At 39.1% G+C, this 144,179-nt stretch overlaps 1 protein-coding gene and 1 long non-coding RNA gene across 4 annotated transcripts; one reads left to right on the forward strand and one right to left on the reverse strand.

Annotated features, from left to right (window-relative positions):
• Positions 1-405: 405 nt before the first annotated feature.
• ADAMTS18 (ADAM metallopeptidase with thrombospondin type 1 motif 18) lies at positions 406-75,998 on the forward strand. 3 transcript variants are annotated; one of them, XM_061458455.1, is made up of 23 exons: positions 406-737; positions 901-979; positions 2,842-3,158; positions 28,135-28,417; positions 31,735-31,934; positions 32,680-32,763; positions 33,599-33,758; positions 34,378-34,483; positions 36,627-36,764; positions 38,255-38,408; positions 39,398-39,493; positions 40,473-40,621; positions 45,981-46,153; positions 47,867-47,997; positions 48,139-48,262; positions 49,494-49,738; positions 59,442-59,583; positions 61,099-61,225; positions 65,716-65,920; positions 68,277-68,468; positions 68,821-69,033; positions 70,399-70,546; positions 73,964-75,998. In XM_061458455.1, the coding sequence occupies exons 2-23, from the start codon at positions 928-930 to the stop codon at positions 74,077-74,079; spliced, it is 3,555 nt and encodes a 1,184-aa protein (XP_061314439.1). In that variant the 5' UTR covers positions 406-737; positions 901-927; the 3' UTR covers positions 74,080-75,998. The 3 variants fall into 3 exon arrangements, with proteins under 3 accessions (XP_061314439.1, XP_061314438.1, XP_061314440.1); XM_061458454.1 differs by having other exon boundaries at positions 406-733; XM_061458456.1 differs by lacking the exons at positions 406-737; positions 901-979; positions 2,842-3,158 and having other exon boundaries at positions 28,222-28,421.
• On the reverse strand, positions 73,472-74,548 carry LOC133271942 (uncharacterized). The gene is made up of 3 exons (XR_009744303.1): positions 74,422-74,548; positions 73,937-74,021; positions 73,472-73,592 (listed from the first exon to the last, which is right to left on the reverse strand). It is a non-coding gene; the product is annotated as an uncharacterized LOC133271942 (long non-coding RNA).
• Positions 75,999-144,179: the final 68,181 nt, after the last annotated feature.

The raw sequence follows: 144,179 nt of genomic DNA on the forward strand, positions 1-144,179 counted from the left end.
GATTTTGAGTAACCGGTCACAGCTGTGTTTTCTTCCCAGACAACCTAATCTTCGTTTGATTTACTTGTTTGTCTGCCTCTTTGGGGTTGACTCTGCTCCTCTCCCAGCATCATCACAAGAGCTCCCGTGCGTCTGACGGAGCCCCGTGCCTCGGCCCCTGCTTTCACCCTGCGAGGTTCCCCTCGCCCCCTCAGGTGTGTGCCAGCCCCAGCGCTGCGCTGTCCCGGCCCCTCCGCTTCCGCCGCCCCCCAGCCCAGGTGCCTCCCCGCCCGAGTCCCGGCCCCGGCCCTGCCCCGCCACCTCCCCATTGGTCCCGCCTGCTCCGCTCCGCGTCGCCCCCCGGGCGGCGGCCGCTCCGAGACGCGGCGCCGGAGGCAGCGCTGCCCCGCGGCGGCGGCGGCGGCGGCGGCGGCGGCTTAAAGCGTGCGCGGCGGCGGTGGCGAGGCGCGCTCACCCGCACCGCACCGGGCACCGCTCCATGGGCTCCGCCGCCGCGCACGGCGGGGACGCGGCGCTGCGGGCCGGCTGCCGGAGCTGCTGCGGGGCAGAGCCCAGGTGACCATGCGGGGGATCCGGGCTCGCCCGCCGCACGCTTCGGGGAGCAGGTAGCACACCAGGTGCGCGGCGGAACATGGACTGTCTCCTGCTTGTCGGCTGGACTTTACCTGTTGCGATTCTCAGCGGCAGCTCCATGCGATTCCTGGCTCTCCCGTGGCTCGGAAGCGCTGTAAAGGCAGGTCGAGAACACTTTCTTTTGCAGTCGCCTGGTGTACTTTCAGACCAGGTTACTGCGCCGTTTCTGTGCCTTGTCTTTCTGCCTTCCCTTGTCAAGTAAATCTCGCCCAATACTTCTTTTTTTTCTCTTTTTTTTTCTCTTTTTTTTTTTTTTTTCTCTTACAGACCCTTCAGCTGTGCTGCCTCTGCTGCATGTCTCATGCAGCAACTTTAACCAGTGACAGCATCAGTGAATTGAATCATGGTTTGTATTGCTCTTTCTGTGTATATGAACATTTGCGTGGATGCGTTTTTTTTTGGTGGACTGAGCGTTTAAAGGGAAGGAGCCGCAGTGTTAAGGGAACATTGGAGTGAAAGCAAGTTAGCTGCTGTAAAATAGCTAACCATGGGCAGAGATTAAGTTGTTAAACCGCATGTGCAAAAGCTAAAAGGAACAATATGTAACAGCAAAACGAATGAGATGGTAAATACACCCCTGTTTACATGTGTGATTAGAAAAATGAATGCATATGTATCCACAACAACAAAACCTCGTGTGTCTAGTACGGAAGCAATGAGACAGAAGTAATGAAAAGGTTTGAGTGGGAGAGCAGAAGAAGCCCTGCAGCGCAGGCTAAGGGAAAACAAACCTGGTGAGGAAGGACTTGTGTGAGTGAGAGCTCAGCAGCTGTTTGTTCCCAGGTTGCGGAGACTAACACTTAGATGCTGATGACTTTGGGAAGTTTGAAGTGCAGTATATGCTTTTTATTGGGTGCGAGTGGAAACAAAGTACAATAGAGAACCACACCAGGGTGCAGAAAGGAAACCCCTCCTGCACCCTATTGTTTGCTCGCTGGGGGATTCCCTCTCCAGCAGCTGCTTGCATTTTTTGGCAACTAGCCTGCTTAGCATCCTCAACTCCTGCCGTTGATTAACACCACTTGAGGAGAGTCAAAGCTTTTGATGCATTGTTTCCACTGTCTTAAGGAAAAACAACCTATCACTGGTAATGTTTTAAACTTAATGTGTATCAAATAACATCTATTCAGGCAAAGAGATTGATAGTTTTTGCAACATCTGGTACAACACAAGAAGCAGGATTTTGTTTTTATTTTTTTGAATCATGTTATTTCGATTTAGGAAGAGAAATGAACTGTTTTACAGTCAGATGCATGAGCATCTTTAAGTATTGACAGAGAAATATATCTCAAAACTGAAATAGGGTTGGGAAGCAGTTTGTTCAGCATAATTACTGAGTAGGTGCAAAGGTCCTGGTTCAGCCAATGGCTAAAATTCAGACCTGGCTTCCAGGATACAAGTAATCCCTGTTTATGGCTAGATCAGCAGTGATAGTGTACTTCAAGCTAGGCACCTGCTTATACAGCTACCTGAGTCATGGCCTCTTTTTTTTTTAACTTTCTTAGGTGGTTGTGATTAGATCTTGGCCTTCTCACAAATAGTTTTGTAGTTTTTCACATATTTTGTCCAAAACAGTAAACTTCTTTGACATACAATTTTAGCAATGGCTGAATAAAGGTTATTAGGTAGGATGTAATCTCTTTCTGCTGAAGGTCAGTTATGATTTGAAACCCAGTCTAACCAAGTCACTACAAAGAGATGAGGTCTTCCTCAGTTAAGGCATTAATAAATTAATCCTTTGATCCATTTGAATAAGTGGTACAGTTCTACAAAGTCTTAGTCATGGTTACCCCTACAGTAATGTAATATTTGCTGCCTTCTTAGGGAAAGAAAAAAACCCTCTTAAGCACTAGTGGCCTTCACATTTGACAGCAATTAATACAGGGAGAGGGGGAAAACCTCCGGATCTGCTGGTGATGACAAATGCCTTCAGAAGACTGATTGTGGGAATGTTCACAGCTATGCTAGTTAGTCTGTACCTCTCAGTGGGGCAGAAAAGAAACAAACACAGTTTGAGAGCCTGTGTGAGTTACGGGGGTGAATTTCAGCAGGCAAGACTATACACATGTTGCCTGCAGAGCTTTCAGGTCATTTCCAAAATGAGGGAATGCTTCCTGCCATAGTAAAAGTTTGATGCTTACCACATTAGAATGACACTTGCCTTATTTGTTGGATAAAAAAGCTGATGCTAACTTTTTATCATTACAGATTATGTATTTGTGACACCTGTCAAAGTGGATTCCAGTGGATCATATATTTCACATGATGTTTTGCACAGTACTAGGAGAAAGAGATCAACTCAGAGTTCAAAGAGTTCCTTGCACTACAAATTTTCAGCATTTGGACAGGAACTTCACTTAGAACTTAAACCTTCAACCATTTTAAGCAACAGTTTTATTGTCCAGGTGCTCGGGAAAGATGGAGTGTCAAATTCTCAGGAACATGAAATTGAGCAGTGTTTCTACCAGGGATTTATAAGGAACGATAGCACCTCCTCGGTAGCAATTTCTACATGTGTAGGCTTGGTAAGTGTTTCTTTAAAACAAATCAGCATCAAAAGTATTTTCATATGTGGAATAGTAGCTGAAGGTGATTCATACAGTATTTAGGATACCATGAACCATTGGAATGTCCTAATACCACTAGTTGGTATTGCTTTTAACAGAAGAAGTTTTGTTATAGCCAATGAGCTGCTTCACACCCTTTGTGGTTTTTGATCAGTCTTTTGGGGTAAAAAGAGTGGCTGGTAGTCCTAGTAATTATACCATGCCAATTTTCATTTGTTTGTGATAAGTGATATGTTTTTTGCTTGCTTTTAAGTAAATGCCATTCTGAACTAATATGAATAAAGAAAAAAAGAATTCAATCTGTAAGCTTGTAAGAAAAAAAATATTATACCTAGGTTTGTCAATTGCATTAAGGAAGGGCAATTTCTTAGCTCAGCAGCAGTTAGGAACCAATTTCCCTTCACTTCTTTTGACAATTGCTGGCTTGTTTGGGGTTATAAATTTGAATTAGTTGATCTCTTATAAATGTGTTAAATATTATTATTGCTTATTTTCCATTTATGGATGTCATCCAAGTCTATGAAAAATTATTACTCAGAAATTATTTTTTCAAAATACATTTGACAGTGCTCATTGCCTTCCGAGAAGTCTTTATTGATGTAATTCAGAGGAATCATCTACAAAACTAATAGTTATTGATGCTCTTTAGCCTTAAGCCTTGTACTTGCAAAGCAGTCTCTTGTGGATGCAGATTAAAGCAATGACATTTGAGCATAAGGTCTATAAAACTACCTGTATGCTTTGTGGTTGACTGAGGTCCAGGGGATATGTTGGGTCACCCTCTAGAAATCCGTTTTGTAAAGGCACTTGTCCATAAGGGCTATTAAACTGTGTGACCAGACCAGAAAAGGAGCACTTGAGACGCCCAGTGTTTCCTTTGAAATAGTAATCTGTGACTTGAAGACTGTTGGTTAGGAAGAGCTGTTGAATACTGATAAGTAGTTGAAGTAGCCTGAATTATAATTTGAATGCTCTACTTTATTTATTTATTTATTTTTAATTCTTAGCAAGTTAGAGGAATTAGTATGTTATAGTTCACCTGAACAGTTGAAAACATGACTTTGAAGCAGGTGCCAGGTATTGGAATGAAGCTCTCTTCTTTTTAACTTGTGTTTGTGTTAATATCAGATGTGCTTAGCTGTTACTGTGGAAGCTTCATTTTCACAACTGCTAGCTTTATTCATGCAGGAAAAAAGCCTGTTCTCACTGTTTGTCCTTTCCTATAAAGAAGTGCTCTACCTGCACACAACAGTTATGGTTTGGGTGATCTCCCTTGTTTGGTCACGTTTTGTTTTTTAACATGCCTTATGAGCTAAATGAAGTTGGGCTTGTCAAGTCTTGTCTGGAGAAGGAAGGTTCAAGTCTGCCTCAGGTCACAAAGAAACAGAATGTGGTGATCTTAACTGAGGCTGAAATGGATCTTTTACCACTGTCTCGACATAAAGATTGTTATGACTGGTAAGATTCACTTAGAAAAGATCCAGAAACTGATCAAAAGAGAATAAATATTGCCATGAACAAATTTATTATGGCAGTACCTAGGTTTTTGCAATATCTAGATTATCAACAATTAGAATCTTTAATCAGTTCCAAGGTTGAGCAGATTTCACTTTAAATTGTTATTTTAAGCAGGTAAGTGAAGTAAACCGTTATTTATAATAATCTCCTGCAGAGTAGGTATCACAAAGTGTAACTTTTTTCCTCTCCCTAGCCGTTTATTAAATAATTTCAGTGCACCTAATGAATCCCAGGGAAGTTATCAACAAGATTCTTACTCTTCCAGCTTGCAAGGCTGCTTTCTTAAAACTGTGTCGTCAGCTGTCTATAAAGACAACCACGTCACTTTTCACTGTGATCCAAATTCAGTAATCATATGTTAAGTCTGGACGCTGTGCTCTGATCAAGAGAACCTTGTGAATAGCTTCTATATCCTCTTTGCACCAACTACTTTTGTCACTTGGTTGCCCTTCTTTCCTATTTGCTTTGTTCACTGCAATTAAACCAAAAGTGGTGTTTCTTCTATATGGTTGGTAGCACTAATCTTTCCATTGTTCCTTTCATTAGCAATAGCTTCCCTACAATAAAACTGCAGTGACCCATTCTTTCAAGCCTGGAACAACACAATGTGATTTGGAAGCAATTGCATTTCAATAGACTACAGGGACTCTTTGATCTAATTTTTTGGATGACCTAGAGTATTCAGTCATTCAGCTGTCTGTTATCTGCCATTGCCTGCAGAGTAGGCTTTCAAGAGAGTCTATATGAAATGGTTTGTTAGGCAAGATGACCTTAACTTAATACTGGAAAGGGGCAAGAATTTGTTCTTTTGGTACAGATCTGTTAAGAGATGTGTGCATCTTACTTGTGTTTTAATAGTTTAGTTGACAGTAAGGCCCCACAGTTTTATGCTGATCTGCTGATTTGAGACCAAATATTTCCATCAGTCAACACGATTTTCTTGATGCGTCAGAAGACAAAACTGGGTCTGTGCTCTATCTGAATAAGTACTTTAATATATTAAGTTAGCATTTTAGGAGAATGTGTACAATTTTAGTGTGAGTACTGTTTCTTGTCTCTTCATCATCAAAGTGTTGAGGTACTTTGATTTTTTTTTTCAATTGGAAATTTGCTTTCTTCTGTCTTCTGCCCTTTTCTGTTTCCTTTATTTGCTGGAGCAAAGCTGTTATGCAGTAAGAAGCCCATGATTATATCTTTTAAATGAAAGTATCTTGTATGCAAGGAATCTTCTTTCAATCTTCCTACATGTCTGCTTCACCCTCAGACATTGAGTAGCACCATCATACTTAGTGATAAGAGCATGACAGATGTATTAAAATCCAGGCTTATGTTGTACATAGTACAGATTTGCTCAGTCATTTTATCAAAGTTGCTCAGAAGATGGATGTACTTCACTCACCTTCAGAAAACCGTGTTCTGGACTGTCTGTGGAAAATATGATACATTCCTTCCAAAGAAATTGTGATAATTTTGTTCATTTTCATGTATTTTGTTAATACATTCTCACTTTCAGTGCTATGTTTTGGGTGTTTTTTTTTTTAACTCTTAAAACCTTGCGTTAATGGGTTCACTTTTATTAGTAAATACAATTTGAGTTTCTCTCTGGCATCAGTTTAATGCGGCCCAACTAGACACTAATGCAAAATTTTTAACTCCTCTCTCCACTGATATTCATTATTACTTGTAATAAAGGTCCTGCATTACTCCATCATGACTTCTTGGAGTTTCCTTCAATCCCTTCAGCAGTCCCAGCTGATATATCCAGACCACTGGTTTGTCTTGTTGGTTCATCCTTGGCTTGGATTCTCCAATTCAAGCTGTTCATTCTTCCCAAATTAATTTTTTTTTTCAAACTCCTGGCTTCAGCCAATTCTTACTTAATTGTAATTATATTACTATTGTTATTTAGTAATATAGTATTTCTTATAATTGCCTTTAGCAATTGAATCTAATTGGGAAGCAGACTATGCCAAATCCACAGAATTACAGGGGCAAGTGGTGTCAGTGTTTCAGAAGGAGATGGTGCTGGCTGCTGTTAGAATAAAAGGTTGGTTTTAGGACTTACTCAGTGTTATCTGTATTCCTGCCTCATTCTCTTGCCCTTTGCCCATTCTCATCTGCAATTTGTGCCATCTCATATGCATTAAAACCAGATATTTACTGTTGCTTCGTTCTCTTTAACTCCCCTTTCATGATGACATTGTCTCTGAAGACTTGCTGCTGTCTTATTTTGTCTATAAACTATGTGGTTGTCTTTGTATGCTAGTTTTTGTCTCCTATCTCATTATGTTGGGTCTATGTATACATAATCTCTTGTATAAAGTGAGCTGTTTGCAGTCACACAGTAAATTAGACCTCTGGAGTTGTCAGTAGTCCATTTGTGTTCTAGAGACATTCTTGAAAGTAATTTATAACTGTGCATTTTGGAGCAGAAGTCATGTTCCCCTTGTGAGCAAGAACTCTCTCTTACAAAGTGAAACAAATTTACGCTATAGTCCAATACACAACATAGAAAATAGGGAACATAATGAATGAGTAGTTTATTATATAGCGCTTGTGGGGATGTTGATGCTACTTGTCAGAGGAGACAGGTGAGGATATACAGCAAGTACAAAACATGCACCCAGATGAAAGAAACATACAACATGAAGGAACTCTCCTGTCGTTACATTGCAGAGTAAATGTGTATGTGTATTCTGGGTCAGGGAGAAAATTAGTACATTTCAGGTCCTGTAAAACTGTATGAAACAGGGGTTTATTGCCCAGGCCAAATTCAGCCCTAAGCACGTGCGCTGGCCTGGAGGCCTGAGAGGCTGCACCTGCTTACACTAGAGGTGAATGTGGGCCCTTCTCTCTATTTCTGTATCTCAGTTAGAACATTGGAGTCAGCTTCATGCACTAGCTAGTGCCCTCCTTTTTCGTTTTTTGGTAAGATGTGATTGAATCTTTCACTATAATGAGCCTCTTTCTCTTGTCTCAAGTTCTGTTATGTTTGTTAGTGTCTAGTCAAGGGAAGAGGAGAGAAGGATGTATCATGTTACACTTGCTGAGCTGTCAGAGGAGTCTACAACTGGAGAAAAGGTTGAATGTAGCACTGAAAGATAAATAGATGCATTAATTCGGTGGAAGTTGTGTGTGCATGTCTGAGGGCAGGACTTTGCTCAAAGTATCAGAGAAGCCACAAAATTACAGCTTCTGAACACAGTCTGGCCACCTAAGAGGCAGGCAGGCAAAGCAATTCATGTACCCATTCTTTGTAGCTGTTTAATTGCACCCCGTATTAGCATTATTTAAGTTCATACTAACAACAGCCTCTTATTCCTCGATCTCCCACTTTAAGTCTAATTAAATATGTTGAGACAAATCCCAAGGTTCTTCTGCAGAAAATCTCAAAACCAGTGAGCCAGACTGCTGGTAAAAGGACAAAATAATTGCCGCTCACACTGAGGTTCCTTTAGAAACCTACAGCTGTAAAAATAGGACAAAATTTTGCCCTCTGGGACCTTGAAGAGAAACTAAGTACAGAGCTGGTGATTTGACTCATTCTCAAAACTATTTTTAGTCCACCCAGAAGCCAATATACAAATCCTATATTTTCTGCTGTTATACCAACCCAACATGAACAGCATCTGGCATATGAGTTCCTCGACTTTCTTTATATTCCCATACCATGATATCTTCATCCTTTATAAAATACAAACTGTGTTTTACAGGATCATAATTTTCTTCACTGGACATTTTGCCGTTATTCCTTCAGTAATAAGGTAAAGATGAAAATAAGAAAAACTTACAGGAAAATGAGGTCACAGTGGGAAAAAGCCATATTCTTTAAGGTACTTTAAATTCTACTAGACAAATAAAAGACACTGTGTCTGGTCTCAGCATTGGCTTGACTGCTGATGAATTGTGTGATTAGATCGATTGTCCTTCTCCATATCTGTGTGATAAGCTTTCTGCTTAAGGCAACAATATGCTAAGCATTTTGTCCCTACTGATTCCTGATGGGTAAGAAATGGAATTAAAGAAGATAAATGATGGAGAAAAAGTCTGCTTCTGCTGGACAGGAAACTAATAGCGGTAGCATTCTTCCATGGCTTATATAAAAAAGCCCTGGAAGCCTGGAGCATGCATAGAGGAAATCCTGTGTCACTGAGAGTGCTTTGACTCCATCAGCCTGAGCACAGTATGCTGTTTAGGAGAACACAGCTCACAGGAGTGCCCACGGGAGTTGGTCCTCAGTCATTTTTGCTTGCTGCCTTAGTGCTGCCAATAAGAGCATGGAAATTATTCATTGGTGTATTTCAGATCAAACTTCAAGCTGTTGCGAGCACTACTACTTACACCCTTAAAGCAAATCCAGAAACGGGGAGCCATCCATTTGTACATAGATAGGCAGTTCATCCTGGCCTTTCTTCTTAAGCCTAGTCTTATCATAAGTTCTGAAGGCATTCGTAGACCCTGTCTATACTTGAAACATCAGTATTTTTCTTGCTGTAGCAAAGTCTTTCCACAAAACTTAGTTCCCACACTTTCCCTGGTCCATTAGAGTGAAGCTTATAGTCAAATGCCCTCATAAAGGTCAGAAGAGGATGACCTGTCTGCACAGACTTGACCTCTTCATAACAGGATGTCTTTGATGTAAATGAGGGGTTTTATTTTAAGCGCCACTATTTTCATTTGGACCATCTCTGCTGCTAAGATGCAGCATACTCTGTTCTGCACAGCTGTGCCCTCCTGAATATATAAAATATGTCCCTCTTTGGAGGCTGATTCTAATAACTAATAGCAGCTTTCAGTCACTAATAATTAACCTAAACAAAGTTTTATTTCTGTTTTTTTCCCCCTTCTTCCTCCACTTCAGAAGTGTTTGAGGAAGATACCAGGTTTGCAGACCTGGAGTGTAAAGGCTTTTGTTTACCCAAAACACAATGACGGTCTGTGAAACTGTAGTTCAAGTCCAACTCAAGCAGACCACTCCTGACCCGCAGCAGTAGAGCGGAAAGTACAGGAGTTATCTTGGTTGTGCCCTGGCCCCACGCAATCCACTTGATCTGAGCAAACAATGGGATCAAAACTGCTCTTAAATGTTTTGTTTCTTTTCCTCACAAGCTTACTCCCTCAGCCTCTCTGCACAACCAGGGCCCTGACTGTGGTGATAGCTTTATGATTTGCACACTCGTACTCAGTTGGGAACTTGACTTTGACTCAACATAGGCTTCCAGTTATGACTGGCCTGGGTGGTTGCTGGGAGTTTGTTACTAGCTCTGTAAGTCCCTTTTGGTTATTTTGGTGTGTGCAATTTTTGTCACAGTTCTGTTTGATTCTACAAGACATTTAAGATAATGTTTTCTGATTTTCAGCTTTTTGGGAAAGGTTTTGTGTTTTTGATGAATGACATGTCCCATTCTCTTTGAAAGACATAGTAGATTGATCACTGGGACTGGTGTCCGGTACTGCAAACAGTGAGAGAAGGACGGAAGTTTAAATGCTGTTTTCAATGTCTGTGGTCTTGAAATTTACAGTCCATGGATGGGGGCAAGGTAAAAGCTGGGGCCATGCTAGGCAAAGGTATCAGAACTGTGATGCCAGTTATTTATCTGTCAGTTCTTTAAGACAATTTCAGAGCTGTTTGCTTCTGATTTCATTCTCTCCTGGTCATGAGTAACGTTGACTTAACAGACATATAGTGCTTTAGGGAATTTTTAGAAAATACCATTTTTTTTTCTGTTTGGAAGTTGCAGTGTTCAGTGATACTGACAGCAGCCTCACTAGAGTCAGCAGCCTTTTTGGGCATCGGAAGCATTCCCTCTGAGTTGACTCCTGCCCGCATACAGAAGCTGTTACATCCATATGCATCACTTTGTAATGGTCTTCTCTCAGTAAGCTGCTAGGAGAGGGATTAAACTTAGTTATCTTAGTTATTATGCTAGCAGTGAGAACTACAGTGAGTTTTGTCAGCTGGAACTCAGACTTCAGTATCATTTTTCTAAAAACCACTCATTTTTTATTAGGAAGGCTTTGACTAGCCCTTAAATGGTATCTGAATTGAACTTTAATGGGTAATTACATTACAAACAAGGTTTTCCTCTGTCTTTTTGATCATGTCACTAGGAGCAGAAATGTTGGTTCTTTCTTGCCTTTTCTCATTCCATTTTAATCCCAATTCTGTTGCTGCAGGTGTACCATAAATTACAGTATGCTAAAGGAATTTTCTATTGATTTGCTTTGACAGTGATTTGACCAGCTATGTGAATAGCTGATGGAAGCAGAACTTATCTTTGGTTCAGGCAGTAAAGCGTTGACTAAAGCTTTGAGGTAAATATTTGCAGAAGAAACCTGGAATCATAATGCCTTGCAGCTCAGTACAATTTACAAACATGTATTAATTAAGCTTCAGTGCTGGCTTTACTGTGTGTTAGATGAGAACAGCATCCTGGCTCATAATAGGTTGACATCAGTAACCTTTTATTGTTTATCGTGCTCGGAAGTCACTAAGAATGAGGGTGAAGAAATGTCAAATAATCAGGTCACACGCAAGTGAATGAGTCTTGATGGTTGAAGCTCAGTACCGTGGGAACCATTATTGTCCAGCATAATTTCTGGAACATGCAAGTTAATTTCTTTTTTACAGTGTGAGTTCATAAGCTAGGGAAATCTATAAACAAGTTGTACAGTCAGATGAAAATCCTTTCCCTCAGTCTCATATGTGGCTGCCCAGCTAGTTCCTGCCAAGAAAATAGTAAAAGAAAAAGGTTTGAAGACAAAGATAATAGGTCTTGAGGTTATTCTGACTGGAATAACAAGGCCCAGCGCAAACCTGCTTAATAGTAGAGGAAGCTGAGGCAATAATGTGATATTTACTTGCACAGACAATGGGGTGTTGCCTTTTCACTCTCCTGTGGCATTAGCATTTCTAGCTGCCCCACTATGTACACAAAACACTCATGGCTTTATTCTTGAAGACTGGTTTCTTGCTGTTCACAGTGGGATCACTTGAATGCTTGTGCTTGCCTGCCTAATATATGTTAATTGAAGGACTTTTGTGTCTCAACATCTTTATTAATATTAATGGAATGGGTTTTTTAATGGACCTATACAAAATATGCTTGACCTAGCTTGAGCCCTCATTTTTGTTTTTATACTCTGCAGCACAGTGCGGCTTCCAACTAATTTAAGAACGTAATATTATATTCTGTGGTAGAGTACACAAACTAATGAAACATGGATTACTCTTCAGATCTGCTGTTTCTTTGCCATGAGATATGGAATGTATATAACACCAGAATATAATTAGTTTTGTTTTTGGTTTTTAAAAAAAAACTGTGAAATTAAAACCAGATTTGCTTTTTCTTTGTGCAAATTATTGCAATTCAGTGAAAAGAGTGAGCATGTAAAAATAATCCTATCTTGACCAGCCTTGGCTTATGCAACACACTCATTCTTTTTTTCTAGGAGGAAGTCATCAAAACAGTAAGTCTTAAAATTAGGCTAGACTAAACCTCAAGAAATATTTTGAGCTAATATTGTAATTGAAGCATAGTCTGCTCATGGTAAGGGGTAGGTATAACTGCTGTAACACAGTGATGGAGAAGAAAGTTTAAACTTTTCTAAAAATGTGGCTACCCAGTTTCATTTATTGTTAATGCTTGACAGAGAGTTTTGTTATTTGTTTTGTTAGATGCAAGTATAAATTAAAGACTAAAATACCACTTGGGCTAGGGACGAGATTAATTATTTTTCAGCCCCTATAGATGATTATCGTATGGGCAAGAAAAACATTTCCATCACTTGCACCTTTTTGCTACTTTTTCTGACAAAAGATTATTCCCTATAGTCCACCATGTTGCACTGTTTGCAGTAGATGTCTCTGAAATCACTGTAGAGACCAGACAACCACAACAGTATCTTCAGCCTCCAGGTTTTGTCTGTTTGCTGGCTTCTCTTCATGCTAGAAGCCATGGGAAGGCTGTAAGGATATTCTTTGCACTCCTAACATCTCATATCGATGATCAGATTGTTATCCTGCCTCTAGCAGCAAAAGCTTAAGCAAAGGGGTGTAAAAAGACAATTTCCAGGCTGAGACCTAAGTGAGTAGCTGTTGTCTACTGATTCCTGTAGCACAGTATCTTCCACTGTTATTGACAGGTCATTGCTGTCATTGCTTATGGGCTTCATCTGAAGCTTGTAGTGAATGAAAAGTTTTATGCTGACTACTTCAAATCAGAACCTGGCCTTAGGAGTGTTCTCTTTTCTTCCTCCCTACATCATCCTGCACCTTGAGTCCAGAGGCTCCCCATTTCCTTGGGAAATGTTACTACAGTTACTGTTTGGTTTAGAGAGACATTTTGCAAATGGGAAGTACCACTGGCTCATTGAGAAAGTGAAGCATGTCCATTTCTACTGTGGACCCCAAAACATGTCTTGTAAATAATCCAAGGTGGTGCCGTATAGTCAGATTTCACTGAATCAAAAGTTAGATGGAAAAAAATGGCCTACTTGTAGGGCAGAGAAACCATCTGCTGTTCTTATGGACGACTTGGACTACTAACAGCCTCGAGTAATATGAGGCAGGAGTTTAGGCAATTTCCCAGAGAACTAGCTGCTGCTGCTAGAAAATGCACCAAAGTGCTTGGTATCTGGTGCCTGAAGCTGCCAGAATTGTTTCAGTGTACTAATGCCAATTGTTTTTGTTCTGCTATGCTGCCAGAGTATTGTGACAATGGAGTAAAGGAAGCATGACGGCCACCAAAAAATACAAAGTCAAGAGTAAATGTAAAGACATTACTTGGCCGAATCCCAGTCAAGTCCTGATGAAGCTTGGCGTTGGAAGTAAAAAAGGAAAGTAGGTTTTGAGGCTTGTTTCCCTTGTTAGACAGGAGAGGGACTTCAGTTTTAGATCTACAAAAATGTACATTATCACTTGTCATCCTGGGAACACATGTAGGAAGTAAGTCCTCTTTCATCTTCTGCTCTTGATAGGAGAGCTGTATAATTGCAGACAGAATGTAGTCTGTTCTGAAATAGTTAATTGATTTTTCTTATTTCTGTGATTCCTCTGATTACCAGAGAGTTCTGGGTGGTCATTTTAACTGCCTGAGGCATAGACAGTCCTGTGGTTGTCTCTTCTGCCATTCAGTAACTATATTCTGTACTGGCAAAATAGTAATTGTCATTTAAATCAACACCTTTGTGGTTCTTCCAGGAAGGGACTAAAATTTTAAAGAGAGGGTTAATGTGATTTGTCTCTGACTTTTGTGGGAGGTGGATGGATGTAGGGTTACTGCAAAAAATAATAAAGTAGAGAATGTATATCAGTATTGCATGACTTCTATTGTTATATGTTAAAGGAATAAGTCATTGTAAATTATAAAGATTATTTACTCTTGGGGAAAAAAAATCAGGTTTGTGAAACTTGTGAGAACTAGTATAAAGAATTTGAAATACTATCCAAGTTTGGTGTCCTATTCTAGCCCTTTTGAGTGGTTCAGTGCAGATATATAAGAAAAAGCCCTGGACAGGGGTGATCAAATGTGGAATCGTGGGCTGAAACTGTTCCAACAGGGTGGGGAGTGTAGTTTAAACCCTCTCTTATCTCACCAGTGTCCATACCCATGCTGCCTCTCCACAGCAAGATGTTTGATTGATTCATAGCAACTGATGGGCAGTTTAAAATTTCAAAGCTTTTAATTTCCTTGTTCCTGACAGATAAAGAGGGTGGGCATTTCCTGATAATGTAGTATACCACGTTCAAAATATTTAAGTTCCCTATGGTGCTATTTGTGGCTAATTTACTTCCATAGCACATTAGCGCTGTTGGCTTTATGCTGTGGGAGGAGTGTGTGGTGTAACATGCTGTGAAGAGAGGAAATGTTTCACAACAAGAGGTCCTTCTAGCTTTTCCTCTGTTTACATTACCACCTGGAAAGCAGAAAACGTGGAGTAAATGACTGATGATCCAGATGGATTGCATGAACAGTCACATCTTTAGTCATGACACATTAAGCTGGGCAAGTTCACACTGGAGAAGTGACAGGATTGGAGTTTAATTCCTGGAAGCATATATATTCTTAGGTAGGAAAATATGTAGGCACAAATAGGGCTTGAGTGCCTTCATGCTAGTAACCTTTTGGCCCTCAGCGCCTCTTTAACGGCCACTGAGCGGCCAGATTATTTGAGGGAAAATCAGGGATATGCTAATGCGAGGGACAGAGGCTCGAGGACAGGCTCTAGCAAAGAAGTTAGAATGATAGATCAGTGGCTGTGCAGACACAGAGTTTTAGAGAGACCCGGGGTGGGAGGACCACATCTTTTACTTTTCATATTCATTTTTCTAATGCTTGCCTATGAAAGCAGACAAATTATCTTGTTACGAGAGTTGGTGTGCTTTGACACACTACTTGTTTGGCTCATGCAGCACTTCTCAGCAGATCAAGCGTATCCTGATTTCTAAGCAAGGATTGAAGATACAACAGCAGCTGAACTGTGCAGCACTTCTCTCAAGTTATGGCTGAAGTTACTTATTTCATGCCTAAAGTCCACAGAGAGCAGCTGGGGGCTGCAGTGTGACACAGAGAGAACTCAGGTCTTGTGTTCTGTGGTGTCAGGAGAGAGCAGAGAGACAGTCAGGCCCTGGGACTGGGACCTACAGAGGGGATTGAAGTGTCTAAAACACACACTTCCATGATGTCCCAGAGCCTCTGTGACCCTGACAGCACATTCCTCTTCTTGGAGCTTTTTTCTTAACCTATGCTTAACCTGACCTTTGCTTAACCTACTGTTCAGCAGATTCATTGCACAAAGAGGGTCAGACTGCTTAGGAAATTTTGCCTGCACAATATTTTGCTGATTTTGTTGTGGGTTGTTCTTTTTTTTTTCATAAGTCCTTTTATAACTGCAGCATGCTGAGTTGTCAACAAACTCCAGATAATTGTATCTTCCTTGCCTTTACTGCATTTTTATTTCAATAAGAATGCCTATAGTGTTTAACATAGTGCCAACATCTGTGGCAGTAGGTCTTTAGGTTTCTTAGACTAATTTTATAAAAAGTATCTCACAGAACAGAAAGTTGCTTTTAAGCACAACCTTCTCTTTGTCACTCTATCTTTTCTGTTTCCTGAGATCTCGGAGATCATCATGCGGATACTTAGGCTCCACAGACTGTATTTTGAGAGCCTAATATGTAAGATAGTGCATGCACACTGAAAATACTACTGTGCAAACACTTTCATGAAGAAGTGCTGTTCACTTGCTTGAAAATCAGTGCAAATGGTGATTGCTAAAACAGGAATAAAACCCCTCCCTTCTTGGGCCAATTCTGTTGGACTTTGTAAAAGCAGGAAACTAAATGTCGTATCCTCAGCTTCTTTATCTTCTCATTTCTCATTCTCAAAGGCGTATAATAGAACTGCTTTCTTCAGTGAAAAGACACAAGTAAATGCTCCCATACTATCCTTCATACTTTTCTTAAGAATTATCTCTCCTAAAGGGTCACGTAATTCGTAGGCTTAGACTTAAGTCTGCTTATGGTAAATTCAGAGTAACCTTTCATCACCAATTTAGTACTGCAGGCCTATTCAGTAAGTACAAATCAAACATGGATCTGAGTACCTGGAAACTGTTGTGTTAACACTCCAAACACTGGTTGACACTTGCATGTTGTATTCTGACCCTGTCAGGAGAAGTAAATTGATCTGTTGGGTTGAAGGGTGGATTTACCTCTCTTTATGCTCAATATCTGGACCAATATAAAGGTAATATTACCTTTTCTATGTAAGCGTTATGGCATGATGTTTTATTTCATACCAAACCAGAACCTCTTTGTGGCAGTTTTTGCATGCATATAGTTATATTTGTTACAGATATTTCTATAGTCAGACAACTGCACTTAGAATCTTTTCTCATCAAAATTTTATTTATAATTCTATTAAACTTTTGTAGTCTGTGACAAATCCACCCAGGTTTTCTGCTTTTAATTTTGGTGCAGTTGCACAGCAGAGCAGTTATAACATGCTCACCTTTGTGCATCATTCCCTTGAATAGAAACATCATAGGCTAATTTGTGGATTTGAAAGGCTAATTTGTGCACAGTTTGAAAGCAGGACAAGGATTAGTGCAGTATGTCTGAGCACTGCTTATTGGTAGCTACAGGTAAGAAAGCAAAGAATCTTTGGACCCATGGTATGCTCAGCAATATAATATTGTGAAGGCAGGTCAATGGCCATAAATGGTTCCTACAGATTATGAGGTTTTTTCATGACATGAATTATAGATGCAAATTACTACATTTAACTTAGCAAATAACTCACTTTGAATTCAAATGCCCTTTTTAAACCAAGATCTAAATGCTAAGGATGGTTTTACAGTTATCTGAATGTTACATGGAGTTGCTATTGTACTGGTTTCTCAACATTGTGAAGAGCTAAGAAAATGGTGAGGTCTTATTTTAATTCAGTGGATCTTTAGGATGATGCTGTGCTGCATTTCATGTTTAATAGTATGAATTGCATTCAAGGTTTTATTGATTTACCATTTCTTGGGATCAAAAACCGTGTTTCAGACATACCGGGCTTCTGCCCTGTTTCAAATAGGGGATTACAGCAGAAGAAGGAAAGGTGAAATTTAGGCTTTCTTGCTCCTTCTTTCACAGTGATGTTAAGTAATCAAACTTTCTCTATAGGCATGTGAAAAATAGAAATCATTATAGCAAGGGAATTCCTAGTTGTAAGCAAACCTATCAACTTTCTCAGACTCCAGCGACTGAACACATATTTCTGGCTCACGGACCATGCAGCATTGCTGTTCCTGTGAGTGGTGCCACCTATTAGACAGCATACCTATCCTGTGACCTTCTGTGCTTAGTCCAGTTGGTCACTGGATCACAGCTGGGGCTACTGAGTGAAATTCTGAAGGCTGGGGCTGCAGTTTATAGTGAGAAAGATGGAGGCATTTTAATAGAACAACCCAGCTGGGGTCGGACATGAGCCTTCATAAGTCTGTCTTGAGCATTGACTGGATTGATTACAAAATCCTGACTCTAAAGCTGAGAAATAAGGAACAGAGAAACTGAAGAACTGGGAGTTTAATCCAGATAACCCAGACGCCAGTCCGACATTCTCACTGTTGGGCCATCTTTGCTTCTTGTTTTCCATTCCCTTAATGGCCTAAGCTCTTTTGTTCCCCTCCCTTTCTCCTTCCCACATAGATATTTCAACATATGTATATGTCTGTGTATGTGGAATATCAGCAAAGCTGATACTTTGCTCCCTACAGAGTTTCTTGTGACCACTCTCTCATGTAACTAATCCATAGCAATGTATACTCCAAGAAGGAAAATTAAAAGGTTGGGAACCACTGACCTAACTTCTTAGTAAGCAATACAGCTGGCAATCAGATGTAACCCGAGCTCCTCGTTATTCGAGTTGCTGAGCTATTCATAGCAAAGTAAAATTGCTATGGGAATTGAGCTGGATTTATTTTGTTTGAATGCAAATTATCCCAGGTCAGACAGGCTCAGATCTTCTGCCCCCTTGAATTCACTTGCATCAGCTCTGCCAGGCTGAAGTTTTCATGAAGGATCTTCACTGGGGAAAAGTGGGTATGGGGAGCAAACCGCCACTGTCTAGAGCATTTGCTTTGAGGCTTTCATACAGTCAGTCACTTTGAAGCCAAGACCTCTGAACAGAGTGAAGGGTCTACCCTTCATCAGCTAGCTATGTGCGGTGTCCAAGTGCACTGGATAAGCGTGTCTCTATATTGGCTGCAACTTCAACAGGGTGTTTCATAAGGGAAAGAAAGTCTTTCAGGCTTGTCTGCCACTCTCACTCATGATATGAAATGTTCTTCTGAAAGGTCTGTCAAAGTCCCATCATCACAGAAAAAGCTGCATTTTCACAAAAAAATAAAAACTACCCAAGGTTGATGCTAGTACACATGGCCATAAAGGGTAAAAATAGCCATTAAAAACTCAGTTGAAAATGGTTCAGAAAACACAAAAGCCCTTTGGCATTATTTTACAAAATCTCATAATTTATAGCATTGTTTCCTGCAAGCCCTGATTCATGACTCCTAATGTTTGGAGTTGCATGTCTGATAGGGAGGAATGTTCCTTATCAGAAACACTCAAGCAAGCATCTGTTAATGCTAAGTACCTATGGAAAAGAATTTCCAAGTACTGATTTTAGTTATCTATCATCAGTTAGGTTTTTTTAAGCTGTTCATTTTCTGTGTCACTGTGCCCTAATCTTACTGGTTTTGCCTTTATCACAACTAGAGGAGCAGAAGATTCATTAAGAAGGCATGTGCTTTCCCTAGAATATTAGTACATCTGAATTCCATCCACACAATAATCGATTAGCTGTACACAAAAGAGGAGGAGAAACTTGCCAGAACATTCCCATTGCTCTTAATTCATAGCAAACCATCCTTAGGGTGAAATACTGCCCTGTCCAAAGGTCTGTTAAAGATCTTGGTGTCTCAAAGTCACATTTCAGAGATTTAAGAGGAACATGAATGGTGCTTTTATTTTGTGCTCTTACAGAAATTGAAGGGACAGAGAGGGATGCATTTTGTATGCTTCAAAATTTCCAAAGGATACACCTCCTCTTACACTTTGAGGCGTCCCTCAAGCTGTGCACTGATTTACATGGCGTGCTCTATTAGAGAACTAACTAAACTCCCTTCTGAAGTCAGCTGTTCTGTTATTCTTGATGTACTGTAAGTAACTAATCAGCTGTAAGACAGCACATGACAAATAGTGGGCTGCCTTTTTTCTTAGGAAAAGTGAAGCATAAATGCATTCATAAAACACTCCTGCTGTTTCCTGTTTGCTTTGTGATGGATTCAGAGCTGTCATAACTAATAAAGTATCCAGATTTTATCTTACAGTTGCAGATATTTGCTTAAACAGGCCATACCCAAGTGCTTGTACAGCTACCAAGCCTAAATTTGAGCTATTGGTTTTAGCTAATTGTTTTATAGTAATTAGCAGTTGCAGTATAGCAACCATTATAGCAAGTCAAAGAACCATACTGCTAGAATCATTAAGAAAGTGATCTTCAGTGCAACTTGGTAAACTTTTGGCACTTAAATATTATTAGTGTACAATTAGTGTCATAATATTGTAGTTTGCATTAATATTTTTCTTCTGTTCATTTATCATGCTTATTTCTGTTTAAAAAACAAAACAAAAAGACCCCCCCAAAACCCCTAGAAGAATGAGAAATGAGGGAGCTTATGTACTGACAAGCAAGTATTTAAGCTGCGGCAAAGCAATCAAAATTGTGTTAGTTCTAGAATATCTCATTACCCTGCAATAAATACCAATTTAATATATTTAAATACCAATGTGACTGGTTCAATTACCTTAAGTGGAGGAACAAATAAGAATATTTCCTTATTTGCCATATGTTGACAGAGGGCTGCATAAAGATGTTTAAAACAAGTTCAGTCAACTGCAGAAATACAAAGGCACTATTCAGAGATAACACTGTCTTTGTTCGTATAGGAATAATTAAAGACACGCAATTTTGTTACCTTGTTTTAATAATTGCTGAATGTTCTGCATAGCACTTCTTTTGAGCAGCCAAATAGAGTGGTCTTTCATGACTAACTCAGACTGGCAATTTTAACATCGTGCTCTCCTTCTGTCAGTTCTGCAGATAATAAAGTGGTATATTGTGAGAAACTTTGCATTTGCAAAGAATCTATATTGCATTAGAAAGTGGAATAAATTTAATACTTCTTGTAAGTCACTAAGAATCTAAAGAAAAATGTTATCTCCTGTACAATTCTCAAATCAGAGTAGGCAACCGGTGATTCTAATGCTTCCTTCACAATAAAAATATTTTAGTGTGTATAAAGGCCACTAACTTAACCTACCTGGCATAGCCAACAGTAACTGCCTATGTACAGACTTGATACTTTTCTGAAGGATGGGTGAATTTCTTTGGACAATATAAAACCTAGGGGTTTAAAGTTTAGTTAAATTCTCTCTCTTGGTGTGTTCACAGGCCTTTGTGCTGCCTGGTTTGGGATATGATCAAAAATGAACATGCTCTAAGTTTTACTCGTGGGATTTCTTGACTTCAATAATACATGTGTATTATTGGAATCCTCATGAGAGTCCATTCTCACTAGTTTCCCAGAACATTTTCTTTCCCAAATTGGTAAAAATGCCCTCTGGAAATGCTTCAATGTTCAGCTCAATGGGAGCTCCTGGGTGCTTGACACTCTTTGAAAGTAACTTATTTCACAGTCTCTGTATGGATTTAAGCTCCAGACTTTTCACCTCTTGTTGGAGAATTGTGGATCATGTCCATTGTCACTGGGATTCAGAAGCTTGTTGAATTTACCCAGTGCTTCATCTGTGCACAGTGCCCTTCTGAGGGGGACAGAAACAGCATATAGAGGCAAAATATGCCTCAGCTCTGATAGCTGCTGCTGTCCCCTTCACAGTTACCCCTCAGAAAAGGGGCTGTAGGTTGTAGCAGACAGGGAATGAACTTTTCTAATTGCCATGATTTACTGCCACTGGTTTGGCTGTTTGCTTGTGATGCTTCCCAAGAGTAAAGATATCTTTCACCTCAGCAACACTTTCTGCAATTCTGTTCCGTCTTTCTGTTTTACCAGATATGTTCCTTGTCATTTTTTCTACCAAACTTCACATCTTAATTTGCTTATTTTGATTATATTTTCCAGAGCATTGGCATTTTGACCCTAACCTGAGAGGTGCTCAATAACCCATCTATCAAAAAGGTAGTTAGTGATACCGGGTATCTACAATTCCAGGTCAGGCTGTACTATATTGCTGGCTATAATTCTTGGAAGTAGTTTTGCTTATGACTGTAGTAAGGTTATAGTCTTGCATATGTCTCAGAGTACCAACTTAACCCATCCCAAGAGGTGATCTACTTCATTACACATTCTCTAAAGAAGCGATGATTTATTTAGACTGCTTACATGATGTGGGATTGCTTTGAACAGCTTTGTACTAGTATTAAGTGAATATCCTTGCTTTGGAGGAAAGAGGGATCCATAAAATGAATGTTGGCAAACTTAATTTTATTCTTCCTAGGATTCCTTGGCATGTGTGAGAAAACTCTTATCTTTACCCCATTTTTAGGGCTTGACCCAAATCCCATTCTAAACAGCTGTCAATTTTCCTCCTGTCTTGACAGGATTTTGTGTCAGGCTGCTGGTGTACACACAGGGGCTGCCATCTCCACATGGATTTTTCTTGAGTGTGCATTTGAAATGGATCTGAAATCACTGTCACTATTCTCCAATCTCATGTCCATGAACTAGATGTTGCAAAATACTGTGGAGACATATAAATGTTATGCTGTGCTTGACTTAGGGGCCTACAAGAATGCTGGAGAGGGACTCTCCATTGGGAACTGTAGTGGTAGGACAAGAGGTAACAGCTTTAAAGTTAAACAGAGGAAGTTCAGGTTAGATACAAGGCAGAATTTCTTTACTGTGAGGGTGGTGAGGCACTGGAACAGGTTGGCCAAAGAAGTGATAAATGCTCCATCCTTGGCAGTGTACGAGGCCAGGTTGAACAGAGCCTTGGGTGATAGGTCTAGTGTGAGGTGTCCCTGCCCATAGCAGGGGGTTGGAACTGGATGACCTTAAAGTCCTTTCCAACCCAGACCATTCTATGATTCTATGATACCAGCTGCCTTGGATCATGTCCAGAATGAAAGGAGGGCTGATCACAAATGAGATGATCATTTTGTACTTTCTGTAGGGACTACCATTATGGGCTTTTACAACCTGATGGAAGGGCCTCATCTCGCTATCAGTCTGTGGTGGAATCTGGGGAGATACTGGAAATACGCAGAGACCTCTCCCTTCTAACACATGGTGCAATGTATTGGTATTTGAAAACTGACATCTGCCCAGTTCTAGAGGCCAGTCTGGGCCTGAAGGCAACTTCTGGCTATTGGCTTAAACCAGGACAGTCAGTTAGCTCTATGTTGTGTGAATAGCTTCATGTTCTCTGAATCTCCATCATACCTTCTTTCTGCTTCTCAGATGCTCATTATTCTGGTATGGGAAATGATCTGCCAGACAAAAAACACAGGTGTCATGGCTGAGCTAGGGGAGTCTCTGCTTCAGCAAGGGAGTTCTTTGGTGGCAGAGACAGGTCTTTTATGGTGCTAAAGTACCAGAGACTTAGAAGTACATCAGGGCAGAAAATAAGAGATTGACTTTGATTAAAATGAACTGTGGCTGAGAAAATTTCATGAGTTTTCACTGCAAAGTGAAAGAGAAAAGACTCCAATATGCTGTGACATGCGACAGTCCCAACAATATTGTGATGTGAATACTAGATATATAGGCATCTTTGACAACAAGTAATTTTAAATAACCAGCAACCTTAGTTCTTAAGTCATCTGTTCTTCTTTGTATTTTGAGGGAGTTCTTAATTTATGCTTTTATTTGTTTTAAGCAGAACTAAAAGATGTACTTTATGTCACTGTATTTTACATGCTGTACCTCTTGTTAAGATGTGGTTCAATCAATGATTTGTCAGTTTTAGGAGCTGGACAGTTGCGAAATAACACAACAGAAGTTTTGGATCAATGTCCACTGAAGTCTCTGGAAAGCTTTATGCCAATTTCAGTTGGCCTTTTATCAAGTCTTTTAAAACTTTGCATGAATATTTGGCACTATTGTAATGGGTGTGAAAAGACATTTAACTTTTGCTTTTAAGAGATTTTTCATCTTGAGTACATGCATACCCATCTAATTGTGTAGGCTTAATTGATTTCTTTGGCTGTTTTAGCTGCTCTCCATTTTTTAACCCTTAATTTTACGTATATGCTCATAACATTGAATAAAGCATTCTGGATATAAGTAGCTTTCCTTAGACAACACATGCAAACCTTTTAGCACTTTATTTAGTTGAGATACTCCTGTCATCGAGCAAACTGTAACTGAACTCCGCATCAGTCAGTATGAAGTAGTTACATTTAGAAGAGACACTGCAGTTCATTTGTCTTTTTGATTCTTATTTCATTTCATTATGCTTCTTACCTCATTATTTGAATCTGGTTTATGAAACTCCCATAACTTTAATGTGCATATGGCCAAGGTGTTGCCTCTAATTTAATTAGTATACAGTGAAAGTGTCGTGTATGCAAAGAACCCAAACTCATGAGACTCTTCTAGTTTAGAGCAAGGGGTTATCTACTGTTTCAAAACTTAGCTTTGTTCAAATGTAGGCAAGAAACGTAAGCTCTGAAGATACTTCACTCACTGTCACTGCTGTGTTATTATGGAAGGTCTGTTTTTTGGAGATGCTGAAGCCTCAAAATGCATTAGATTTACAGGCTGGTGAACTGCCAATGGCTTCACTTAGAACTAAGAACACAGGGGGAGACAAATGGGAGCAGCTTTAATGCTGTTCCAGGAAGAGACCAATGAAATCTGTTAGAAACTGGCATGTTGGTGTGATGCAAAACTGTTTCATGTGGAAGATTTACCTGGTTTTGCATAGCTAAAATAAACTTTCAGTGGTTTCAAAAATTCTTATTTTTCAGTTATAATCTAACTTCAATTAAAAAATAAGGAAGCAGGTATTTTATTATCATTTCTCATGTCTAAATTCCATTTTGAGATTCTTCCTTTTGAAACACACCAAGAAAATAGAACAGGTGCCTTACCTTGGTGAAAGCATCCTGATACCGAGGAATTTCGCAAAGAGGTATTGGATCTGAAAATTCCTTTAGGCCGCAGCTAAACAAACATTTCATAACAAATAGCAGGTGGGAGGAATGTTGCCTTCTCATCTCTTCTCAACATTTCTGCAAGCAAACTGCAAGTTCCTCCAGTTTATTGATTCAGAATTATTTGCTAACCACACAGATCAATGTATGTCTTGCTTTTTACTTTCCAATGGCATGGAATATCTCTTACAGAAGCAAACGTGTGTTGTGAAGGGAAAATAAGACAACAGCAAATTCCAACTGAGCAATCTCTTGGGTTTTCTTTCCCACCATATTCTCACAATTAGTGCTATTATTAGTGATAGCCACAGTGGGAGAGAGAAGGAATAGACAGGAGTCCCTGGTCTTTTTCATGCTGTGTTGTCTAGACTTCTAAGAATGTTATATTTTGTCATCCTGCTTCCTCTCATGGTGTTTTAATTGCAGAGAATCTGAAATAAAAATGGAGTTTTGACCTACCTGACCCTCTCCTTGTTGAGTCCCAAACCCATCAAAGTTAATGGAAAGCTATCACTGAATTCTGATTCAAGGAAAATCACATGTACACTTCAAGCTATGCTGGCAATAAGAAACGTAATGTATACATTTCCATGACAGTTTTGACAGTATTTGTTCATCTACTGAAGTATTTGAGCTGAATAAACATGCTGCATCTAACTCAAAATTATATTTCATGTATTTGTAGAAAATATTCCCAGAAACACCAGCACCACCCTTTTTCTTTTTTCTTTAACACCTACACTGCCCAGGAGTACAGAGTAGCCACAATCTGGCTTTCAAGAACCTGAAACTAGCAGTTTAAAGTTAGAGAAAATTATTCAGAGATAGTATCCTGCCTTTGGGCTCTGATGTTTCTCAGCTGGCATAGTTTCCAGCCAACATGACAACAGCCATAGGCTACTTTGCTTTACCTAAGGCTACAACTCAAGAACCTACAAGAAAAGTATCTGTCAATTGTTGCCGAGCTGCCCCCTTTGCAGCAATCTGGAGGTCTGCATCTCTGTCAGAACCCAGGTCAGCATTCTCAGCATTACTGTGGAATTACCCTGGAGATTATTTTAATATGAATCCTTGAAACCATCCCATACCTAGAAGAAATGGAAAATGGTCTGTGATTGAATGAGTGTCCAGACTGTTCTGTGGCACTTACCCTTTCTTCTTGACAACTTCATAAAACTAGATGTTATCAAAAAGAAGTTATCTTTCATTCTCACAACATTTTTCAATTTGGAGGATGTCTCTCATGTAAAACCCAAAGGAAAGAAGTCTTAGTGGAGATTTAGGGTCATTTCTGTTGAAAAAGAAAAAAGTGGATACATCTGAAAGGCACCCAGTCAGCTGCAACCTATGTAAAGGTAATACACATGTAGTGCAGGGCACAGAATTCAGTTTGTGTGTGTGTCCCAGATTCTCAATCCACCCTTATAATGCTAAATATAGAAATTACACTGGGGCTGAAACTTCATGTGCATCAGGGACAGTTTCTTACAGGAAAATGTAGAAAAGCCTTTGTTCCATATGGTTTGAATCATTTACAGAATGAATCCTGCAGGAATAATTTTAGATGTGGAAACCTTTAAAATGGGGAAATAAAAACCAGATTCACTACATTTCTTTTTTCCAGCTGAAAAAAGCAAAAATCATTTAGCAGTGCCCAATTATCAGTGCACTCTAGTAGATAAAGATTGCCTCTCAGAACCACTTTAAACTGTGTGATGACACACATCATAAGGATTAAAATATTAGTCTTCTTCCCTACAGGAAAGTACTTTGTCATGACCAAATGTGATCTGACATTTGAAATATGCCAACTTCTTCTAGTGAGCAGGAAAGTTAAATTCTTGTCAGTTATTTAAAGCCTGTCTCCTGTTGACAGAGGCAATTTTAACCTTAATTTAGAATACTAATTAGATACAAGGTGAGATATGAAATTATGGAATTGGGATGAAGAAAGGAAAGGGGGCAAATTGTTAATCAGAATTATCGTCTCTGTTTGTTTTCATATTATTTTTCAGGAGGCAGTCAGACCCTCCCAGTTCATAATATGGGATGTCTTGACAAAGTTAAGATCACAATATGATTTTATGGGTGCTATTATTAGGCCTTTGGGAAATATACTTTCTGGAGAGTACTGCAAAGCTACCTTTGATTTCAAATGACATAAGTGAATGTCCATGAAAAGGGCACAACGCGTTACCATAGACAGTTGAGGACCTGCATATCTCTGATAAATCTTTTCTGCTGGAATAGACTTTAAATCAGTTTTAGCATTTGTTTAGTAAAAAGTGAAAGCTGTGAAGATCTCATATGTAACTTTCTATTTTCACTTGCTTTTCATTTTCTGTTGAGTTTTCATTATAGGAAACAGTTCTGAGAGTACAGAAAATTCCACAAATCCCTAAGGAGTACAGTGCTTACATTAGGCATTCAGACTGCTCTCCTTCTGATACCCTTGGTGTTCTGGTCCTAGGAGGCTAGGCTAAAGGAAGGAATCCATTTCAGAAGGGAATAGGTCATACGTGTCCAACACGTGTATTTTCAAAGGATACTTTTTGAGAAGGAGGTGGAATCATGATCTGGCAGGACTTAAGATGTCAGACATGATGGTTTGCAATTGACATTTGTCTGCAAATATTTTTCTGAAGCATAAGAGATAATGTAGTCCTCGTGGGATGTCAGTTTTGGCAGGAGGGTGTTGGCACATGGTAGAGTCTCACTGATCCAAACCAAAAATCTATATCTAGTATTATGTATATAATGTAATAGAATTACCTGATGAAACTTCTTGGTCTTTGACTTGGTAAAAAGGAGTGTTTATTACAACATATTTTACAAAACCAATAAATGAAATAAAATCATAACTGATTAACGAGCTGCATGGAAATACTTCCTCAGTGCCACCCACATTTCCCTGGCCCTGATCCTGGAAACACTTCATCACATATGCAGTTTTATGCACAGATAGTATGTGAAAACTACAGTGTAGTTTTCCCATACTTCTGTCTTTCAGGGATAAGTAGGAAAACAATTAGATATTTGCTTTCACTGATCAATTTCTTCTTCTAGGAGGACATAAATTTAAAACTACATTTATGATGATTAAATTGTGGGGAGCTGATTTCTGAATAATAGTACTAAAACGTTCAGATGCTTCAACTTTGTGCTGCTGCACTGTAGTATGCTTACATTTCCACTTAGAGTAACCTGGAGTCTGGGATCCCTGTCTGGTAATACCTTGTTCTGAAAAATACCTGAACTTTAGTTCACATATTTTGTTTTACTGATGTATGCATTTATTTGAAGTTACATTTTCCAAAAGCATTTTCTTTTTATGTGAGGCTGTATATCGTGTACACAATCACAGTTACAAACAAATCTGTACTCTGAAGAATGGATTAATAATGCACATGAAATGATTCATGGTACTGTGTGAAGGTGCTCTGCTGCCAGCCACACAGGTCTTGTTTTCTGTGTTATCAAATGTGAAACCTGGTCATCTCCAAAGTGAAACAATGCTTATGTTAGTCGGGAAGGCTATCTAGATTGTATCTTGAGTAAATCTAATTTGGGGGTGCACATTTCAACTTGTCTAGGCTTTAAAGGGAGATCACTTTAAGAGCTAGCATGTTCCACCTGTGGACTTTGACAGTCTTTTCTGTAATTCATGGTGGTGTTTCTTTTTTTAGTCAGGTTTGATAAGGACACGGAAGATCGAGTTCCTTATATCTCCATTACCTCAGCAGCTAGCAAAGGAGCACAACTACACATCACCTGCTGGACACCATCCTCACGTATTATATAAACGAACTGCAGAAGAGAAAGTACACCGGTACACAGTAGAGTCCAATTCCAAATTCTTTTCTTTTGGTCATCACAGAGTGCTCACTTCCCACAAGCATCATGCTCAAGCGAATGGTTACCACCGTGGAAGGTTTCAAAAGCAACATTTTTGTGGACGTCGCAAGAAATGTATGTAAGGAAACTTTCTCTCCTTGTTTGAGATAGTGGTTCTCAGAAACTGTGTAGTGATTCTGAGGTGTGCTTCACAATCACCTTTGTGATGGAGACGTAATTTTAAATTATACATGAATATAAAATAGAAATGCAATAGCTATGAGAAACTTGATTGTTTCTTTCAACTGATGTCATAATCTGTTTTGTTAAGCCATCAGAACCACTGTTTAGTTTTCTTGTTCTCTACCTATATTAAGAGATCCCTTGTCTGACTTTTCTGACAGTTTTCAGTAAGCAGTTCTGCACAGTGATGGATGCCAAGTCCCTAAACTAATGTCCTCTGTTAGTTTGGAGATATATAACTGATTAGGCTTGAAGATGGAGAAAAAGTCTCCAAAATAATTAATTTCTGAGAGAACAGAGAAGTTTTTCAGAACTCCCCATCTGATAATGAAATTTTCAGCAACCGAGATCTTCAAAAAGAACCTCCCATGTAAATTGTTTAAATAAGAGTTAGGAGCAACCTCTTTAAAAACATATTGGAATATATTATCTTGCCAAGGTCTATTCTGAGCCTTTCATTAGGCCCTCAAATTACAGAACACTTTAGAGCCCCCTTGGAGCCTATATCTGTACTTACAGCATTCAGTTGATTCTTTCTGAAAGCTGATCTGCTTCTGAGCCGAGTTTCTTAATGAGGGTCTCCAGGACTGCACACAGTATTGAAAACACTGTCTCTATCCAGTTGTATTCTTACAACTTCCTACCTGAGTTCTGAGAAAATGAGCAGGTTTCTTTTCCAAAAGGCATGTAGAGATGAAAGAGAAAACCAACAGAAGGGAAGGAGTGAGAAAAGAGGTATTAGAAAAAGGGGCTGGCTGAGACTGAGGCCTATCTGAGGCCTAAAAACTGCTTATTAAGAATTAACTGCTGCTTCAGGAATCCTCCCTAGATTTGGAAGATAAACCTCAAGCGCCAGATGCAGAAGCATCGTGATTGAACCTGTAAACATTTGCATTCTGATTCAGATCAGAACTACCTCATCACATACTCGTTTTCCCTCCTGTTGTGTTTTCCTGCTGCCTGCTTCAGAGCAGAGGGTAATGGTGCTAAGTTAGCTCATCTGCTCTGTGGTGTTTTCTCTTATTTACATGTCCACTGTGTTCTTGTGCCTTATTTACTGTACCCTCTGTGACTGCTTGTCCAAATTTAGAATTATTCATGTCCTTTTGAGTTTTTTGCACAGTGCTCATCCCTATAATAAATGAGTTCATTTTGAACATTGTGTCTTCATAACCTCCTGGGATGTGAGACGATGCTGTCATTATTCCTGTCTTATAAGTGAGACTTACAGACACAGGAGAGGTCAAAAGTAACTATTGTTTTTGGTTACCAAATTAACAAACTGAGATTTTTCTTGAAGATGCTCAGCAGAATATATGCTCCTGTAATTGTATATGTATCTATATATTCAATAATTTCAGTTACAGCTCTGAGTTCTTAGCTGTATATTCAATCTGGGTTTATGTGATATGAAGAACATGCAATTAGCCTCCAACTGTGATGAGTTTAGTATAAATGTTTCATGTATTATTGCTTAGGAACTTGGTGTCACACGCACTGTTAGGATCTGATTAAGCAAGATTTCATTTAATTACCTTAACCACAAAACCTTTTCACATTCTGCAGTCTTTCACTTCATGCAGTTCATACATGTAACCTTTTGAGAGAAAGGAGGGAGGAGATCTAAAAAATACCAGCCTATTTCCATACCCAGCCTTGGTTAATCTGCTAAAGAAGAAGTTGAGTTCATGTTCACAGAATGAATGACTTCTTGTAAATAAAATCACATATGATTGTTTAATTTAATAGAGGCAAATGTAGAATAGAGAAGGAAACATGACAATCCAGTAAAGGCAACACCTCTTCTATGAGTATTTGCGACCTTCTTTGCATAATTTAAGTGGGTTTAGATTATGAGGGTTAACTGGACTGTAGTTAGTAAATGATGCTTGAAACATTGCTGCTGTTCAGGTTTTATCAGTAGCTGTGAAGTTAACTCAAGAGCAGGACCCCACTGCTCATGGATTTATGAATGAAACACCTTGAAATTGTACTGCCTTCAGAATAGTACATGGAAACTGATGTGCCTTGAACTGAACGCTTCACTCTTGGGTGAGGCATGTCTTTGTGCCCTGACGTGCTTCCAGTAGAGAAAAGTTCTTTGACAATTGTTTGTAATGAGTGGCGTGTTATAATCTTACTAGCACAGTCACCTGCAATCTTAAATATGGTTTAGAGTGACATAGTTGAAAGCAGACCACTGTTGTGCATTCTGTGGTATTCTTGATTTCCCAGTTAGGCATGGGAGGAAGTAGAGTCTGTTTTAGCTCTGTTGTTGGAAAAACCTTTTGATGAGGCGCAGACAGGATTTTTTTTTTTAATTACGTGAGGCTCCCTCACTTGTGTCTTGTTACATCCTCCATCAGAAAAAAATCCTATTGTTATCCAGATAGTATGTTAACATGGCCCTCGAGCTGATTCTTCATGCAGACCAAAGCAGTATATAGATTCATGCAAAAGAAGCCATGAATAACAGGAGCATTATAAGGCTTAGGACATAGTTTTCCATTTTCTGGATCTCTGAAGAAGTGGAGTGGCAACCATTCTGTAACTGTGCCATTGACCATGCTGCACAAGCAGAGACAGAAAAAGTGCACCCTGGCATTAGGGAGTCCTGGCTGGATGCACATATCCTGTTGTCAAGACCTCCTTGCTGTTGCCCGACATTTCCCCATACTAAATAAATATGTTCCCAGCAGGAATAATCTCAGTGGCAAATTCACGTAGAAGGTTAATGCCAATCACATTAGCAATAGCAGGCTGGCAGGAATCTTACTTGTGGTGTGTGTCTGCTTTCTGTACTGACAGTGGACAGCTGTTATGGAAAGGACTTTTTACCAACTGCTATGCAAGCAGCACATGCCAAACACTCAGGAAGTTATCAAAAGGACAAGAAAAATGTAGATATTCTGTTAAAAAATCTGTATTTTTTGCCACATATTTTACCATTTTATTAGGTTAATTCCTTATTTTAAACTGCTTATTGCATACAAATGTGATTCTCTCATTTCCTTCTCTCACTGTAGCCATCCTTCCCCCAGGAATGAATCAGATATTTTTTAATAAATGTACAAGAACTTAGCCATACGTATTAAATCACATGCTGTAAAAATAATCCAAGGCTCTAAACCTGTGATGCTTAATTTTCTGATGAAACTGTTCATGGGTGACCTGAATCCCTTCTGAAACTGAGTTTTATTTCCTTTCAGATGCACCTAAGCCACCCACAGAAGAGACATACATTCGCTCAGATGAGTATGGGACTTCTTCAAGGTTCAGAAGATCACCTGCTAAAATTCAGAAAAATGGAAGTCTAAATGTCGAAACCCTTGTTGTGGCAGATAAAAAAATGTTGGAGAAACATGGCAAGGAAAATGTAACAACATACATCTTAACGGTTATGAATATGGTAAGATGTGGTGCGACTGAAGTACGTTTTCCCTGTGGAATATTGCTGTCTCAGAGTAAGATCTTTCATTAGACAAATAATATCCAAAAAAAAAAAGCAGGGACACCTTACACAAGCTTTTCTTCAAACTTCATCTAATGCATTACTTATGCTAAATTGCTCTTTAAAAATATATCCCTATATTATCCCAGCTCTGGCAGCAATACCTTAGGGTTAAAAAAAAAGAAAATAAAAATGTTAAGAATGTTAAATTTTAAAATACTTCTTGTGAAATACAAAAAAGGCAGATACTCTGAAATTGAAACTTTCATTTCATTTAGTATCATGAAGCTTAGTCTGTTTTGTCTGATGTCTCCCCTTGAAAAAAAATTGAGAAAGGACATTTTTTTTTTGGAAAAATAAGGTAAATTAACTGTAAATACATTTTCCTTTGTAGCTCTGCTCTTTAGTTTTGTACTATAAAACTTGAACTTGAAACTTGATTATACTTGGTCTAGAAGAGCAAGGACAGAACAAAGCCCATTGAAGTCAATAGAAGGTTTTCAAGTTTCTTGAATAAATATAGTGATTTGGGGCATAATTCTGCTGGGTATGTTCTTTCAGATGAATCCTACAAGGTGTGGAATTCCATTTATTTGTATTGAAAGTTGAAGCCCAGTGCAAGGACTCGACACTCAAACTCTGTTTAGTCTGTTTAAAATATATGTGCATGTAGATTATATTTCCTTTTCAATAATTGTTGCAGGTCTCTAGTCTGTTTAAAGATGGAACAATTGGAAGTGATATAAACATTATTGTTGTGAGTCTTCTTCTTTTGGAACAAGAGCCTGTAAGTTGTGTCAGAGATTTTGTGTGGTATACTTTATTTGTTACTATTCACAGGGAGCACTGAAGGCTCCCACATTATGTACATAAGCTTTCATGTGAGGTTTCTGAAAACATGAAGCATGGGCAGATTAAAATCACAAAAACTTCCAAAATCACACTTTCTGCATTTCATTGCTTCTCTGCTTTTGATACTAAAGTCTTCATATAAATGTTCTTCAGAAACATTAAAATGCTTCCATTAAGGTATAACTCAATGATTTCCAGCATCTTCTTGAAGAGAAATAGCTGGAATATGAAACCTACTTAAGAAGTATTTAAATAAATAAAAAGACTGAACTGGGCTTTCCAGGATGTGATGATCAGAAGGGGGAAGGAGTCAAAAGTCTCGAAGATAGCATGTAGCAAAACGTGAGAGCCAGGCAAAAGAGGGAAAAATCTCTTTTGACAAAAAGAAATCTGTGATAAGTTGATCTGCTTGGGTAATATTTTTTCTCCTCAGAAATCTCCAAACATTTTAATCACAAAATTGGAAATGGTTTAGTGTTCAGTTTTATCAAGAATCAAATATATATGTACACTGTCATTCTAACCATTGATTTTGAAAATAAGTATGTGTCTGGGGAAAGGTACAGTTTTATTTTACTGTTGTAGTAGATTCCCTTATGAACTGAATCGGTCATCACACACAGTCAACATGGGAATGCGTAAGTTTATGTACAGCAAATACAAAAAAGTAATTCCCTTTTCTCTAACCAACTCTTACTCTTACTCTTTCAATTACCTTTCTCAAGTACTGATGGTAGCACACTATTTCTGTGCCTGTGAAATGTCTACAGGGTGGATTACTGATTAACCACCATGCGGACCAGTCACTGAACAGCTTTTGTCAATGGCAGTCTGCTCTGGTTGGGAAGAATGGAAAGCGCCATGACCATGCCATCTTGCTTACGGGTTTTGATATTTGCTCTTGGAAAAATGAGCCCTGTGATACTCTAGGTAAGATGTGAAAACACATTCTGATAAACTCATGGGTGTCAACAGCAGCATCTTGACTCATAAAGACTGAAATGTTTTAAAATAAAAAGGTCCAATTTTGCACACAGTGTTAGCCTTGTGAAGATGAAAGAACAGTATTATATATGCAGTACGTATTTGTCTTTGAGGTATCAAAAGAAAAAGAGTATTGCTGGTATCATTGCCTCAGGAAAAGTGGCAAAATAAGTTATCTGAAGACGTCCTTTTGGGTTGTCACCTCTTCAAGGAATAGTTTTTTATTTGTAGACTATTTCTAAGCCACTCTATTTTTTTCTTTTTGTGACTCCTTGCCCTTTTTGAGTGGGGTTTCTCCCTAATTTGGCGGCAGCAAAGGCATGTGGTGGGGAAAGAATAAACTTTACAAATGATTTTGGGAGGTTAGATTTGATTTATACATCTTATGCAGGAGTCTCTTTATTGTCAAATAAAAGTCTGCTGTAATTGCTCCATGATAAACCTGATGAGGTAGACAATCGTCTTCATGCACCATGACGGACTGACTTATTAGGACCAGTGCAGATGATATATGTATTTGGAATTCTGCAGAGGAACAAGCTTTTGTATTGCTTCCTTCATTCAGGGTTTGCACCTATCAGTGGCATGTGCAGCAAGTACCGAAGCTGTACCATTAATGAAGATACAGGCCTAGGACTGGCTTTTACAATTGCTCATGAATCTGGACACAAGTAAGTTTCATGCATCTTACATTCTCCTTCTATACATAAATATATAAATCTAAAGATGCTTAGCTTTTACTGTCCTGTTTGTTTTGTGCTTTTATTTTTTTTCCCAAATAGTTTCTAACTACTTTTTTACAACTTCTTTCATGGTTTTGATTTTCAATTCTAACATAGCTTAAGCTGAACTCTGTCTAACCACTGGCGGTATAGAAGCATAATTTCCCTATGTGCTACAAACCTGAAATCAGAGACCAGATAAAACATGGGCATAGAGTCTTTATTTTGTCCAACAACGAAATAACTTTGAAAAGCAGTCATACTGTAGTTTGCTGTTTGGTCACGGCATCAATTCTTCTGATTCTGCATGACTGAATCAGGGCTATTTAGTTTTCATTGTACAAATATGCTCTACAGTACATACTATGACCTAATGTCTACATGAGAGACCCTTTCACAGGTTTCTGTACATCTGAAGGGAAACAAGGACTTAAAGAATTAATCCAGCTACCAGTGAAGCCTGTGGGAATTATGCCAACACTTTCAATGGGACCAAATATGTAAAATACATATTGTTTGATCCTCCTGTCAGACTAATGCAATTTCACTGACTGCAGTACATTTTTAATGCCCTTTGATCAGTAACGACAGAATCAGGCTCATAGTGTATTTTTGAAGAATTACCTCCTTTAGTCTCTTAATGTACTTCCTTCCTGTTTATTTTCTTATTTGTTTTGAGAGATTATACTTGGAAATGTTTTAATTTTTTTCTTTTTCTTTTTCACCATTGCCTTTGATTGTCATAGTATTCAGTTTTTCCTTGGTACATTTCCATACTTCTGTCTAATAAAATGCATCTTATCTCCTGGAACAAATCTGTGCCAGATACAAAATGTCTTTATTATAATTTGTTCATGTTCCTGAAACAACCTAGTATGTGATGTAAGACAACAGAATTTGGTCTCTGTGATACAAATTCCTTGAGTAATAAAAAAACTGTGACAGCCTTGGAGGTGCTCAGGTCTGCTGTGCGTATGTTAACCTAAGGATTTCATAGCAGGAGAATATTGTATACTGCACATATCACACACTCTGTGATCTACTGAGTAGTTTCAGTTGTTATACATTTTTATGCTTTTCTTCAAGTGGTTTGTGTTTTTACCTGAAAGCTTAAAGGTTCCTTTGGGAGTTCTGAGCCTGTCCTGTCAGTAGGTATAAGTTGTGAATTCTTTTTCTGCAATGCATGTTAACAAAGTTAGTATTTTATAAAGGATTCAAAGATATTAGCTCAGTTGGTACTTTTGTTTGTCCATTTATAGAAGGAGACATATTTTAGCAAGTTTGGAGCCTCCGCTGGTGGCAGCACATGTTGTAATTCTGATGAGCCTGCAGTGATTTATAACAGCAGAGGACGGACTTCAGTACATTAGATATTCCCTGCACGTGCACAGATTACATTCATAGAGTTTCCAATGCGTTACGATGTTGAAGTAACAGATTATGAAACTTCTATTCAAAACACATTGAAAGTCACAGATGTCCCATACAGTGAATAAATACAAAACAGTGAAAGGAAAAAAACTAAAAATTAGCTTTACTATATCCATAAGCTCCACATAATTTGTAATTTTAATTTTTTTTTTATTATTCCCTATTACTCTTTATATTACCCTAACACCTCTCCTAGTGAAAGCAGAGAATCATGATGCTGCAGACTGAGCCAAGCGCTCAGTAAGAAGCAGTATTCCCACTGAAGAGGTTACAGTCTAGGCAAAGTAAGTGACAGTGTATAACAAAGGCAAGGAAAATAAAGTGATTTGCCTGAGATAGTATAGCAACTTAGTGTCCAAAATTAGAAGAATACATTTTTATATCCATACCTTCTCTTGATTCAGTCCCACTTCTTTTCCTACAGATGGAATGTAACTATGTAGTTCTTCCATCCAAATTAGGAGGACAGCAAAGTTATATTCTTACAGCTGTGTAACACTGTTTTTCCTCTGGGTTCTGATCTGCATGCCGTTAATGGCAGCAGACATTATCTGCAAAGGAGGACTCACACTGTCACCCAAAAAGTGTTTCTTGTGCCCCAAATTTTGTCTTGCTTCTAATTAACCTAGATTTTCACTCTCATGCTTGGATCTCTTTTCAGTTTTGGTATGATTCATGATGGAGAAGGAAATCCTTGTAGAAAGGCTGAGGGTAATATTATGTCTCCCACACTCACAGGGAACAATGGAGTGTTTTCTTGGTCTGTATGCAGCAGGCAGTATCTCAACAAATTTCTCAGGTAGGTCAGATGTAAATCTGGGCTAGTGCCAGAGAATGTGTCTTTAGTAACTGGGCTTGAATTCTTGAACAGACATAAAAATTGCTTAAGTGTGAAATTCACCTCTTTCAAAATGTACTCAAACCCATATACTATCTGAGCCCATGCACTTGGACTGACGAAGTGTATAGGTGGTATGGCATATAAGTGGCTCTAATCCTGCCTCATTTCAAAAGAATGAATTTCACTGTCCATGAATATCCTGCAGTAATGACTGGCATGTCATTCGTTCCCAGGCATTCCTGTCAGCAGCTAGGTTTATTAGAGAATTACTAGGAAGTGAACACAAAAGAGGGCAGACACAGTGGTACCAGAGTCATTACAAAATGTAAATTAACATTAGTGCCCTTTCTCACTGGAGTTAGTCTCTTGATCTCGCTCATGCCATGAGTAAGAACATTTTGCGTTTTTCATATGTTGTTTCGGGGGGTGGAGGGGAAGGAAAAAAAACCCAACATGCCAGTTATTTCTGCAGCATGTTGGCATTACTCAGTGGTGCTTTTAAGAGAATTGTGTTTTGGTCTGTGTTTAATGTCATCAGAATTGAAGTCCTTTCCTGTACAATTCCTTTTATATAGTTTGTTGTACATGAGTAGATTGTACAGGATTACTAAAAAATGAGTAGGTATTATGAAGACCAAATCCAGTGCAGGTGGTTTAGATGTTAATTCCTCAGAGTGAGAATCAACCATGTAGAGAGTGCTAGAGTTCAAGGATCTGATCCTTGAATACCTAGTTAGTATCCTAGAGTAGTGGCTGGGAAAGGTGACAGAGTTCTGGTGGTATTTTTTTCTGCTGCAGTGATGCAACAAATTCTGACTACACAAGTGAATTGCAAACTAAAATGTTACATAAGCCCTCCAACAGGCAGTATGGTCCAAGAGACACTTGGAAGATAAATGCAGCATGTAGACATGTAAACCCATGTCTACAGAGTGACCATCTGCAGACATGGGTTCTTAAACATATACAGAGGAAAAAAGTAGACCCTTTTCTTTGGTAGGGTGACTTTGGACACAGGAACCCAAAGCACAAGAGCTGTAGCAGCCTTCTGTTTGTCAATGCACACAGAGTGAATAGTAAAATGAGACAATGTGCCTGTTGGTTCGTGATTTTGAGAATCTAGGGGAAGAGGAGCAGACTAGATCACATTGCTTGTGGTTACACAGGTATAAAAGGAGGAAAAGAATTTGAAATCATTCATTGTTGTTGTCACAACAGTCCCAAAGCCTGGAAATTCGTGCTTCCTTAAAACTTTACAGGTCAGGCTACCAACAAGATGTCAAGATCTTTTGGTTCCAGCAATAAGATAAATTTCTCATTTCAGTGCATACATCTAAAGCTAGTTAAAGATACTGTATACCATAGTATGTGTTTTTGCTGGTCTGTAGCAAATTAAAATATTTTTATATAAAGATCATAGTCATGATTAATATACATTCTCATTATAGTACAGCTCAAGCTGCCTGCCTGATTGATGAACCTAAGCAAACAGGACAGTATAAATACCCTGACAAACTGCCAGGACAGATCTATGATGCTGATACCCAGTGCAAGTGGCAATTTGGAATGAAAGCAAAACTGTGCAACCTCAGCTTTGTAAAGGTACCTGTTGGTATACTTTTGAAAGTTAAAATTCCATAAAAGAACTGCAGTGCATGAAATAAGTACAAGTAATACAGTGTACTTCAGCAGCCTGGGCTATTTCTCTACCTTATCTTGCTTGCCAATTGCTTTGAAGGTACTGGCCTCTTTTGAGGAATGTCACAATCCCAAGGGAGTTTCAGAAGGAAATGTTCTTTCCAGGAGTTATAAGGAGAACAGTTGAACACACAAGACCCATGAGTCCTTGCTTACTATGCTAAGGGAAATTATCAGGCAGTAGAGTTTTGATCAAAGCTTGCATTGGTGTGGGATAAAAAGGGCTAAGTTTCATGTGTTTTAGCAAGGCTTGGGAAAGATCTATAGTGTTGTTTTAGAACAATAAAGGATGAATTTAGATTAACCAGTTATTTTAGTGACTGCTACACTCCTTGTTGATTTCTTCAGAGGAGACACTTTACAAAATGATCCAAAGTGCTCATTCTGAAAAGAAGTATTGTGGGTTTTTTACTCCTGTTATTATCTTGGAGTATTTTGATTTATTTTATACTAACCACATTTATCAGGTGATGGCAGCTGTGTTTCTTCTACAGCTAATAAACAAAGAAGAGGGAGTGAATAGCACTGTGGAGAGACTGTTTTTCAGATATCTCTTGGGTTTTATACAATCTAGTCTCTTCACAGTATCATAGTCCCTGTAGACTTGATGAAATTTTAGCCTTGAACTTTTAAACACTGGTTTTTTTTCTATTACAGTCTCTCACTCAAAATAGTTCTAAAGGATAGATAAGTGAAACGGTGCATAAACAGGGAGGCAATATAGAGGATGTGGCTGTGCTATGTATCTTAAACCCTGGGTTTTCTAAATTCAGAAAGGATTTTATTTATATGGCTTCTAAGGTAGCAGAGGCATGTATCATTTGTTACTCTTTCTAAATACCACGAAATAGTGGGAATTATGAGTACTGAAGTGAGCACTTTTTTCTTTACAGGATATATGCAAATCTCTCTGGTGTCACAAAGTGGGCCATAGGTGTGAGACAAAGTTCATGCCAGCAGCGGAAGGAACACCTTGTGGTATAAGTATGGTAAGTTGTTTTGTAAGTAGGATAACACCATTCTAACTTGCTTTTAGACTATACTGGGTCAAATACCAGCTCCTGTCAAAAACAGTTTTATCCAGATCCCTGCAGGTTTGCTGGATTACTCTGTTATCTGGATTGCTCTGTAAAACATTACATTGTGATGCATAGTCAGGACTGGCCCTTGCGTCTGATGGCAGGGGGTGATGCTTCTTATCGAGCTGTGGAACTGGATACAGCTGGCAAATCTTAATCAGTAGAAAAATCCATTAATTATAAGAGAAGTTAGATCAAGTGTTCAAATTCCACTCGTATAAACATTCCTTCAGCCATAATATTTGCTGTACAAAGGCCATCATGCATATTATCATAAATTATCACTGCTAAAAAAAAACCCCATGGTTATTTGTTTTAATTGAACCTTCTAATTAAGGTGAAACTTCTAATTCACTCTCATCAATAGTTACCCAAAACATTTTCTTTTCCTGTCATGTTTCTTCCAGTAGAATATTTAATTTTCATGTAACTGACGAATGTTCTGTTTCGCTTTTTCTCTTTGTACAGTATTTTGTAATTGAATAATGAAAGAGTGAGATGTTAGCAAAATTTTAGCAGGCTATTTTCAAATTACATGGGAAGTTTTGAGGTTCTGACAGCACAGGACAACAAATTAACATGGATTTTTTGGGGGGGAAGAGTAAGCCAAAAAAAACACTCTGCAAGATTTTTGAAAATTTGTACCTCAAAAATCATCAGCTCAGAATACAGACAAATTTTAGGATATTCCTTATCTATACTATTGTGTATATCAATGTCCTACTTCAGAGTCCTGTTCCTACTGTGAACTATCTCACTGAGTTCAGTGGGTGACCTAATGTTTATTAGGGTTAAGAACTGGAGCTTTTAAAGGTGGATGTCTTCTTTTTTTTGCATCTACTAGGTACAGCTAACTTTAATGGGATGTTTTTTGTCATTCTTTTGGCAGTGGTGTCGAAGAGGACAGTGTGTCAAATATGGTGATAATGGACCCAAGCCTGTAAATGGCCAGTGGTCTGCCTGGTCTGAGTGGTCAGAGTGTACTCGCACTTGTGGAGGTGGGGTCACATATCAAGAAAGACACTGCAATAATCCAAAGTAAGACATAGATATGAAAAGGTATTATTTTATGCTATTTATGTTAATAGAATTAAAAAATAACAGTCCATTTCAGTAAGGAAATAAGGTGTGAAAATGTTTCTAAGACCTTTCTTTCATGTCTAATATGACCAGCTGGTAGCTCAAAGACAGAAATTTTTCCTGATACTAGAAAGTAGTGGCTGGCTGAAGACTGCTAGAGGTCTAGAACATCTACAGCCCAACTTTCTCAATTTATTTCATGATACTACAGTTTATCAAATACCTGCATAAGCAACAAACCACCACACAGACATATTCACACCTAGTAATTTAAGAGCAAGGGAAAAAGGTTTTAAAAGCTAGTAAGACTTCTGACCTATTATTGAGGATAATAAACCAAAAATGTTTAAATTCAGCATCAGAATGGTTGTAAAAAGAAATCTTCATATGTCTGTCAGGTTCTTTGCATTCTTCTGTGTTTTACAGGCATGAATAGAGTAGCTGAACTAATTGTATCCTAACTAAAGAAGCATTTCTGGTATTTTCACCTAGTGAATGTCCTATCACTGTAAATACTATTATACCTTACAATAATAATTCAAAGTAGACGTTAAGTATTACCTAACCAGCATCTTTCCCAAGTACTCAATTCACTTCAACTTACAAGCAAAAAAGGATTTCACTGTTTTATTTCATATATGAATTCAACAGGCATAGACACATGTATTCTTCATTGCACACAATAAAAACAGCATTTACACTACAGTAATAAACCCCAGAGAAAATATGACACAGTTTATATGAGGCTGTAAAGAAGCCTCACACCTACTATACAGTGCTGCAGTAATAATATCCACATTTCACATACTATGTTATAGTAAAATGTGAGTTAGTTAAAATAGTCTTTGTTACGCTCACTCAGTCAAGCCAATTTTTGCAGATCTGACCAGAGCATTTTCTCAACTTTGCTGTTGTTTTTTTGATAAGTAAAATTACTTAATATTTTCCTTTATTAAACTGTTTAGCAATAGAATGACAAGTCTCAATTACACGTCATACATCACTTTTGTTTTTTCTACTTTAGTCTCTGTTTTGCCTCTGAATTTTGTGTGTATGCACATTGTTCTTTGCATTTATTCATAAGCCTTCCCTTACTTTCCCTGTGTGACAGGGAAGTAAGTAGTTGACATGTTTCAGTTTGGTGAACTATTATAACTGATAAGGACTTCCAATGGTCCTCAGACAGAAACTTTTTAATGTGAAGAATGTCTGCTACTATAGCATTATGTATTTAAAGCTTGCATTCAGAGTGAGCTATCTGTTTTAAAGTAAGACTTGGTGCAAGACTTGAGGTAACCAAATAAGGGGTGATGCCAGAACTAGATCATGTTTATACTAAATTTAGTTCTATTATAGTAGTGGTAATTCAGTTAGATCAAAAAGAAGAGACTATAAATCTCTCTCAGAGTTTGAGTGATGAAATGACAGGACTATAAATAAGCCATCCACACAACAGCACACAAATATCTAGGTAGCTGTATTTCCCATCACAGCACTTCTGTATAAATGTGGAATCCTTAGAAAAATGATACTATCCATTCTCAGTGTTATGCCACGTGGAACAATTTATAACCTAGTCACTGTTCATTGTTCACCTCTATAACTACATATAAACAAAGAATAATGATTCCTTTCTTCTTGAACTTCTGAAATATATTTTAGTACATGTATGTATATTATTTGATATGTAATATATTTATTTCACTTTTCCTACTCCAGATTTGTGTAGGAGCTAATGTTTATTTTGTTCAAAAGCTTGATAGATGATTTTGGATAGCAAAATCTTGAGAATGACACAAAAATAAAATGTATTTCTGTAAGTGGTTAGGACAAGGGGTGTGGATCTCTGAAGAACTGACTGGACTCTCAAATGAGGCTTTTAAATAAGTAGTTAATTTTTCAAAGTAACTCTCACTTCTTGTGAACATCAAGGGAGATGTCTAGGATTCCAATGATTTTAAAGGTGAAACATCTTATTAGAAGCTTAAAAGACAGGTGAAGAACATTCATTCAGGCTGCTGCTCATGAAAATCTCATTGTCTGTTTGCATGTGAAATTCTTCTCATGCAAATAATATCCAACCAATTCACTTCCCATTCTCTTGACAGTTTTAAGACTGACCTTGTGATCACACCCAAACAGCTCTGGGCATGGCTCCTGGATTACCACTGTTATGTACGAATCCATGTGAACAAACACTCATGGAGGTCATCTGTAGAACACAGGACTATGCAGATTTGCTAAAATCATTATGTTTCTGTATATCATCACAGTGTTAGTTTCGTGGATCTGGTTTTCATACATCATAAGATTTTACAATTGAGGTACTTCTCCAAGATAGAAATAGATTACATAACTTAATAGTTTAGCTGTGAAAGAACCTAAAGAGTGCCTGAGAGATTTAAATTCATGCCTAAATCATATCTGTGGGACTGCATCCTACCCACCTCACAATAGTACATTGTTCAGTAAGAGCAGAATGGAGTTTTAGGCATGCATGCAATCAAAAAACTAAATCAAAGTTGTATGAACATAACTTCTGAATCTTTTGTGTATGATATCGGCGATTGCAGACAGTGCAGACATAAACTGATGCAAAGTCATGATGCCATTTAAAAGTGAAGACCGTGAAAGATCTTGTAGACCTTTCAAATTCGTGCAGAATAAAATAGTCTAGCTTCGTAAACTATTGCAGTATGGTCATGATACGCACAAAAATGTTCTCACTAGAACTTAAATGATGACAAATCATCAAAAACAGGAGTCCAGAATTTCACAGTCTGATTCCCTTTGTAAGGCAAATATTACTTGATCATGTTAGTTCCAGCATTTCTCACTCTGTGTTGTATTGCAATGAATATCCATTTTGCTTTCATTGTTCATGGAGTCTATTCTTAAAAGGGTACTGAGGAATTACTTTAAGCTACATGTTGAGTCTTACATAAAGTGGAGTACTCAAATCTTTGTACTTGAACTCTTTTTGCTGGCATTTCTCCCCAAATTTCTTCTTTTTCAGTAGCCCTCAGCAAGTCCTCAGCTCTAACAGCATCTATTCATGAATGTTACCTATGCATGCCAGGGCTGGGTGGGGGATGAAAACCTCAGGCCCTACCTGTATTAGAAGCACTGTACCACTGCAGAAATATTGGAATACCCTCTGCAAAGTGTTCCGCTGCACTCACAGTTATACTAACAGAGCTTTGGCAGGCAATCAAGCCAGAATCTACTGGTGATATAAACATCACCAATAAAAGCATGATTTTGTTAAATAATAGTATTTTCTCAGAAATTGGGTTTTGTAGATCTACATCTAGTTTCCTGTGAATTACTTAATTCTTACTGACATCTTGCTGGTAAAAATGAAGGTGGGGAAGTTTCCATAATTTTCTGGCCAACAGTTTCAGTAATGGGAGTGTACTGTAATATTAAAATGCTGTAACAGAGCTGGGAAATGGAATGTCTCTTCCAGTGCTCCCTTAGCTTGGTGGAATTTTATACCATCCTCAAATGCAAGACTGGCTAGAAATCACGATCTAGCCATAAATAATTCCATTATATTGCTTGTTTGGTGGCATTTACTTGGAAGGAGGTTGCTTCTTTTCCTTACACTGAAGGAGATTTGTTCTCTGGGGCTAAAAGAGGTCAAAAATCATACATGTGCTGAAGCTGTAAAGAAAGTCTGTAGATAATTGACTAGGGACCCAATGTTTTGGCTGCCTTAACTCAAAGCTCTCACTGATTGCACAAAGTCAACATAAATACTCCCTGCCTTCACTGATACCCTTGCCACCATAGCCACCAGCTAGGACAGAAAATCTGAGCCAATTTTAAGACTTTTGCCATTATACACAGTTTTAAATAGAGCTGCACATGAGTCTTTACCTCTTCCTTTGAAAGATTGTTTTGTAGCCCGCAATTCTGGAAAAGGCAGATACTGTGTACATTCAAAGTTGTTTCAAAACATAAACTGTTTTATGAGGTTTAGACATAAGACATATGGGGAGTAAAACTGATAATAAACCAAACAGGAAAAGCACCTGGATTTTGTCTTCCATGTTGCGCCAAGCTGTTTTTATAGTACTTCAGTCAGATGCATGCCAAGAGAAGCTGCATGGGATACATGTTATGGGGAATCATTGTAACATAGTGTTTAGGGATTTAAACAAACAATACATTGGAACTGCATCCTTTATACTATTATTATAAACTATTATTGTTAATATATTATTATTCAATATCTTTTATAATATTCTTATTTTTCCCTTAATGTGTGTGTAAAATGGGCAAACTGCCCACTGAAAGATCACAGTTCATCTTCCAAGTATGTATGTTCCGTAATTGTTACAACTCATTAGGTAAATGTGTGCAAGTGCAGCATTGCAGCATTGTTACATTACTTTCACTTGATGCAAGAAATTGCGTAATTTTACAAACAGTTCTTAGAATGTGGTGTTTTGAAGAACTGGCTCAGTACTTACAGATGTATATCTGAACACTGTGAAACTGCAAAAATAACACCAGTGAATTCCTGTGTAGATCCATAAGGAATACAGAAGTGAGAGAATAATTTCCTCAGCAGCTTGTGAGACCTCTCTCAGTCACTTGAAAAAGAGGAAGTTCTTACATTTTACATTGTTTCACAGTAGTGTGTGTGGACCAAATCATTAAAAAACTGATATTCTGGTAACATAAGGTACTAGCAAAGGGATAGCACATGCTCTATTCATTCTGGCCAAAATTAAGGGAAATGCAGGTAAGGTTTGCTGAAATGAACGTGACATGCTTGAAGTTGTCCATGAATCCTGACATTTCCCTACAGAAGGACAACTATGCACAGTCCTTGTTTCTTTTGACTGTTTAAAAGCATGTTGTTTCAAAGTGATTTACAAAACATGAGCAACCAAATGTAATTATTCATTCTGTTTATGTTTGATCAGTGTTATGTTATCCTTTATTAACTCTTATTGTAATAGGTAATTCATTGCACATGTTCATTCCTGTGTTACAGCAGGGTATAAATAGCTGCATAACAAGATTGAAACCAGCCAATACAGAATAGCCCTATAAATTTAAATTAGTGAAAAAATGATTCACCTCTAGATGGTTGCATCTTTGCTGAGTTTGCAGTAATTCAAGTTGATAATTCATGGCAACTGCTTTGCTTTGGTTTAGGAACCATGAAAATTAATGGCCCATATAAGAAATACTGATCTCCTAAGACAGTATATCCTCTCATTTGCTCTGTATTCTCATACACATAACGTGCCAATCACACAAAAAGTGGAGTTTGCAAAAGAAGTTTTTTTCTTTCTTATAGGCCACAGTATGGTGGCAAATTCTGCCAAGGTTCCAGTCGTATTTATCAGCTTTGTAATCAGCAGCCGTGTCCTGCAAACAGCTTGGACTTCCGTGCCCAGCAGTGTGCAGAGTACAACAGCAAACCTTTCCGGGGATGGTACTACAAATGGAAGCCATATACTAAAGTAGAAGGTAATTATGTCACAGCTGTGATGGTCAGAGGTAATCTCAGGAAGTGAGCTCTAAGCTTCAATTCATCCATATTCTTTGGGCAAATATCACCCTGATGTAAGCAAACAGAAATTCAGTTGGCTTATTTGAGATGTGTTTGCTTTCTAGCACAGTTGAATCCGGCCTCCTGTGCCATACTGCCTGTATGAACATGCAGAATTTATCTCGGTTGTGAATTTGAATCTTTGTCCTCAGCATGACTCCCTGGCTGTTGCTACCCCTCTCTTTCATTTTATATTATGTATTGGTTAGTGTAAACCCAAACCAAAACAATGTCCATGGATTTTTCAGCCTGGGAAATGCAAGCTCCCACAGTAACATTTTCAGAATCTTCCTTCCTTTGGAATGTTCTCAGATTTCAAAACGTAGCAATAAATCAACCTTTTGACTCTTCTGCTGGTATAGTCCCATGAGAATTGGAAAAACAAACAATGTACTGGCAAAAAGTTTTTTGAAGTCATCTTTTACTAAGACATCCTCATAAAGTTCAGTTCTCAATAACTATTTCTTGTCTTTTTTACAAGCAAAGTTTATTTTTACTTTATACATCCTAATTTTGCAAATATTTTCAATCAGTATTCATTTTTGTCTGATACAACAAATATTTCTGCAGTTTGAAATCACAATTTGGAGCTGCAGTTGCTCCTACTTGATTAAAAGTGGCTGAATTGTGTCACATTGTAGCTGCTTCAGTTAGCATCTGCCTGAATTTGGATTTGATAGCATTAAGTGTATAATTATATATATATAGACACAAACATATATGTAACTTTCATTTATAGCCTGATTATATTTTCTTCAAAAGTCCTTGCAGACATTTTCATGGGTATATAGAAATCTACATCCTAACAGTCAATGTGAACAGAGGAAAGAGGAAATACAGTTTCACAGTGTGTAGCAATAATGGAAGATTTATAATAGGGAGAATAATGCATCTTCTTTAATAGAAATTAAGGTAGCCTATGTTGGTTTTAAAGGTAGGGGCTGCATTTAATAGAAGAAATAGGAGCTTAAAGTCAGGGTCAAAGGGCATAATTTTCAAAAGCAACATGTCCCCAGGTGACTCTGAACTTGAAGAGGCCTGTCCTTACACGCTTAGCGCTGCTTTTCAATGTGTAACTCAAGATCTACATTTACAGTCCTGAAAGCATGATCTGGTTTTCAGAATTGCTACAGATGCCTTGCCTCTGCAGAAAGTACTATTGACAATCCAGCTGCTTATTTAATAATAGAAGGACACTACTCTGAATCCAGTTTTGTGTTCTTCAGAATTTTGTTGCGCTGTTTTATTTGTTGCCTGTACTATTTGTATTAAAATTGTGTATTTCAGCAATTATGACAATATTTACAATTGCATGATGAGTTTTGTCTATGTAGAATTAATCAGTTGTGCTGTTTATAAGCATAACATACTGTCTATATATGAGAAGCAATTTGATTGACAGGCAAGTCCACTTTTCTTCTAAACCAGCATAATATAAGCTACTGCATTTGGCTGTATTTCTGCCCATCTTGGGGCCCTAATATGCCACCACACAAAATTAATCCTTGTAGCTTGCCATCTAGGATGCAGGAAGAGACAGTATCAGGGTGCTTTTGACTTTTGTTTAAACTGCGCTGCAGGTCTGCTAATACTTTCTTGTATTGTTCTTTGTTTTTGGTTTTTACCCCTAGAGGAAGATAGATGTAAATTGTACTGCACAGCTGAAGACTTTGACTTTTTCTTTGCAATGTCAAGCAAAGTGAAGGATGGAACTCCATGTTCTCCAAATAAATATGATGTTTGCATTGATGGAATATGTGAAGTAAGATAAAATTAAGTTTCTTACAATCCTAATGTCTTCTTTTTTTATTTTAAGAGGGCAGTTGACTCCTTTATGGAAAATGCAGCTGTTTCTTTAAATTCCCTTGTGTCTGAGTCCTTCACTTGTGCCTTTTGGTTGCAGCAAGTAGGGTGTGATCATGAACTTGGTTCCAAAGCTGTATTGGATGCTTGTGGAGTTTGTAAAGGAGATAATTCAACATGCAAGTTCTTTAAAGGCCAATACTTGATCCAGCACAAAGCTAATGGTAAGGAAAGCTGTTCCACATGATCATCAATTCATTGCTCTGCTGTATCCCCATGTAATAAATATGACTGCTTGCTCATTAGGGCAGTGGCTACAAGTCCAGATGTGAACTGAAAATCACTGGGAGAGTGAGAGGAAAGTTCACATTTCTCCTGTTTCTTGGTAACAAGAAAGCTATGAGCATAAGTCTTGGTTAGTTAATTTACAAGCATTCCTCGTGTTTCTTAAGCCACATTTTCCCTTTACGTGTGAATTTCCTCTTAAAAGAGATGTTAGGATTCAGGCAATTGAACGAAGAGCTGTCAACAGCTCTGACTGGGATGGGACTGTATAAAAATTGATACACAGCATAATGCCAAACATGACAGTATTTCCATGTCCATTTTCAAATGAAGTTGCTGGAAGCTGTCCAGCTGATTCAGTGGATGATCCCATTGCTACGAGATGGACTTTGCTTTAGTGGACTGTCACAGGCTTCCTGTGAAATAATCTTACTGTGCTGCAGTTTCTCAGGCATAAAATACAGATAGTATTTTTTTACCTATGGGAGTATTTTGAAGATCCATTTACTGTTGATCATAAGATATGTCACTACTATGGTAATACAGGGCATTGCTTAAGATGTAGTAATACAAATGTACAATGCTAGAAGAATAACCTAAACTGAATGCTCTGTGAAATTAGCTGTGTGCAGTGTGTGCTCTGCTGATGTGTGATCATCAGCACGGTCTTATCTGGTTGTAGGAGTGAGATTTCTACATGCTCAGAGTTCAGTGGCTCACACCAGGGAGATCCTGTGCTACACAGGGCTTTGTGAAAGCTCTCTGCATCCTCGTGCACCTTACCCAAAAACACTTGTCCATGATGGAAGTAGTGCCTTCCAACTACTGTACGCAACTACAGGGGAAACGTGGTAAAGCAATTGCAGTGAAGCCACCATTAGCCCATTCTGCATTTTTCTAAAGTGAACTTGCTTTTTCTTGTCTTTAATCACCAAGAAAAATTCCAGGAACTGAAATACCTCAGAGTTACTCTGATTACAGGCTGCATGGTGGAGGGTGTGCGTGTAAAATTAGAACTGATTTCTTGTGGAGACAGAATAACTTTGGTGGATCAGAACAATTATCTTCAATCTCTTTTAAACTGCAAAACCTTCAAACTGGCTAAGAAATGATAAGCCATATCTACCTGTATGACAACTGCAAAAATGTCGCTTGCTTCTTTTATTTCAGACTACTATGCTGTGGTCACTGTTCCAGCAGGAGCACGCAGTATACAGCTCCAGGAAATGCAGATCTCCACCAGCTACCTAGCAGTGCGCAACCTTGGTAAAAAGTATTATCTGACAGGAGACTGGACAATTGACTGGCCAGGAAAGTTCTCTTTTGCTGGAACAGTTTTTGATTATCAACGCTCTTTTAACCATCCAGAGAGTCTATATGCAGCAGGACCAACTAATGAGACGCTGGTCTTTGAAGTAAGCTTTCTTCTGTTTATTCTTCCCTTGATGTCTATTACAGAATTAGTAAAGACAGCTTGAGCTCTGCACTGTAGCTCTCGGCAAGATTAAAGAATAGCGTTGAGTCATGACAGTATTCAGACTTAATTGTGTGGTCATGCTAGATGGAAAGGCCTTTCACTAGTCTAGCAAGGTCTGAAGTTTATCAAACTGTCACAAATTCAGTGAAAAGGAAGGTGCATTAACCACACCATATAGCATGATTTCTCTGTTGCTGCATAATGGCTATAGAGATAATAAACACATCCCATAAATGGTATACAATAAAATACAGTGATGTAAAAGTCAAATCTGACATTATGGCAAGGCTTAATGCTAGCAGCTTCTAATAATACTTCTGAAACTGCAGATGCATGTAGCCAGTCTAACATCTGCCTTGGGACACAGTTGGTCGAAGTACCACACATAGGCTCCTGTATAATTTCTGCTGGTTCAGTTTTATTGGTGATAGCATCTGAACTAATGAATTTTATATATGTTTATCTCCCAGTCAAATTTGTATCACCTACTCTGTCTAACAGATGTTCTGTGTTGCAACTATATTTCATAGAAAGTTATTTTGGTACTTATGTGGTTTGTTCCAGGGTTACAATTTTGAAATTGGCCACTAATACTTTTGTTCTAAGAAAAATCCCTTTCTGCATTGAGTTACTTCACTAGATTTTCTCTTAAAATGCATCACAACATCTGAGGGGCTGTTTCTGGTTCAGTTGCTCAAGTTTTTGCTTCCTGTTAGCCACATTAGTTTGCCTGTTTTGTCAGAAAGCTCTAGCAGATCTTTGGCTTTGTAACTGATCCATTGTGTCTGCTTTGATGAATCCTTCCTTGTGAGAAGGAAGGAGCCCTCCCTAGAAGGGATTCAGTTCCTTCTTTCTTACACCTTCCAGCACCATTCTGGTCACTCACTACCAAAGGCAGAGCTTTCTGTGGTGTGCATTTGTGTCCTTCTCTGAGGCAGCAGCCTGCAGTTGTTCACCCCACCACAGAACACCATCCCTCTGCAGGAGGTAGCAGGAGTGGTTAGCTGAGAGCTCCAGGCCCCATCTCCCTTAGGCAGCTTTGTTCTGTTAAACTAAGACAGACAGTTAGGTATAGACTGGGACATGAAATATATTCATCAAGGAGTATTTAAACTTTCACAAGTATTGGGCCAAGTGTTATTTGGAATACTGAAGAGCCTTACTGCTAACCATAGAGACTGAGTCATGCACTTAAATGTATCTTTAAGAACCACTGAAGTTCATGGACCATGCACACTTGTTGAAGTACATTAGGATGAACACATGTTTTAGAACAGACAGTCTGACATGGACTAAGGGTGTGTATTTTCACAAATTACTATCACAATTTGCAGTGCTTTTTAAAACTTTTTTTTCTGAGAAAAAAGAATTTTCATTTCGGGTATATATGTGCATAGGGATGCTTTAGTCCAAAGAAGAGTTTGGTCTACAAATTACAGACACACTTCCCCATCTACAAAACATCTTTAAAACAGCCTTACACCAAAGAAACAGGCACACTTGTAAATACTGTGAAATGTTAAACTGAACTCTCAGGAATCTTATTTGTCATAATACAAAGTAGATTAAACTATATTATTACAGAGCTGAAGTATGAATAATAAATTTCCTGTAAGATGACTTACTTGGCTGCATATCGTGCACATACTTTGCAGAATAAAGATTAAAGAAAGAAATTTTAATGCCAAATAACACTTCTATTTTCATCCTATCAAATTATGCTAAACAGTTTTATTAAGATTTAACATTTAACTGGAGGCTATTGCTCCTTTGAGAGCTTATTTAAACTTCCCTTGTATTTTTATTGAAATACCTACACCACTGGCATTGGCAACTAGGGATTCTAATGACTGCAAATGTTACGGTCACGTATTCCCAATTACATGTATCTATGAGCTGCGGTTAAGATTTTTTCTTCCTTTCAATAATTTAAGCAAGATTCAACAAGCTGAGTTCTGGAAAAAATGCAACATTTTCTGTGTTCAGAGATCTGCATTATTTATGATTTACCAGTAACTGTAAGCAGCAAAAATGCCAATGAAAACTGAAGAAATATGCTTTTATGAGAAAATACGCATATTGCTGAAGATCTGTTTGCAGCAGTAATAATGAAACAATTCCTACTTTGCCTATAAATACCAGAAATTGATAGAAAGCTGAAAAAGGGAGTGTTTAAGCATACTGCATTGTAGCTTTGTTTATATTTTCCTGTTGTACATTTTTCAGAACAGTGTACAAAAAGAATGCCAGCATTTTTTTATCTAATTCAGTTGGTTTTCAGTAAAGTAAAGCTTTCCAGGTTCAGCTTCTTCCTGTAATCTTCAGATATTTTTTCATCATTTTTTAATTAGGTTGTTTCCAAAAGAAATTTAATACTTATTTTCTAGATTAGGTTTGGTTTTGTTTGTTTGTTTTTGTTTTTGTTTTCCCAAGAATTTGGAGTGAGCCCTTGTAAAAATGCACACTGCAGGTATTGAGCAACTGAATAAATTACATGCAGAAATACAGAAACTTTTATTATTCAGGTGGGCAGAAAATACAAGATTTTGTAGGTGCACTTATTGCCATTCCACTGTGATTTGAAAGACAGATTAACACTACTTGTGCCTGTTCACTTTTGTAGTCATAGTTTTGCTAGATGTTTGTGTGGTGACTCAAACGGTCCAGGTTTTCCACTGTGCTTTTGAACGCAAATCAGCCTGCACATATCCAGAATGTTCAGGCTCTGCATGTCCTCTGAGCAACACTCACAGGAGAGGATGGGACCTGTGCTCCCTAGGTACGGGTCCAGACAGGTGTGGGAAATCTGTGCTCAAGGCAATCACTTCTTTTGAAATGCAGTCATTCTCCAAACTATTTTCTTGAAAGAGACATCTGAAGCATGTATTAAGAGAGAAGGAGGAAGCCCAAGTCAGAAAAAAAGTCTTAAAATTCCCCACTGTCTTGCATAGCACAAGTTCAGCCTTGCAGTTCCACAAAATGCTTTGTATTTCTGTCTTACTGTACAGAATGTTCCCACACAATTGTTTTTCCATCAGGGTTTTCAATAGTTCAGCTAAGCATGTACCATTTAGTCAGACAAGAGTGATAAAAAGCTCTTCATATTTACCCTGGAATTTCTAAAAAAAAAAAAAAAAAAAAAAATACACATGTATCTATTTACATATATTCTATGTATGTAATTATGGGACCAAGTCATACCAAAGAAGACAAAAGGCAGTGAATCTGTAATTTAACTAGGTTGTGGGAGGAGTAATATAAATTATAGTGGCCAAATATTTTCTGAGGAGAACACTGTGAGTTAAATGTAGGATTAAATGTGTGGGACTAGTATTTCCTGAGCACAGCTACTGGAAGGCTAAATGTAGGATGAGATTTTAGAATTCTTCTAAGAACATTCTGGATCAGTCAAGAATTAATTTCACAAAGGGAGGGAAAGCAAAAATCAGTAAACCAATGCCCTTCAGAATTTGTGTATCTGCATCCTTCTGAAGTAATATCGATACTCTGGTGATTGAGGGTTTGTAGAAACCAGTAAAAGCTGAAATGAAAAATAATCATGGATTTAGAAGGCAGTTCCCAAAATGGTCACATTCAGGTTAGATGAAATAACAGGCAGTGGTCAAAGGGGTAGAAATATGATAGTTAAATGATAGTTTAGGATCAGAAATTAATACCAGGTTTTTAAAATATGGTTTCAGTAGCATAATATCTCATCTTAAATGGAAACACACTGGAATATTTTTTTAATGTAGTTGAATATATTCAGCTCATTTATCTATTGTTTGGTGCTAGGTAACGTAAGGTCAGCACTTTCAATTTAAAGACCTTACCAGTGTTTTTCTGTTAACTGAAGTATTCTGTTTCTGAATAATATTCTGAAAATAATTCTGAAAAATATTTAACTTAATGAGAAACAAACGGTAAATTCATCATTCATTTATCTAGCTTTGCAAATAAGGACTGCCAGTGGGCAGCTCCAACTGCTGAAAGTACTTTGAGGAGAGGCTAGCAAGGCATGATGGACGCTGCCCTCACGGGGCTTTAGCAATACAGAACCCGTATCAGGTCCACTCATGACATCCACTTGTTGAGATATTCAGTCACCTTCCACAACTTACTTGAATTATGAGAAATATTCTGAAAGGGCAAAGGAAACTGAACTGTTATGTGGGCATGACAAATATTGTGTGACCCAGGATTGATAAACTAATGTAAAAACTGAGAGTTTAATAAATACTAAATAATTAGTAAATAATAAAATTCATTTTCTATTCCATCGGCAAGTGGATGAAGAACTGACTGATTTGGGAAGTCAGATATGATTTAAGAAAGCACTGTAAAGTTTTCAGGGTGAGATAGAATTTGAATCGTCACTGAAGTTTACCTCAAACTTGGTGAAATAGAGAAATTGTGAAATCTTTGTGAAAAATATTTATTTGGACAGCAGTAAGTAACAGATGGAGAGGATGCTTGCAAAGAGGCAGACATTCATGGGAAGAGAAGGTGAATGGAGCTCCAAGGCAGGAATATGTCTAATTAAAACCAGTAAATCACTTCCTCTTTATCAATAGGGGAAAGAAGAGAAAGGAGGCCAGGTGGAATGACTTTACTGATGATGTAGCTGCCACTGGGAGAAAGCCAAGTTGCAGTTATAAAGCACTGCATTTATTATTAGCTACTAGATGATAAATTTGTACTGATTTCCCCTAAAGAGAAAGTAAGCGGAAGAGAGCTAAGATGTGCTTATAAGATACAGATGTTGGTTCAATACAGCGGATAAAAGGGTTCTCCTTTAGTGAGGAGAGATTAGCTGGACAGTATCCCTGCAGGTTGTACATTTAACATGCGAACAGTAGAAAAAATGGAGACACAATAACAACAGAAGATAAATTTGAAACAGCTGAAGTAGAAATGAGATCATACAGGACCTTTCAAGGATACTCTATTTTTTTTACTTTTTTCTTTCTCCTTTTAATCACCTTAGTGGACTTTCTTGAAAAACAATCATTTGTCAAAAGCTTTTAGCTCAGACTGTGTTTAAAATGTCTTTAGAAATAATGACGAGATAAAGCCCCTATTGTTTTAAGGTTTGGCTTAAGTAAGCAATGGGTAATTCTTCCTTTACAGGTGCTTTCCAAGCAGGTTTTCTCTCCCTTTTCTTTGACATTCCTGATGTTAGCCATTGTCCAGCATCCCATCCAATAAAAATCCATTAAGACAAGGGTCCTGGTTTAAAGTTTCTTTTAAACAGTTTTCTACCATGCTACATGCTTAATTTATCCTACTGAAACCTGAGCAAATCCATAAAAGTAGAATTAGTCTTGATTAGACAGAGAAATCACAATCTGGTTTAGGATGTTGGATATTGTGATATTTAAGCAGCATGTAGATTCACAGTAAATGACAACTGTAGGTCTCTCAAGAAGAGCTCAGGCAGGCACCAGCCTTCCACACAGACACCTCTCTGCAACTGAAGTCTCACTGCTGACAGCTTAACCCTGTCACACTTGCCTAAAGAACTTACCAAAGACTTACATGGCTGGAGCAACCTGAGAAATGTAGGTGCAATTTGAAGACTCAGATCAAAGCTAGCATGTGTGGATGCTGGGATTCAAAGTTTGGGCTCTATATTGTGTAAACTAATTTCTTTTAATCCAGTGTGCCACAAGTAACTTCACACACCCATCTTACATTAAAAAGCAGCTGAAAACAGTCAATGGTAATAAAACAATGCTGATAGACTCTAAAAGTATGAGCTGCAAAATGAAGTATTTTATTGGAAACTTAGGATAGACATGGGAAAGAAAAGTAATCTCAAAGAAAGGAGCAGATGCACAGCTAGTTTAGGAAATCTGTTGATTTAGCTCTGAAATCAAAATTAGCAGCGAAAGGAAAAGGTTCTTTGCTCAGGAGAGTTCAATTTATCCATTGTTTTAATGTCTTGTGCCCTAAGCGAAAGCCACAGCTCTTTTTCTTCAGGATAGATCTGGCAGATTCCAGCTGCGGAGTCTGTGGTTTTTGAGCTCAAGAAGCTGTAAATTTTATAACTCCGCGCCCTGCGGCAGAGCTGCTGAGTGTTGTGTCTGAAGTCAGGTGGTTGGTGTGTTAAAGGTAGACATTAAACAGTTCTGCTGAGGAACTGGAAATGTTTAAGGACGTTGTTTGCCAGCTGTAAATTTGGGAGCAAATGCCAGTTGGCTGGAAAGATGCTGGAATGCATCCAGTTAAGTAGACTAGCATTGGAGGTCTTTCCAAATTTGTAGGTCTGATAACTTGGCTGTATGTGCAGACTGCAGTTATTGGGTTGTTAAGGAAGGGCTTTATAATGAATGTTTGAAAATATGATAGAAAACTTTTTACATGCTCATTACTTTGGCAAAATTGCAACTTTGCAATAGTATTGCATTCCTGGTGAAAGCTTGGTTGGACATTCTACTTTGTATACTATTTTCCGGCTGAATGCCATGGACTTGGGTTTTGCCTCCTACAATATTTTGCCTCTGATACTTTTCCAGAGTTTAATTTTGGCCTTTTGCTACATAGCTGGGATGACCCAGGGGGAAAGTGACCCCACTGTGGTGCAGCTCTTGCTTTGTAAACATTCCTCATGGAGTCTGCTGGGTGGGAAGGGGTTCACATGTGGGCTGCCAGCCAGGAAACATAGTTTACCCCATCTGCCCACTATAACTGTGTCTGCTTTCCACGGCATGAGAAGGGGTGTAGCCCAAGGTCTTGAAATGAGTATGGCCCAGCTTCCTGGTGTGCAGGACCTGCCCCCAGGCACTCGCTCAGCTGGAGGTTGTGAGTTTCTTACATCACTGATGGTTGTTCTCTGAAGTGATAGGAGCACATCTTGTTCTAACTCATTCAAGATCAGTTCCTCTTAATTCCTTTCATTCTTTTGAAGCACCAGAAGAATATTGCTCTATCAGGAGTAAAACTGGCTGCCGCTTTTATCTTCTTATCCTCCCTTTTTCATATTCTGACTTCTGTTTTTCAGGAGGAATTAATTCGGTTTCTTGCCTCTACTACCACCAAATAAAGAGCACTCTCAGAGACAAGTGCTCAGTCTAGTACTTCAAAGTATTCTTATTTAGAAGCTTTACTGGCTTCTTGGCCACTGACACAGCACAGGTTTATGACATTTGTCAGAATCAGAAGAGATGAGGGCTCACCCTTACACAAGGTTATGGACAAAACCTCCTCCTCTTTTGACACACGAGTTACTGAAAGGCTAGATAGAATTTCAGCCTCTGCACTTGAACGAACGCAGAGCATCTACTGAAAGGGGAGAAAGTGTTTCTGGCTGCCCGAGATGCTGAGATCTGAGCTAATACCTGGGATTTGTAGGGCCTTCCAATGGGTAAAAGCAAATTAAAGCATTTTGAGCTCTGGTCTGTAAGAACCAGGAAAGAAATTGTTTTAATTGAAGAATAGTTTTCCAGGGCTCAGTTCTTACTAGGGTTAACACAGCTTTTTTTTTTTCCTGAAGCACATGTTCTGAAACTTTTAGATATTTGTCTCAATTTGTCCCTCAGAGGAGGAGAGTAGGGTGAACACAAATCATTGCAGCCTGTTACTTCTACAAATCTGATGGCCATGGTCTTGAGGTTCAAGATTCAAAGTTACTGTGGAACAGCTGTTTTAAGAGAGTTGGACTTTCTGCTATCAGCAATTGGACAGCTTTGTAAAAGTAAAAATTTAGATAGAAGAGATATTTTCCTTCATCTGAAGGGACAGTTAAATCTTCTGAAAGATTTACATCAGACGGTCATGAACAGCCAAGGATAAAAAGAAAGGTGCTCATGAATTAAGCTTGGATGGGCGAGCTGAAAACTTTCATGTGAAATACTCTAATTTACTTGTGCTTGGAGAGTTTTCTAATCTGAATCTTCCAATGACAAGGCATTTGCTCTCCAATTCTTTTGGAAGTTTTTTTACTTTTACAGTTCTAATTGTTGTATTCTTAGTTTGGATCATTATTAAGGTTCACTGACTGAAATAAAATCTTTGGCTACTAGGAAAGGAAAATACAGCATCCTTTGTTCTTTCTTCTAGAAAAGTAAACAATACATAGTCCAGATTCTTCATGTGTTCAACATTATTGAAGTGGGAGTCATACAATTTTGGTCTGAATTTTCAATGTCACGAATAATTTCTGTACATTTCCAGAATAATTTAAAATCTTTGACTACATTTCAAAATATTATTATTAATTATAAACTGCATTGATATTTCTTAGCCTTAAACAACATAAATACAAGTTTGTTTATTTTATGAAACCAGTCTGTAGAGAAATCAGTATCCATGCTATGCTTAAACGCTTGGGTAAGACATCATATGAACTTGACTGATATTTATTTGTACTTTGAATGGTAATCGTTAACATAGATTGAAATTGTACTTGAAATGCTGGTGCTTATCAAAAAGTATATTTAGGACCTGAGGTTAAATGCACCTAGTCTTTGTATTATAATGATCAGACCCATACTGGTGAAGAATTAAAACATAATTCAGCTCTGTAACTGCAAACTCTTGTGCTTTTTCTACCAAGTATGAATATAAATGCACTTTTGCTGCCAGAAAGTTTTAAAAATAAATGTTCTTAAATAGAAATTTATCCCCAAATATAGCTCTGTGTCAGATGTTTGTGCATCTTGCATTGATTATAATTCATATTTGAAATGAATACAGTGTATTTCAGAAAGTTGCCTACATGAAAACTGAAATATAATTTAGCAGTAAAACAGTACACCCCCGAGAGGTAGGCTCCCCAAGTTAAATGACAAAGACTGGTATTATAGTCAGTAATCACTGATTCTATAAATTTTCTAACACATTATGCTATAATCATGAATAAATTTTTTCTCCAATCCTTTTTCCATGTAGACACCAAGGGACAGGCCTGGACTAAAGCTTTATCAGCTTCAATCATTAGGAGAAAAATACCAGCTGAGGGTCTTCCAAGCAAAATTTATCATCAGTCTGCATAGAAAATAGTTTTTTAGCCTCAAGAACTGAGACAGCCATCTCTAAGCACCTCTATTCCCAGTCTCCATACAGCTATGCTACTGATTTGCTCAAGCTTCTTTCCATCAAACATTTGAGTCCTGCTTGCTTACCAAGCAAAGGCTTTGTCATTCATAGAAGGCAGGAAATTCCTCTCATCCCCACCCTTCATCCATCTACTGCACTGCCACAGCAAACACAGTACCTGCCTGTGAGCCCCAGTCAACGCAGGGACCCAGTTACAGGCTTGTTGCAGGAGCAGAGCACTGAGAGCTGGGGCAGGGGCAATGACAAATGCTACATTGCCAAAAGGTTTCAGATAGTTGGCATCTACTAAAGGCATTTCTGCTTCCCTAAGCCAGTCAAATGCCATCTGAATTAAGGGAGCATTATGCCCTGCAGGTGTTAGTCCAAGCAAACACTTTGCTGTTTAGGAATTACTTTGGTGTTTTTTAGTTTATGGAAACATTTAGTCTCCTGAACGTTCTTTCACAAACATGGTCTGTACAGATATATTATCTGTGTCATGTTCAACTTGTCTTCCTTCAGAATGACAAAATCCTTCTTTTGTTTTTACCTTCTCCCTCTTTTTTTTTTTTTTTAAACAAACTCAAAATACTCCTCTACAGATCCTGCTACAAGGCAAAAATCCTGGGATTACATGGGAATACACATTTTCCAAAACCAACAATGAAAACAAGACATCTGTCAAAAAACACAGCTACTCATGGGTGACGGTGCATTCAGAGTGCTCAGCTACCTGTGGTGGTGGTAAGTAACTTCCCAATTGCCAGTCATCATTGTCTTTGTTTTTTTAGGGCATTTCAAACATTTCAGCTGCCTTTAATTTTGCAAAGGTGCATCAATACATATGGGGGTTACACTGAACACATGGTCCCTATTTTTTTATCTGACAACTTACAGTATAGATGGAATACCTTCATACATCCTTTATAGTAAAAAGAAAATCACACCGGTCTCAGTTCACGTCACTAACAGTGATTCAGTCTTTTTTTCTATAGGTAAGTCCATAGCCATATGATATCTTACATTGAAGTAATGTGGAAAGTAAATATGTGCTTTGATGGTATAATTTGGGAGCAAAGAAAGATAGCAAATAATGAGTAAAATTTATCTTACCTGTAGAGAATAATTGAAGACTAAAATATTATCAAGACCTTTACAAACAGTTGCACCTTAATTTTGTCACTGTTAAACTACAAATACTCGAGTTCTGCCAGCTCAGAGTCTGAAATCCTGTATAAGCTGAGGATTTCTTATTACCGTATTCCTATAGGTATTTGCATTGTGCAGACCATCTGTTTGTTCTTCTAAATCCTGGATGATCTGTCAGTGAAGGTAATTCTGGGATGTAATGAAAGCATAAAATTGGCATGTGGGGAGTCCTGCAAAAAGTATGGAAAATTAACATTTTAGTAGCCCTTAAATTGGAACTGAGTCATATAATAAGATTATACAATGCAGTTGTCTTTAATACCAAATAATAGGACTGGGTAACCAAGGAAATGATGCATTATGCTTCTGTATAGGAAAAATGTCCAGGTGAAATTCAGGAACCTCTTGCTATTATGTTGTCAGGCCTCACAGCATCTGAATAAACTGTTTATGGAAGAAAGACTCTCCAGGAGCGCTGTAGACATAAAATATGACAACTGTATTTTTATTGCTTCCCTTTAAAACAAATAAAGGTTGCAGCATGGATATAAAGATGCTAGAAGCATGGCTGTTTTCAAATTTGAGTTCCTGTGCCCAGTGAACCATGAGTGAGGGGAATGATACATCTCAATTAAAGATAAATTGACAAAATCACTTCATCTCTTAAGGCATTTGTGGTCTTCTCTGCCATCTGTCCTGATATTGACACTAGATGAGTTTAGGAGCAGGAACCTGCAGAATTCTATAAACACAAAATGTTTTGTTGTAGCCTGCAAGTGCATGAAGGCAGCTCTAAGCAAGCACTGATAGTTTCTGCAGGGAATTAGGATTTGAGGAATTACTGCTTTTTTGCTGTGGGAAGATTCTACAAATATGCTGTTTATAACTGAAATGTTTCATCTGACTTCAGTAGTACCTGTGTTGCAGAAAAGGGAATTAATGTTAAAAAATGCTGCCAAATTAAATCCTATTTTATTTATTTCAAGTCAGTGGAATTGAACCAAGCATGAGCTTCGACTTGTTTAGTTAAAATTCTTCCCTACTACTTTTTGTTCTTATATTTTGAATAAACATTTGTTTTACTGTATTTGTTTTCTAATACATCCATAGGACACATTACAACAAAAGCAATTTGTTTAGAAGATCATCGTACGCGAATTAATTCCTCCTTTTGTGGCCCAAGGATGAAGCCTTTAACTGAGACAAAACTATGCAACACTAATCCCTGCCCAGCATAGTAAGTGCTCTCTATTTTTGTACCTTTTTTGCTGTGCCTTATGACTGAGTTCACCATGAAAGAAGTCCTCTGACAGGCAGACAGGACTGTATAGCCTTCTAGATGAACCCACTTTTATTCTGTAACGTAAATCAGTAATTGTTTAAAAATGTTAGTTGTGTAGGCTTCTGCCCAACGATAATAATAGAGGCAGTATTTCTAATGTTGCTAAGCAGGACCTCCCGAGGATTGCTTGCAGCTCTATCACCATGCTGGGGTTAGCTATGTGACACCGAGTAAATCTAAGTTACTTAGAGGCCTGTTCTGCCGCCTTTACTCACCTTGAATCAGTAAGACCATTTCCTGAGTAAAGTGCTACTCCCCATGTGGAAGCTTGGCCCCATGACTCAGATTCCACATATTAGATTAGGTTAAAAGAACCTTGTGAAGTATAATTAGTGCTTTTTGGACAAAATGTCCCACAGAGTATTATGATACCAAGGAGAGGACTATCTAAACCGAATAAATCATCATCAATGCTCCTGGTGCCCACAAAAATAAATATGAAGACATTGCCTCTGTGAACAGTCTTATTTTCTAAAAGACATGAGAAAGGTGAGATGCAAAGGAAGACATTGACATACAGATAAGCGTTTAGAATCCAGCTGGCCTAAATCAATAGAGCTCCTTTAAAAACAAGTGAGTTATGCTGATTTATAGTAGCTGTAGTAGGCGTCCTTTGGAAAAAAAAATGCAGTGTGCTCATATAATTAAGCACAGTATTGTGTGGCTTGGAATATAAGTGGACAGATTGAAGGACACATTGGCCATCTTTCTCCTGCTGTTTTTTTTTTCCTCACTTTTGGATTTCTGACTTTGCAACCCTAGCATTGTTTTAATTTCATACTAAAGATCAGAAAAGCTGCAATATGTTCAACAAGACACTCTGACTTCCAGGACAGAGAATTTCTAAAGCGATGTGTTGAAAAATGAGGAGTCTTTCAGTGAGAAATAAAGACAGATGAAGATGCATTGAAGTGCACAGGCAGCAGAAGGCAGAGGAAATGGAGTAAAACTCTAGACCTGGTGTCATCTGCTGGTTTATTACTCTGTGGTGGTAAAAGCAATGGGCTGTAGAAGCAATTGGCTAAGTCTGCTCCCATACTTCACAAAATAACACATTTAATGAAGCTTAATAGAAAGCATTCCTCATCTCCTCTGTCCAGAAGAGGATGATGGGGCAAAGCAAAAAGATGGGTATGTTCTGCAGTGGCTTTGTTTTTACTTAAAAATCCATAGTTTGCAGTATGTTAAACATACTAAAAAATAGTCCAGTAATAGTTTGGAATTTCCTGCCAAATTTAAAGATTACAGAAGAGTACACAAAATCCAAATGGCAAATTATGCACTACGACCACAAAACGAGAGCGATAAGATTTAAGTAATGGCAACATGTGACATGAGAGCCACATGTTCCTGCTTCAGCAGTTTCTTTAGATTGCGTTTAGCCACACGATTTTCTCAATACCAATTTTAAATAATCTTTGTAGCCAAACACAATCCTTCATATGTGACTTATCTTCTGCCAGAACTATTTTTATCCAATGAACTCAGTATCATGTACACATAAATGTCTTGTCTATGATGTCCCCAGGAGTCTTTTTAAGTTGTTTATGCTTACCTTTGCTTTGATGTGGCCTTGTTATGCTATAAGGCTTCACCACAGTCATATTCATTTCTACTGACCACACACGAAATTGCCATTTCTGTTAACCAGAGATCCTGTTGTACTTTGAACATCCACTGATACCCCATCACTGAAAATGCTGACTATGCATTCTGACATGCAGTGCAATGTTTTCATGCCGAAACTGCTCTGATATTCTTAGCTTTACTACTTTTAAAACACAATTAATGACTTGAACCCTAAAAAGAGTACAAAAAAAAAAACAACCCATAAACCCCCAAGCCACCTTTAGGGAAACTCATTAATTAATTACTTTTGAATCCTTGGGATATGTTAATGTGTGGAGGATCTACATGTAGGACCATGTCTTAAGTTAACAGATTGCCATTCATCTGAGTGAAACTGTGCCAGACTCTCTGCTGAGGAATCTGCCCAGAAAGTCATGGCATGTAATAATTCCCATAAAACTGAGACAGCCAACATCAAAAAAATGTAGCTTTAATAAATAACATCAAAGAAACAAAGAATGCTTAATAGCCAGCAAGTAAAGCAAAAAGAAATATGGTACGTGCAACAGGCAAGGGAAGGAGATGACTAACACGAGATACAGTTTTGTGTCAGTTTTGTGACATAAAAGAGGCTCCAGAGTTACAAAGGTCAGTAAGGAATAATTACTGCATAAGAACAAAGACTTATTAGTCTGAGTAGGAACAAACTACTGTCCCGACAGCAAAGAACACAGAAAGGCATCGGTACTGTGCACTGTTGTTATTGGATTTCAGAGCTGCCAAATCTAGTCATAATTATTTAGTTATTTGAGCTAATGAAAGATACTCTTGGATCACAGCCCAGATAATCTTGGAAAATGGCAGTTTACTGCAGGACATTAAAGTAGGTTTATTGCCCTCGCCTCTGTGAAGAAGGAAACTTTCTGGACAGTTATTGTGAATAAACTCTTAAAATGAACATTTCTGGTAGTTCTACCAATCAGTGTTGTCAGAAACACCAAGGCAAACTAATTAAAAGTTGTAAAATGGATTAAAACTATAACCTTTTTTCCAGAAGTTTGCATTGCAATAGTCCAAATATTTATAAATCAGACAAAAAGGAAACTTCTGACGTGGTCTGGAATTACGTAACTACTGACTTTTCACATTAATATTTCTTTGTCCTTAAATGAGTGCTTTTTATATTTCCCACTAGTTTTGGCAGTTACTGAAGTTACTGACTGAGAATTGGGATTTCTCCTGTTCCCAAAGGGATTTTTCCAAAATAGGCTTTTTATACATTTTTTACAAATTAGAATTAGATTTGTCTTCAGGCAGATGTGGACAGACAAATGGGATGCTGTTCATCTTTCACACAGTAAGAAAAGTAAAAAAAACTATATGTAAGCAGCTATTTCAGTGGTTATGGGACTGCTGCTGTGAGAAACTGTAGGGTAGGCCAAGCAGCTGGATGTCAGATGAGAGCCTTTTCTGTGGCAAACATTATTAAAAATGTGCAAAATGGATGTTTTAAAATCTTTAATTTCAGTGCTGGGTCTTTAAATGAGACTTCTCAGCTTGAGTAGTTGTGTTTCCTTTATAGTTTCCTTTGTTCTTTCACTTCTGTTTTCCTATCTAGTAGTTATTTTATGGTCTTACATCAACAAAGACATGTGGTTGGTTGTTTGCAAAGTGTCCCACAAAGGCTGGGGACCCAATCAGTGTGTTACTAACAGAAGTACTGAGCAGCTACTAGTATTTAAAAACTGAACTTACCCTGAGCAATTGGTGGTAACTATTCAGACTCTTGTGTCACTTCTGTGACACGATGTGTAACTGAAGCGTGCCTGTGACTGGAGAAGGGATTTGCAGCTTTTGCTGGTTATATTTCCTTTGCTTTATTTAGATTCTGCATCATCTGTCGGCCAAATTTATTAGTCTGAGGACATTTAAATCCTCAAGACGCTAATGACAGGACTGCTGATTTTAGCAAGCAAATTCTTTTTTGTGAATAGAGGCCGGTAAGATTTGACATAAATAGCACTGGTCGGCACCATGCCAACATCTGTCTTGCTGCATGAGTGAACCTGCACACAAATGCACAGGAGGTACCAGCTCAGCTAAACTAGCCCCATTCCTTCTCTTCCACACCAGCTTTCCCTTTGTACCAGCTGAGGAGAATCTTCCTCCACTTCCCTGTCTTCTGAAGAGATGTAAAAAGGAAAAAATGTAAACCAAAAGGCAGAACTTTCCAATAATCAAATCTTATCGATTTTCAGAACTGTTTTCATTTATTTGTATTCTTCCTTTGGCTTTGGGTGTGTTTGTCTATTTGGAGATCTCTTCGGCAGCTAAAGTGACAAAAATTATCATCCTACCATTTATTTAGAAGAGGTTTTTCTTTTCGTGTTTTAGAGAGCTTTTTTTTTTTTTTTAATTAGAAGCATAGACGTGGTTAGAAAGGCATGGTGATTTGTTAGCCAAACCCTTAGATCTTCTGGATACTCCACCAGCCTGGCAGCATTTTTCACAATCCCTGTGGAATTCAAGATTCCAGGTCAAATTCACAGGCAAGCTGGTTCTGGTAGATGTAGAGCTGTAAAGAAGTAATACTAGTTTTTCTAGTTGTGTGACTTATATTTCGTCCCTAGCAAAATGCTTCATGCTTTGAAAATGGATGATATAACTAATTATGTTTTTTTGATTTCTTGAACAGATAGAAGTACATCAGGAGAGCAGGATCCCGAATAATTCCCATTTGACAGGGGGCTTGAATGAATTGATTTTATAAAGCTAACTAACTGGGCTCCTGTGTTTCTAATATGATTTTCTCTTAGCTGGTCAACAGGTGAATGGAGTGCATGCAGCAAATCTTGTGGAGGAGGGCAACAAACCCGTCTCATTCAGTGTGTTCAGAAAAGGGCTTTCCAAAGAGAGGAGGTAGTGGCCCATTCCCTGTGTCCCATCAGCACCCCTACGCAGGTGCAGATATGCAATAGCCAGGACTGCCCACCTGAATGGAGCCCTGGTCTATGGTCTCAGGTAATTTGGAGAAAATCTTGCATTTTTGTCTGCTGGCATAATGCAAATATTGCCAAAAAAAAAGTTCAGAAAGAATAACAATATGAACTTTGTGAGGGTCAGTACTTTGCAAGTGGCTCTGTTCATGAAGATAACATGTAAATAGGTATATATTTTAATTAGCCTTCCTATGTGCTTAGACAGGAGGGCTTGACAGAAGTGGGCATGTGGTGTCTTTTCTGGTATGTACAAACAGAAGGGTAATTTTTTCTGGTTTTATAACTGAAGGCTCTATGAATTCCTCAAAGCCATCACACCCCTCTGAGATTACTTCCCGCAGTAATATTAACTTTTCTCAGAGATTATAAGCAGTCACGGAATGAAGAAATATTTGGGGTTAGAGTTGTGTGTTAATGCACACACATGTGAATTATGGGTAAATAGATTTGTGATGTACATGTTCACTAATCACTTCTGTACATTTGCCTTTGTTAGAGTAACTGTTCCACTTCAAGTAGAGCACTGCTGCAATTAGTTGCCTGGAGGGGCATAAGGCCCCTGAGCAGATACCTGTGTGCACGCACCCTGCTCTGCAGACTTGACAACTGCCTGACATCAAACCAGCCTGATTTAAAACACACACACACTTACACAGAGCTCATCTCTGCTCTTTCTTTCACTCCTATTGATGCAGGTATGAACTGTTAGTGTAAGGATGAGTGAAGTACTGGGAAATCTGGGATTTAAGTGAGAGCTGCCAATACACTTATGTCAAAATAAGCTACGTTATTTTCACTTTTCCATCTTCATTTAGTCAGATTCAAGGTGGATTTAAATTTACTCAAAAATCTGTTACTTCTGTGTCTAGTTCGTGGTAATGTTACTCTTTGTGTGTTGAAGAACATCTTGACCTAAGCTGAGTAGCACAGACTGCCCCTCCAGCAGGGTGCCCATAAACTGGCCAGGACAGACAAGTAATTACTCAACACTCCACTGCAACAGTTTTAACACTGAAAAATGGAACTTTTTTTTCCCCTATATGTGAAGGAAACCTTAGTGTGGGAGGAGACTGTAAAAAGCGAGTATGATCATTAGATCCTTAAAAAGGAAGAAAGAACAGTCTTCAAATGCATTCACACTTTCAAACTTTTCTCCCTCAAAAACTAAATTAAAAAAACCCACCACAATTAAAACAAACAAAATAAACCAACCAATCAAAAAAAAAAAAAAACCCCGAACCAAATTTCCTTCTCTTTAGGAGGTGTAAAATTCAAGTTGGAATTTTCAAATAAGCCCATGAAAATTAACCTCACAAGTACTGCTGAAATGTAGTGAACAGACCTATTGAGCAAGTTGTTAGTGAGGATTTTAAAATTCAGCTGAAAGCTGTTATATCACATGCTCAAAGGAGCTAAAGAGGGGAAAAATGCAAAATATTCAACCTCTCTACACAAACCAGAGTAATTTTAAGTGAAAAGAGTTGTTTATTGTTTTGGGGAAAGATTAAGCATAGAGATTTTCAGAATGCAGATATTTCTGTTGTATCCTCAGTATAACTCTGCTTTCAAGACATCTTTTTAAAACATTTGGGTTTTAATACTAGTGCAGGACTTTGCCTTGGAATGTGCCCCTTAATTATTAATAAGAACAATTGGAAAAGGATGGAAGAAGGTAGAAAGCTGGCAACATTATTTTGGGGCCGTTCGTTTCTTCATTTCATAGGAATAGCTCATTCATGCATTTTGTTGTATGCTAAGACAGTGGAAACTACAGAATGTATTTTCAAATAAAACCCAATGCAGCAGTGTGTATTTATTCACTGGGGACTTGCCCTAAGCTTCAGTTGTAATCTTGGCAATTAAAATATCTCTGGTCAAACTTCCTAACCATTGTCTGTATCAGATTCTGTCTTGTAGTGAGATTCATTTGGTGAAGGAGTTATGTACTGATTCCCTGGGTAGTTTTCTCTGCCTGTATCCCATCCCTCTAGGCCAAGGTGAGGACAAAATAACAAATAGCTGAGAACTTTGTTGGGAGATTTTGCGATGGGAGGTTAGGACCAGCTTTCAGCTATACTGCCCAGGGAAAAAAGCATATTGCTCACAAGTCCAACTTACCTCATCTACGGAAGAGAGATATTACTTATCTGTTCTATATGGAGGCTGTAAGAGTTCAGAGTTTACATTAAGAAAGAACTTAGAACAGTGTTTCAGAAGTGACATACAGATGTTACTGTTATTTACCAATAGAATTTCAAGTTTACTTATAATGGCAGCTACCCAGCACATTAGCCATGGTTTCTGTGCTCTGCTGTAAAACACAAACAATGCCAATTTTCATTTCCTCTAGTTCAAATGAATATTTCTTTCCATCACAGTGCTCCAAGACTTGTGGGAGAGGTGTTAAGAAACGGGATGTCTACTGCAAAAGTACTGGTTCTCCCAAGGTTAAAATCTTGCCTGAAAGTATGTGCAGCAAAGACCATAAACCTGAATCCCATCAGACCTGTGTGCTAGGACGCTGCCCCAAGAACGACCGGCTCCAGTGGGTGGTTTCTTCCTGGAGTGAGGTAAAGCAGTATGGTTACATGGCTTGGCTGCTCTTGGAAATATTGACTCAGGGATATGCACAAATCCTGTGGGGGAAAAGCTGAGCTGTCATTTTTTAATCAGGTGTGCTAGGCAAGCAGCTGGAGAAACACAGCTCTTTACATACAACTGCAGTTAGATGTACCCCAATGTCTTTGTCTTTCACTGACTCAGATTCGTATTTCATTTTACACATTATGGAACATGGTCTTGTGGGTTTAGTTACATAGTGTTTCTGTAGTTTTGCATAACTGGGGGTCTCTTGCACATAGCACAGTCTCCTTTATCTGCATGTGTTCCTTTAGATTTAAACAGTATACTTTGTCCTTGCAGTGCTCGGTCTCCTGTGGCCCAGGTGTACAAAAACGAGAACTAAAATGTGGAGAGAAAACCATCCATGGGAAATTGATCACCTTTCCTCAGAGAAGATGTAGAAACATCAAAAAACCAAACACTAAGCTGGAAGAAGGTTGTAACAAGGGAGCCTGTCCATCGCAAATGCTGTATAACATGGTGTCTGGCTGGTATTCCTCACCCTGGCAGCAGGTAGGAATGGGAAACTTTCTCACCTCTCCCTGTCCCAGCTAGCACTTTGTCCAGCACTGTTTCATGTCTTGACTTTTACAGGGCTTATAAAAGGATAGTGTTTTTCTACGCAGTAGCTCAAGTAGCAGCCCTTAGTGCTTTTCACTATGCAGCATTAGAGAACAAAATAACTGCAGAGTGGCTCTTGGACAGTGTATCCACTGTAATTAGAAGTTGGTTGTGGTGATGGACTTAGGGAGCACCAAACCTAGGAAAGCTGTGGTGTCATATGCCACAGAACAAGCACTAGAGCTGGGATGTCACAAACACCAAGCTACCTAGATAAAAGCTATCACTGGTCTTACATTGTGCTGTAGTCAAACATCCAATTGTATGGAGGAGACATCTCCAGGGCTAGCTTTCCACAGGTGTCTCCTGCACCTACCTATTCTCTAAAGAAGGATACACTACTCAGGCGCTGAAACATGGTGCAGCTGGTCCACATCCATCATGTACTTTGGTGGAGCTCATTTCTTTGTCCTGAAACTGAAGAATGTCACCTAAAAATGTTATTCATGCTTGAGACGCACTACATTCTGTGCTCATTTTCCAACACTTTCTTCTCAGTCTTTTTCAAACTGCACTGTGGTTGAACTATTACATATCTATATGCACAATGTATTTGAGCATCTGCACAGATTGCCTGGAATTCACTAAATGCTATGATTAATTATGGGATCAGTCTGTATTTGTTTCTACATTCTTGCAAACAAGCTTCTGTATTTCTGGAACTTATCTACTTTATGAGTCATATATCAATGAGACACACACTCATTTAATAACATTTACATGAAACAATGTATGCCTGACAATTGTAATCAGATGAAAATGATCACATTTATCTTAAAGACAACTTTTCATGAAACACATACAAGTAAAAGGCTTATTAACTTTTAAATACTTCATAGATCTTCCTGCAAATGCATAGTGGTTCTCCCTAGATACAGCTATAATTATGGTTCCAATGGGAGTTTTATCCCTGTTCAGACAGCAGGATTGGGCCCAGAGGCTGAGAGTTCAAAGAAATCAGTGCAGACAATCAGGAACAGGTTTTCTTCAGTGTTTCATGTCTGTCTCCATGCCTGAGTGAGGAACCAGATTTTCAGCCGAATCCTTAAATAACCAAACTTTTGGAAGGGAGAGCAGATACATGTGTCTTTGAAAAGTTGGTCCTGATGGGGGTTGCTGCACAGCAACACATCCTTTCCTCACCTCTCTTGCTTTGAAAGTCTCATCCAAAGCTCTGAAAGTTACTGCTTCAGCTTTTGTGGGCTCCCAGAGAGTCTCTGTAAATGAAAAGCGGCTTTTACTGTTTCCTCTTCACAGTGCACAGTAACATGTGGAGGGGGAGTGCAAACCCGCAGTGTACAGTGCCTGCGCCATGGAAGACCAGCTTCTGGGTGCTTGCCCCAGCAGAAACCAGCAGTCCTGAGAGCCTGCAACACTAACTTCTGCCCCATCCCTGTGAAAAGAGGTAAACCCCAGCTCTACATGCTGCAGCAGGGTTGGTTGCTTGGAACTCTATATCGAGCAAAAATCACCTTTTCCAGTTACGCCCACTGAGGATTTGTATTTGGCATGTTCCTTCATAAATGATTTTTCCCCAGACTTTCCAGCTTTACAGTTACCATCTGATACTACAGCATCTCTTTTCTCATAATGAACTCTTTTAAAGCACACTTGGGAGCATAACTGACACAGGAGATGTAAAAAGAAAGAGTTTGTCAAAAAGTAAGGTCGTTTGGTTCTGAGCTTCATCTTTATCCTATCTTGTTGTATAACATAAAAACATCCTATCCTGTTACTGGTTTATGGTTAATAATAGTAATTTTTGAACTAAGCAATGTGAATTTGCTATACAGGTTTAGCCTTTTGAAGTCTGCCCAAACTTCAGATTGCACCATATCCTGAGAGTCCCAAAACATTTTGTCTAGAATGTACATCTCTGCCTACTACTTCTGATTAGCATAAGATGTGCAGTCAGGGAGCACTGCTAAGGTCTGTCCCCATTTTTATGTCTACTATGTTCCACTCCCCCTCTCCAATGTGTTTTGCAATTCTAGAGGAGCAGGAGGAAGAAGAGGGTTTGTGTCACTCTGAGTGACAGCAGAGGAGTTCTCGCAGAACCACAGCAGAAAGCAAGTGGTGCATTAGCCCCATCCCACATATTTGCTGACAAGCTGGCTACTGTTTATGACTCCTTCTTAACTTAAAAGGCTTATAGAGATCCGGGTTTGTCCCATATAATGCTAGTTATCTAGGTCTGCTAAAGCACTAAAATACCATACATCAGCTGTCTTGTTACCATTTTAAACCTGGGAGCTGCAAGTAACCTCTGTAGAACCCAGGCCAGATTGCAAGAGAAAGGTGGTAACAGAGCTGGGAGCAAAGGTCAAGCTCTGGCCTTGCATCTTGTGAGCTGACATTGGCCAGCCACCCCCTCCTTGACACCAACTGCTGCCATTCACTGCACAGAGACCCCGGAACACCCAGAGGTTTCTTAACAGACTCTTCACTGCATCATCTCAGGACATGTAGTTATCAAACTGATATATCAGGGGACCTGAATGCAAGCAAGGATGTATAGATTAAATGGCCCTGAAAAGGATAAGTGAATAGTTCTGTATTTTTATAAGTAAATGTTCCTAACACTTCAGATTAGCCTTCCTAAAAAGTTCTGCTGTACTTTGGAGTTTCTGTATTATGTCCTTTTCTGTCATGACATAGCAAGCACTTTTCATTCACCTTTGCTCTGCTCTGCTGTATTTCATGTCTGCAGTAATGTCTGTTATTAATTTTTGCCTTGGCCTGTTTCTGTCTCTCCTCACATCTGCAGGAGCCCTTTCTCCTTTATTATAACTGGGTCATCAGGCCCTAGAGATCAATTATCTCTTCACTGCTCTGTAACTTTCTGTCTAAACCAGCAAAAAGAGAGGGAACCAGCTGTGCTGGAATCACATTGAAGCAAATGAGTTGCTATTATCAGCCATGTAGCTCCAGCTCAGTGATCACAGTCAAGAAATTAATGTTTCAGGGAGAGTTTACACACTTTCCTAGACAAGCTGGGTCATTTCCATCCCTCTGTTAGATGCTGTTACGGTCACTGTAACTCTGAGGAAATCCAACTGCCTGTAATGAATGAAAATTTAAACAACTCAAGTATAAATACTTGAGTAAACAGAAATAAGAAAAGGGCATCTTGATCCACATCCATTGAAATCTGTGGAACTCTTTGCGTTAGTTTCAATAGTCTCTGGATTAGGTCCCAAGAGTAAAGTTTTCAGCCTTACCTCTGTCATGTCAGCACACTGCACTGTGGTGTTCAAAAGGGGCAGAAAGACTTACTCACATTGACTCCTTAGTGCTTATAAAGTTTTTTAAACAGCAGTTTGTAACTTGAAAGTCTCAATCAGAACAGCTTTCTGCACTTTGTGCTGTGTGCATTTTCCCAGTTCCTGGACAGCCCTTTGTTCGAGATCAGTATTTTATTTATGTAGCTTTAGCATTTACAGACAGGCTTATTTTTTAAAAAAACTGAAGAATAAAATGGCATATTTAAATAAAATATTATTATTTGCTTATTAATTCAAATAAATATGAGGGTGATAGAGGTATACAAAATCATCTTTGCCATCATATAAAATGGAATCAAAAAAAGCAAAGTGGTGACTAAAGAAGCTCATGTAGAGACAGAGAGCACTCCTGGCCCAAAGACTATGACAGAGTTGTCTGTGCTATGTGAAGGAGCATTTATCTTCTGTGACTCAGCTTAGCTGATGGGAGAGCACAGACAATGGTGGCGAGATTTTTCTTCACTGTCTCCTTGTAAATTCCTTTTATTGACCATGTAAACAGTAGTTCTGAGAGTTGAATGGAATCTTTTCTCATGCTCACAGGAGATTTCAGTTTAGCTATAAATTTTGCTAAACCTCATTTAAATGTCTTACTGCTCTCTCAGACATGGTGAGTTTGTTTATAAATCATCCATATGAATCATCACTCTGCTCTTTTAAAGGAGCATAAAGCATCCACTACAGAACTGTGGAAAGGAGCAACTATGAAATGTTTTTAAAGTGAGTGGGCTGTGCGTATAAATGATCTGTATGTAAATTTAAGTGAAATAAAATCTTAATTGAAAAATACAGTGTATTTGTAATTAAAAGCTGTGCTTTTCAGAACTAAACATTATCAGCCTGTCTCTCTTCCCAGTGTGGTTAATTAAGATTTCACCAACATAGTTGAAGTGCTAAAAGCCCAATTCATGCACCCCATTGAAGTGTCTAAGCAGAGATTCCTTAGGCTGCCTTCACAGTCAGAGAAAGAAGTCCCTCTAGCAAATGTGGGAACACAAACCTACAGTATAACCCTCTGTGCACACGTGTGCTCGTAGCAGGATCCTTGGACTCTGACTGCCACACACTTGGAGTGTAGAGGCACAGGTAGACTCCATGGGATGGATGTTGGTGGCAAGCATCAGTCAGCAGCATGCCTGGAGCAGGCTCCCTGGTACAAGTTCCTGGCTTCAGAACAACATTTGTAACTGGAGATAAAAGCACAGATGATTTTTTTTTATCCTCCACAGAGGAATTGCTTTCTGTATTCCCGAACGTGGGCTCTCAGTTTTTTGATTCCTGTAACCTCTGATGTATCATTATATCAGCTCTATGTCTAGCAAATTAGCAATTTGGATCTCTTAACAAACTAATCACCTCTCTTAACAAATTAAAAAGCAAACTAGAATTTTTGAGCTAAAGAAAGCTCCTCTTTGAACTGAGTCACCCATTGTGTTTTTAACATTACCAAATGCATACAAGTGTATGAAAACTATTGCCTGACTTGTATACTTGCCAAAATAGAGTCTTACCATTTTGCTTGGATTTCTCTCCTTCAGATGATCCTTCTTGTGTGGACTTCTTCACTTGGTGTCATCTGGTACCCCAGCACGGTGTCTGTAACCACAAATTTTATGGCAAGCAATGTTGTAAATCATGCACAAAGAAGAACTGATAGCATGTTATCAACCCACCAGTGACAGGATTCACTTCTGCAATTTATGTTGGAATTAACTTTGCTTTGAGGCAAGACATGGTGCCACATAAACCACTGATGGAAGAGCCATTTTCTAAGGAAATGTCTGAGGTACAGTAATTATTGGAGATATGTTGAAAAAAGAATGTTTCTTTGTTTTTTTTCTTTATTTGCTGACCTCACTAAAGTACAGGGTACTATGGATCACTTGAACACTGAGACTCGAAGGGGCAGTTCTTCTTTCTTTTTAAGAGTTATTTTGCACTGTCCTATGTTATGAGGAAGAAACTGAGGCAAGGAAGCCTCTTCTGGCTAACTTACCAGAATGCAAAGCAAAAGAGACTGGGAGCCTGAGGAGGAAGGTTACAGCATGGCAGCTTGACAGATGGCACTATCAAAAGCTTTCCCTTTATGATGCTGTCATCCCAGGGTAAGGAGGTGGTTTGCTGCCACTGCCACAGAAAGACACTCCAACGGCTGTTGTCTGGAGAACGCAGCGTCACATGTGTGACCACACGAAGTAATTAGTGCACTACAAAGATAAATGGTGCTTCTCTATTAGACTTGCTGCTGGAAAGGCAAGTTTTGCATCATGCTAATGTTTTTATTAATTTGAAGAATTCCTTTTCTGCTTTATGTAGGAACTCAGAGGTGGTTAACTAGTAACTTGAAATGTATTCCTAGAAATATTCAGCATTAGAATATTTGGACTTTTAATATTGCTGTGTTACAAGTAAAATAAGATTTCATGTTTCAATTAACTCAAGGAACTCAGATTTACTGAACTCAATGGTTATGTTTTCAACTTCCTACGCTCAATAGGTATGTCATTTTAAAATTTAAACTTGATATTTTAAAGTAGGTTTTACTCAGAAGGTAGGTTATTCGAATGACAAGATAACTGAAGCATGTCTTCCTTTTAATTGCAAATCTCTGCAAATTTTGATTCATCTTTTACCCAAAGGAAATAACACAACTATTACAATCCATTACTTCATGCTAGACTTCTCTAAGATATTTAGTTACACAGGTTATATTAAAAAAAAAAAAAAAAAGAAAAAAATAAGTGGATGATTTACTCTAACCAAATGAAAGGCAATTCTATTTTTATACATTCTCCTGATAGTTTTATTTAGTTCAAAATTCACCAGCAAACAAAAGAAACGTAAACATAATGATATCTGTGATCATTCAGTATCACGATGCTTGGTGACACTACGCTACAGTTTAAGGTTTCTGCATTGAAAAACCTCTAGCCTCTTTGCCAAACCATTCTGAGATGGGGATGTGTCCTACTGTAATTTTCTGGGGAGCGCCTATGAGGGCCATATTTATCGAATTCCACCCAATCCCACAACTCCATTTGATGAATGTAGTTCAGTTTTACTGTTTCTTTAAAGTATCGTTTCAGCGGCAGATTAGCCAGCTCAGCACTAATGGCAGACAGTGGTCACTTAAAATTAGCAGTTCCTTCTGCAACAATTTAAATTAAAACCATGTATGCTATGATACTTTAAGAAATGATTATTGGAAACATATCTCAGCCTACACCGTTCTGTCTTGATATTGGACGTTGTGTAATTATAACCTTTTTTCTAGGAGAACTACATGGGGGTTTTTTGTCTTGTTTTTATAATTGTGTCCTTTTTATTATTTGATGTAAAATAATTAATTTATTAATGCATAGCTTTTCCTTTATATTTCTTTGCTCCCTTCCTTAAGTGACAACTGAGAAAAGAAAATCGTAGTGTCACAAATATGAATTATGGTGTAAAAAAAGCAAAAAATATAAGTGTAATATTTAATTATTTTATAAGCTTTGTAATAAAGTACTCTAACTGTTTCACTATATTTGGAATTGTAAAATTCATGAATAAAATATAGAGCTTATAAGTAAATACCAAGTAATGCAAGTGATGAATGCATTCATCTGCGTTTGTGTTGATAGTCCTGTAATGTCTTTATTAAACGCTGCCCTGTTTTCTCCCTAGTCTCTGCTGATGTGTAGCTGGCTGTTGTCTATGACTCTGAGCAGCCTTCAGTTCTGTGCAGGGGGAGCAACAACTGCTGCCCCCCAGGAAAAGCCCATCCTTTGGGGCAGTGGAACTTTAGCCACCAGAGCTAAGTGTGACCCCTCTGCCTAACCATGCCCCCACCATGCAGGTCTTGTATGGGTTAATAGTGGTGGGGACTCCTCAAAACAGTCTGTTTGAGTGTTAACAAGCTGTTATGATGAATGGGATGGAGGTCATTCCTTTCAGGCACTCAAAGTCAGGCAAATGTGCCAGGGTCATGTGAAACTTCACTACTCTTGAAGGTCCCATTATACTGGTGAGTGAGGAATGCATGCCTGGTTATTCAACAGAGGGAATGTATTGTAGTTGCCTTTTAAGAGCAGAAGATGTTTCTCATTTGACTGACTACCCTATCACTGAAGCAGCTGGCTTGGGCTGTGCCCATTTCAGGCACAAAAAGGCAAAATGGACCTAACTAACTTCATGGTTCTATTTTCAGAACAACACAAAAGCTAAAAAACACAAAAATACCATTGCCTTCCCCTCCTCCTGCCATATGGAAGGCAAAACTGACCTACCCCTTCTCTCATCAAGGCAGTGGAAACTTGTTTAATCACAGAACCAGTGTGATTCCTCCCTGCATGTATTGCTCTGCAAGGTGGTTTGCAAGGTATGAAGCCTCATTCAACACAGCATTAGGTTTTACAGCCTCCCCCATCTGCCTGGGGATGCTTATTTTCCTAAAAATGACTCAGCTAAGAAGTTTCCAAGCCAATCCCTAGTAGGGACTATATCAATTCACTGCATCTTTTCATATACATATATTCTCTAACATTATTTGTCGTTTTTCCCTTCTTTCACCGTCGGTTCTCTGACAACAGCAAGCTATACCAAGTATTGCTGATAAGATATACTCAGCATGCTTCTGCCTTACTTACAGTATACTCTGGCAGGCGATAGTAAGCAATACATCAGTCTGCTCCTGAAGGATTCTCAGCAAGCCCTCCTCTGAACATTATTTGGACTAGTGATTTCAGTAATTAATATGCCCACATAAGAATTCAGACTCTTAACCACTTTGTGTTCTGGGCTAGAATTTTGGAATTAAGATGAACTGACGGTTGTCAGTGAATTACAGTGTTGGAGATGTATGTTGAAAGAGGAAATATTGCATAAAGATGTGCTATTGTGTGGTTGGATCGACCCCAAGTCCACAACTGTTTTATTGCTGAGCCCTTACAATGATATTTGGTATACAAAGCCTGGCAGTTTTCTAGAAGTATATTGCTGGAAGGCTCACTTTATAAAGCAGAATGGGGTCTTTTCACAAAGGAATAGCTCCATTTCCTGTAGTCAGCTTTCATCACTCAGGTGAAGGATGCATCTGCCTAAAACTCAAACACATATTTAATGAATGGCTTGATTGTGTAAATCAAACTCAGCTATCTCGGATGCCCAGAAGACATGAAATGTTGGAGACAGATGAACGTTTAGTTGCATGTGGTTTTATGGTAACATGATCCATATCCCATATTTCCTTTATTTTTTAGCAAATCCTATTCAAAGCGTCAATAAAATAACATTATTATTTCTACTGTAATAGAAGTCCAACCGCACTGAGTCACTGAGATCCCATTGTGTACAACATGTACTCATGTCATAGAAGGCTTATGGTCCCAAGTGTACAATAAGGAACAATAGGAAAAGAAGATGTTAACAGTGAGTTCATTGTGATTAGGAGAAGTGTTGCTTGTGGCTCCCTGTCTGTCTGCCTGGATGCTGCAGAACATTTCCAAGGTGGCTCCACGCAGATAACACCAGAAAGAGCAATAGTGAGGAACTTGACTCTGTTTTAAAAGCAACCACTGAGCATTGCTGAAGTCTGGGTGGACAGCGGAGGGTAGAGACAGAAGCAGAGGAATGAATCAAAGCACTGGAATGAATCAAAAATGAGGTGTGTGCAGTGCTAGGTCCTAACCCAGACAGTGCCTCTCTCAAGATAAAAGCAACACCTGCAGAGTGTTCTGACTGTTAGCCTGGCAGTTATCGGGAACTAGAGAGAGGTGTTTTCAGCAAGGCAGTAAGTCATCTTTCCATCAACAAAAAGGTCTGAAATAAGGAGAGGAAGCTGCTAGAAAACACCTTGAATTCCTCCCCAGCCAATATTGCATAAACATCAGACAAATCGAGCTGACCTTCCTGCACATTGTGTGCTGCTGTTACCATGGGTATTTTTCATCCCTGCTCTTCAGAAGAAATCCAGGCCTGGAACATGTCCTTCATTGAATACCACGTTCCAGAGTTCTTCAAACTGCAGCTTACAAGTAACTTGCTTCCTGTGAGAACAGGCAGTGACAGACCAGTGGTAGAGCTGTACCAACTCTGACTTGCATGGCAAGTGATGCAGACACAGGTTGCTACTCCAGCATTGGTATTGTGTTGCCCATGGAAAGTCGCTGCCTCCATCCTGGGGAGGGGAAACCATCAGCATGATCTGGCTCAAAAAGCTTGCTCTAACAGCCAGCAGAAGCCAGGTGTGGCTGAGGGAATTAGTGTACTTGTTTTCCATGATGGATACTGAGATAGAAACAATCTGAAAGTCCCAATTAGGTTGAATGTGAGACAAAACCTGAAGTCCTCTATTCGCAATGCGATGCGGTAATGTTGAAACCAGTTTTCCTCATGTTCTCTGAAGGAAAGCATCTGTTATGGGACCTGCACTTGAAACTAATATTTTTGCACTTTCTGCTCAGTGATAAGAGTTATTCAGTCATGAACAGAATCTGTTTTAATTTCTGGATTCTTACAGTGGAGGCAGGAACTTTCAACTGAACCCTAACTTCCAGGCTTACTTTCTAAGCATTAAATCAAACCACTGTCACCATACATTTCAGCCTTAACACTGCTATGTACCTGCTGCAATTTAAGATAGACCTTTGGTACCCCTTATGTGACTTGGGCTGCGAAGCATTAATTTATTATGTTCTGTGCTGATAATGTTCACTAATCCTTTTGTAATAACATAGGAGACCTGGCATAAAAGCACATTTAAAAAGAATATGAAAGGGTTTATAATGGAAATGTTTACTCATGAAGTTCTTACCTATGGAAAGCAAACATTTCAGAGAAAACCATACACAAGAACTCCCCCTTTGAGATTGTCACTTTCTCAAATCACTGTAATGTTAGGTCTAACAGGAGAAACTGAAGGCATTCTCACCAAAGTGGGATTCCCCTGCCAATACTTCTGTGCTTCCATGGGAATAACAGCCCTGCACTAGCTCTATTTAGATTACAGTTGAAGAGATTCAGGATATCTTCAGAATTCAAGAGTTGTTCTTGTACAGAACACTTCATCTGGAGTGCCCTTTCTCAACAAATATCACAGTGCTTTTAGCACAGTAATCTAATGCAGCCACCCTGCTTCCCCACATCAGGCAATGCCGGGTGCTGCACACATAACCAGGACTCCTGCAGGCTCAAGCATAAGGGGCACCTCAAAACAGACGTGGCTACAGAGAAAATGCCATCAATATTTTCCCTGGATGCAGTTATGACTTGTCTCACTGGAAAAGCCATTTTGGTGCAATGTGTTCCCCAGAGCACTAAAACTCACATTTCCACATTGTATATTCAACCTAACTGTTAAACAATAAAAAGTAACTGAGGTCTCTATTTCCTTAAAATGCACCATCAAAAAGTGATTTTTACAAGCTACTAAACACAATATTTTGTGGCTTTCATTCTGGGGGCTTTTAATAGCTGCAATGTAACTTTTGACTGAGAAGGACAGAATAAACTTTCCAGGTGTATTTTTAATATCCAAACAGATAATCTCACTGACTTTCTCCCCAGATGATACAAACAGATAAACCCTGCAGAAAGTGCTCATAGATATTCATTCTATTAATGGTATGTCACTATTTATCTGCAGAACCTGAGTAAGATTCAATATACAAATCAGTATTCGAATCTGCAGAAAGATACTCTACTTCTAAGTCCATTAAAGAAATTTTAACTTTCAAAGTTTTAACTTTACTTTAACTGCACAGCACCCTCCACTGATAGCTAATATTTTAACTGGGTCAGAACATTTAATTTCTATCCAGAGATATTGCCCGTCAGCAGAAAGCTCATCACCTCAGACTTTGTGCAAATACACTGCAAATGCCAAGCTGCCCAGAACAACCACGACTTACTCATGCCTGTCTTTGCTGGTGTGTGGGGAAAAGTCAGCCAACACAGACAATAACAGGCTGTAAACACAGCTCTCTCCAATTAAACATAGTATATACTTCTTCAAACTGTATCATTTACCACAATTCAATTTTGAGGGTTTTGGTGTCCACTTCCAAAATACTGGTTGCAATCCCAAAATTGTATATAAACAAACTGGAACATCTAATTTGAAAAGCATTCAGCTATTGAGTGAGACTGTCAGACAGTACATGGGCTACTGCGATATACACCTACCATGTTACATGTTCTGGACTCGAACTGCCCCTGTGGCCACTTAACACCTAACGCTGACTTTTTTTGTTTCTCAATTGCAATAGAAGTTGTCATGAAAATAATGAACTTGTTATAAGCTTTTTATTCAGATAAGCATAGAGCTACTAATCTCTACACTAGACCTATGTTACATTAGCCACACTGATTCCAGAGCGTGCCAATGCAACTCTTGGGTAGCTGATATAAAACACCTCGCTAAGACACTTTAACATCTGGCACGCTCATCAGCCATTTTATTTATTCCTTAGCACAGTGGCTCTACCCTGGAGCTTATGCATTTTTGAGAGCCCTGCTCAGCTTCACAGTCGTATTGCTGTTTGCAAGGCAGAGCTAAAGTCCCTGTGCCTCCCCACCGCAGAGCAGGGTCAAACATTAGGCGTGAGCACTGGTGAGAGACCTTCACTTCAGCTAAGCAGCTGAGAAGCTGGAAGCCTGCAGAACTGCTAATACAACAGATGAGGGCTGATGCCAGAGCTGTAAATTAAAGCTTTTGAATATGGGGCTTCTGAGCTTTGACCTATGGAGATCAACAAGAGCAAGACTGAAAGGAGCCAGACTGACCTGTGTCTGCTGCTGAATTCAACCTATGCACCAGTATTTCAGCAGGGGCCAAGAATGGGGTTTTCTTCTTGAAGCACAATTTGGAAACACAAAATGGAAGGGGATTTATGTTCTGATAAATTCTGACTTCACAGGATTTGCTGATACTCTCTTGCTCTTATTGAGTGATGTGCTCACTCCTTCTGTTTTACAACTAATGCTAAACCTATGGTCGAGGAGGATTTTTTCCCACACTTTCACTTGGACACTTTCAAGTGCATTCCCAGTACTAGTGCATATATTTCAACCTCTTCTACAATCTCCCATGAATTATCGGGTTTTGAGTCTTAGACTTCTGCATCAAGTCTGCTGTAAGGTGGTAGACAGTGTTTCTGCAACTTATACTTGCACTAGGGAAGGAAGAGAGGAAGAGAAAGAGAAAAGCAAACACTCATTTGGTTTGTTCTGGACTCTAAACCCATGACATAGCAGTCTGCTGTGCAGAGAATGGATCTGATAAAAGAAGTGACCACCTTCAGTCCTTTAATCACCTCCCACTATCCCCTCTGATTAGTTAGGTTAAATGGTTCATTTTATTCAGGGCAGGCCCAACTCACACCTCATATCCACATGAAGGTGAGCGCAATGGGGCCTTCCTGTTGACTGGTTCTGGTAACAGCACTGCTCTTCTGGGAGATCATGACTTTAAGGGAGCTTAAAGATCTTATTCTTCTCTTAGGGCAGAGTAGAGATTCCTCTAACAAGGCCAATATTAGAATCTGCCACCCGAACTTACAATGTGCATTCTATAGTTCTTCCAGGTTGTTAATTTAGCTCTTTTTTAAATATAAGCAACTTAATTAATGTGGAAAAAAAACCAAAATATTTCATACACGATACACCTTCTTACTCAGGGAACCAGAGTAAAGTAGTTCCCCAGCTCCCTAGATTATACAATCACACTTTGCCCAGAAAGAGAGTACTTCAAGAACTGGGTTATTCTTGGTGCTTGCTTTTGTAAATGCTCTTCCCTGAACTTCTCATTAACCTTTACTGGATGGATCCCAGCCAGCATCCTTCAACTACCAAAGGACTCTTTCAGAGGAGAGTTTACACCTCAGTTTCCAAATTGTGCAGCTGTGGCATGCTAACTACATAGAAGAGGAAGGCAAACAGTGCATTTGCCTTTTTAAAACCAGCGGTCGATTAAAAAATACAGTACCAATAATGTGAGAGTGATACAGTCCTGAAACCTTCAGACATTTTGGCACATAGCTCTGTCTCTCTCGGACAATTGCATCCCCTTTTTCACTGCTTCTCTCCTCCTGTTCCAAAGCTCCCTCCCAAAGCCATCGGGGGGTGGGGAGCAGAATGGCTTGTGAAGTGTCTTGGGGTAATCCACTTTGACAGGGAACTACGCTGATTAAAAGTTATGGCTTTGGAACAGCAAAGCTCCCACTGCTGTTCGTGAACAAGCTGCTGCTTTCTATTTAAAACTTAACAGTCACATCTAATCAAGAGAAAATAAGGACATTTTTATGAATTCCATGAGAAAAATTCCCCTCAGGTGTAGGTTGCAAGGTTTGATCAGCTCCGGTATCGTGTTTTAGCGTTTCGCATTAATCCTGCAGATCCTGAGCCAAATATGCTCGCACTCATACTTGCCTAACGGCCAGGCAGAAATGTTTTGGCAATTTGTTGTTATTTCAGCTAAACTTGCAATATGCAAATGAAGATTTATGGCAAATGAAGTCTTAAAACTGTACATTTATCTTCACGTGGAAAAGGTATCATGTAGTTGCAAGGTGCCAAAAAATACCAGATCTAGGCAGAGAACAAGAAAATTACAGCTCCCAGAGGGCACTGGAGAATTGTACATCAGCATTTTGTGTCCTGATGACAGGAAACAAACTATTTCACAGTCTGAGATTTTCTGGAAGATATGAAGTTGACCCAGCTCTCAGACTAAGCATCTTGTTTCAGTGTTTCCAACTGAAAATTGTTAAAGTCGGGTAAACCTAGGTTTTTCAGCAAGGCTAAACTGAAAGCAAAATTAGTAGTTTATGGAATGGAAGTATCTTGTTGAAAACACAGAGATGAGAAAAAACTGATTAGGTACAGATAACATTTATATTCCTACTATTCACCCATCCTCTCCCTTTCTCCATGCATAAGCAATTAAGATCTTTCCCAGCCATGTGTCAACTCAGCTTTACTGCAATCCCATTAAGGCACAGAGACAAGATACTGCCTATTCCCTTTCTCGTATTTCTGGGGTAGTGCAGATTAACACAAACCATGCAGTCAGATTCAGAGGTGCTCTAGAGAGATGCAGTCTTGTGTGGTCTTATTCCCTGCTTTATATTCTGCAGTACTGAAGACAATAGGATGACACATGGACTGGAGATAGATCTATGCATACTTTCCTTCCTGAGTCAGGGTTTCCAATGAAAAGCCCTGGAAAACTGTGATGCATGCCCAAAGTTCAGCTTGGCCTGAGCCTTAGGGTCCAATTTTCATCTCAATCAGAAATAATTTCCCTTATGTTAAAGGATTCATAACCATGCAAAATCAGTGCACACAAGCCAAACTCCAGCCACATCTGGTAATAAGGACTTTAACAATGAGAAGGATGTTAAGTGAACAGCACTTTTTTCCCTCAGTCTATCCCTGCACATACAAAGCAAATTTCCAGATTATGGAAGCTGTTTTGCTTCACGCCTCTAGCTTACTGGAAGAACAAATCAGCCTTAGTTATGCACAGTCTACCTTATTCCCTGGTTCTACCTAACTCCTATGAACATCACACAGAATTAGAACTGGTGTTGTGAGAGTGTCATTCAAGAGAGGCTTGGACTCGGATGATATAAATACTTAATTCTGTCTTGGAGAATAAAACTGGTTTAATCAAAGGGATCTGGTGTCCAGTAGTGCGGGACTGGGTTCCCTCAGCCCAGAGCCTGCAGCTGGTACCTGGTGTGGCTGATGAGAGGGTGCTCTCCAGTGTGCGATCAGGGAACGGCACAGCAGCCCAGGAGGTGGGCTGCAGCGAGTGAACACTATGTGTGTTCTTAGACAGCCACCTAGTGAGGCAGGGAGGAATCAAGAGCTAGAGGAAAATGCAGCGAATTCAGAGCCTGAAGTTACAAACTGTTAAACCAGTGCTAAAATCAGCAGTGCATTTCATAGGGTTTTCACCTCGTAGTCAGTGCAGTTGCAGAGCAGGAGGGCTCTTGAACTACTTAACAGCTGTGAGACAAGATTCCTCATCACTTTATGAGTCTGGAAATGAAGGTTCAGGTGAAAGTTTGAGTGTGAAAAAGATGTCTGAGGGCTACTGCCTTTCAAAACTTTGTTTAGAAACAAGTATAACTGTATGGGGGGGGTGTTATGCATATATATCGATATCTATATCTGTCTTCATCTCACCTTATGTGCCCATTTCTAAACCAAAACAACGCTGTTTTGACTGAAAACTCTTACACATGCAATACAGAAAGAGGGGTAAAGTGCAGAGGGAAAGATCCTTAGAACTTCCCCTGGATTCACACAGAGATGCTGCTTCACTAATGTGTTTGTTCTGTACCACCTCTGCTAACATAACTTGAATGTGGTTGTGAGAATACCATGAAGTCTTTCGACTACAGCAAGAGAACCTATGAGCCCTTGTTGTGGTCCTTCAGCCATAAGGGTCCACAGAAAAACATTCAGGTGATTTTTGAGTTTGCCTTTGCAAACTCTTTACTCCAGGAAGAGCACTGACAAAGTTACACACTTGTGGTCTTGTATCTGTGCTAGTGCTCTGGACAGTCACAGAGCCATAACATGAAACTTTATCCTCATGTGAGAAAGATGCAAAATGTGTGGAAGTATAATGAAGCAACCAGAGTCAGCACCTCATCAGTCCAGCAGTTACAGATTAACCACTGTTTCTAAACTAACTCTTGCTATGAAGACCACCTGTGGTAAGGAAGGTCCCAGATGGTCTCTTTTTCAACTGTGATCATTGAAAATAAAATGGAAATGAAAAGGAAATGGAAAGATCAGCTGAAATGAAAAATTCAGTCACTGGTGGAAAGCCTTCTCCAACACACAGTTCTCCAAAGTTTCAGGGATTATCAACATGCCACAGAATGAATAGCTGCAAGGGGGATGAGCAGGTCAGAGAAGAAGCAAACCGTACTAATGACACACTGTCTGGGAGGTTGTAGAATTTCTATTTACATACTTATTGCCTCCCAGAAATCAGATGCAGACAACTGCCATAGCTGCAGATCATGTCAACCCTGAACCACTGCTGCAGCCCTGGACATACAGTGTCTTTGTTCTTACAGACCTGAAGCATTTGTAACCCCCAAATCCAGCAATATGACAATATACTAAAAATAGCCAGGAGCGCACTTTGGCTTCCTCTCAGGAGCAGCAGCTCTACATGCCTAATTGAATCTCCCCGAAACACAAAAACAATCGAAGGAAAAAGAAATCTCCCTCATGAGGGCCAGATGATTTTAATTAGGTCTCACTCAGAATCTTCCCAGCCTCACATAGCTCAGATCACTACACAGCATGCAGTCACACTGCGATTACACGCTGTGCTCCAGGCCTCTCCTTTCGCTTTCACACCAGTTGCTGCTCTTCTGTCCCAGTTTCTCCCTGTTCCTTAAGAACTTACTGTCATCCAGGCCTTGGAGCTCCAGTTTTAAAACTCTCCAGACATGGGGTGCCATTTGACAATTTCTTGGGGTTTTATACCTCAAGAAGAGCTAGCCTGCACATAAAACATGCTTCTGTGTAGGAGCTGAATGTACACACAAAGGTTCCACACAAAATCTGTGGAGAAGGAGAAGCAGTATTTATTTATTCCAGATAAGGTTTTGCAGTCCCTTTGTCTTCCAGCAGACACAAGCAGATCTACTACCAGCCCAGCAACTGGAATGTAAACTCAGATCTCACTTGCTTTCTTAGAGGGCAAGAGGGGTTCAATCCTGACGGCAGCTCACCAGAACCTTCAAGGGTATCACCTGAGGGAATGTGGGTACCACGACCAACAGACAAGACTTCAACAAGTTTACACTTCTGCAGTCTTCCTCCACAAACCTCAGTTTTCATCTCTTGTATCAAGGGAGGAATTTGTGCCATGATGCTGTGGTGTTCTGTGGCTGTGCTGAGACATGTGAGATAAGCACTTTTCTGTGTCCCAGTTACAACTTGGGTATTTAAGGGTTTGGCATTAAGGAACTGAGGCATCTCGAAAGTAGAGTCTTCCACCTTCCCCTTTCCCAGCCATACCTATTAATAATAAGTACTAACACTATATCCCATGAGAACTGGAAATTGGGTATCCATTTTACTCTAAGTAGATATTTATAAATACTAAAATCATTTCATCCACTTCAGTATAACAAATATTCATTGTCATAGTTAACAAAGTCCTGCAGTTTGCCCTTGTGTGATTTCTCCTTTCCTGGGCCTGAGTATTTTTTAAGCATAAGCTTTTGGGTTGATTTTTCTGCATGTGTGTGTACACTATGGGTCAAATATATCCAGTATTAAGCGCTACAAGCATCATCCTGGCCCTGAATTACTTCTGCTTTCTTCAGTGATTTAGCTGCCATCTCAAGGGTTCATTATAGATCTTGCAAAGACTTTTGAATTCTTGTTTGTTTGTTTTTGAATGCCAAAGAGGGGAATCTAGTAAATTATAGCTTCCAAGATTAAATTCCAGATTTTGGAAAGACTTACATGGACCTTCTGAAACATCTCCACTCCAGTGTCATATTTCTTCTCCACTTGGGGTCACCTACAAGAGTTTCCCCAGTGACCACTGGTTCCCAGTTCTCCCTGCTGCTGGAATTCAGTATGCGCAGGTGCTACGTGTGACATTTTGGCCTGAACTTCTATCAGCCTCTTCCACAGTGGGAATTTGGTGTGTGACAGAGAATATGGCAGGGTAACCTGCAGAACTAAGAAAGCAGATGTTTACATCTCCAGTTTATTTCATGTAAAGTTTGTGTTACCCTGTGAACATGAGCTACACAAGAACATATTTAACTATTAAAATTTGATTACGTTTGACAAATTCAGCTGAGCTGCAATCAACCAAATTAATGTGGTGTGTGCTTGCAAAAGATGCTCTGCAGACATGGTTTGCCTGAGACTCTGCAGATAGCAAAGTTTCAAAGTCATATCAAGAATTGAGAAAAACCCTTCTGTTTGCTGGATGACTAGTTTGCAAAACCTGGTATGTTCCACTTTAGTGTAAACAACTTCAGAGGCAAAAAGTTATTGCACTTTTTGTAAAACAGGAGAAACAGTGACCCATCTGAGAAACTAAGATATACCCACTGGTTTATTAACATTACATGGATTAACAGTGATAATACCACAGGGCTCAGATGACAGAGCCAGTGGAAACATGAGTCTGAAGATAGCTTTTCTCTCTTGTCAGCATTGCTCAATGCTAAGCCTACCTAGTTTTGGAGAAAGTCTCGTGTTTTGGATCTGAAAGAAGTGAAAAAAACCCACAGCTCTCTGTTTTCACAGACTTAGGAGATTTAAATTCAGGTAGTCTGTGAAACTTCATAGAATCAAAAACTTCCCACAGCTCATCTAGAACTTAAAAGAGGTGTTTGGTCATTCTATTTGATGTTTTTCATTCTTCATGTGAGACAATTCCCTCCACTGATCTCCCCTAGTGGTCTTAATTTCAGAGCAGAAGTGATGTATCATAGAAGCAGACTCTATGCTGAGATGGTAGCTGTAGAGAAACACTTATATCATATGGGAAAACTTTGAAAGCAAGTTACAGGTGTTTAGGTTATTACAAAATGAATGATAAAACTTCCTTTATATACCTTTTGGATATTATTAGAAGAAATGCTGTAACAACCATTCCCAGATGTGTGCTGTTCTTGCTGTTCAGTATCAGTAAGGCCTGAAAACTTTTTACCTTTTTTCCCCTTGTTCCTCTACCTACACATCAAGAAGGCTGTGGGACAAAACTGCAAAGAGTCTGCCTACCATTAATAGGCTCTGAAAACATGGGAAGAAAGAGCTTGTAAATGTCACCCTCTGGCTTGTTCCTATGTAAGGATAAGAGAAATTGATCAAAAGTCTGTGTAAGATTTGGAAAAGCACATCATGAAACATGGGAAAGGTATGGAACAACAAGACAACTGTTCAGGTAGATCTCACTGGCTTGACCTGCTTGCTAGACTAAAACATGTCCAGATTAAACCTAAGCATTTTAAGTCTATGTTATGCTGCTCAGAGCACACTAGAACGGTTGCCTCCTCACAGTTGCTGTTACAGGTCTGGAGAGGAGGTGTCCTACTTATGGTCAGAGAGAAACCCGCCGAGTCTTTGCTTAACGGCACTGCCGCCTTCAAACTACAGACCAGAAGTAGCTTTGTTTTAATTCACGTCATGGTAAAATCATCAAGATGATACGTAAAGGAAACGATTATTCATTTAATGACTTTCTATTTCTTTCTGTGTTTTCAATGCAGCTATTCTCTCCAGCCCCTGAAAGCAGTGTATGGAAGTACAGGTCAAAACAGTGGCACTGCTGCACGAAGCAGGATCCTTGTTTCCCTCCACAAGGAAAGTCTGTACACAAATATAGTTCAAATGCTTCCAGCAAATGACAAAACTCAGCAATGAACCTCTTCACTCTCTCATGTTATACCTGTCTATGTCTGAGCTATCTTTGCCAGTAGCGTCCTTTCTGAGTTGATTGAAGCAAGTTTATTAATGTTACACCTGTTCCTTTAATATACACCTCCAGAAAGATGTTTAAGCAGAATGCTGTTCATAGCATGTAACCAAGCTCTTTAACCCCCACCTCACAAGCCTTCCTCATCAAACCAAGCACTGAACACAATGCCTAAATGAGCAATTGTATTTGTATTGTTTGCCTGAAGGTTTTGCACATATGTGGGTTTGCTAATATGCTTTGAGGAAAAATACTCCTGCAAGTACAACCATGAATGTGTCCTTAAAATTGCTCTTCTGAAAACAGCTCAGTCTATTTGTAAGAATTCCTGCAACTTAGCACATGCTTCATCTTTAGCTCAGAGTGTTAGCCAAGTAATAATCAGCACTCAGCAAGTATTAGAAAGCCAGTTTGTCACAGTGAGGTCATGGGGAAGATTATTCCTGCTTTATGTCTCTATTTATAATAAATATTCTATAGCCTGTCATGGAAAGGATGTAGAACATATTTATACTTCAAGCCTCCCTTCTCACATACAATTCATCAATTTGTGGAAAATTCAATAAGAGCCTATTCCCTTTTGTCATTTTTTACATGCCTCCTGGCTCAGAAGAGCCAATAATCTACCTTACAGTGAAATGGAGAATCTGTGTATCTTTGAAAGTTAATGTACTACAGATCTAGATTAAAAAAGGTATTTAGGTATTTCCTTTTAAGGTAGAACATAACTATATAAATCGTCTTCTCTGAATCAAGACAAACATACGATGCGCTCCCCTAATATTTAGGCTGTTTATGACCATCTGTTGAGATACCATGATTCAATTTCACAACTTCATCCTACTCCTATCCAAGTATTTATTGCCAGATAACTGTGGGGCTGGAAAAAGAGCCTACAGAACAATGTAATGGCTATCTCTTCCTCTTTAGTAAACACTTTAAGGAAAATCAAATGCATTTCTCAGAACAGAAACATTTTCTTCTCTGAAAAAAGCAACAGGAAATATACGCAGCGTCTCCCCACATGGCAATGAGCTATTGGAATAACTTGTGGTAGTCATTATGAAATTAGTCCTACCCTAAGGGATCTCATAAGAACATTCTAGATAGCGCTGTTATCCCTGCATCTACGTGTAGAGGTGCCAAGGAAAATGGTGATGAAGCTTGTTATTGCATAGCTTCGTGGGAGAACTATCTGAAAACATTTTCAGCACATGGGACTGACTACGCCAGGGAAATTAGTAACCAAATTACAGGGTCTTAAAAGTCAGGGAGGCCAAAGCAACTAGTCTAATCTATAATAGGTAGCTTCCAATTTGACACCTTCCATACCCAGAATTCAGAGTTCACCAGACATTACACACAGTCCTCAGATTCTCTAAGGGAATATGGCAAAGAAGCTGGCTTCTATTTTTAGATAGCCTGGAGACTCCTCAAACCAGGAAATTTCCTTCAGAATATTTGGAGAACAGCACATGCCGACACTAATTTACAACATAGTGCTTCCAAGTATGCAAAACAGGTAGAAAAACTCTAGGTTCTTTTCCTTTTCACTCTGAACATCTTAGCAGCACTGCAGCGACCATGAAACTTTAAAAATAAAGTAATAAGAGAATAAACCAGATGACTGAGGAATGTACAGTAGTTCAGGGCTCAAATCACAGATATGTTACAAAAAGGCAGGAAACAAAACATGTCAGCTAAGATTTCGACAGGGTAGTATCTCAGAGAGGCTTACAGCATGAAATTGGCCAGCAAAGAGAAAAAGCATTTATTTACAAGACATGAAGATACATGTTGTATCTGTGACCACTATAAATATATAATGGATATTTTAATGCACACTGGTGAAGCAAAATGAATACAGCCAACTATTTCTTTTTATAAAACATATGGGAATGATCATGATAGAATTACTCCTTTCAGAAATTCAGCCATGAAGTCTTGGGGAACTTTCAGTTGTACTCCAATAAAATAATTGCTTAGAAAGAAAACAACATTTCTTTTTTATATGAAGAAAGTCTCTAATCCTACATTTCTTAATCCTATAATTCTTACCCAAATGGCTTTCACTGAAGTCTACTGCACAAAGAAGTATTCTCAAGTGAATGAAAAATAATGAAAAAAGTTAGTAACATATTTAATCTTCACAAAGAAATAGGTTTCTCTTCAAAGAATAAATGTGATGTTTGTCTTGAGACAAACTTGAGAAATTACTTGCATATGAATTACTTTTTTTCTTACAACAGCATAGCAATTGATGATAGAGTTGTATGTCAGGTGAGCTGACCCTCCATTGACATTCAGTGCCTAACACCATTTAACTGTTTCACAGCTAACAGAGGAAAAAGTTGTGCCTGTCCTTAAGAGGCAAGATTAAGAGCCAAGAATCCTCGAAATAGAGAGGAAGAAGGATTCCTCCCTCCAAAGTTGAGACTCTTATAACCTTATGTACCTTTGTGGCATTTTTCAGCCAATTCACACAGTTGTTCTTTTGAGACAAGAAATCAGAGAAAGGATGAATGAACAGTTAAAAGAACCACACACAGAACAGATCAGCAGCCACATCTATGTGTTGAAAGATGTCAGAATTTGTATTTTAAGTTTTCAAATTTACCATCCTGCTATGATGACCTGAAGATAAGTACCCTTACCTCTGTCTCCTGATCTTTTTTTCCAAATATACATCCCTTCTCAGCTGTAGATCTGAACTCAGTCATTTCCCATAGCCTCTCCCTAAAAGCTCCTGGTCGTTAGCTCTGGCTAACTTTACAGCAGCCACGTCTCATTTTCCATATCCAGGAATTCCTGGCATCACATCAGTTCAGTGGACATTCCCATCATTATTTTAAGCAGGATTCTGACATTTTGTTGGGTTTGGGTCATTTCAGCCCTCTAACCTAAAGCTGTTACTAATCTGAATAATGGGCTTCACATTCTGATACATACACAGATTTTCACATTGCATGGAAAATATTGATGTTTGTCTGAAAAAAAAATGATAAGTGAGCTTAAAACAATCAGGTTTGTGAGTTCCTGAGGCTGCAGGACTTTAAAACTATCAGCATGGTGTATGAAACAGTCAATAATTAATACTGCTTAACAGTCCTTTTCAACCAGCCATTTGCAGTGGACAGAGCAGCATCAGCATCTCCATGCTCCAGTTGGGGAGAGAGAAGCAAGAAGTTTATGTCCCTTCTAAAGCAATACCTACCATTAGGATCTGACCTGCTTAGAATTCAGGAAAGTCACCTTAAAACCTATATACAATCCCAGTTACCTTACTGAATCCTTTCCCATGCAAAACCTAAAAGTGCTTTCCTGAATAAATCTTACAGAAAATTATAAAACAGTACCCTTAGTAAGCCAGGTAAAAGTGAGAATAAAGACTAAAAACTGCCAAGACAAATAAAGACACAAGCACTGAAGAAAAAAAGCCCCTGAAACATGTGTCCTACATTGTAGGCAACATATCTTTGTTTCAGAGGGGCTACACAATACACCTGCCATAAAAGCCTTCTGCAGCCCCATGAACAACTATATTTAAAAAAAAAAACTATAAAAAAAAGCCAAACACAAACCCAATTCAGTGTAACTAAACACTATTTCTTCTTGAAGTGAGCTAATGTAGCATGAGTGCAGCACTCAGTTAAATCTCTGGCACTTAACAGCACTCAGAGAAATACACAATGCAGTCTTGGAAGCCAGGCAAAGACGGATGGAAACAAACAATAAATGAACGGGCGGCTAGACAGAGAGAAAAATCTCACCCAACATTTTATCTTCCATCTGCTTCTCCTTTTCACAATCAATCCAAGCCCCAGATTTCCCTTCCTGACACTAGAAATGGCACAAGGAGTGTTTATGACAGAGTGGAATGTGTTTAAACACAATAAACAGACAACAAAATTTAAATCTGAAGGTAAGCATTTGCGAGCAAAGACTCCTGAGAAAGATATCTTTAAAATACAGCATTCTTTTTATTTCCTTTGTTTCTCCATATTGTTCTTTAATCTTCCTGCTAGCAGGGGGTCTGAACAACAGCAAGAGATAAGCAGAGATGATATGAAAGAAGATGCAACTTTGAAAAAGAAAAATCTGTTTCTTACTGTCTAGCTCTTTAGTATCACCTGCAGCAATATGGAAAAGCAGTAGGAAATGTGCTGGGTGGGAGCTCTGCTGCAAGCTTGTGTTACAAACAGTACATATTTGCATGCCACGGAATACAGTCATCTTCATCCTTCCCATCAGGCCTAATGATATCTGACACTTACAATTTAGCATATAGCATGTTATTTCAAAACATTTTAAATAATCTTTCATTTAAATTTACGTTGCTTCTGTAGGACAGGAGGCAGGACAAAAAACCCCATATGGTCAAAAGCTAGGCAGTTACTGAGCAAGTTTCCAGGGTCAATAAACTACAGAAGTCAGTGAAATTCTTTAACGGTCTTTACACAGGAGGATTGGCACCTGTGAGGTGATGTGCCATGTCACTACAGATACTTCAAAGATATGTATGGTTAATATTTTCTCCTGTCATCACATGTGCAATGATAGTTTGAGACCAAAACTTTCTCTTCCTCTTCACAGGATGAAATACTTTGCTGCCTAATATAAAGTTAGTTCTTCAAGTAAAAAGTTATAAACAAAGCATACTTAAGGCTGAAGGTATATTTATAATGCAGCCTTAGATTACTTCTTCAAGCAAAACAACCCCAACACACTGGACTAGAGGAGTTCTGAATCACCATCTACATCATACTGCACACTGTAACCATCCCTTTCCACCCTCACTTACTCGACTCAGAGAGGGTATGATAAAACCATTTTCAACAAGAGCAGGAACTCTAAAATCAACCGGTTTTATTGATTCAAAAAACAGAGGGATTTCTGATAGCAAGAGAAAGCATACATCTCCACTGGAAGTTTCCACTAATTTAGATTTCTTACTTTAAAGCAGCAAAACACTTTTGCGTTGTCCCTAGTGACTAATTCCCTTTTGAGAATGGGGTTGGCATGGAGCACTAAATCAGTGCAACAAAGAACACTATTCCCTGGCACTGATGTAGTGTGTTTTCATAGCAAGACCATACTGATTTCAGGGCCATTTTGTAGTTGAGCATTTCAGTGTACTGCAAAGACTTTGCAAGAGTTGCAGCACCAAATTTTATCAGTTGTGTCACTTTGATTGGATTGTAGTCCAGCTTCAAAGATTCTAGCTATACAGTAATATTTTATTGCTTGTACCTCTGACAAAGACTGTATTATCTAGCTCTAGAAATGTACTCAGAAGGCTGTAAATAAAGAGCAAAATTTTGCAGGACTAGGATTCCAGGTTGTAAATGGCAAAAGGGCACATTCACAATAGAACACTGGTGGCATTTTTTGGCCCCTAGTTAACTGTTATTGCTATTTTAGCAATTGAATAATGATGGAAGAAGTTACAGTAACTTTGCCCTGGATCACAAGAGAGATAGATATGTACAGGTTTGGGAAAAAAACTCTGCATTTTCATCTCCCTGCATGTAGTTTCCTATCTTAAGGAGCACCCTTTATTGGGTAACTATAAAACACAGCCTTTTGTTAAATAATCAAAATTAAGTACAGAAAAGACTAATTCTGCTGAGCAGAAACTGCATAAAGCACATCATAGTATATGCGCAGCGCAGCGATGGAACTTCTGAAGCTGAAGATGGGCTAACCTGTATCTAGTGCCTATCACTACCTCCTGGCATATTGCTTATTTTGCAGAATTGCTTGTGTGTTCAGTATCGCAGATGACAGTACCAACTCTAATAGAGAGTTTACTTCAGCTGACATAGTGGGGAGCTCCTCTGAGAGCAAGGGCTGCAGAGTTTGCATTTCTGTGTTGTGTTGAACCTGATCCAGCATTCATTTCAGGTGATGGAATGACTCCTGTCAACTCCAGCATGCATTATATTAGGCCCTTGGTGCAGTTAGTTGCAGTGACAGTGTTTGAATACTGAATTTCCTGAACCCTAGTGTTACACAGGTATTTCACAACTTAAGGAACACATATAAGTCAGAACTAGAGGAAATTATTTTCCCACCTTTTCAGTGCTCATTTTACAGTCTACCATGAAAAACACCACTTTCTCCAAATCATTGAGCAGCCTTCTTTGCTTTTACATGCTTTAGTTCCTGGAAAACAATCAGATAAAAATATCAGCTGTATTTTCTCAAAGTTAAAAAGCTATTTCAGAACAATGATTCTTATTTTTCCCAATATTTAGCCATCTAGAAGTGATTGTGTTGAGAGTTGAAAAAAATCAGCCATTTCAGTTAGTGAATTAAAAAAATCCTAGTTAAAACCTTCTTCCATTTCAGGCATGTCCTTATATCTCACAAGGCCAAGTACTGCCTTGATCATGGCCCAAGGGATGTGGTTCTCTCAAGAGACTAAGCTGAAAACTTCCCAAATATCATTCTAACTACTTTTAAACTTGCTAAATATTTTAAAAACAATTTCAGTACTTCTAAAATTGGTATTGTTTCCAAAATCTACACGATATATGTAGGAACGATTCATTGTATAACTGCGGTTATGTGGTATTTTGTTGTACTATTACAGTGGTTAAATAAATAGTTCTCAGCAGGAACTCCTAATGACAGGTCTCCAGAAACTGCAAGCACTTAGGAGAAAAGAGTATGTATATGTCAACAGGATTGTCTTTGTCTTCAGTAGGTTTTCTTATTCATATGACAAGTCACAACTAACATAAGAAATTAAGTTATTTGATTTCTTACACTGTATTCTTTGTCTCTTCTAGCCGACAACCATCTCCCTTTATTTCCCTTTATTGTTTAGCAGAACAATATTCACACTAGGTGACCAAGATCTATCAAGTTACAAGCCACCAAGATCTGAAATCAAGGTGAATGTGATTACTATAAGAACATACTGTGTTTTGTGGGTGTTTTGTTTTTTTTTTGTTTTTTTTATTTTCTTTTGCTTAGGGTGTTTTTCAGAACTTGACATAAGATGCCATGATCTGGCAAATAAAATATCCTGAAGATTATTTCAAGAGAATGAGGATTACAGGCTATCCACGGAAACAATCTTCTTGAGGTATTTCCTAGAGATCTATCACTGTCATACCAAAATTTCAATGTGTGAGGCAGATAAATATGGATGGTAACTGAGCTGCAAACTGACCTTGTAAGCTTGGGATAGATTTAGTCACTGCTGCCAAAAAAATTTTCAGGTACATCAGAGATTTGTGCCCAGGGGTCCTCTTCTTACCCAACTAACTTGTAATCACAACTGTCAGTTTCAGAGCATTTATATGACCCTGTGGAGTGTAATGTGACTCAACCATCTGAATGTGAAATTTGTTAGACAACTGCAGCATGCTCAGTGGGAGCAGATTGTGAGGCAACAGTGATGTGTAAGAGAAGATGAAAGAAGAGGTTAAAGGGGTCCTGCAGTGGTTTTGCAGGTTTGGGAATAGGTGTGCACTCATTATGTGCCAATGTGCCTTCTCACACACCTCTGAAGAGATCACTTGGATGCTGTGAAAACTGCAGCAGTAACAGAATCTGACACCTATCTCTTCCAGTATCAGGGTATAAGAATGATTGGCCTACACTTTAATAAGCCTTGCCATTCCTTGTTTATCAGGGACATCAGGCTTTGAAAGCACAACTTGTTATAGTTTTGCTGTAAGAGGTGTAAGCAGCCTGCCCCACACCACTCTACCAATTACCCACAGCACCTCTTAACCTGTACCAATCATTGATCTGTAAATCATTCCAATTTCATAAAGGGGTTTTGAACACTACTAACTTGTGTCTATTACAAGCAGAATTGATTTATTATTCCTCCCCCACTTACACTTGTTTTAGCCTACAGTAATCCAAAAGGAATCTATTGGTACAGTTAAGGGCTTCATGTAAAACTTAACCCTTAGGCAATGACAGACTACTTGGAAGGCTCTCACTAAGTTATCAGTTACACACTTTTTTTTTTATTTAAGTCTAATTTTACTTCCCACTTCTATTTTTTCTCATAATTTCTTATTGCTGAGGTGGGCACTTGGAGAGAAAAGCAGTACTGCTATTAAAAGAATCAATACTTGCATTGCACAATACTTACACTACTTCATTCTGTTTGCATCCTGTGCCCTTCATATGTCAGCAGTAGTGATCAATTATGAAGATCTGTCAGGTTTGTTATTACATGATATCATTTATTCTGTTAAGAGGATAAAGCAAAGTCAGCAAGGCAAGAACATATCAAGTCAACTATAGCTGCAAAGCCTATTCTTACAGCCTGTTAGAAAGACAAGCCTATTTCCTATATTCTAAACAGAGCTTAAGAACAAAGGCACAACTCTGTTCAGCCTGACCACTACAGAAATGTAACTGAGAAACACAACATACATCTTGGAAATTCTTTCAGGAATTTCCAGTAGTGTTTTTGCTTAAAGACTTTCCCCTCCATCACAAAAACAGTCAATGAGAACACCACTTACCAGATCCTTTTTATCCTGTACCCAGAGAATGACTTCATTTCCCATAGATGGCCCAGTTCAGGTTCTCTGGTAATTACAATTAAGGCATGCAGCTGTGGTCTTGACTCTCTAAGACAATGTCAACTTGAATTTGCCAAGACTAGCAGATACCCAAGTGCACTGTAACAGGTAAAGAGAAAAGTAGCAAGTATAAGCAGAATATGGCTTCAAGATCTCTAAGAGCTTGTCATTCATGTGATTAATCTCTAGTATTGTAATTGAATAACTTGAGCACCATATTAAACTTGCAAACACATTCAGTTGCTGACTAACAAGATTCTAGTTTCATACACGTATATGCCCAGCCCAGGCAAGGGTAAAGTCAAAGACAGATTTTGTTTATGGCTTTGCTTTTCTTCACAAGAGAAAAAAGAGCAGAATTTCTTACAGTGGTTTTCAACTAATGCTTTTAAGGGGAATAGCTGAATATTTAATATTATCCTCACAGTGGGAATTCCAGTATTTGTAGCCACTGCCAAGGAAGGATCTTTTACTACTAAACAGGTTGAAGCTGAAAGTGAACATGCTGCAGAGGCCAAGGGGAGATGCCAAAGCTCTGAGTTCCCTGCATAGCTACAGAACAGGTATAGTGCAAGTACACCATGGTCAAGATATTTTCTGTGCTTGGCAAACGTCTCATCCTGACTTGGAAAGGACTATGTTGAAGGTAAAATGTATTTTCATTCTGCACTTCCATTCAGCTGTGATTTAAGGAGCTAATTAGTGCCAACATTTGAGGTCCAGATCCTAAATAAGCTTAAGCACCTATCGTCTATTGCAGCTCATGCCAGCTGAAAGCCATGTACCACAGAGGATCTGAATTCAAACTCTACTAAAAGAGGTACAGTCCTACATGTAGAACTTTCTCTTGCTTTCCAGTTAGAAGGAACCTAGGCATGTGGAGACCAGTTCCCATTTGTGCTTAGACCTTACAGACAGGAATAATAGATTGTGATTCTGAAAACATGAAGAAGAACTTGACCCCAGGTGCCAAAATCAGATAAGCTACTTGGATCTTCGAAACCCTAGATGAGCTACCACTTAACACTTGTCTTGAATCAAGCTGTTTCCATTAAAATGCAGTACAAACATAGAATCTAGAATCCTTAGAATGCTTAGGGTTGGAAAGGACCTCATATCTTCTAGTTCCAACCCCCTGACATGGGCAGGGACACGACACACTAGACCATGTTACCCAAGGCTCTGTTCAGTGTGGCCCTGAACACTGCCAGTGATGGAGCATTTACAACTTCTCTGGGCAACCTGTGCCAGTGTCTTACCACCCTCGCAGTAAAGAACTTCTTCCTTATACCTAACCTGAACTTCCCCTGTTAAAGTTTGAAGCCAGTGTGTGCTAAGTATCTGCGTGAAGGTGAGCACAATGCCACCAACAACCTTGACATTAGCTCCTGAACTGAAGAATGAGGCTTAAAATAGTCTTTTGTCTGTCAATTTGCTTTGTGGGACTCGAAGCAGAAACTATGGTCTTAAACTACATAGACCCAATTCTGCTTCTAGCACATCTTGTTCCTGGCTAGAACTATACAATGTAGCCTGTGCTATTTCCAGGGCCAAATTTTCTTCTTGGTACAAATTTAAACTCTACAGAATGCACTGGAGATTTTCCAGACATAGTGGTAGGAATGTATTTAAAACTGAACTTTTACTGTTTCTTGTTATTCTCCCTTATATCTCATTTACAGCTTTCTTTTAAAATGTGAACAATCTTAGAATGCGTATTTGCATATATGAAACCAGAGATTTCATCCTACTCTGAACATGGCCCCGTGACATTTGTGTTACTGTGCCTGTCCTGAGTCTGCTGATAGTTACACAAGCAAATGACAAGCTGCAGAAAAACAATTTAGAAGAAAAGAAATGCAATTCTAAATGTGTTATGCTTATCTACATTTGTAATTCCAGTCATGGATCCTATCTGTTTGTAAATTTCAAAGCAAAATATCTCTCAACTTGCAAAGTCAGTATGGATATGCTCATCTTTTTCTTGCTGCATAAAATTAGACACATACCAAGCAACTGTGAACTGATTAAGAGTCTCTCCAGCAAAATAAAAGATGAGAGGTCTTGTTATGAACTTGGTTGCTGACTCTTGACAGAGGTAAGAATGTAAGGCACATTGAGATGCTTATGAGATTCCTACTGACTATTACGAGAACTTTAAGTGGTTATACGCTGAAAAGTGACTCTGAATACACAGCACTGTGAAGTTCCAAATTTATTTTCTCTCAAAGTCTTACAGAATAAATTTGCCCACTTTACAGGTTAAGATACATTTTCTCTTGCTGACAGCCCTGAAAGTCACAGCTGCGTTCTCCTCAACTTGTGCATTTCATTACTGCTCTTCCAAAGTGGCGTCTTAGTTAAAAACTCTATTGTTAATGTAAGAGAGAAAAAAATATTCCAAACTACCTCCCTACAGCTTCATTGAGTTCTATAATGGTAACAAGAATAAAAAGACCCTGGAAATTGGTTTTGCCATACAAAAGGAAAACAGCATACAGGGAACAGATCTAGTGAGTATGAAGGGAACACTATGCATGGTTTCATTTTTTACCAGAATGAGAGAAAGAATACAGGGAGAAGTGGGTGCAACAACTGTAGGTTTTCTGAACTCAAACCAACTTTAGCAGCCTACTTTCCAGTCTAGGTTTCTTATGCAAAATTAAGAAATAAACCCCACCTCCATTTAAACAGCCTTTGCATTCTGACCACAAAAAATGCTATGTTTGTGTCCAGTTCACATTACAGGTAAAGGTGCAATCTTCCTTACATGTACTACTACTATGACTAGCTCAACAATAAATCTGGAGTGTAACAAGTTCAGTCATGGCCTAAAGGCAGCTGTGTCCCAGAGACAACAGATGAAGGTAGCTCATGCAAAATGGCCTGTTCCATTGTTCCGAGATGGCAGCTGGCAGTTTCAGTAGTATCAGCCAATAGAGCTGTACTGCTCAGAAGAGAAAGGGAACAGCCAGAGATTATTTCTACAGTTTGTGTGTTTTGTTGGGTTGCATGGAGTCTCCTCTCATGTTGTTGCAAAAGTGTTTAAAGCATATGAGGAGATATACTTAGTGCCCCTGTGCTGTGCTTACCCCGACAGATTCCTCTGTTGGAGATAAGTGTTTGCAACTGTGATGGCTGCAGTTTTTGTGGGGTATGAAGTAGATCTTCAGACATTTTTGCTGCTGCTCTGAAGTCTTCCCTGACTCCAGTGAAACTGCTTTCTGGAACACCTCTCATTTCAGCCACATACATGAGGACAATTGGCCTCATCATGCACTAGGAAAATGTGCAACTGCCGTAAATTTACCCATTTGGCTTCAGATAGAAATCCTTTAACAGACCTCAAATATAAAAAACAACAAGTGCACATCCTAAGATTACTATAAAGCTATAACCACAGCTAAAAGGCGACACAAATCACTCTGAGATTTGATTTCTCTGAATCATAAAGATTCACCATAAAAATCTAATTATGAGCATCATTAAAAAAATGAGCTTCAGAGCATGAAATGTTAGAGACATTCGCAATCTTTTAGGAAAATAATGTCTTGCTCATGATCAGATTTTAAATCATCCCAAGTTGTCTGAATGCTAACTTCTTGCAAGCAGGTCAAGAAGATGATTCCATGCTCCTATGAATGTGCTGCAGGAAATCCATAATTTGAACTCTTAGCATTCCACAGGTGATAACTTTATCCATTAAGGCACATGTCACACTTTCCATCCATATCTCCATCAGTTGATGAAATAGGCAGTATTTGATGCTTGTCTGGTAATAACACTGAACATCATTTGAATACCAACCAAAATGTGATTTTAGATGTTTCATTTTCAAAGAAACTGAATATTCTTGTTGATTGCTTTACTTAAAATTACAACTACCCTGTATTTTATTAGGTTAGTTTTAATAGGTTACATAAATAGTGATAAAGGGTCATAATTTTCAGCACTCTAGCAAGTTGTCAGTAGCCTGTCTACTGATATATATGATATTTCTCTGGCAGGAGGACAGTAGTCACTTTGTCCCTACTTTCATGGAAATGGCAGATCTGGATCCATATGTTTATTTATTTATTTTGTTTATATTGATACATTTCTAAACCAAGCATTTTAAACTCCCTGAGAAACTTTCAGCACTCCATTTTGGAGTACAGAGTTGTGGAGAACAAAGATTCCTACTCTCCCCCGAGTACCTTTGTATGGAAATTAATATTCAAAACACTGATTCTTAGTAAAGACCTTAGATAACTGACCCAGCTGAAATCAAGGGATTACAAATGTCTATTTTCATGGCTGTATGGTCACTTCTCAGATTCAGATCTGACCCTGTCCCTTTGACATGTATTTTACAGATGGAATCTTCTACTTACATTCCAAAGTGACACTAGAGGGCAATAATGAATGGGATATTCAGAATTTCTGAGCCTGAGAATATTTGAAATAGGTGGTCTTCATTTAACAGTTAACAAAAAATCATAATTTGCTTCATGTGTCTAATTGGAAAGGACTTGTGCTAGGATACAAGCACTAGGACTTTCCTAGGATGGACTTTCCTAGGATAGGAAAGGAGGAAGAAGTTTCACGGAAGACTGGAAATGAAAATCACTTGCTTTCATGTTGTTGGGATATTCTTAAAAGAAAGTGGGAAACTCTTTTTGGAAGGATATCTTCATACAGGGAACAAGTGTTTCTTCCAAACAAAATATTAAAGGACATTTTAAGATCCTTTCATTTATTTTGTAATTTGTTGAAGCACAGATAGAGAAAAATCTCCTGGAAAGGAAACAAGAGAAGAGAGAAAAAAGAAAATAAAGGGGGAAAGATAGGAGAAAAAAAAAAAAAAAGTTTATAAAAGTAAGGAGAATGAAAAAAGAAAATATAACTTTTCATCAGAGTATCTTACCTGCACAGTCCAAAGATTGTTTTTACCCTTACTGTCAAGACTCTTTATGTTTTATCTGTAAAGCTAGTTGATCTGTAAACTGAGAGTTTGGCAAGGGGGGAGGGAAGGGTCTGGTTTGGTTCTCTCTGCCCTTGAAACTAATTTATCACACTTTCATATAGTGCCTTGGGCCATATATTATTTATAACATCTTTGCTTACTCAGATTGCTGTTAGGAAAGGACAACGTCTGAAGCTTGGACATTGCACAGTGCCAGAAAATAAAAATCTTCACACCTTACTACTTTCAAGTCTCAATAAAGTCAAGATACCTGGATGGCTTTTTATCTTGAATTTATGGTTTGGTGATTAACATCTTCAGGGCGGCTTCAGACATCAGGAGAAGGTTTTGCTTCAAAAAAGCTTTCTTTTAGGAACATCAAGGGCAAAATTAATGATTCAGGATTCAGTCTGGAAGCAAGAGATGTAAGTGTGAAGTGAACCTTTAATGGTCTGTAAGAGGGAGTGACTGCTTAGAAGAGGTTTTATAGCACTGTGCTTCCTGCTACTTCAATAATAGTAACAGTAAAAATGCATACCTCTTATACTTCACTTCTCATCATCAGAGCTCAAATAATTATGTTAATTTCTTATCTTTAAGCAAGTGTTACCTAAGAAAAGAATGTGACAATGTGGTATGTGTTTTCTACTGTGTTTTTAAGCAATGCAGCAGGTTAGTTTTGTCTCCTTTGCTGAGGCAGGATATGGAGAAGGACAAAATAGCACTCACATTTTAGACAGATCACTGTAATTTCCTTGAAGGTGAGGATCATGTCATGGCTACACATGATGCCTGGCTCCTTTGAGTAGAAAAAGAATATGTTTGTTACATTTAGAAGCCTCACTATATCTGCTTTCAAATATATAGCACAGGACGAGCATGAGGCCACATCAGTATGGCATGTTATTGACGCTTGATGTTACCTAGAAGTTCAAGGCAGGCAGTTTCAAACCAGAAGATTATGCGTTTCTTAAGAAAAGGAATTAAAGAGAAGTCTTAAAATGCTCATCAGCCCGAGCAGGCTTCATTTTTTTCCCCTCCTACAGCCAATAGAAAATCACCATGCCATATAAAATTAATTCAGGTCATGACAGTGCAGCTGTAAAGCTACAGGACAACTCATGGAGATTGCTCAGAACAGACTCTCCATTTTCATGTTGCATTTAATGAGCCTTTTTGTTGAAAAAATTGTTATGATTTACATTGTTTCCAGAATAAGATGAATATGGGTCCTGTGTTTTTTAGTCTCTCCAAGATAATTACTGAGATTCAATTGTTTCTGCTTTATGTACCTGTGTCCCATAGGTCTACATTCACTTTGTCATTAGCAAGGTATGAAAGGGAGCAATAGGATATTCACATAGGTCAGGTTTCCATGAAGAGAGCTTGCCTCTCGCACTGGTGTTCTTTCTGCTAATTCAAAAGTAAAGACGAATAGTAACAATTCATTTCAGCTATATATTATTAATTTCAAGCAGTCTAGTATTTCTTTCAGCCACTTTATATTACTCACATGTAATGACCCCTGCCCACATAAATCAGCCAGGAAGATTTAATTCTCTTACAGATGAACCCAGTTATGTTCACTTCCAGCCTCTTCCTGCAAAACTCTGAACATAATGCTGTTTTCTCTCAGTCCTCTTGAAGAAGTAATGCATAACTAAACCCTTCAGTGAAACTTGGAAAATCACCCTTCAGCTCCTAAATGCTAACAATTAACTGCAGGAATGTGAAGAGTTTCATGTTATTGTACTTAGCCCTTCTATGCTAGATTATCCTTGATTTTGCACTGTCCTTTTTTTGTTGAATGAGGTGATAATTAAACACATACAGTCTATAGAACAGAAAGTGTTATTGAAAACTAACCAGCAAAGGTCACAAAATAAATACATTGACAACTTGCTAAGAAAAGAGATTATCCAAAGTCTTGACTTGGTGTTATTTTAAATCCCAAGGCACAAGAGTTTTTATTCCGTCTCAATTCCTTCGTTATTTGGGGATGTCTATGTATTGCTTAGCTTTAATTTCTGTCAAAGCCATCCAATCAACTCTGTTGACTACTTGGTGAAATTCCCTTCTACACTTGGGTCAGTGTGTACTGAAGAAGAAGGTTATCTGCGCTATTAAACCTTTGACTTCTTGTCTTTTGAAGAGATCATTTTGCATTTTGCTATGGCAGAGCTGTAATTAGATCTGTTAATTAAGGACAGAATGAACTTTTTAAAACTTGAAACCCCTTTGCATTTTTGATAAGTTTGCTTAGGTTGCTACTGACCTTTGTAAAGGGTTTGCCACTGCTTATTAATTGTTAAATTTTAATTAGGCATGCTGATGAATGTGCTAGCCTTTGCAATAAATAAAAGGTAGCTTCATTTATAATCGGATATTACCAGTCTACAGTGAAATTATCTGCTTTCCTAGGACACAGTTAATTTAACGTATTTTGATAACAGTAATTGGTGGTATATAAAACTCAAACCCAAACAGATAATGACTCCCTGCTTCACAGACTGGATTACCAGTTCAGACTGAGCTAGGACACTGGATCTGAAAAACACTCCACAGGCACTTGAACTAAATGACTTTAACAGCTGAGCAGATGTTCATGGTATTTTAACTGAAATTCTTTCAAAATGTGTTTCCCAGAGAAGAATCAACCCTTCCTACAGAAAAAGCAGGTCAAACCGAGGAGATAGAGAAGTAAGGGGATGAAGAACAGGATCGTCTTTCGTGCCTAAGGGAGATGAAAATTTGCAGCACTAGCAAGTAACCTTTCTTCTTTGCCAGTAATAACAATGCGGCCAGTTCTTGTGCATATGTGACCCATCCAGGGACTCTACAGATTAACCCAACAAGAAGGTTGCGGAGCAAAATAATGGGAATCTGTCCTAAACTCCCTTGAAATCAAAAGATAACAGGAATCAAAATGATTGTTTCAGACTGACCAATAGCCCCATATCTGAAAGAAATAGAAGGTATCTATCCTGTTTGATTACGCTAGTAGAATTAATAACCACACTGTTTAAATTTGATCTCCTGCCACTCTCAACAGAGAATCATCTCATGATGAATGAGGCATTTAATTAGCCATGTCCATTACCAGAGTAAATAATCACCAGCTTCTGACGTAGCACACTCGTGTATGTAACTGAATCCCAGTCTCGGTCCCATATCTCTAAACTGAGCAGCAAACTTTAAATAATAAAGACGGTGACTTAAATCTTGGTTCAGGTAGAGGGAAGTGGCAAAAGTCACCCTTAATCCCCACAAAATCCCTGCCCAGTTTCAGAGATTAACAACCACATGCTCTGCACTGCTCTGATCAGGACCCACACATACATAATGAAGTGTTACTGCAGCTGGTGCCAATTTTTCAGCTGTTTCACTGTCTGCCTTCAAGAAAGAAAATGTACAATTCACTTTTTGCTGGGAAGTTTATTAAGTATGTCTTCCCAAGGACTGGATAATTAGATAATTATTATGTTGTCTCTATTATTACTGATGAAATGCTACCTAAATTTCATTAGGGACGGTCCATACAGGTTTTGAAATCCAATGGAGTGTACTGCTCAGAACTGTGTGTGTAATGCCAGGGGTTCCCTGTCCCCTGACCACCTCAAAGTGTGTGGTCACTGCTGTTTGGTTTGATGCCAGCTCTTCAAGTGTCGAGTGCTGCTTTCAAGATTCACACTGCAAGCAGCAGGGCTGATGATTGACTTGCCAGGGTGACTTCAGGCAGTCATGAAAGTATTACTTTTCAAAGGCTAGTGCTTTGGGAGCATTCTACCATACTGTGCGAATATGTTGCTAATGGTACACCTAGTTGTTAACTGGACTTACAATGAGAATTCAGAGACAGTAGGCAAATTCATTTTCTGGATTCTAATAAGTACATCTTCCTAGAAAACAAGTTTAATAGACTCCTTGTGTGGGACTCATTGATACGTGTTTCATTATCTCCTGACACTGAGAAAGAGACCTAAGCCAATTTCCAGAGAGTGTTCATGTAACATGTCTGCTGTTAACCCTGTTTTATCCACAGATGTTCCTAGCAAGTCTACTGAGAATCAAATCTTTTTCTTTTGAATTCAGGTATGATTGTTTGCCTGGCTTCATTTCTCCATGAAATAGCAAAAGAAGTGTCTGAAAGCTTTCCCCGTTGCAGACATAAAAATGACATTACATCTTCAGCACAGGGTGGGGCATGTTTCATCTGATACTTCAAGACACAGGCTAATGCATCTTATGCAGTGCTGTTGATTTAAGTGAGGACCAACACCCTAGAGATACCGTTGTTACTGCAACAGAAAATGGGGCATGAAATAAGGCTGCATATCAGTCTTTTTAGTAATGATCTCCTCAGAGCTGTATTAATGGGCTGGAATCAAGGAATTATGGTTGAGCAGAATTTCTTCCCCTTGAACTTAGAATAGCAGCAGGACATGAAGGAGCTGTAATAGAATGTTATTTTACAAGAAGTAAATAATGTAATAGAGTCTATAAGGATGTCAGCAGGAGAGTTAGAACTGTCATAGCATAATCCTGACTTGAGCAGCAATGTGTGAAAAAGTAGCCTGCAGCAGTTTTTCCAGTACTTCAATAATTTCTGCCTTCTCACTGATCTTTGTTTACTCTACTTACCTTGTCAAAAAAATGTTTTACCTTATGTTAAAATGCAAGCTAAAAGAAGAAAATGTATTCCCAGAAATCCCAACTTTTCAAGCATACATATTGTCTTTTCTTTCTGAGTTGTTGTTGTGGAAAACATGGAAGAATTGTATTCCTTTCACTTAAAAAATATGAAGAGTAGTAGAAACATAAATAAAAGGAAGAATCCTATGTCTTTGCTGCTTCTTTTTCCTTCCAGCTAATGAATAATTCAAAAAATTGGCAGTATTACACTTCACATCCTTGTGATATGATGGCAGTTTTTCCAATAAGTCCTCAAATGTAAGCTCAGGAGGGTCATGAAACTACACAGTTATCATTATTGGAATACAACAGCGTCTTCCAAGATACTGCAGCACCTTTATATCGTTATTGAGGAAAGGCAGAGAAGACAAGTTTGAAACTAAATAAAATGCTGAGTATTAAACTGAAGTTACAAAAAAAGGGGAAGGGGACTGAGTCACTTTTTTATCATTTCTCTTTTCATAAGACAGCTATTTAAATTTCCCATAACCATTCTTACAGGAACATTCTAAAGACTGCGGGACAAACTAGTGCAGAGTTTCAGGATGGTTTTCCTCCTGTCTTGACATCATTCAAAGAATTCAGAGTATGTACCCCCAGAGTAATACTCTCACAAGACTTCCCTGGCACAACTTCAACCTGACTTTCCAGAGGTTCTAGGCACCTCTACTATTCTTTAAAAAAGCATTGCTTCTGTCATTACTTTGCTAACTGGTGCTCTTGCAGAACCCAAGATCCTATGCAATTCTCTCACCTCATCCCAGTCAGAGCCTCAGAAATACCATGTCATGCTTTTAATTCAAATTGTATTGGCTTCTCTAAGTTTGAGACAGACCTTTAACATCAGTTTGGTGTAATGTGTTTGTATGGAATATTTGTCTTGGTTTTAAGGAAATACATTAAAAACCTTTCACTGAGAATATGAGATACTGCATTGTCCTTGAAATTGTGTTAGGACCTTCAAAGCCATTTAATCTCAATTAAAGCAGAGCATGGAAGATAAGGTGCTCTGAAGATGCATTAAAGCACGTTACAGTGCCAAGCCTCTGTGCACTTTGACATATCCTAAAAGCACTGTGGCACTGGTTTAAAGGTATGGTTCAAAAATCTCCTTGTGACCCATTATCCATGGATCATTAGCATAATTCAGAACTATTATAGTGCATTGTGCCAATGCATGCTAACAAGAACTGTTAATGTATGAAGTCTTGACATGATAGATTGTAATGCCTCTGGCTCTGTCATGTCAATGGAAGTTTATGCATTAAATAAAACACACCAGGGGATTAGATAGTTCAGAGATTGGAAATTCACTGTAAAGCCTTTTAATTCAAAATCACCATTTGTAATCTATGCTGGAACTTCAAAGTACAACCAAAAGTTTCACCTCATATGGGTGTTCAGAAACCTATTTGGAATTAGTTTAGGTTACTCAGTACAGTCCTTCCACCATAGGACAGTGTCCTTCATATCATTCTGACTGGGATCCTAAGGACTGTTGACGAAATGAAGCCCAGACTACCCTCACAGCTGAGTGAGCACAAGACATTTCAGGGTGACATGAACAAGTCTGTGCTGCCATTGATTTTTCTGCACTAATTCAGAGGATAAACAGAGGACTCAATTCTCCAGAGTTATCAATCTGGCACCTTTCAAGCACATTTAGATTGGCATGGGCTTTTTTCTGTTTTCTTTTTTTCTCCTTCCTAATTACATGTTAAGTGCATCAGTGTTAACAGATGTCACTAGAATATAATTCCCAAGGATTTCTAGAGCAAATAACACTAGGAAAAAAATGATTCACAAAGAACTGTTTAGCTATTATAATCATTGAGAATAAACTACATTATTTTCTTACATGCCTACTTCAATACCAGGTTTAGAGTTATTTTGTTGTAAGATTTTGCCAAAATTGCCAGCAAACAGTGATGAATGACAACTACATAGGAAAAAAGATGTTGGAACAGTGACAATTTGGCAGCCACAAAGATTAAAAGCTTTGGGTTGTAGTTTTTACAGTGGTTTAACCTCCACAACTATAATTTATGTACATTGCAAAATCCTACTGTGCCAGAAAATGTATTTGCATTTGCAACATGCTAAAGAATACCACATGAGTACCATGATACTCTGGCTCTATTTTCTACTTGTTTTTTGAGCTTAGAAAACCATTTTTGTATTTCTGTCCCCCTTAATTTGTTAGGTGATTTTTTTTTTTAAGCAGCTCACCTACTGCATAAGTTGGTTGCTAATAAGTTTACATAGGAACTAAGAATTACATAGGAACTGGAAGTAATTAATATACCAGAATACCTTTTTAGGTTCCTACAAAATAACGATCTTGGTAGCACAGAGTTAGCATAGCTTCCAAAGGCAGTGGTGAAAGCTGGAAAGATTAAGCCTCTTTGAAAGCAGAGCTGGTTTAATACATTTGCCCACATGTGGACATACACATTAAAACTGATGCCCACAACCCCACTCATAATAGTAACAGTAATTAAACATCTTTCTGAAGTTCATTACTACCACTGCCTCTTTATTTTGCACTAATTCACAGCAGTAATTTTTATTCTGTATCTATTCTGGACATGGCAAAGCAGGTCACAAAACAGATGAGCACACTTACATAAAAATACTCAACACACTGTTTTTGCAGTTACTATAGAAGGACTGTTTGTTTAATGCTACTGAGGTCTACTGCCACAAGTAACACTGATACAAGTAGAAAAATGATCTATGAAAAATGATTTCTAAATAAGATGGGAATATCCCTGACCCTTATCAGAAACTCTGCTGTTCATCTTCTACTGGACCACAGCGCCTGGAGCAGTATCAGCACACCAAGTTCAGACAAGTCTCTCCTTCATGTCCTGAGCTGGCTCTGGAGGAGGTCTAGCCTGGGAGCCATGTGGCCAGGCCAGCTAACAGCCAGCTGAAACCTGACCAGAAATAAACCAGCTTGTCTGGCCAGCTCAAAGCATGGGGAAAGCAGATGTGCATCTGTCTGCATCTGATCACAGCTTTTTCCACTTTTTTCCCTCCAGCTTTGGCCTTGGATTTGGAGATGAGATCTGCTCCTTTTACCCAGTTTGAATATGGTCTCAGGAGTTATTATCCCACCTGGAGGAAGCCCATTAACACCCTTTGCACTGACCTTTGCCCATAGGCCCTTAAGTCTCCAACATCCAGACAAAAACTGGCCAACAACCACTGCAGATCAGCTTCAACTGTGTGCTAATGTTCCTTCTACTGTGTGGCAGGGAAAAAGCAGTTCCAGAACAACACATACAGTTGTTGCATTTTTACTCTCAGACTAGTGTATTCGCCTCACTTAGTCCATTGTCTAAAATGTGAATAAAATCTGAATTTTATCTTATTAGTGACTTGGTTCAAGCTCAGATTTCCAATACTTCTGGAACTATTTCAGGGACGAACTGTAGATGGAGTTATTAACCCACCAGATGCATTTGACAGAGGAAAAGGCCCTCAATGTTTCTTCTCTGAAACATTTCTGATCTTCACTATTGTTTATTCATTCACTAAAAATAGTACATTGAAAAGCAGGAAATGGCAGAAGGATGGAGTTATTGAGACATATGACAGATATTACAGATAGCTGGTTTGGCAATGTCACACAACTGCTTGTCCACATACCATTATCCACCTCTTAGCACTTCTAATGAAGTCTAGACCTGCAGAAAAAAGAGCAGCCATTTTCAGCTGAGCTTGAACTTGGGCAATGGTCAAACCCCAAATTCACCACTGGGGTTACAAACAAAACTGTCTTCCCCTTCCATGATATGCTGATTGCCTATTGAAAATATTAGGATGACAATTTCTGTCTCTGTAATAAAAGAAGTCTCAATTGTTATAATACTTGCACGTTTGTAAGGAAGCAGAAGACCCTGTCAGCAATGGGTTAAAAAAATCCCCTGGAACTGCACCATAAGCAAATTTTATTCCTGTTCAGTGATTTATTTAAATGCAGTTATCTCTGAAGGATAAGAAAGAAAACCTTAGGGTATTCACAGAAGCAGGGATTTAGGGCACAAAGGGATTTTTCACCTTCAGATCAAATCATTTATTCTAAAATGAGGATGGCCAACTGGGATGGTCAACCAAGCGTTTGTTCAAGACTATGGAACATGACTAGTGGAAGAACTCTGCTGACCTGAAGGCTTCTTGGATAATCTGAAAGCACAGCTGTGGGAGCAAATGAATTAACTGAGACTGCTGGGGCTGAAAACTAACAGCCAGTCCTAAACAGCATCCTGGAGAGCTGTTTGCTTCTAAGATACTCCTCACCCTCCTCCTCCTCTACCTGCTTTACCAAACTGGTAGGCATTTCCTTATCGCCCTCAGCAACATGAAGCTATCAAGATACTGTCTGTACAGTTAGGAAAGCTGGTCTAATCTCTTCTAGCCAGCTGTTCTTAGCAACTGAATAATCAAGCAAACATGGAAGTGTCTTCTCGCACCAGGAGATCCACAACACAGCCCCTAAAGCAAAGAGGACACACCAGCCAGCCCACGGCTTCTGATATGCAGCACTAAACAGGAGGAGACACTGGTCTATGTTTATTAGACCGTTGTACTCCACTACAGAGCACATCTGTCACAGGCCTGAAGGCACACTGGCTTGAGTGGTCCTTTTTCTTCTCCTGGCCTTCCTCTGCTCCCTCTTTGACAGCCTACTATAATAAACAAGGGCTAAGAGAAACAGCTTGTTTTGAGGTCAGTATTACTTGTATATTTTTTAATACACAGAATTTTCTTTATGTCTTCTGAACATGAAAGAACATGTTGATCATCTTGACTTTCTTCTGTACATGTATGTACCCCTAGTTATACATACTTCCACTGTTTGCCTAATGCCAGACCTTTCATTTACAGCAAAGCACTGTAGGAAGTGCACTAATTCTGAAAACTGCCAACACAGACATGCACTATTGTCAATCAGAGCAAGGTGGTCCTAGAAGCTTCCATGTAAGCTTATACAGTATTTAAATATGCAAGTTTTCTTATGCAGATGTCACAAGACAAATTGCACATAGAAAATTGTTTATATTTACAGGCAGTGTGAATAACATGCCTTTTAGCTATCTTAAAAGTATGCAAAGTTACCATTTAAAATTAAAAGGTTCTGAGAAACGTTTGTTATAATCCTTATGATACTGCAATTATTTAAATGAAAAACCTTCACACCTAGTAAGACAATAATTTGATGGCTCACTAAAAGAAACAAGCCATAATAATGTATTCATGTTAAGATTCTGCATTAAATGGAAGAACTACTTGAAAAGATGTATGTCTGACTCTCTGTTACAGGGGCCACTTTAGACTGCTCTGATGAAACAGCCTTAGATCACCAGTTCTGTTCTTGCAGTATAGCAGAAACGGAATTCTGGCTAATATTTATATACTTGAGAATGCATAGCTATTTTTTGATGTCTTGTATTAAAAACACGATGGCAATGCTAAATGAGATTTAATAGAAGTGATGATCTCGTTACGCTGAGTATTTTGATTATGAAAAGAACAGCAGTGTGTAATACATTTCTTTGCTAAGGAACACTAGAGGTCTCTCTCTACCTGTGCTTTTCTGCCACCTCTCACTCTTTGAGAGCTTGTGTACGAGCTCTTATTTTGCACCATAGTCTCTGTTTATGCTTTAGAAAATTTACCTCATATAACCTGGATGCCAGTGTATAACACCCACTTATTGAATTAATTGTTTAATAAGCCAATTAACTCTAGCTATTTCTCTCTATAAGTGTGCAGATAAGATCATTCTCTTCCTCTACATAATATGACACTATTGTAATGAAAAGTTAAAGGAGATTGGATAAAGCAATGTAGCATTAGTGTTTCAAGCCAAGAATACTTGCAGGCAGTGCGACTTTTGATGTTGACTCCAGCTGCACCAGAATTTGCAAAAAGCCACTTTACTACAACACAGATGTCCATTTAGCTCTGTCATTTTCACAGATTCATGTATCGGTCCACTCATTAATGCAGAGTTTATCTCTTTGGTTGTGTATGTGTTAAATAAGTTGATTCATATTTTGTATTTCTTTCCAGATCACTAAAGTAGTTGGTTTACTGAGCATTTTGCACACTCCTTACACATTAAGAAACCCTGACTTGCACACTCAGCGCTCACAAAACAGTGTTTAGAGCTGAGCTTCTGTGGAAATGCTGCCATAGACATACTCCGGGTAGCATGAGCTCAGCAAAGCACATAAATTCCTTACCATGTAATTCAGTGCCTTTGGCTGACTCCTGTCAGAGTGCCTGCACAGAGATCCACCTCAGCATCATCACCATCTCTAAATTAACCTGTGGCTACTAAGGTAGTTACAGCTTCCAGCCATTTGTGCCACTCCTCTGCTGAATCCCACTCATCCACTGGAATTCATTGCTTCCTGGCAAAAATAAGAGGACCCCTTCTGTGCTCCCTTGTGACTGGTCATAACAGCCTAGCAAAGGGCTCTCACCTCAGCTCTTAGAGAGACCCATCCCATTTCTCCCTCCTTTCTTCTCCCTTATTATAGCCTTTATCACAAATTGCTGAAAAGAAGTGGAGAAGTGCTTAGGATTAGATGTCAAAAAAGCTTCAAATCTGACTTATGATCCACTGTCATTGATATGTAATTTGGCTGTATTGAGTGGATCAGTGAACACATGCTTTGCGTATGTTGAAGTCCCTCAGAGTTTAGAGTTGTGCAGTTATCTAGTGCATTTTTCCTTACAGTAAGTAAATAAGTCTTTCTTTTGGTGTATGGACATGCAAGTCTGAACACTTCCTCTGAAGGACACAACATTTCTGGCAGACCAGAGCCAGGAATGGAAAAGACAACTAAAGACTTGAATACTTAGTGTAACACCAAGCAATAGGGTACCCAATCTTCTTTCCTGGCAGCAGGTTCTTATGAAACACAATGAGTGCACTTTTTCACAGAATACTCAATTAGACCATGGAGTTCAGTATCATTTAATGTTAGGGAGAATAAAAATGCAAATGGGTTAAAAGAAGGAATGAGAAAAGCTGGTCCCCATGTAAGACAGAGCTGTTTGTCTAACTAACAGACACTTTTATATTGGACTATGTACAAAAATCCACATGAAACAGCAGCAAGTGCAACCTATCAGATGAGAGGAAAAGGTTTGCTGTCACATTCCTTAAACACTACCCTCAGCTTGCACTATCCTCACTCTGGACACAAGATGTTTCACAGGAAAGGGTTTGTGTTGAAGTTACTACTCCAGCTGAGAGGAGAGGGAGGAAAGATCTATTTCATGAGGGATATCTAGCAAGCAAGTGCAGTTATGGTTATACAATGCAAACATGACTTGCAGGTAAGACTTATTTCTGTGTTTTTCCTCTAAAAGTTCAGAAACTCTGCTCCTATAAAAAGTATCATGTCATATTTCAGAACACATGGCTCAGGATATGCCTTGGAATAAGCAATGATGACACAGTTTGCATCATGGCCAGAAGATTAAGCAGGTAAGTCAATTCAAGTGGTTTCCCCCTTTCACTGACTGGTAATCAGGCCTTTCTGACCTGGTACGTAGATTGACTAACACCTGCTACACAACCACGCATGGAAATCAATACACAATAAGAGAAGAAGACAGAAGTTTTGAAGGGAACCTTTCTACCTTTTTCAACCTAAGCATAGTACAACGGTTATAAGGGTAATTTTGAAACTAAGGGCACTGCAATGTTGCTTTTGTTCTGCAAAGCAAATGCCAGTTCTCCAAGTGTAATGGCAACTGATGGCAGCTCAAGGCTATATCCATTTTTATCCTGTGAGTGAACCAGGAATTAGTAGAGCTGGGAGGTCGCTGTGGAAAATGAGGGGATCTAAAAACCTACTTATTTACATAAATATTCTGAATATTCCTTTAGTAAAGCGTTGTGGCTGTAGAACTAATTATCTTTCTCATCTCCTTACTAACTTCCATGGCTGCACTTTGTTCTTTTTAGGGCAGATCTCCCAGTTTTCATATGGATCTGGATATGCCCTGTTTTTTATTGATGATCATGTGAAGGTCAAAACAGATGTTTGTTTCTATCTTCTCAGAATCCCGTTACCAATACTATATTTATTAAGCAAGTATATGATTAGCAAATACAGCAAAAAATTAAATCAAATGAAAACCAAACACAAGCAATGTATTTACAAGCTCATTCTTAACTAATGATACACTTCAGTGCATGTCTAGACTCACTGCCTTGCAGTTAGAGAAGCCTCGATTCAACTTACACCCCTTCACATTCTCAGGTCAAGGAGCTCTTTGCACAGCAGCACTGCTTTACTCAGTGAGTGTGTCCCCCGGCTCAGCTTTGATTTTCAAGGAAGCTGGATTTATTCAGCAAAGTCCTTTTATTTTTCCTCTTATTTTCATATTGCTCAGTCATGCTTGTTACAGTCTTCACCTCCTTCTTTTCCACCATTAATTCTTTAAAGCTGGCAAAATTCTAGCCAAGTAGAAGTATTAGGATTTTCCATTTTCCTTCAAAATTGTCAGTCATCATGTGGGGCTTTTTTCTTCAAATGAGGAAGTTCTCCTGAATCAAAAGAAACATTCTGTTAATTTCAAAACACAAACATTTCAGGTTTTGTTTTTCAGGATTTTTTTTCTCAGAAACTTCTAAATTATATTTAAGTAAATTTATCTGTAAACAAATTCAAATTATTGTTTTCTGAAATATAAGAAATAAAAGCTTGAATATTTTAGTTTTCCTTTTTTAGGCAAAGAACCTTCAGAATTTGAAAGAAATCTGTAACTCTTGTTTATCAACCCAAAGCTGCATTTTTAGCAAATTACTATTGTTTGTTCCTAGTTAACTTCCCAGTTAGGCAGACAAACCATCCATGAGGGTGTCCATATGATGGTCTTGCCATTGTTTGCAATCTTACTGGCTTAACTGATCCTGTGCTTGCAAAAACATGTGTGGAAAGTATCTTTGTGATAACCCACCTCATTCTGGGACAGCATTGTGAGAACCCCACCGCAGCTATATCACTCTTAAGTAGATAGACTGACACTATCACAAGTTTATCTTGTTACTTGTCCACTGTAACTTGGCTTTAAATGGGATATAGTTTGGCCCTCTATATTTTCATTTAGACTCTTAACAGATACATATTGTTACTATTACTAAACCTTTCAGGTACATCAAGGAAACAACACTGGAAAGAGATGGAATTTTAGATAAAGCCAGTGAGATATATCTGCTCCTACAGAGACGTTACACAATCTTTAAAATACATGTAGCTCAAGATGTCAGTTCCTAAGGTCTTATTTCAGGAAGTCTTACAGATAAGAAAATTAAGACAACCTCACCAAACACAAGCTGAATGAGCCAGCAGGATTCATGGATTTTAAATAAGTAAAGGCAGCTATGACTATCTAGTCTGATTTCCATTGCTCAGGCAGGCCAAAGAATTTCATCCAATAAATCCTGCTATCAAATGAATTACTGCTTCCTCCCATGTAAGCAGTCCTTAGATCCAGTAAGTTGTGGCTGAATTATAGCATATCTTTCAGGAGGGCATCCAGCTTTCTTCCATCCTATAATGCTTATGAGGCTAGGCACGAAGCCCAGTAAGACATTTTCTCTTCCTTATCATAGTGCTAGAACTTAATCCAGCTAAAATGTGAAGGTAAACTTATGTTGTTGTGACATACTACTCCCATACACTACTGCCATTACTCCGTGCCAGAATTCTACCTGTACTCAATGAGGTAAGAATTTCTTCAGAAATGATGACTAGCTTACCAGGAAGAAATCAGTCAACAAGATGATCACTGTCTACAAAAACATTACTTCCAATCTGAGTATTTTCCTTTTTGTTTTTTTTCCAAATTTAGTGGAGTTTGAAAAATGAAGCAGAGATTGGAAGAAGGAGTGAAAAAATGACAAAGGGCAAAAACATGAGAATATTGATAATTGTACCCTGAATTTTAGTCGTATGTCATGGTTTAACCCCAGTGCCAGCTCAGCCCCATACAGCTGCTCCCTCCATCCCTCCCCCAACAAGATGGGGGAGACAATCAGAAAAGTAAGCAGACTCATGGCTTGAGATAAGAAGAATTTAATAGCTGAAGCAAGAGCCACACACAGGGATTCATTCATTTGTTCCCACCACCAGGCAAGTGTTCTGTCATTCCCAGGAAAGCAGGGCTCCAGCACATGAAACAGTTACTTGAGAAAAGAAACACCATCACTCTGAACTACCTCCCGTTCCTTCTTTCCCAGCTTTCTATGCTGAGCATGATGCACAGGGTCTGAGATATCCTTCTGGTCAGCTGGGCTCAACTATCAAGGCTGTCCCCTCCCAGCTCTTGGTGCACCCCCAGCCTCCTGCCTGGTGGGGTGGGGTGAGGAGCCTTGGCTCTGTGTAAGCGCTGTTGCTGTTCAGCAATAACTGAAACAACAACACTGTGTTCAGCACAAATCCAAAACAGCCTGATGGCAGCTACTGTGAGGAAAATTAACTCTACCCCAGCCTATACCAGCCGAGAGTGTTACCCACAGTCTCCCTATACTGTCAGAAGTGAGTTACACACTTCTGGAGCAGAACTCACATCAAACGGGCTCTGAATCTTCTTAGGGTGCCTCTTTATATCTACGAGCATACAGCAATATATAAAGAGCAAGTACACTCTCTACCTAGATACCAGTTTTGAGGGGTAAATTTGAACATTAATCATAGTTATGTCTAGATGAATGCAGACTAAAATTGGTCCTATTTATTCTACTAGCAGGCATCTGAAATCATCTTGCACCTTAATTTGTGTTTCTATTACATCACTGCAAAATAAAATATGTTTAATAAGCAGAATCCCAACAACTTCATGATGGAGGAGAGATTTTTCTTGTTGTAGATGTTCGCCACTGATGGCATAAGCAAAGGAAAGATGTCCCAGCTGCAACCCATTCTCCCGACTGATTCAAGATTTTAATGTGAAAATGGCTATTTTTAGGCTACAGCTCATTTGAGGTTGTTCTCTGTCCGCAGCATGTAGTTGATTGCTGATAACCCGTTTGGGGGAGTGGGGGTGAACTAGTGCAATCTGCAAACATTAGGAATCAGATTGACTGAAAAGCAGAGCTAAGCTGCAGAGACCTTTCCGAGATTCAAGTCTGATCTCTGATACTCTGCCTTCTCTTAAAGATCCACTCTTTACTTATAAATGACACTTCTTTCACATTTTAAGTAGCTGGCAGAAAATAAAATGGAAAAGGCCCTAAAATGCTTTTGCCAGCCTAGTCAATGCATTTAAGATTAAGCTGAATATTTCTATACCTCTGTGACCTTTAAAATCAATTAAGAAGGTGAGATGTTAGGGTTTAGTCTCAGCCAGGTGATTGATGTTTTTTTTTTTTTTTTCAACTATAAAGCAAAGCAATAGCCTGTAGTCTAAAGCCTATTTATAATTCCCTTTAACAGCACTTCGTATAAAGATACAACTAATTTCTTTGTGAAAATAGCCTGGCTCTGCAATAGTGTGATATATTTAAAGAAAACAAAGTAAAGACCTGGAGCCTGCCTTCAAGATATGTATTAAAGAGCTGTCAATAGTTGCCCTGCATTTGAAGGAATTTTGTCAATAAGAAAACCTGACAGCATTTCTGTAAGATAAGTGTCAATAAGGGTATTTCATTCATCTACTTACTTTCTGAAATGAATTCGCAATGACAGTAAACAGGAACAAAAGCAGCTTTGTGGGTGGGGCATTTGTTTCTCGGGTTGCTCCAAGGATATATTTCTTAACACCACTTGCAAAGAAATGCCAATGCAGGAAGAGCAGCCTGAGGGTCAACTGCCTACTGACAGTGATGCTTAATGCAGTCCCCTTCACTCTTCTTAACCCTGTATGCTCTACTAACCCATTCTTCATGTGCTCAAGCAAATATCCAGATGTAAATGTGCATGTCATTTGACAAGGTTTCACCATACAGCTTTTTTTTTTTTCCTCACCTTAGAAAAGTAATGGAAAGAGGGAGAGAAGGTCTTTTGCATTCACTGAAGTACAGAAAAAGCCCAAATTCAACAACTTGAAACCTCAATGTCAAGTGGAAGTCAGAGCCCGATTATCCTTTCGTTCTAAATTCCCGTCACAATGATCCTGCTGTCTGCTTTTTGTTACCTCTCATTATCTGACACTGGATTGCAAATCTCACAGTAAACCATGAATAAGCGGAGGCCGTGTGCTTACATGGAACAGTGTCAGCACACTTGCTTCTGGAAGGCAAGGCTGATTTTTAATGTTTTTTCTTCTTTGCTGTGTTTTTCCAATATGCAGAGCTGCAAATAACACACTGGAGGATGCAGCAAAAATGACAAGCAAAATCTATTTCGTTTACTTAAAGGGATCTACCTTAAAAGTCTGTCCCCATCCACTACTGACATACAGGGCATCTATCACCCTCTATGGGCTGGGTCAGTAGTAAGGGCACATCATGCACTCAGATTTCAATCCTGCCACCACTGAAATGGCTTGATTTGAGTCTTAAACCTGCAGTACAAGTTTACAAAGAAACATCCCTGGTGCCTCAGTGCAACTTCTTTCTGAGTATTCCAGTGAAGGAAAGGTGGGAGCACTGCCTGAGTTATTGCAGGCTCATCCCCCTGTGCATTCAGTCCTTCCCTGCCAGTCAATTCAGACAGATGTGTTCCGGGCTGCTATCTTTTTTCACCACCCTTTTGTCTTACAAGGTGAAGTACGGCTGGCTGCTGGCACTCAGACTGATGGGCCTGCCTGCTCCCTCCAGAGCAGAAACATTTACCCTTGATCTTCACTCCAGGGGAAAGCTCCTTCACTCTGCAGCTACCAGTCTCTATCGCTATTTGTAGGACTTTTTTTCACATTCAATAACTAGAGAAGTTAGTCATGAGATTTTGCTCAGGGGGATTTTAACATGAAAGGGATGCTATTGAATTTAACAGTATCACCTTCCTTTTGCTACAAAACAGCATGTTTGTACAATGACAAAGTAAAGCATTGCCTGCAATCACAGAAGAGGTGCTCTCTAGACTACAGAGGTCCCAAGGACTAGGGGTAAATGAACTAAACAAATTTAAAAACTCATAAAGGTTCAGGCTTTGAAATGGAATCTCAGTTGAGGACCTATCTGTCTAAATACCACCGGGACTTAAGTGCAGTGCATACTCCCTAAAAAGCCCAACCTAATGTACATTTGAAAGGGTCAAAAGACAAATTTAAGTACAATGTGGCAAAACCTAGGGTTGACGTGGGTAAGGAGAAGGAAATATTAACCAATCTCTCAAAGGAAATACTGAATCAACATAGTGGAAAGAAAGTCTCCTGTTATTCTGTGTAGTAAGTTTGGAATTTCCCAGCTTTCCTGAAAGCATTGCTAGAGGAATATATTTCTTTCACCTGAAACTGATACAGGATCGCTTGCTGTTACATCTTGATATGAAAATGTTAACTTAGTGCTGCACCTCTCAGGGAAAGAAACAGGAAGGAAGAAAAGAAAAGCTCAGGTAAATATCTCAGCTACTAAATCTTTCTCTGCATGTCCAGCCCTTCTATTTCAGTTCTTTGCTGAAAGGAAGTACAGGACTATACCTAAGAAACATGACTGTCAGCATTCATTAAGACCAGTGCTTAATCTCAGTTGACAACATCAATGTCAGAATCGTAGCTGGGAGCTGGCAGCATTTCAATAGAGGATTCTTCTGAGCTCTTACACACTACTTCAATAAATAATCCTACCGGGAAATATGGAGAAGAGCATTTAAAATGATTTTCGCTGGCACATCACTACAAGGTTGAACCATCATGTAGCGGTGTGCCCACTGCCTAATTCCACTGTGAAATGTTGAAATACAGCTTTTAGCTCCACGGAAGCATGTAGGCCTCTATTTACATGCAAATTAATGCCATTCATGTGTGAACTACAGCAGGTACTGACTCTGCCAGATGGAATAATTTGGGGATGGGCCCATTCTCTTTTGCTGAGGGCTGCATGCATTCACACATGCTGCAAATAATTGTTGAAGTTTCTATGTCACCAGAAGTCCCAACTAAATAGCTATTTAAATAATTTACTTTTTTTTCCAAGTGAAACATGGTCATGCGTGCAGTTGTTCAGACTAAAAATAACGTGGATGATAATCACACTTAACATGTTTCTATTAGTAATAATATCATTAGCAATAAGGGAGAAGCAGGTGGTCTCAGGGCAGAGTATCAGGAAACCTGGATGTGTTACTGCCCAGTGATTTTGGACATGCCATTTCATTTCATCTCCTTTTTCCCTTTGTTTTCATATGTAATCTATTCACAGAAAGCATAATACTCTATTCGGTTTCCTGATCTGAAGTAGGAAAAAAAACCCACAAGAATTACTGTAAGAGACATTTACATGAATTTCATTGCATTAGCCCGCACTCGACCTTCACCAGCAGTGAGGGTCACTTGATTTTAATCAATGGCAGCCCTTTTCTTCAGAATTACGATGGTATTGCAAAGCAGCAGGTGGCTAAACTGACTGATGAAAACAGGCATGGCTTGGATGACAGTGCTTTATTTGAAGCACTGATATGCTTAATATTTGTTCAATTATCATCAGCAGAGGAATCAAGATATCAGTGTGTGAACCTCCTCAACATGAGGAGCCAACCTTATATAACGCAGCAACAAACACAAGACCCGAGAGGAATCAGACAACAGAATCAGCTGATCTATTTACAGTTGGAAGCTACAAAAGGTTTTTAGGCTGTGATTTTCATTCTCTGGAAGCTGGAGATGCAGAGACAGATTATGACAGTTGCATAAAGAAAAGGATTTAATTAAACTGAAGAAAATGAGATGAATTTTGCATAACAAAAGAAAGGAGGAAAATACACCTATCTTGCATAAATAGGCTGGGACAGGATGTGAGGGGCTGCACTCACCTCCCACTCTCCTTGAAGCATCTTTCTATAGTGCGTACCTCAAGCCACAGAATAAGGGAGCAGCGCTGATGCTGCCAACCCACACTGTTTGCACTGAACCCACAACCTGGAGTCTTATTCCAGGGAGAGCTCACTGATGGGGTGAATTCTCCATAGACTGCACCCCCCTTTTGAACAGAGCCTGACTGCCCATCCAGCAGACACTGCCTGGATCTGTGTAAAGTGGCCCGCTTCTGCAATGAACATCAGAGGTGTTACTACAGAAAGCACTGAGAATGGAGTGAGGCAAGCAAAGAAAATGAGCTGCACATTCAAAAATCCATATGGACAGAAATGGAAATGACTGAAAAGATCACAGACATAACCAAGAAAACCCCATACCACAAAATTTCTAGATTCACAGTATCACAGTATGCTAGAGATTGGAAGGGACCTCAAAAGATCATCTAGTCCAATCTCCCTGCCGGAGCAGGATCACCTAGATAATGTTACACAGGAATGTGTCCAGGCAGGTTTTGAATGTCTCCAGGGAAGGAGACTCCACAACCTCCCTGGGCAGCCTGTTCCAGTGTTCCGTCACCCTCACTGAGAAGAAGTTTCTTCTCAAGTTTAAGTGGAACCTCTTGTGTTCCAGTTTGTACCCATTAAGGGGCACCCGTTCAGGATGATATGCAGCCATTAAGAAAGTTAAGCAGAGCCCTGTCCTTTTCAGTTTCTCCTATTCCAGAGCCATTTCACAAACATTTGGCTTCACTGCTGCCACCCCCTAGAACACTCCCTAATGCCTTTGCATTTTGAGGTCTCCAGGGCTAGCGGATGGGTTTGTTTTACCTGTAAATGTTGGCTAGCACTGCAAAACGTAGACTCACTATGAATTCATTACAGTGGGAAATACAGCATCATCTTCCAACCATGGAAAAAATCTCTTTATTGTAATCCCTAATTCATGCTCAAAGATATTTCTCACTAAATATAATTTACAAAAGGCCATTTAGAAATAAGATCAGACAATCATACATTCCTGCAGAGGAGAAGGAATCCTAAAGTGTGAGTATCATGGTCAAAATGGCACACATCCAGATACTAAGACCTGCAACATTTTTTCTTTAATAGAGATGAAAAAACACCAACAAATAGTCCATTGTAGACTTTGTACTTTCCCCATGTGCATGTTTCTAGGACACTAGTTTGGTTTTGTTTTTTAAATCCAATCTTTCTGTGTCAATTCCATGGGATAATAACAATTAGGTCACAAAGTGGAATAAAGTGCAATTGATAGCCATAGCTATGAATGCTTGTCTCTTCAGCTGGTATGTGCGTGTTTGTGAATAGAAGGGCTTGATTTCCTTGCCTAGCTCACCAGGAGTTAATCAGCATATACTGAAAGAGTTGCCTGATACCTGAGAGAGATTGAAAGAAGCCCTAACAGAGGAAAAACAATGAAGAGTTATTCTCTGCTGCACGCTTCCACAGACACTAAAAACTACTGCAGTAGGTAAGATGAAAAGACCACCTAGTTTTGCACTCAGTCTCTGAGAGTGACCAGAGAGGGAGTACAAGAAATGGGAATGCACAAGAGAAATCCTTCCCCTGCTGTGCTCAACAATTCAGTCTCTGTGCCTAAAGATTTGAACACAGATGTACTTTTCCTAGCCATTAATAAGCTTGTCCTTGAAGAGTTTAATCACATTTTGAATGTTTCATTTTATCTTCTAAAAGTCCCGAAGTAATGAGTTCCAAAATAAATTATAGAGGTTGTGAAAAAGAGCTTCCTCATATTTGTTAAACGTACCCACCTGTAAGATCACTGGTTATGTTCTTGTACACCAATCTTGAAAGGCAGTGAGGTAATAATTCCTGATGCTTTTCCCTTACACTTTTTAAAATTTTATCCACTTCCACCAGATACATCCCCTTTCATTTGTATTTTAAGGCAGAGACTTCTAATCTGTGTGATCTTTCCCCCTATTTTGAACATGCCTGTAGCCTTTCTCCTGCTTTAATATTCTCCTCTTAGCACTACTTTGGACTTCTCAGTAGTAAATCTTACCTGCTATTTTATTAGTTCTGTGCATTTCAGGTCTAAGCTTTTCAGTTTTCAGTTTCACTGTCCTGAATAATTTTCTTACTGCAATTACACACACCCCTCCTTTCCAGGATCTCTGATGATACACTGATTAGTACAAATCCTAGCTCAAAGTCCTGGAGTACATCCCTTCAATAGAAGAGCTGTCCATGTATTCTCACCCTTTATTTCCTGTCTTTTAACCAGATTTTAACACATGAGAGGACCTCTCCTCTTATGCTTTGACAGCTTAGTTTCCATGAGAGTGTCTCATGAGAAACCCTGTCACAAGTGTTGAATGGAAACCATTTCAATGTTTCTTATCAGGAATTAGAATATTCATTCAGGATCAGCAATCTATGGAAAAGACTATTTGATTTTTGGAGAAAGAGAAAAAGAATTGTATATCATTTATAGGATATTTTCTGACATTCTATGTCAAAGTAGATGCTGCAGATGACATTAAAATGCCATCATTTCAGTAGCTTAGCTGATCTTTTAGTAAGATCTGGTGAATAATAAAAATGGTAATTTTCTGTGAATTCTATACAATTCTCTGAATTCTAGTAATCCTACTTCTTTTCTTTTTTAACTGAAAACTAAAATGAAAACAGGGATGACCTGAAATTGGACAATCTGAATGTCCCTTCAAGAACATTTGGGTGAAACTGAAGAAAAATTTCTGACCTCACAAGAGCCAATAGGCAGCACTAGAGCAAATTCAGCAGCTCCTGTCAATCCTGGCTCAGAATGCAAGGCCTGCTCAAGGTACAAGCAAGACAGACTAAAAGAAGTGTCAGACTCGCTCCTTTGCTGTTGTCAGTTCCAGTCTTCAACAGTGGATGAGCCTGAACTGCTTTGGCAAATGCTGCATTGCCATCAAGCATGTGCAGGATGTACAGTTTCGGATACTGGCCATGTTCCATGCCAGAGTTGGCAGTCACCTCTTGCAGCTCTGTCCTGGCAGCAACAGCCACAAGAAGTCCCACTCTAGCAGTCTCCCCAGCTTGGCATCTTTCCTTTCCAAAAGCCTGAGGAGCACTTCAAATACAGAGTGCTCTGATGTGGGGCTCCTTCCTTTAAAACCTGGTGAGGAATGAGTAGAGAAATGCTAAAACTTTAAAGTAGGTGTGAAGTGAGGACCTCTTTCAACTCCTCTCCTCCACCCAGAGCTGTTCTGAAGACCACTCTGCTCCAACTTTCTCTGTCAAAAAATCCCTAGCCTCACTGCCAGAGTTCTCAGTTCCTTTCCCTCTTACCTGCCATAACCTTAGGGACTGCTGGCACTCCTCTGTCTTCAGCAGAAGCTTCTCTGCCATCTCTCCGAAACTGATTTTTTTTCCCATTCTGCTGAGAAGCTGTAGAAAAGCAAAGACTATAGGGAAATTTATACTGCTGACACTCAGAAGGTCTTGTCTGAAATATAAGGTATTGTCCTAAATTGGAGAGCTAAGCAAAATAAACAGAGAAATACAAATATTCAGGTTTTCAAATTTTATTTTCTTCTGGTCAGGGCATGGAGAAGAATAATTTAGTAAGGAAATTATTTCTAAAATAAAATAAACTCTTTGTATGTTATATTTTCCTATTAAATGTTTTTTCATCTTAAAAAATCCAGTTTAGCCATTATTTTCTTGTATGATCTTCCTGATAAATAATCACCTCTTGCAGCTCCATCCTGGCAGTAACAGCTACAAGAACTCCCACTCTAGCAGATAAAATACAGATTCATGTGTACCAGGTATTTAAGGATGCAACATATCAGATGCATATTGTTAATTCCCCAGGCTATACATTTCAAGAGTACCAACACTAAGATTACAAGTCAAAGACATCTGGAAATACTAAGGGCACTAAAGGTCACTAAATGAAATTAACATTTTCCTGTACTTCAAATTGGCAAAGAGTTTGAATTTGTGCTGCAGGTGCTAAGCCTACTCTGTTTCAACTCTCTAGTTATGACCAGTTTCATGCTGGAAGTAATCATTGTAACAGAGAAGCTCCCTACAAGGTATACCTGGAGCTAGACAATAATTTCAGAGTAAAAGCTAAACCCAGAAATTTTAAAAGGGAAAAAAAAAAAACAAACCCCTGTGAAAATAATCCAGAAAGAGTTAATGTGAGAGAACTACTGCTCCTTAGCAAAACGTATAAAGATAATCTTAGTATAATTTATCAGAACACCATTGAAATTTTTCTTTTCTTAGGTGTTTTGTATTGGCGGGGAGCCATTTACTCCTGCACTGCAATTGAAGAGAACATTTGCCTCCTTGGTTTTCGACTCTAATATCTCATAGCGCAAGCAGAGCTTTTGTTATGCATCAGCAGCTGCCGATATTTTAATGAAAGGCTCCAACAAAAATGGTTGTCCTTTGCTTTTGATTTATTTTATCTGGCAGCTCTTGAGAGTTTCACTCCCCAGTTCAAACCCAGTCTGCTGTAGCTTCTATACAGTCCTCCAGGATGTCCCAGTATTCTCCCATTACAAACTGATTGACTACACTGTCAGAACCTCTCAAAAAACTTCTCAGTTTCATTCAGTCTGAAAAACTTTTGTTTCCAGAAAGGCAAATTCCCACTTCTCCCCTCGTCTCCTATTAAACCAGAAGGAATATTTTACATCAGATATGCTCCTGCTGAATTTAGGCATTTAGTGAAGTCTTGTCATTCTGTCTCTTCATCCTACGGTCTGCATTTCTTTCTCAACAAGTAAGGCTTTCCTTTCCCTACTAGTTTATTTCAGCTTTTCAATTTTTATTATTTTATTTATTAAATTTTAATTTAATTTTAAAATTCTTTATCCTTCCTTTTTTTTTTTTTTTTTTTTTTTTTTTAGTGTATGAGTGTGTATTTCACTAACACTCCATCTTGGATGCTATGATAGGTACAGGCATAATGTCAGGCAACTATATAAGCCTGTGCTTAAGGCATATAAATCTTTAGACGTTAAATACATGTCTAAATGCTCTCTTGAACTCTTACTGACAAAAGAATTTGTGGGCTTTTTTGCACTGGACTTTGCTGATGTCTCTGTCCTATTCTTTGGTAATAACAGCACTTCACCAGCTTCCTTTCTAATGTGATAAGTCCTGGGAACTTTCCAGTAAATCAGTTGCAACTGGGGAAAAAAACCCTTGGAAGATAATAAATGCCAATTCATTTGTGTAATGAGAATAAAACCTGAGGTTGTCTGCAAAACACCATTTAGATAAAACAGTGGAAACACTATGAATTATATTTCTATTCATGGCACAGAACTTTAAAGTACAGAATTTCCTCAGATTAAAAAAAAGTCCTGGAGAGAATATATTATTTTACCCATTTCTATTTCAGGATATATCTCACAGTGATGGTTCTGTGAAGATATGACACTGCTTGGCATACTAAATAGTGTCACTTTCTTCTATTTTGTCAAGTTTTAATGTCGACTAGCACAAGGAAATGTTAACCTTTCCTGTTCTCACTCTTTCAGCGTGATTTCTAATACATCTGACACAATCTCTCACAAGTCTTTATTTCTCTGTAATTACATTAACATGACGATGTGCCTTCATCTAAGACTTCATCCAGATTTCATCTTGTAAAGAAAAAAAAGTCCTAGATCATTGAAGTACCTTTTTCTTATGAAACCATATTCAAAGGCTTAACCTTAATGTTTCTAGAAGTCTGTGGGCTTAGAAGTAACATCTGACACCCTCAAATTATTGCCATTATCACATCCAGGGCAATCACTCCTCCCTCCCCTGCCATCCCAAGGTTTTCAGAAAACAAGAAGTAGGGTTTCTTTCAACTTTGAAAGTTGTTAACCATGAGTGTGACTTAGATTTACTGAATTACTCTACTGTAGTGTCCCAGGAAGACTTGGCAGAGATTGATTCAAGCCATACCAAGGATGACATATATCAAACTCCTTCACAGATGCTTATTCACCCATCAGATTATATAACGTTGACCCTGGAATTGCTGAGAACTCAAAGGGGTAAAAAAGAGAGTTGGATGTGTTTTATACGGGATGCCAGGTCATTAAGACTATTCTGGTAAGATATAACAGAATGGTATGATGCAGACTTTCTACCTCAGGCTATGAACTTGTCATCTTACAAGTGAAGTGAAGCCAGTCTGCTTAATTGCCTGAGCAATAAATAGAACCTCTTTCTTAGCACGTAATAAAAGCAATGGACAACTTCTACTTCATTTTGTTTTCTCATTCTCTCTTCTAAAAATGCCCTGAGCTCTGCTGGAGTGCTTGTTTAAGAGTGTTCACTGTTGATATTTGTAAGCAATTAGCCATGGTAATTGTGCTATTTTTTTTATGCCATGAATGTCATTATATGTTTACAAATACAATGTCATAACTTCACAAAGTGGTGGATTGTGGCTTATTCTTTTTGCAACACTAAACAATGCTTATGATGGCAAAGAAAAAACACTGTAAGTATTTCCTGAAACTTTCCCCCATCATGTTATTAAGTAAACGGGAATGTGAGCAAACACATAGTCTAGGCCATTGCCATACTGCTAACACATTCTTCTGATGACATGGTATAAAGCAAAATCTGCATTCTATCAGATGGTTCCTTTCCTATAGACAAAGCCTGCCTTATGCATAGGTGACAGAATAAAGGAAATACTTCAAGCATCCAGGTTTGACTCTGACTCAGTTACTATTAAGGTGGGTCCAGACTAAACTATTGAAAAAGTGTTCTCTAGTTCTCTGTCCTGGTGAAAGACAGGTAACACACTGACTGACTTCTTTTCTTGATACTCACAGAATTTAAGGCATCTGGGCCAATTTCATCTCTTGTATCTTGCAGGACATTAATTTCAGTTACCTCTAGGTTCAACCCAACATCCTGGTATAGATTAAGGCATTTTGATTCTCAGCAGAGAAACCCGTGGCAACCAAACCCTGATGGTGTGCATCACCATGCAAGGCATGGCTTACACAATAGTGCTGACTGAGAATGATCTGAAAAAACTTGTTTGTATTGGCTCTTTTCTTGTGGCAATACACTAGAGCCATATGTTGAGGCAACTTTATGTCATGATCCTTACATACTTCTCTGACTGCTGCTTTTTAGCTACCTCAACTTTGCAGCAATAACTGGTTGCCCTTCTTGCCAGATATAGTTAAAACTTAATTCTTGGCCATTGTGTGATACCAGCCATTAGGCTTCTTTAGAGAAAATATATATTAAAGACTTATACATTATCTTTGGTATTCCTGTTCTTCTGAGGAATATATTTTCCTTCCTATGAATAGTTTCACACTGACCTAAATACAAACACGGGCTGTCTTCAGTGTCCTGATGCAATCCATACACTCAGCTCTAGCCCTCTTTTTCTTAGGTCTTTGGGCTCTGAGTTGGCAGAATTTGTTTCTTCAGTTATTGCAACAGAATTATGTTTACAAACGAGGAAGATAATCAGGTTCCTTTAAAAATCAGGTTTATGGGAGCTAATCTAAACGTGAAGTTAACTCATTTTTAAAGCTGCAGCTTAAACTGTCATTACAGCTAAAAAATAAAGGCCTTTAGAGAGAAGGGAACATAAGAGGAAGGAACTGAGACATCAGGTTACAGATAGAGTTGTTTCCTGCTCAGCAAACAAGTAGTAGAACTAACCACTTCATCTTCCATCTGACATAAACAAGTAGTTGATGATACAATAAACACGGGAAAACTGAATCTCAATACTGCAAATGATTTTATGCTAAAGCACAACAAAAATCAGGCTCTGAGGTTGTATACGCTCTTTATAAATAGGCAAGGTAAGGCTGCAGTATTACACAAGATCATTTAAAGCCTCTAAAAACCTGGAAAATTTCTCTGCCTCTTTCAGTGGCACTTTAATAAGGCAATTCCCAGTGTTTGACTTGTGAAGTAGCCTGGGATATAACAGTTGTACCAGAAGCCTGTACCTAGGCTATTGCTTACTGGTGCTCTGTGAACATTTTAAACACCCTTTGTAACATGATGAAAGCCATACCTATTTCAAGTCTTATTTGCACAGAGGGAGTAGTTAGAAGTTTTGATTATTGGGACAGCAGATGGTGGGGGTGATTCTGGGAGTAACAGTCTAATCTCCCAGTGCCCAGCATCTGGAGACCACTGGCTATATTGGCACCCATTTTTTCTGAGCTAAATCCTTTTCATCTGATAACAAAACTCCGACTCACATTGTTCATTTCAGTAATCCAGCTTGGTGTCACATCAGCTTTGTCCCTACCTTTAAATATATTCATGCCATCTGTCTCATGGTCTCAACTGCTAAAACAATTGCATCGCAGGTTACGTACAATCAATTCCCAGTTGTTCTGAACAGCTTGAGATGTCTCACATCTTACTCAGTGGCTTGTGGAAGAGACTGATAAATGATTTTTCATAGGAAGACGATCAGTTTAGGATTCCCTTTACTGACATTTCAGATGCCAAGAAGTTCAGATTTTAGCTTCATATCTTTGCACTTCTTCCCCATATGGTTTTGGTTCCTCTTGCAAAGAAATGTGTTTCTCTCCATATGTCAGCGTCATCTTTAATTAGAAATTGAAAATCAGTTGGTTTGATTTATATCAGTATTTGTCATTGCTGTTATTGTCTTTCCGACAATCATGTTCAGATATTAATGACAAATTTAAATTATTCTTTATAGGGATACAAATATGAAATATGCAACTAAAATGTTCTGTATGACAGACTCTTGTTCACAAGGCTTCAGCAGCACACCCAGTGAGTCCTGTCCTTGTGAGACAGCATTGTGAATCTGTCACTCAGACCTACCACAGCAAATCCCTCGATTGAATCTGTGGCTTGCAGGTGTGACACAGTTCAAATTCAGACACCAGGGGAGTTGAATTTGCTTTCAGCTCTTGCGATCATGATGAAATTGTCAAAGTGAAAGATGACGCATCATCCAAATGGAAAACGTAGGTGGTCCTTGCTCAAAGCTGTACATCAGGAGCAATTGGGTCCCCTTACATCCGTGGGAACAAAACACTGGGGGGGGGGGAGGGGGCAAACCCATGGTCCTTCATAGGATACAGCTGCTCCCTGCTGAATATGAAAGGCTAACCATATGCAGGGAGAAAAATGAAGGATGTGGAAAAGCACAGGCCTGAACAGGCAGGTCAGCACTTGCTACACAGATTTGTAAGCCAAATCGTTCTCACCCTGATTCTATTTCTGAAAGTACACCATATTCAAAATTATTTTCTTGGACTTGAAAAATAGCCAGCTTCCTTATGAGGTAACTCCATGCTAACCTGTGGTTCTAGTGACAATAGGTAGGTCCTTGCCTTGAAGCTTCTGGAAAGAGCTGGGTTTTGTCTTTTCCTTCAAATGAAAGGAGCCAGAACAAATGTGTAACTTCATTTTGGTAGGTCCCTTTTAATCCTGAGTCTATAACCATCATTTCTCTTTCATAAGGAGCCCTCTACAGTAACTTAGCTGACCCTTTTGTTCTGTTTCACATGAGCACAGTAGTGTGAGAATTTCCAGCATTCACTCATTACCTTACCCAGAGGTGGTAATAGGCCCTCAGATAATCCATAAATAGTGCTAAGGGCTACGTGTGAAGAGCTGTACACAAAAGAAGCCTTTTACAATGAAGCACAAATCAAGGTATTTGATTTATCCTGCAATTCACAGGAACAAATGCTGCATACTCCTATGTGCTGGCTACTGACACACTGCTTTCAAGGTAGTTATTCAGGCTAGTTATTTTCACATTTTTGGAGATTGGTTTTGTCATTAGGAATGACTGCAGCTGCCTGTGTGTTCAGAGCTGTGCTTGAAGCAGATACCATATCCCTCTTTTCTGCAGCCCCTCACACATGGTGGTGGCAAGCAAAAGGGAACCTCAAGGTTCCTGGAGATATATGGGAAAACAATAATTTGATAGGACTGAAGGCATGGAAAACAGACCGGTTCTTATAAGTAAGAGAGAGGGTAAAGTACTGATTTTAGCAAACTTCTGGAATTTTCTTGAATGCAGAGAAAAGGACACAAACTCAAGCATATGCTGTGGTACTGGCTCCTCCATCTGTGATCAACAGTGTCCTGAAAGATGATAAGTACCTTCCAGAAATGGCCAGGCTTCTATTTTATGGGAATTTTATTTCTGTGTACTATTTTTGATCATTCAAACCAGTTTTGAAATTGAGTTTCTTCTGCTCTCAGCCATTCTGTGAAGCCTTGTTTTGATGAAAAGGCGCTAGTTATCTTGGACATTGTTTAACCACCTGAGATACCTCAGCTCTGTGCAGGGTTATGGGGACACTGATCATAAAAAAATAATATCTGAAGCACTACTTCCTCGACAGGACCTGCCCAGGAGCCGGCAGCTCAGGTGACGCGAGCAGGGACTCACAGGGGGCGGAGCCTGAAGCAGCGGCACCAGCCCTGAGGGGGTAAAAACCTGCCCCAGGGAGCGGGGGGAACAGAGCGGGTCGAGGCAGTTTGCGCGGGCAGGTGAGCAGGGTGGTGAGCACTCGTCGTGCGAGCAGGGCCCGGACCGGGAGCTCTGCTCTGGCTGCCCCGGCGGTGGCCAGCGTAGGCACCCAGACAGAGCCGACGAGAGGGGAGGCTGCAGTGCAGAGCTCGGGGTGTAGAGAGTGTCTGCACTGGTCTGGTGAGGGGAGGGTGCACAATGGGCAGGGCTGCACTCGGTGCTCCCTGGTGGAGGTCCTCCTGCAGCAGGGGCTGAGCTGTGGGATGCTGTCAATAGGCTGCGAGATGTCAGGGAAGCTGAGAGGAAGCAGCACGGCTTGCTCCTGGCCCAAACTGTGCAGGGGCCTCGAGCTTCACCTCTACCTCATGAAGGAAAGAAGGAGGCCGTTAACCCGGGGAGCTGGGAATTAGTGACAAAAAAAAAAGCAACAAAAAAAGGAAAAGGACAACCGAAAGCAAGGGGCTTCCCCCTAAATCCCCTGTCCCCACGCAGAACCGCTTTGCTGTCCTGCAGGGGGCTATTGAGGAAACGCACTCGAGCCAGAAACAGCCGGCTGATGCGCTGGTAAAGAAGATCTCTACTGGTGCTTCCAGGAAAAAGCAGCAGGTCGTAGTGGTAGGGGACTCTACACTGAAAGGGACAGAAGCACTAGTCACCTGTTTGGGTGCCTTGAACATGGGACCCAAGCTTGTAGGCCAGGTCTAGTGGGGGCTGGTGGAGCTGGTGATAAAGAAGGGAAAGAGCAGTTTTGGTAGGAGGCTTGCCAGACTGGTCAAGGAGGCTTTAAACTAGATGTGTTGGGGGAGGGGGGCATCATTCCATCCCAACACACCCAGTCAGTTGCCAGCACCTATAATAAATGCTCGGAGCAATGTAGAGATATCCCAGCTGCTCCAGCCACTGACCCAGCTTCATTTGGAGCTCGGCTCAGATGCCTCTATACAAATGCCCATAGCATGGGGAACAAACGAGGAATTAAGAGATGTGTGCACGTCTACGGGGGTATGATATAATAGGCATCACAGAAACGTGGGATGGCTCCTATGACTGGAGTGTTGGAATGGAAGGTTACAGGCTCTTTAGAAAAGGCAGGCCTGGCAGGCGGGGAGGGGGGGTTGCCCCTTATGTTAGGGATAGGCTGGAGAGTATGGAACTCTGTCTGGGGACAGGTGAGCAGTCCACAGAGAGTTTGTGGGTCAGGGTTAAAGGGAATATAGCTATGGGAGACATTACTGTGGGGATCTGTTACAGACCGCCTGATCAAGGAGAACCTGCGGATGAAGCACTCCATAGACAGATAGGAACAGCCTCACGCTCGCAGGCCCTTGTTCTCATGGGTGACTTCAACCACCCTGACATCTGTTGGAAGGACGGGACGGCCCGGCACAAGCAATCCAGGAGGTTCCTTAATTGTGTAGAAGACAACTTCCTTCTGCAAGTAATAGAGGAGCTGACAAGGAGAGGTGCCATGCTTGACCTCGTGCTCACCAACAGGGAAGGGCTCATTGGAAATGTGACTCTCCAGGGCAGCCTTGGATGCAGCGATCACGAGATGGTCGAATTTGAGATCCTCAGCACAGTGAGAAGAGCGTGCAGCAAGCTCACTGCCCTGGACTTCAAAAGAGCAGACTTTGGCCTCTTCAGGCACCTGCTTCGGAAGGTTCCATGGGATACAGCCCTAGAGGGCAGAGGGGCCCAAGACTGTTGGCTGATATTCAAGGATCACCTGCTACAAGCTCAGGAGTGTTGCATCCCAACCAGAAGGAAGTGCAGCAGGAGGGCCAGGAGACCTCCTTGGATGGATAAGGAGCTCCTGAGGAAAATTCAACTGAAAAAAGAGGCTTACAATAAGTGGAAGCAAGGACAGGTGGCATGGGAAGAGTACAGGGATGTTGTCAGGGAAGCTAGGGACCAGGTTAGGAAAGCTAAGGCCCAGTTAGAATTAAACTTGGCTAGGAGTATTAAAGATAACAGGAAGGGATTCTACAGGTACATAGCAAATAAAAAACAGACAAGAGAGAACATAGGTCCCCTCAGGAAGCTGTTGGGAGAACTAGCTACAGAGGATTTGGAGAAGGCTGAGGTTCTGAATGACTTCTTTGCCTCAGTCTTCACTGGCAAAGGCTCTGACTGCACCACCCAAGTCTTGGAAGGCAGATACAGGGACTGTGAGAATAAAGACCTTGCACCCACTGTAGGAGAGGAACTGGTTCGAGACCATCTTAAAAATCTGAATGTGCACAAGTCCATGCGTCCTGATGAGATCCATCTGTGGGTCCTGAAGGAGCTGGCGAATGAAGTTGCTAAGCCGCTGGCCATCATATTTGAAAAATCATGGCAGTCAGGTGAAGATCCCAACGACTGGAAAAAGGGAAATATAACCCCCATTTTCAAGAAGGGGAAAATGGATGACCTGGGGAATTACAGACCAGTCAGTCTCACCTCTGTGCCTGGCAAAATCTTGCAGCAGATTCTCCTGGAAGGCATGCTAAGGCATACGAAAATCAACAAGGTGCTTGGTGACAGCCAGCATGGCTTCACTAAGGGGAAATCCTGCCTGACCCATTTGGTGGCCTTCTATGATGGGGCTACAGAACTGATGGACAGGGGTAGAGCAGTTGATGTCATCTACGTGGACTTGTGCAAAGCATTTGACACTGTCCCACACGACATCCTTGTCTCTAAATTGGAGAGACATCAATTTGATGGATGGACCACTCGGTGGATAAAGAACTGGCTAGATGGCTGCACGCAAAGAATTGTGGTCAATGGCTCAATGTCCGGCTGGAGACCAGTAACAAGTGGTGTCCCTCAGGGATTGGTGTTGGGACCAGTCTTTTTTAACATCTTCGTCACTGATGTAGACAGTGGGACTGAGTGCGCCCTCAGCAAGTTTGCTGATGACACCGAGCTGTGTGGTTCATTTGTTACGCTGGAGGGAAGAAATGCTGTCCAGAGGGACCTGGACATGCTTGTGAGGTGGGCTGATGTCAACCTCATGAAGTTTAACCATGCCAAGTGCAAGGTCCTACACCTGGGTTGGAGCAATCCCAGGCACAGCTACAGGTTGGGCAGAGAAGAGATTCAGAGCAGCCCCGCGGAGAAAGACGTGGGGGTGTTGGTTGATGAGAAAATGAACATGAGCCAGCTTCAGTGTGCGCTTGAGGCCCAGAAAGCCAACTGTATCCTGGGCTGCATCAAAAGGAGCTTGACCAGCAGGTCGAAGGAGGTGATCCTGCCCCTCTACTCTGCTCTTGTGAGACCTCACGTGGAGTATTGCGTGCAGTTCTGGTGTCCTCAACATAAAAAGGACATGGAACTGTTGGAACAAGTCCAGAGGAGGCCACGAGGATGATCAGGGGACTGGAGCACCTCCCATATGAAGACAGGCTGAGGAAGTTGGGGCTGTTCATCCTGGAGAAGAGAAGGCTGCGTGGAGACCTCAGAGCAGCCTTCCAGTGTCTGAAGGGGGGATACAGGGATGCTGGGGATGGACTCTTCATTAGGGACTGTAGTGATAGGACAAGGGGTAACGGGTTAAAACTTAAACAGGGGAAGTTTAGATTGGATATAAGAAGGAAATTCTTTCCTGTTAGGGTGGTGAGGCACTGGAATGGGTTGCCCAGGGAGGTTGTGAATGCTCCATCCCTCGCAGTGTTCAAGGCCAGGTTGGATGAGGCCTTGGGTGATGTGGTTTAGTGTGATGTGTCTCTGCCCATGGCAGGGGTGTTGGAACTAGGTGATCTTAAGGTCCTTTCCAACACTAGTGATCCTATGGTTCTATGATTCTGGATACTGATCTGTGAAAATCAGTCGCGTTTTTGGAAAGCACCCAAGTAGTTCTAGCCTCCATGTTTTCTTCTCTCCTACTAGGTAAACTGAGAATAAATCAGGGTTTTTTATTGTGACACAAAAGAAACAACCTGTTACATTGGGCTTCATGGGTCAGTGCTTTGATGTCTGTGCCAGTATAAATCTGAGCTAAAATATATTTCCTAACTACAGAGAGAGAACTGTAAAGAATGTGAAAGGAGCTCAGAGGATAAGTAGACTAAAACATGAATAATTGAGATAGACATTGCATTCATCTGCATGAATAGAATGGCTATGGTCTAGATTTTGCTTCCATCACAGTCCATGGCAACATCACCTTGCCTGTACAGAGTGGGATGGGACCGCACAGATTATCACTGCCAGTGCACTTGCAAATTTCTGCTTGAACAGACTGTTGTAAATACAGCATCTTATAAATCTATTTTCTGGAGCTCTATTTCCCCTGCAACATACAGTCTGAGTAAGAGGGAGAGATGGTAAGAAGATTGAAGGACTACGTTCAGGAATCCATCTAGTGAGCCTTAAGAAGGGACAGTGAGATTGTGGAGTCATAAAGTTTATTGAGAAGCAAATTAAAATGCAAAATATGGAAGAGTCATACTGCAATGTCACTACAAGAAGTCCACTGAATATCAATCTAAATTAATTTTGGCCTCTTTAATCAATCATCTATTTATGAAACACAAATAAAGGCATATCAGTATGACATGTTATTAAGGAAGAAAAGAGATGTGCCCTAAACTTCTGATGACAATTCACATAAATGTCATTTGAGACAGCAAGGTTAGACTTGAGAGAGAGCATTATAATATTCTAAAGATCATCAGCAACTTCACTGTATATAAACCATAAAACAAAGAGGATTGCTGCCCAGGAACTGGAGAGAGCTGGAGTAGTGAGAGAGAAGAAAGCTAATCTGGCATTTCTCTAAATCTTTGAGAGTTTTCATAGCATAAAAGGAATGTAAACAAGTCATCAAGAGAAAATGGCCTGAAAGAAGAAAATTTAGTGCCATTTTTTTAAAAGAACTCATCCAAAATTTTATGCTTTAGGAAAAGATCTATGTATCTAAGGTACATGGTTATTGCATGTATTTTATTATACTATTATGGTTACAGTGCTTGTATTACTGTAACTCCCAAGTCACCAGATGAAAGTGAGACCCTGTTATGTTTGCTAGAGAGGAAAGTCACACTGGGAATTTTATATTCTAAAGAGTGGAGAAATGGAGGGAGACCGATTTCCCAGGGATATATTGAACATGGATGGTTATACCACAATTAAAGATCAGGAAATGCCATTCACAGCAAGCACCCTCATCAGTACACAGCCCAGCTCTTGCACCCTACATGCCTCTGATATACACCTTGAGTATTCTTCACAAAAAGGTCATTGGATCACATGGAAATCTCTGTCATAGCCAATTTCTCTCATCAGGTCTCTAATGTGTATTTTGCTTTCCTTCCCTCCAGCCTGTTAATCATTTGTTCCTATTCTCCTATATCAAAAATGAACAAAGACACTTTCTAAAGGCCATTTCACAGCTTTAGGGAGCTGTATTCAGGAGAGTAATGTGTGATCTAAGGCAAGCTGAGGAGCATTATTTTCCTATCACCACCCCACAGATGATGGGGAGTGACAGATTACATGTCAGTCACAGCACACTAGGCAAGAGGCCAGTCTGCCAGTAGTTCTGTCCTTTCTGGCTCCAGCCAAAGAACTGTTGAGAATGAAAGAATGATTTATAAATAGCTCACACTGAAGTCAGTCTATCATAGAGGCTGCAGATCAGCCTGGTCTTTATTCAGGCTGTTCAAGATGATGTTTGTATGCTCATGTACATGCAGGTGTTGCATACACAGTCTGTAAGGATCATGTCCCAGAGCTATTCCCTTCCTAGCTGTCATCTTTCTTTGCAACAAAAATAAAACCGATTGTGAGCACATTTAACTCCACTCTCTTTACTTCTAACTTCCCTCTCACTTGATAGATTCCACATTCATTTGTACTTTTGTAGAAAGACTTATATAAATTAAAATGTCCATCCTTTCCCTCAAAAACTAACAGTAAAAAAAGAACAATATCTTATTAGTGATCATGCTAACAGATCTCCCATGGAAAGTGTAATATGGACAGTAGGTATTCCGTAACAGAAGTGATTAAAGCCTTCTGCCAAAGCTGAACTGAATTAGTCTGGAGGCATCAGAAATGAGTCATTACTCTCTAACCCTTCCCTGAATGTTCACACATTGGATTTTCAAGAATTACTGCTTATACTATGAAATTAAATCTATCCAAATCAATGTATGAGTGTCCTCAGTCTGCTGAGAAAATTTCTTAGCAGTCCTAGAGGCAGAGTGGGCCCATGACATTTTTATGTAGTCTTCCTACTACTTAACCTATAGCAGACCCCAGCAGACCCCTGCCTGTCAGGACTGTGTGATGCCCCAGCCTCTCTTGTCCTGTAATTGAGCACAGCTACCAGAAAGTGTCTCCTTTGCCAAGCAAGTGACAAGAGAGACTGGTACAGAACCAGCTGTGACAGACCTGCAGCAGCATCCTCTGTACACCTCCACCTGGCTTATTGTTAAATAACCTGTCTGAAATAAACTTTCTGCATTATCCATTAAACTTGTTCTTGGTGTTGCCAATAGACGGAACATGAATAAGGCTATTTGTTTCAGAAGAGGAGTCCTAAGCTACAATAAAATTTTATTGCCAAAAGAAAAAAAAGATTGGAGCAGAAGCTGTGCCCACAGAAGATTTTTTTTTCTAAATTATCATTATACACCATTTATCCTGTTTTAATCTTATGCACAGATTATCATTACTCTTGATATATTGCCCGAGAATAAAAGCCGACAAGTCACTCAGTAGCTGAAGATGTAAGATGGACTAATGAATTATACATATGTTTTGGACATACCTTAAATCAAGGCAGTATGGGTCTAAATAAGGACTCACACCTACCCAAATCATACCATCATCTGAAATTTTCAGCTATGTGCCTTCTGTCTATTCTGCATCACTCTCACATGTGAGAGCAATGACTGCCTAGTACATCAGTAACTGTAAAAAAGGACAATTATACTACAGATAGATGGATAGAGAGAGGGACAGGCAGGCAGAAAGGTAGATAAGATAGATACAGGATGCTTGTTCTAGTATCTACCCTTATGTAAATCTCTGAAGCAGATGCTGTTTTTTGCCAGCTTAAGGGTATGAATTCAAACTGTGGCTGCTGTGTAATGTAGAGGTACGCAAGTTAGCTTACAGGATTAGTTTACCCTTTAGAAAAACTCTGCACTCTAATCAAAGGCTTCTTCTGATATCTGACATGTAGGCTTTTGTAGCTGAGTATCTTACTACTGCATTACTACCTCCATACTGAACGTATCCCAAGTGAAAATTGTATTGGGTTCTCCTTCAGTATTGCAGAATTCACGTTTCTGTGCTTGAGGTGTTTTTCGATAGAGTCTGGCTCTGAAATGCTTTCTAGCAAAGTAGTGCATAGACAAAAACAGGACAACTCTTCTGAGTTCGTGCTGCCTCTGCTGTTTCCTGTTTTCTGACTGTGTGGGGTGATACTGAACTCCTGGCAAGCACCAGAAAGATGGTGATAAGCAGTTTTTGTACCACAGCTGAAAATAGATCTGTCTTTAAAGAGTCTGAGTGTTGTTCATTGATCATGTCTGTTATTGTCTACATAAAAAGAAGCAGCTGATTGCAAAAGTCCTCCACTTTGGGAAAACAAGGATTGTGCTGCCAATTTAGGGCTAGACTGCACATGGCTGAACAGCAAACTAAAGGGTGGGGGAGTGGGAAAGTGCTCTGCTCAAAAGTGGCAGGGTACTGTATGAATTTTGTGTTTGATCCTCTCCTAGGGGGTCTTCAAAGCAATTAAAAGTCTAGGTAAGCTTTGACTTGTGAAGAATCATGCTCAGCTAATGAAAATTGGCATAGTTCATTAACTTGAACAGTGAGACACTGATTTATGTGGATAAGTTAATGGCCTGACAGTTACACTGAAGTTGTTGACAGGAAAACCAGAAACTTTGTTAACAAGGATAACAAAGTCTCAGAAATCTTATCCTGAACTTAATCACAAGCAGAATTTCAAAGTTTCTGTGCCATGAGGTGTTTATATCGTGTGCAATACTATTGCAATAACCAGGTACAAATAAAATCATTTGATTAGGTTATTTACTGCCCTTGTGGTCATTTTTCTACCACTGCTACCCTGGCCAGAGGAGGCAGTTATGAAGTCTGGCCTTGATTCTTCATTGTGAAGGCTAAAAATTTAATTGAAGTTTTGCTCTGTGGTTTTGTTTTGATTTTTTTTTGTGTGGTTTTGTTTGTTTGTTGTTTTTGTTTGGTTGGTTGGGGGGTTTTTAACCAATAAATTTATTATTGGTCCATATCAGACAATAAACCCGCTATTTTCCCTTAACCTTGGACACAAGATGAATCCTGGAGGTTTCAAAGTACAACTAAAGTCACATCGGGCGTTTCTTGCAATAAATCCAAAATAATTGTGTTTTACAGTGCTCGTTCACCCCTTTCAGTGACGGGAGGTCAGGACCTGTCCTACCATCAGCTGGATTTTGCGGAGAATGAACTTGGCTTCCAGAAGCATACTCAGAAATCAGTGAAGATGGGCCTTCTGTAGAAATCAATGAGTCGGACATCTCATCACTTCTGAAAACCCTACTGGGGCCCCAGCCACTGTATTTGGAGGCTAAATACTTTTCAAAATCTTCCTTTAATGTTTTAGACTCCCTTAAACCTATAACATAAAGCACCATATTATCAAAGATTAAACCAAATGTCTTTCGTCTTAGTGTCCTCTGAGTGAAGCTATTCTTAGAGGAAGCATAAAGAATGGAAAAGAAATAAAAGCTGTACCACTTATCCCTTTAGTGTATAGGAATAACAATGCTAAGCTAATACAAATATTGCTTAGCCACATCCTGTTTTGATATTCAGAAATAGTGCATGTAGTTCTAAACCAATATCTTTAATTCCCTGAATTCCCTAAATAATTACTTTCTGTAAAAGATATTCGGTCTGCAGAATTTTTCCTTTTATTTTCAGGGATTAAATCTGGAAGTCCTTATTTTGGTAAGGTGCTACAGAAATCCACAGGGTTTACCTGAGTTAAGAGCTCAGGAACTGGTCCTTCATATGCACATAAACTGCTTTGGAAACTGAAAGATTGTAGCATAACAAAAGGAGTTCATAATGCATGCAGCTTCTGACAGTTTTTGCAAACATCAAGGACTATGACACCTACCCTTAATATGTTTCTGCTCTGATTATGAATCCCCAATTGCAGTGAGTCCATCTTTGCATATGTCAGATGAATCATTTTTCCAACCTGAGCTGTCTGGTATTCCTTTGAGTGGATGAAGAACTTGTTAAAAATGAAATACAAAGTAATGGGTACTTATAATTTAAATGAATCACTGCATGCAAAGTACTTTCTTTAAACTGCCTGCCAGGTAAATCTTGAATCACCAGCATGACACATTTGAAATTTTAAAAATTGTAACATATATTATTTAAATACTAGTACCATTAATTGACATTCAGCAGAGTACACTTTATTGTTTAAGGAAAAATCCCAAGATGCTAGTGCAAGAAAAGCTTCCAAGTCAAGAGAAGCTGTATACCTGCAGGTGGAGAACAGGTTACAAAGGTCCTGTTCTTCTTTGTTAGACAGGCTAATCCAATGTTTACCTCTATCAGATTTCAAGGAAGAACATTCACACTTTGTATGATGGAGGAAAATGTTATCTACCTTATTATCTAGAGACCATCTACTAGGCAAGCTGGAGAAGGAAGGTAAGATATGCAGTTGCCCAGAAAGTCAAGAATTCAGGTATATGTGCTGTTTGTAGAAACTGTTTAAATGCACACCATTTCCCTTATTTGGTGTTTTCTGAAGCTGGATCAATGCTATGTGATTTTGAAAGCACCTCACTCTAAATGTAGCCTGACATATTTGGAATTAACAAAAAGTCTTTAATTTTCATTATATACAGCTAAGATTCCAATGAAGAAATTTTCCCACTTAAGAAAACTACATATTTTAAGGAACAGGCATATATGGGGTAAGCACGTAGGCAAATGAGGTGGGCAATCGGTAGGAAAGGTGGGGAGATTGGGTCCTACTGTTCTGGGAGATTTTCTGCAATGTTATTTTTCAATCAAATTTTCGTCAACCCTAGCAGTAAAATTCAGGCATATTTTTTACATAACTGGCTGAAGGAGCTAAAGCATTGTGATGAGAAGCTGTGCAGATGCATCAATCTATGCAAGTTTTACACAGGTCTAAAGTAGAGTGGGTGATGTGTAGCTGAGTAGATTTTATCTTGCAGATATATCATCTTTCACTTTAAAAATGTTGATCAGCGCTTTGCAATACCTTAGGTACACTCCTCAGCTCATATGACATGTACTAAGGAGACAATGGCATGTCCTTTCAGCATAACAGCGGGATTCAACTCTATATGGCTGTCATCATGCATATCATAAATTTGTCCTGGTGTGATTGTTAATTATATCTAATATCTGGAACATCTTTCCACTACTATAAAATGCTAAAATATCAGATTACTGATATCTGGCTTAAGCTAAACATCCTTGTTCGAAGAAACAGTGCTTTCGATGTAGATATTACTTCTAAAAGGGTAAAAGGTTAAGAGCTATTGAGAGCATTGGTTTAGCTAACAATCATCACTAAGATGAAAACAGTAATGAGGAAAAAGGAAAAATACAATGTGTTCAGAACAACACTTTCAGAGTTTTTAAACCTCTGTATTTCCCCTTACCAGACCTAAAGCAAAGCTATGCTATACTATTCTGTTTTCCCTTCATCAGTGGGAAAACAGAGTAGATTTTTAAAGTGCATCAGTGTTAGGACTAGATCACATAAGGACTAATGCTAAATTGAATAAAATTGAGAAATCTGTTCTTTAATTACAGTTTTCTGTTACATTTGAACTTATTTTTCCCGTGGTGATTCTGGAAGCTTTGCCTCACACTAAAAATAATTACCCTAATACTCAGTAATGCCTTGGAAATCAATGAAGTTAAGCAGGTACAAAGCCATTGTAGCTAGTAACACCTATTACAACAAATTCTGAAATTATTTGGGTTGCTTTATGTCAAGGGCTATTCACTCATTGACTTGAGTGAGCTCTGAATAAGGCTCTAAAATTCTCTGCCTCACTTCAGTTTGTGTTGTGTAATGAGGATAATACAAGGTGGTTCCACTGAAATAGGGAGCTACACTTGTACAGAATCAAGGTAGAATCAGAACTGGGGTTAGAGAAATTACTTTTTGGCAATGCTCATGCAAGAAAGTTAAAAATCAGATTGCTGTTATGGTCCTTCTGGAAAAGCATTTTCTTTTTGTTTATTTTAGTAAATGTTTTTAATAGAACAAAAGTGCTTTAAAGGCAACATTCATATTACCAAAACCAATTGGATTTACAATTTCTTTTTATTACCACTAAAGGAACACTAATTCAAGTTTTGGGTGCATTGTAATGCCATGAAACAACAATAATCTTATTTTTATAGCCCTACACATGTAGAATAGCTTAGGCTTCCATTACATAATGCCTAAATGGCATTATACTTAGTAAATATAGCTGACAGTCATGATTTGTCCTTCTGTTGTCTTCATGTTTCTAAACACAAATATTTTTGTCCAATATTAAGCCAATTCAGGTTAAGCAAAACTGCTACATTTTCAATATATTTCAGCCTTAAAGCAATTGCTGTTTTATCCATCTTTATCAGAC

Source organism: Pezoporus flaviventris, unplaced genomic scaffold (genome assembly GCF_033815535.1).
Source record: "Pezoporus flaviventris isolate CSIRO_AGI_PZ_B2104156 unplaced genomic scaffold, CSIRO_AGI_Pfla_v1 ptg000027l, whole genome shotgun sequence".
Classification (NCBI taxonomy): domain Eukaryota; kingdom Metazoa; phylum Chordata; class Aves; order Psittaciformes; family Psittacidae; genus Pezoporus; species Pezoporus flaviventris.

Excerpts from the sequence above, each read along its gene's own strand:
- ADAMTS18 (XM_061458454.1), top strand. The coding sequence starts at position 632 with ATGGACTGTCTCCTGCTTGTCGGCTGGACTTTACCTGTTGCGATTCTC. Across the intron at positions 36,765-38,254 it reads TATCTCAACAAATTTCTCAG|TACAGCTCAAGCTGCCTGCC; the intron begins GTAGGTCAGATG and ends TTCTCATTATAG. Across the intron at positions 39,494-40,472 it reads CACCTTGTGGTATAAGTATG|TGGTGTCGAAGAGGACAGTG; the intron begins GTAAGTTGTTTT and ends TTCTTTTGGCAG.